The sequence below is a fragment of the Giraffa tippelskirchi genome, chromosome 11, assembly GCF_054371585.1.
Source record: "Giraffa tippelskirchi isolate mGirTip1 chromosome 11, T2T-mGirTip1v1.2.pri, whole genome shotgun sequence".
Taxonomy (NCBI): Eukaryota; Metazoa; Chordata; class Mammalia; order Artiodactyla; family Giraffidae; genus Giraffa; species Giraffa tippelskirchi.
In genome coordinates, this window is record NC_137285.1 from 19,323,017 (window position 1) to 19,467,195 (window position 144,179).

Genomic DNA, 144,179 nt, shown 5'->3' on the forward strand with positions numbered 1-144,179 from the left:
GGATAGTAATGCACAAAGAACCTCAACACAAATTGTCTGTGGGACATGCTAGAGAGAGAACTGTTAGCTATCTCTGGTCATAGGAGACTGCAATGCAATGTTTAAGGGGGTATTTAAACAACTGGGTGTGTGATTTAGGGAATGGTCAAGTCTTTGGTTGGACTGGCCTCTCAACAACCACTTCTTTCTTTTTCTTTTGGCTGTGCCTTGTGGCATGTGGGATCTTAGTTCCCCAACCAGGGTTCAAACTTGTGTTCCCTGAAGTGGAAGCTAACCACTGGACCACCAGGGAAGTCCCAACAACCACTTCTTGAATGCTGACAAGTCCCCTTGACTTCTCCATGCTGCTGTAGTTTCCTCAGGTTATATACATAATGTGATGAAGACATTTACCTAACTGAAATGTTGAGTTCGATAATGTATGTAAAAACACTATGTAAACTATAGTGAAAGATCAGTTTTATTATGGACTTTGACTCAGAGAAAAAAGCCAAAAGGATTAAACATTTTATTCAATTTCTAGCATGTTCTATGAGGGCCTTGAAAATAATTTTTCCCTTTTTGTATAATTTCCCTTCTCTTTACTGTTTATAGAACACTAAATTTGGATACTCAAGTTACCAAAATGAAAACTAAACCTGGAAGGGTTATATTTTGCTCCCTCTGCTGGCCTCTGAGGAGAATAACACTACCTAAGACTAATTCAAGATCATCTAAATGTTTATTTTCATGGACTTGACTGTAAAGATGTCATGGCATTCCACATAAAGACAAAAACATAGTTTCAGCTCTATATTATGTATTAGACAATTAAATACAATTTGGTTATGCCTACTTTTTGTTTGTAACAATTATCATAGGATTTAAATCTAGAAAATTTTTTTTGTACAAAGGCTAGCTGCCCATCATTTATTTTTTCAAAATAATTACTTTAAGATTCTGCTGTTTGTATTGATATAGTTAAGGCTGAAATCCACTGAAAATACCCAAACTTGTAATGTCTTAATTTCTTTTGCTACCACTAATTTTTGCAACCACCTAATTTACTACCAAACTTACAAGGTTGTATATACTAATTTAACTGTGAATCATTTTTTTTGTATTCAAAGTCTTAGATTATATATATGAAAACTAATTTATTAAACCTTTGTACACAAAGATGAACATACCTGTATAGCAAGCTTATATGAAGAATGAAGTTACAAAAAAGTAAAAGTGTTATTAAAACGGATGCATGTAAATCATTTACAAAAATACCCCAAATGGTATAAAGCTGCTCATCCCTGATTTTTCTCATTTGGTTGTTAAGAGTTGAAACATGAATTTTAAATGGCTAGAATTTTTTCTTTTTAAAAAGTGATATATTAAACTTATGTACAGGATAATTAGCAAAATGTAGAAAGGGAAAACGATGTACAAAAGACAGATTAAAAACTATCACTCCTGACAGACACTCACAATCCAAAAATAGTATAAACCTTAACAAACTATCTCTAAATCGGCTCCTAATTACCTCCCCCCAAGTTTTTATCAGTGAGAATAAAATACAGTAAACAAGCAAGCTCAGTCTTTCCGTTCTTTAAAAGAGGCCTGACCTTAGACCACAATTAAGCCTTGGAGAGATTTTTTTTTCTCTTTCACATGGGAGGGACAAATAGGAAAACAATTTTACCTGTCCACTTAGTCCTAATTACCAGAACACACAGTTATAATTAAATAGCACTGGGTGCTATGTCAAGCAGTCATTCAGAAGTTTTCTTGTTTTTTTGCTGGTTTCGGGGTGAATTCTTTAACAAGTTTCTTATCCTGAGGTACATTCCAGTAGATTCCGCCATGTTCTCGAATTCAAACGGCGTTATTCCGGTTGCAAACTTGCTCATGTCGGGGATAGCACTGTGGGCCTTCATGGCTGTTGTAGGACTGCAGTCCGCATGAAGGAGCTGCTGGCTGCTCCCTCCATTCCTGACCTCACCGTTTGACTCGAACCTGCCGTGGTCAAGAGCACCTTCGGGGTCTACCTGAGTGGACTCTTCCTCTTCCTTCTGGCCAAGCAAAGCAGTCTCAGAATCTGGGCTCGAGGATTGCTCCTCTTCCAATTTCTTTGCAGCAGTGTCTGGTACCTCGGCCTCCCCTGGCACCTGCTTTTCGGATGTTTTTCCCTCTGGGACAGGGAGGTCAGGGTCGTTTGGACAAGGTGAAGAGGCCACCGAATTCCCAGTTAAAGGTGTGTCTACAGGAATATCCGAATCACTGTTGATGCTCTCAGCCTGCTCCAGGGCTGCCCATATCCGCCTCTGCTGTTCTTCTAGTTCCTCCAGAGTCAGCGCGTCCTCGTCCATAGTCACGGATGCTGTTCTGGTCCGGGGTGAGTCACTGGGAGTCAGCGGCGGGGTGCCCTTGGGGAGCGGAGGAGTGAAGATGGGCGGAGGGGTGCCCCGGGGGAGTGGGGGAGGCGTGCCAGGGGGCAGTGGGGGCTGAAACTGAAAAGCTTCACTGCTTGGGGACCCATGTGGGACCTCTGCATCTGAAATGAGGATGTTGAGATACTGAGTTGTCATACAGCACTTGATTTTACTAGCATTTATTATTTGAACTCACATGAATCCAGAGGTTTGATGGCAAAATAACTGGCTCAAGAGGGGAAAACTGGATCCTCAGATACCACACACGTGCTGTGTGCTCAGTGGTGTCCCACTCTTTGCAACCCCATGGACTGTAACCCACTAGGCTCTTCTGTCCATGGAATTCTCCAGGCAAGAATACTGGAGTGGGTTGCCATTTCCTTCTCCAGGGGATTTTCCTGACCCAGGAATTGAACCTGCATCTCCTGCATCTCTTGCATTGGCAGGTGGATTCTTTACCACTGAGCCCCCTAGGAAGCATACCATCATCATTGCTTAATGGCCTCAATCCACCTGAAAACATCTGCAGGGGGAGAGGTCAGGATCTCTGGTGCCAGGAACTCTAACCGAGGGTAACCTTTAACACGGTAGGAAATCTGGCTGGAAATGAGGCTGCCTAGACTCTCGAGTGGGCGGATGTGGAAGAAGCAGTGGAGGAGGCAACTGGGAAACTCCCTGGCTTATTTCCCAGTTCTGTACCGCGGTCTAGATTGCTCGACGAACTGTGGGTTCACGTGGTCAACTGGTCATTGGTCATCGCTATCTGGGTGTCTCACAGATACAATGGATCTGACCTGTACAAAACAAGGAATCTTTTCCTAAAACTCAGATTCTTCCCCCATCTGTTAACTCGTTCACTGGCACCACCAGTAGTATCTGGTTTAAGTCTCCAAAACTGAAACCTAGTCACTGGAGTCCTCCTCCTTTCCTTCCGCCCACACCCGGTCCTTAGCTCGCTGGGGTCCACCCTTTCACAGCCTGTCATAGCTGCTACATTATTTTGGGACCATTACTGTTGGTCAGGAATATCAGAGTCGTTCCTGCCTCTCGACTCTTCTTTCTTATACTCATCCTCAAACAATTAGTCTTTCTAAAACACAAATCTGGTCCTACTAACCTTTCCATCTCATTAGAAACCCTTCAGTGCCTTGCCATGACCTAGAGGAAGAAGTTCAATCTCCTCTGTACCATATGAGGCTCTCACAACCAAGGACTTGCCTATTTCGACTACATCATTTCTTACAGCTCGGTCTGAACTCCAGCTATCACACTGTTGGTGGACAAACGTGCCGTGATGCTTCATGCTTCTGTATTTGCATTTCTCACTGTCTCGAATGCCCTAACCCTGCTCATCTCACCCTGGTCACATCCCTCAGGACCATCACAACCCTGCGTGACCACAGGTTACATGGTAAACCCAGAGGATTCAGAGAACAAAAGACTAGGGGAGTACACAGGGCAAGGCCTTTGTTCCCTTCCCTTGGCTTTCTGAAAGGATGGACTTTCCTCATGGTCTCTCTTTCCTGGGGGGAGAAGGGATTTCGTCAATTTATACACTTGGGAAGAATAACTGAGAAAAATTGACTCAGTTCTGCCCTTCCTCCTCTTGGGAATGAGCTGCCAAAGGGGAGTATTTTCCACTGTGTGTCTCAAAGCACTGCCCATCAGAGGGGCCAGTCCAGATCCAGGGCCGCTGGGACTGGGTGGGAAGATCTGTCTAAGGAGCCCAGTTGGCTGGCCCATCCGGCCCTCACACCAAGCTTTAAGCCTTCCCACTCAGCTCTGACCGGCAATAGTGGAGGTGCTCTGATACCCAAGGATAAAAGGAAAGATTTACTCTTGAGTTACTGCTCATTAAGAGCTTCCTCTTTCTTATGGAACTCAGCAGCATACAAACTCGTCCCATTTTCTCAATGAAAGCAAAATCACAGGGTGTAACCTACCCGAGTCCAGTTCCATGTCAGCGGGTGAGGCTGCTGCACTGTTTTCCTTCCTCTGCTTCTTTGGACTACTGGGGCTGGACTGAGATGAAGACCTTTTGCTGCTGGACTTCATGCTTGGCTAATGGAGAACCAAACCAAACAGAAGTGAGGTGGGGTGGACAAAGAATTACACTCCATCCCTCCATTTAAACACAATACAGAAAATCAATCCAGGTAACTGGTGAATGCAGTTACCTTTTTCCTTTGGATTTATCAGAAAACATAGAGCGCTTTATATACAAAACAAGAAAAGGCAACGAGATGCCTGTGAGTTACAAAACCCCGTGGATGAAAGCAATACATTTTTCTAAACCACACTCTGAAAATCTATTTACCGCTTGGAAGTTAGAAGTTAGGTAATTGGCAAACACGTCCTTCTGCTGACACGCCTGCATTGGTATTGACCCAAATATCCTCCATTCCTAACAATTAAAAGAGAAGGGAAAAAGAAGTGTGTATTTGGAAAATGTCATGCTCTGAAGAGTCTGCTTACGGAAGGAGAAATGGAGATAACAAATTACATTCCTGCTTCATATGTGACTTTTCCTTTTTGCAGGGGGTGGGGGATAATGAAAATAATAGTGCACTGAAAGCGAAAAAAAACACAACTCTGCCTGCACAACAATCAGGACAGAATACTAAAAGACTACTTGACAAAAACACTTGGGCCAAAAAGATTCTGCCTACTATTAAGAAGTTACAGGCAGTGAGACGACGGACTCTCAGCAGCCTGGCTGGTTCCCATCTACTCTTGACACTAACCAGTATGGCCCACAGACTGTTCCTTGCCCCTTTCTCCTAACTTGCTCACTCATGCTGTTTTCTACCTTCTGTCTTTTCAAACTGAGTAGTAATTGCTCCTTTCTCTCTTATTGCCAGTAACACATTCAACAGTGGCTCTCAATAGGAATCACTTTGGGCTCCTGTGAAACCAATAGACTCTAGGGACTAAGTTAAGTCTAAGTGGGGGAGGGGGTGCTCAGAAATGTGCACTTCTAATGTGTACCCCAAGGGGATTCTGATATAGGCTGGGACTTGGACCCAACTTCCAGAGGCACCAATGGTTTGTACATGCAATTTAGCCAGCTCTTAACTAATTACACATATCTTCAGATCTGTTCATCAGATGCTAAGTTCAGACCTTTGGCTGCTTCTCTACTGCGCAGTCCCTAAGAACAGCTAGAATGCATTTTTTTTTTTTAAGTCATTTATTTATTTGGCTGCACTGGGTCTTAGTTGCAGCATGTGGGATCTAGTTCCCTGAGCAGGGATTGAACCCAGGCCTCCAGCATTGGGAGCTCAGAGTCTTTGCCACTGGACCATGAGGGAAATTCCTAGAATGCATTTTTATTAAAATACCACCACCACCACTACTACAGTTAGTTGTTGAATCCTGAAACATAAGATAAAAGTTGGAAAAGATTAAGTATAGCAAACCTTTCTTGTATCGGAGAAATTTTACTTTGTGGGGGAAAAGAAGGAAAAGTAGGAAAAAGTTATAGTACACGTAGAATGATTAAAGGTAGAAAAATACTTCCCAAGCAATTCTGTTAAACTTACAATACTGCTTCAAACCACCCCATGTTGTTAAAAATAATAATCTTTTAATTTTAGAATAGTTTCAGATTTACAGAATCTAATCATTCTGTTTTAGTTCCTTAGGGCATAAAGTCAGAAAAAACTGGGTTTTCTTTTTGATGAATTCAAGATTTCACTTAACATTCTAGTCAACACAAAAGAAATTAAAAAGTTAACTCATAAGTAACACATTTTGTTGTCGTTGTTGTTGTTCAGTTGGTAAGTCACGTCCGACTCTTTGTGACCCCATGGACTGTAGCACGCCAGGCTCCTCTGTCTCCACTATCTTCCAGAGTTTGCTCAAATTCATGTCACATTTACGTTTTTTTTTGGCCACACTGCATGGTTTATGGGAGCTTAGTTTCCCAACCCAGGATTGAGCTCCCACCCTCAGCACTGAAAAGTGTAGAGTCCTAACCACTGGACAGCGAGGGAATTCTCAACCTTTACTTCTTTATGAGACAGTAATTGCTATCTAAAGCTAACATTTTGAACAATCTACACAATAATTTTATATCCCAGAAGAATATAAAACCAATATACTTACATCTGGAATTCCTCTGGGAGTAGATATATTAAAACCTGGATAGTTTACCAATTTCGAGAGATCATAAGTGACACTTTTTTTTTGCTGTACTTCTCCAGCTTCTGTCTCTCCATCAGCACCATCTATTATGGATCATCAAAAAGGTTAATATTGCTAAGCGCCCATATAAATCCCTCTCTGGACCAAAAGCAGACCTGGAAAGTGCTTATATTTATGGCCACAAAATTATTCTGAGAATGGATTTCATTATAATTTGTCTGAACCACTAAATTAGAATTTTTAAACAACATGGACATACCATTTTGATAAAAATATAAATATTGAAAAACTTGGAAAGTTTAGTTCTTCCATGAGTTGCTTAAAAGTCTATTTTGCACTGATTTTATGATTTGCCTAATGCTCTATTACAGTTCTTTTATTTAAGAGACATTTATATAATGGTTACTATATATGAAAAATGTTTTCTTCTCAGATAGTGCTTTAAACAGTTTATAAGTATTCACTCACTTAATCTTCACAACAACCCTAAAAGGTACTTAACTACTAATACCACTTTACAGATAACAGCAATCCTTGAAGGATTGTTGAGAACTACTTCATTCTTTTTGAAAAGTACTAAGTAAAGCGAACATTTATGTTGCTAGTCCCAGGTCCATATACCTAAGGTAACCAAATGGTTGATGGGAAAGTTTCTCTTTATAGAAGTTTTCAGGATAATAAGCCAAGAAGTAATGAAAGAATGAGAATACAACCACTGTGCCATCCCCAATACTAGATATTGGCAACGTTCACTGATGACTGATTTCACCACCAATTCACAGGAAACAGAGGGACAGAGAAACATAATAAAAGAAAACCATGGGGATGATCAGCAAAATCTCAAAAAACCCAAAAGGACAAAATTCAGAGCTTTGCTAAAAACAAGAAAGGGAACTTATAGATTAAGAGATTTAAGAGACTCTCAATTATCTACAATCATGTGTACAAAGAATCCCTATGTGAACAAACACATTTAAGAAGAGACTGGTGGGGGAACCTCCCTGGAGGTCCAGTGGCTAAGACTCTGCGTTTTCAATGCAGGGGGCCCAGGTTCCATTCTTGGTCAGGGAACCAGATCCCACCAGAACAGCCCACACGCCAGAGTGAAGATCAAAGATCCTGTGTGCTGCAACTAAGACTAGGTACAGCCAGATAATTTTTTTAGAGAGAACAACAGACTTGCAAGCACCTACCCAAAGTGGCATGAGTAATGATAATTTGAATGTCAGCATGACTTGGGGATATAAAATATTAAAAGGACTGTGCTAAATCTACTCTTTTTGGTACTATGTGAGAAGGGGGGCTTGGTAAATGTTTTGTTTTTATTTTAATGACCTAAGTAACATCTAGAAACACTTTCTTTTCTAATTTAGAGCATTAGAGATAATACTAAAATCTTAAAGAGCAATCCTGTTTTCCTTCTCAGGGATAACCACTGTTGAGTTTGCTGTATATTGGTTAAGACTTTTAAAAACTTATTTACTATCTACCAGATGTCAGGCACTGTGCTACATGATAAATAAACATATATGAACTGTGACAGGAAATGAAGAAAACAAACAGGGTGCAGTGATAAAGACTGGCAGGACACGCAGGTGAACAGAGGAGAGAGATGTTTAAATAAGGTGGTCAGGGAAGGCCTCTATGAGTCTAAACCCTAAAATCTAGATGGTTCTTTTCAAAAATATCTTTTACAAACATAACTCCTCATAGAAAATATACAGCATGGTTTCATCCATGTGGGATTTTTTTTTTTTAAGATCAACGGTAGTAGTAGTGGTGGTGGTGTTAGTGCTCAGTCGTGTCTGACTCTCTGTGACCCCACGGACTGTAGCCTGCCAGGGCGCTCTGTCCATGGGATCCTTCAGGCAAGAACAGTGGAGTGGGCTGCCATTCCTTTCTCCAGAAGATCTTTCCAAGACAGGGATTGAAGCCGGGTCTCTCTCATTGAAGGCAGATTTTTTTACCATTTGAGCCACCAGGAAGATCAACGGTGTCATAATGTAAGCTATCCAGAAACTTATCTTTTAAACTTACTGATTAAGAATCTTGCCATGGGAGCTCCATGAATTTACTTCATTTATTAAATTCTACATGGATTCTACCCCCTAGATCTACCACGGTTTACTTAGTCATTCTCCTTTACGGCCTTAATGTTGTTTTAAATATATATATATTCCTAAAATTAATTTATTTTGGCTGCGCTGGGTCTTAGTTGTGGCATGTGGGATCTAGCTCCCCAACCAGGGATCGAACCCGGGTCCTCTGCATTGGGAGCACAGAGTCTTAGCCACTGGACCACCAGGGAAGATCCCTTAATGTTGTTTTTTATTTTTCACTATCATATTCAATGCTAAAAAGTATCTTCATATACATACATTTCCTTGGGCACATGTGTGAATATTTTTCTAGATACCTAAGAGAAGTTCTAGATTATATTAATAAGAAGGTTTATTTATTCTAACTTTTATAGATCTCCTGGCAGAGATGGGTCATATTTCTGTTACCATTACTGAGAAAGGCAAGAGTTTATGAGGTCTAGCTGGAGGGCTAATACCTTGCTAGGTAGTCACTGAGCAAGTCCAGATAATTACTTGATAACTCTCAATGAAGTTTTAGTTCCTTCCTTGTAAAACAGAGGAAAATCATGATATTTTTTAGTTAACTCAGCACACACTAAACAAGACAGCCATTCCCATTCTATTTTATTGTGATTCTTTAATTAAAAAAGAGAGAAACAGAACCCTTAAGATGACTTATCTAACTGAACATACTATACCTTTCCCATCATAAAGCGCAAGCCCCGAGTTCTCCAGTTCGGCCTCTTTGAGCCACCCTGGTGGGTATCCTAGCTGGCGCATTCGATATATAAAAGGTGGAAGACTCTTGTCCGTCACACCCAGTGCATCCTGGAGTTCCTCACTGAGTAAAAACAAAAGAGGAAGAAAAAAATACTGTATTCTTGTTTGGATGAAAATACACACTGTTCTAGTATTTTAAAACACTTCCATGTCCTTAGAGAACAGACTTGTGGACACGGCAGGGGTGGGGAAGAAGAGGATGGGGTAAATGGAGAGAGTAGCATGAAAACATATACATCATCACACGTAAAATAGATAAGACAATGGGAATTTGCTACATGACTCAGGGAACTCAAACTGGGGCTCTGTAACAACCTAGAAGAGTGGGATGGGGTGGGAGGTGGGAGGGAGGTTCAAGTGAGGAGACATATGTATACCTAGGGCTGGTTCATGTTGACGTATGGCAGAAAACAACACAATATTGTAAAGAAATTATCCTTCAATTAAAAATAAATTAAAAAAAAAAACTAAACCACTTCCATGTCTTATATTACACAGCATGTGGCACAGCAGTGCCTATCAATCACAATACAGTTAAGTCCCCTACATACGAACCTTCAAGTTGCGAACTTTCAAAGATGTGACTGTGCCTCAGTATGCTAGCTGCTGTAGTGTTAACTACTGTCCTTTTTAAGGTACTGTACTATAAGATTAAAATTGTTTCCTTTATTTTTTGTGTTAGTTTTTTTACGTATTATTTGTGTGAAAAGTATTAGAAACCTATTATGTTATATACACCCAATTGTGTTAGTTGGATACCTAGGCTAATTTTGTTGGACTAACGAACAAACTGGACTTACGAACGTGCTTCTGGAAAAGAACTCCTTTATATGTAGGGGACTTACTGTAGATATATTTTTTGGATTAACTGATGTACCTTTTATGTAGAGACTTGTGGGAGAACACTTATATCCTTATTATTACCCTGAAGATACACAGAACTTGTTCTAAACAGTGGGGACATAGAAATGACATTCTAAGGTAAAATGACACAGGTACCTAATAACTCCTGGCTTAAATCTTCCAAATCTCTCTTCTACTTCTTCTGCATGATATCGCTGCTGAAAACTCTGATTGTTTGTTTCACCATAGGCATCCATATACTCTTTTCTCTTTTCGCTTATTCGAGCAGCATTTCGAGGCTAAATCGTAATGTGTTTGGAAAGAATGGTATCAAGCAGTGTAGAAATATTTCAGAAATTAAATAAACATAAGCACTTTTCCTAGGTCAAGCACACAGATTATTTCAGTTTTAATGCATAAGGAGCAAGTATAAAAGAGACTGGATAGTTTAGAAAAATAAGCAAGGAAGAGAGGCAGTCCTTCAATTTCTTATTACCTTGGTACTATCACAAAGTTTTTAAAATAAATTGTCTAAACATGAATTATCATCATGTTTTATTCATCTCAAATAGAGAGCACTGTAATAAATTTTTTTAAAATAATGTCTTAAAACTTACGTACAAATTTGGAAAGATTTAAAAATTAAGGACTACAGGAAAGGAAGATAGGAAGTTTCTTCATATTGCACAATGCTATAGATGCATTGAAAATATTAGAAAGCTCTGGTTCAAAGATTTTTTTTTTTTATATGAGAAAAATTTACCATTGGGCAATCTTTCATTTGATGCTCTTCAGAACCACAATTGAAACAGTGAGGCTTTGGCCTATTTGGTCAAAAAACAAAGATTTTGACAATGTAAATAGAAATATCAAAGCAAATCAATAAAATTCTGTGTGACAGCAACGTGTATCAGAGACAAGAAAGTACGCAGATCACCAATTACTAATATCTGCAGAAATGACCTCACTTTCACCTCCTGTCCTAATGAGTTACACAAATATTACTTTTGATCAAGTCTTTTAACCAAGAGCCCTTATGTTCCTGACTGATCTGTTACCTCTGAATTTTGTCAGTGGCTGATAATAGAAGGATTTGAGGCAAACAGATTATCGTATTTTCCTTCAGGAAATTTGGAAAGGGGTAGATGGTTATAAGACAGCAATCAAAGACAGCAGTAATTAATCCTTTCCACCCACCCAGGCACATCAGGCCTGAACCAATGAGTTGTAATATGATTGACTTAGAAATTTACTCTACATCTATGTACTGAAATCCTGGTTTAATCTGTTTATTTATAGTAAGCCGGTAATATTAACTTTTCAAGCTATAAAGAGTTTATGGTTTTGGTTAATAAAGAAGAAGAAGAAAACAAAAGCAACTCCCCACACAAACCTTTTTGCCTTTACTTGTATTTCTTGCCCTTCTAGAGAAACAATGTGGCTGAAGACTTGCTGGTACCTTTAGTGAGTTTTATTAAGGAATAGTTATCATAGTCTGCACAATTTGGTTTTTTTTTTTTTTTAAAGGTGAACTTAATGGCAAGATGCATAAAGATCTTCATTCACTATGTAGGATACTTGGGTATTTCCCATCCTTCCGTAAGCTGAGGGTTTTCATTTAGTAGCGGTTGCCCCAATTTATCAAGGCAAAAATTAGTAAAATACAGGACACTTCCTACAACCTGCAGAAAACAAGTCAAAAAATATTGCTATTTAAGCAGAAAAAAAAAAAGACATTAGATACTGTAAGACTATGATTAATTGTTTTACCAACTTATTTCTGGATGATGAAATTATTACAAATAATAAATCAACTCCCTAGTGAAGGAGTCACATCCTGATGTGTCAACAAAATCTCCATCACTGAATTCCCTGACATTGCCTAGATCATGGAGTTTTTCCTGTCGGATCGCTGTCAGGGGCACTCCCTCCAGACTTAAAGAGCAAAAATTCGTCAACAATTCTATTTCCCATTTCTTTGCTTCCTTTTGTAGCAAGATCCTCAGAAAGCTGTCTGTATTTCTATAGTCATTGTTTCCATTTCCTTGTCTCTCAATAGGAGAAAAATTTCATGCAAATTTGGAAAAATTTCATACAGAAAAGTTGGAACACCCATGAGCCCTCATCTAGATTCAACGATGGTTAACTGACATTTCTGTGGGCACATCGCTCTCTCTACACAAAAACATACTTTTTACTGAGCCATTTTTAAAAAGTAAGTTGCCACCACTCTTACCTTAGTCTAAGCTATTATTTGTTCCTGCTTGAGACTAACAACTTCCTACCCGAGTTCCAGCTTCCACACATAACCAGCTACAACACTGCACCATTCACAACATGGCACCCCTAAATACTTCAGTATGAGCCTCCTAAGAATAAGAACATTCTCCAACAAATCATGATACCACCGTCACACTTGAGAAAACTAATAACACTTTATATCATCTATATTCTGTCTGTGCTGGGAAGATGAAGAGCCCACAGATCTTACTGAGAAGATTTACAAGACATGGACACAACTTTGCATATGTGATAAAGGCTACTATCTGCAAAGGTATCATGTGAGATCACCCTATAGAGTGCCGAGTGGCAAGACTAGGACCAGTGAGTACAAGAAGCACATTTCAGGTTCTCAACTTTTAGAGTGGAAATTTCTATCAGAGATGTGAAAAAATGAAGAAGTATGTCTCATTTTTTTTTTTAAAGTGAATTCCATGTTACTGAGAAGAGTCAAAAAAAAAAAAAAGACCAGGATGCTAGCTATCAGGGCTCTTTAAAGAAAGATCCCTGACCTTGAACTAGATAACTTCATCTCCCTTCTAAACAATAAACTTCTGGGATTTAAGGTGGCACCTGCCTAGGATGTTGCACACTTATTAGTCTAAATTGTGGTATGTCAATGGCACATGATACTCCATGAACATGAAAACTGGTCTTCCTTTAATGGAATCTAGGATTACATCATCTTCTTTAAAAACTTTTAAGTTGCAAAATCATACATGACACTGCACTGACACTTCTGACTTTTGCATAGGTACCGAAAGGCCTACATATAGGCTCATCTTTGTTCAACATCTTCTGTTTTTCACCCACTATATGAGTCTTTCAAATATTTAACATTTCCAAGTTGCCACTTGTTATACTCGTTATTTATCCCTCTCAGATTCACCCATTTGTAACTTCCACAAACATGCTTTCTATATTTTCATCCAAGTTCTTGAAAATGATGAGTGGGGAGAGGATGATGAATAGGTGGAGTAAAGAGAATTTTTAGGGCAGTGAAACCACTCTATATGAAGGTCTAATGGCAGATGCATATCACTGTACAAATCCATAGACCATACAGCACCAAAAGTGAACCTTAATGTAAACTATGGACTCTGGGTAATAATGATGTGTCACTGTAGGTTTATCAATTGTAACAAATGTACCATCTGGTGGGAGATGTTGATAGAGGGGGAGGTTATAAATGTGTGGGGGCAGGGGATGCGTGGCAAATCTCTGTATGTTTCACTCAATTTCTCTGTGAACTTGAGAAAAATATAAAATCTATTAAAAAATATAAAATCTATTAAAAACTGCTCTAAAAAATATAAAATCTATTAAAAAAAAGAGAACGAACAGAGAGGATAGTCAGGAGAAAAATAAAGTCCTCTGAGGAATATCTATTGTACCCCTAGGTCACAATGAAATAGTTATTAAAAAGCAAACTATAATATTTAGAAGGCTGAAGCCTACACTGTCGTTTACAACAAATTTAAAGAAAGAATGTGTGATCATTAGATGACACGTGACTACATCAGTTTACCATTTAAATGTTACCCAATGGACAGAGGCTAGGAAATATATCTGCAGAATTCAAAACTAAAGCGTCCAAACTTACACTAAAAGCTTCCTTATTATTAACGGCACTGGATTCTTCTACTTTATGGTCCTCTTCTAGCATAACACTGGATGGCTAACACAAAGAAAAACATAAGTTACAAAAGCTAAACAATTTTTAACAACTTTAAATTTCATAATTGAATCTGAACACACTCCCTTTATTTTCTAATACATACCATTAAGGTATATAAAAGTTTGAATTCATTGCTGTGATAATTAGGGGGAGTTGAGAAGTTAAGCTAGGTAGGAAAGTTTATGAAAGCTATTTCCCAAGTGGGAAAGTTAAAAAAGATATAAAAGATAGTATCTTCTGAAGCATTAGCTTACACTATGACTTTTATGTTAATAAATATTAATTATGGAACTTTCAACATTTAAACTGACAAGACAGGTTTTATCTTCAAATCAGATTATCAAAAATTTAAAAATATAAACTTGACATTGCTGGTCAATACTGATACTCAAGCCACAAAACTCTGAAGTGTTTCTTGAATCAAAAATTAAATAACATTCAGTATGGTTTTTATTGTTAAATGTATTCTGTTCCTTGAATCTTTAAATAAAAAATATTATATATAATAGATGAAAACTAAAGGTGACAAAAATTTAGCAAATTAGAATACTCCATTCTCCAACCTCTGAGGATAAACAGCTAAAGATCCTTATTTGAGAACCTTTACTTACCTTAACTTTTAATTAAAAAAAAAAAGCCCAGAAATCATAATCCTGATTTTCTTGAGATAAATTTATGCCCTAATAGTCACACAGTGGAATCTCTCAGATTTCTTTGGGCATGCTACTGATTTTTAAAAGTAGAGGGGAAAGACAGGATGATATATGAACTTCTTCATTTTAGGAAAAAAACAAACAAACAAGAAAATCCATTTTTTATAGTCCCCAGAAAGAGAGATTTTTTCCCTGGCCTAAAATTAATTTTCTGCCCCAAACCATGTGTCCAAGTTAGGGAGTGGTGCAGGGGGAAAGGCTTTGAGTGTAGTCAGGTGTGAATGTCATTCCCTAAGAAAAGCAGTCACAATCCAAAAGAAAGCCCCATGGCTGCATTGGTCAGATTGTGGAGAAGGAAGCTGGGTTGCAGGATGGAAGGCAAACAGACAATCTCAACAACCATTTTGGTTTTGATTCAAGAGGATCCCCAGAGCCGCCTAATAATTGGCAGTAAAACGCATAACCTACTATCTTAAAGTCTCTTAAGTTTGAAATACCTGGGGCAAAAGATTAAAGGAAGTCTTTTCCACATCATTTTTCTGCTGTTCCTCAAATCTTTTTACTAAATTTGATACAAATTCCTCTATTTCTTGATGATATTGCCTGCATAAGAGGACAAAATGGTCAGAACCCAGACAGAGTAAAACACTGACTTGATTGAAGTCATGCATTTTTAGAAGATGGCATGTGTAAATATTGTTATTTTGTTTTTCAGAGTTTATATCAAATCACTAACTCTTTGTAACAGTCTAATCTATTCCTTAGCGGAAAAAAAACCAACCACATTTTTGCCAAGTTAACAAAAGGATGATGATAACCTAACATAGTGCCTAGCATGTAACAGCTGGCAGATACTTACACAAAGACTACATGGATTTATAAATTTTACAAACTTAATCTGTAAATATATAACACATGGAAATGGTTCAAAATTCAAAAGAAGTAAAAGAGTTAGTTACATAACAAAAAGCCCCCCTCCTACCCTGTCTCACAGTCACTTATTTCTGCAACACACACACAACCAATGCATTCAGCTCTTCCACAGCCTCTTCCCACAGACTCTTTCTGCACACACAGGGCAACACCTATGTAAATATGACACTAGAGGAAAAAAAAAAAAAGACCAAAATGCAATGCAAGAAAAATGACCGAGGTCTATGTTCTCCAGCTCTCCAGGTCAAGAACCATGTTCATCAAATACTCTTCAGTGCTCAGTTCAGAAGGGGCCAAAAGAGCCAAATACCTCTTTGTGGACTTGATGATCTGTCAGGTCTCTTTAGCTCTGACATTCTAAGATTTCTGCAGGCACATCCCCAGGTGAGTGGTGCAGACATTAAGATTGTCAGGAGGGACTTCCCTGGTGGTGCAGTGGTTGAGACTCAGTGCCCCCAATGCAGGGGGGGCACATTCAATCCCTGTTCGGGGAACTGAGATCCTACATGCCATGCAGCGTGGTGAAAATTTTTTTTTTTTAATTAAAAAAAAAAAGGTCTGCCAGGAGCTTGAGTTAGAGGCTGACTCTGATGGTGACAGTAGCCCTGGAGTCCCATGTGCCCAGCACCGTGCCACCAGCTGCAACACCCTACGCAGCCGCAGGTTCCACTTCTGTGGGATAAAGTAGCCAATGGGTCTGCCATGCAGGTAACACCTATGTATGCTCCCTTTACCTTGCACAGCATCTAAGATAACAACATGTGATGTGGGAGGGGGCAAGCAACCATCTAAAATGTCTATGACCATGCTTCAAGCAAGGCATAGGTCAAGGCCTCAAACCATTTCAGAACATACTAGCAAGCATCGTAGGAAAGCACTGAGTCATCCTAGACCCAAGAATACTGAAAAGTAGCAAAGGTCTAGTTTTGCTATTCAAAAAAAAAAAATCACGTGGTAAGTTTTGACCATAGCCAACAGGGAAAACTCAGCTCCCTGATTTTGGTAGCAAAATGATGGCAGCAGTGACTTTTATTAGTGGCTATCTATTGGGGTCTTCAGGCTTCCCTGGTGACTCAGTGGTAAAGAATCCACCTGCTAATGCAGGAGCTGCAGGTTCGATCCCTGGGTAGGGAAGATCCCCTGGAGAAGGAAATGGCAACCCACTCCAGTATTCTTGGCTGGGAAATCCCATGGACTGAGGAACGTAGTGGGCTACAGTCGATGGGGTTGCAAAGAGTCAGACATCATTTAGTAACTAAACAACAACAACACTGGGCTCTTACAGGTGCTCATTTAGTTACCTAAAACGTAGTTACTATTAGTGTCCTGTTTTCCAGTAAGGAAACTGATATGCAGAGAGGGTCAGTGACCTCTCCAGGTTCACATATGTAGAAAGCAGAGGTAGCCAGATTCAAATTCAGGTTTATATGACTGTAAAGTCCTGGCTCTTATCATGATTTCATAAATTTTAAGTAAAAGAATGCAGATGGTATATATACAGCTGAAAATAGCATATTTATACAAACATTGTATCATAAACACATTAGCTCATTATATTTAGGAACGGAAAAATTACTTACTTTGAAATAACATTGTTCATAAATAGAATCTGTAATAAAGGTCCATCTAACTTAGTATTGTTCACCAATATTCCACTAAAACAGAAGTTAAAACATATTCTTAGAAGACATTAAAGTAAAACTTGCATATGTATATATAAACACTGAACCTTTATCATTTCTAAGTACCAAAGATCATATATTTTACAAATAAGATCAAGAACCACCAGGAACTCCGGTTTTCACCAGTTTTACATACTTGAACAATTTTATAAAGATTATCTTTTATTTTACATATATATTTTAAATATTTCATAAAAAATTAAAAGCTGCAGTTAATCTTTCTGTTTTCAACCAAACAGTTTCTTTACCTAATGGCTATTTGTTTACAAATTGAGGAGAGGGAGGAATCAAATAAACCAGCAGGTTACAAAGAATATATTTCTGAAAGAATCGGAGTGAATTTGGCTTGGAAATATATAGGAAATGGAAACACTTTATAAATAAATGGGTAGACTCTTTTTGGAGGGCAGAGCACACTGCACCAAACATCTGGGATCCAAAATTTTAAAGTAAAGATGTAAAATTACACTATTCCTGGATGTGACTTTCAAATACTGGAAAAAACAGAACTAGACTGCAGCCTTGAAATCGGCTATATATTCCTTCAGTAACCTGGGAGTAGCTGTATCTGATTCCTCCACACCTTCCTCAAATCCTTGCACCTGTACAGCATGTGAAATCAATCAATCTGTATGTGGAACTGCTCACACCAAGTAGAAAAGTAAAATTAAAATATGAAGACATCCAGAAACTTGTTTCAATTTGCACAAACTTCAGTTAAAAAAAAAAAAAACATTGTGGGCTTCCTTGGTGGCTCAGTGGTAAAGAATCCGCCTGCCAATGTAGGAGGCATGTGTTCGATCCTTGGTCCAGGAAGATCCTATATGCCATGGAGCAACTAATCCCACGCACCACAACTACTACAGCCCAGGAACTGCAACTACTGAGCCCTTGTGCCACAACTACTGAAGGCCGAGCGCCCTAGAACCTGTGCTCCACAACAAGAGAAGCCACCGCAATGAGAAGCCCACACACTACAACTAGAGTAGCCCACAAAGCAACAAAGACCCAGCACAGGCAAAAATAAATAAATAAATTAAACTATCCAACAAAACAAAACACCATATTTTTAAAAACCACACGCAATTGTGTGACTCTTGATTGGAGTTCAGTTTGAGCAATCAGGGATAAAAACATTCAGTTGGGGGAAATCTGAATATGGTTGAGAAAGTTATTAAAGAAATCATGCCGGGTATTAGGTGTGATCATGGTGTTGTGGTAATACATGCAAGTTTTTAGAAAAAAGAATACATGCTGAAATATTTGGGGTAAAATATGTATATGTAATTAGAAGAAGGTAATATGTCAAAATATTGTTAAATCTAAGTGATAAAAATGAGTATTAATTATACTATTCTTTCCACTTTCTGTACATTTAAAATTTTCATCATATAAAGAAGAAACAACAACAAAAACCAACTCACAATGTTTACTGGCTAAAAGAAAGGCACTTTGATATGCATGTTGCAAAAATAAGGGTTAAATCAAGACAAATGGGGTACAAATTTTATCTAAATTTTTTTCTTCCTTGGTTTTCTGTAGCAAGTTCTGTCAGTCTCACAATGTGGAGAACCCTAATTCTAAATAAATAAATAAATAGATAGATAATTCCTTTTTCAGGATACTCATGCTTCCTTCTTACAAATTGGCAAAGCCTATATTGCTATAATCATTTGAACTCAGGTGATTATAACCCACTTATAAATAAATATTCAATGTTCAAATGATCGACTCTATTACAAAGCATGCGCTTGTCTCAATAAAATATCTCTACACATATCTCTACACATCTCTACACATATAAAAATTATGATTTGTTTTTTTAGGAATCCTATTCACATTCAACACATTTACTACCTAACCAAAAACAAGTGTAGATCCACAGAGTGTGCTCACATAGACAGGAAGGAAGGTAGGGCAAAGAGAAATTATTTTTTAGACATATTCTGAAATATGTTTAAATTCTAAAAGTTTAGTCACCAATGTAGCAGGTTACTTCAGCTGGTACCAGGGACAAAAAATTCCACGTGAAACTGCATCATGGCGCCCCAAAGTCTGAAAGCCTTAACATACCACTCTGTGTAATAAGTTTTTTTTTTTTTTTTTTTTTTTATTAATAAATTTGTTTTAACAAATATTTTCGATTTAGTGACTACTAAATAAATGTACACTAAGAAATTTCGGGGCCTTCCTGGTGGCTCAATGGTAAAGAATCCACCTACCAATGCAGGAGACACGGTTTGCTCGCTCGCTAGGGAAGATCCCACATGCTGTGGAGCAATTAAGCCTGTGCGATACAACTATTTAGACTGTACCCTAGAGTCTGGAAACGGTAAATACTGAGCCCCCCTACCACAGCTAATGAAGCCTGAGCCCTAGAGGCTGTGCTCCGCAAGAGAAGCCATGGCAACGAGAAGCCTGCCCACTGCAACTAGAGAGCAGTCCCTACTCGCTGCAACTAAAGCAAAGCTTGTGCAGCAATGAAGATCCAGCATAGCCAACAAATACATAAAATTACATAAAAAATGAAATATCAACATGTAATTGTCTATTAAAATTAGATGACTGAAAGCAAATTTACTCACTGTACTTTTTTCAAAAGCAACTCCTTTCTCTTCTTCTAAAATGTATCTTGCATTATTTCTATTTACAGACACATTTTAATTGTGTAAATCTTCAGCTAGATCTTCTAACTTCCCAGAAATGGTCATTGAATAGAAACAACGTGAATAGGTGGATAACTTGCCTGAAGATAACTTGTTCTGAAGATTAAGTAAAAAATTCTGGTTTGTGTTTCACAGGTATTTTCACCCAGTCAGTTTCAAAGTTTAATGCGGTTATGAGAATTCAAATTTTACCCTCACAAATTAAAAGTAAAGTATCATTACTCTGATTTCTTCAGAGTACATAGAACAAATAGAAGCAATACAAAAATCCCAAATACTTTTTACAAAAAACCAAAAACCTATGATTAAATATTAATATCAGGACAAAATAAAAAGTACATTATAGTGCAAATTCAAGATCTCATACCTTGGTCGAGTCAAAATGTTCAATTTTCTTTTAAGTTCTTGATGTTATTACTTGTTAAGGAGTATAAGCCCTCATTAAACAGAAATAAGATCATAAAATTCAACTACTAACCTCACTTTTGATGTCAATGTTATAAACATGTTACAAAAGTTAAAAGACAAGTATTTTGAGGATGACACACTTACTGACCTTTTCTGTTGCAGGACTAGTATCTGGATCTAAAAAAACTAAAATACATACCCTTCCAACATGGTATTTCTAACACAGGGTCATGTAATTCAAAAGAGACTAACAGACTGAAACCAAAAATGCTATTCGGACAAGGGTGTACCGTCACAAGTTAAACAGCCACTTAAAAAAACGTTCCAGGTCAAAAGCATCATAACTCAATAAGGTAAATGCAGCATAACAAACTCTAAGAACTGAAAAATCTAGGATGGAATCTATGAATGTTCACTGCCAAATCCTTTCAACTTTTCTGTCTTTTGAAATTTTCCACAATAAAATGTTCAGGAAAAAGGCATTATGAAAAAAATGGCTTCGAAAACCTTAAAAGATGCTTTACCCACCCCTTTCAGGGGTCTTTACACTAGAAAAAACTTCCTGAACCAAAACTGTAAGCTGAGTAAAAATAAATAAAAAATTTTAAATAAGTTAACCCCCACCCGCAAACACCCTCTAAGAACGTATAAACATATTAACACATTTTGCTAGAAAGCCTGTGGACTTGTAACTAAAGTCAAACGGAAACTTACTGGGCGCGTTTTCCCTAGAGCTCTGCAATGCACATTCCACACGGAAGCTGTTTCAAAGTGGAAGAACTTTCAAATGAATCCCCAATGGTTACTAAGCAATGAGCCATTTCTCTGTGCATGCCTCGACTCCTTAGGGACCCCCAACTCCACAGAACAGGACCACTAACTTTGGCCCCGCCTTAAAGACACATCTGCGACCGGTCAAAGTAGCCGGTATCGCCTAATGCACCACATAGCGTGACTGCATCAATTTACACTGGTTCCAAAAAAGGAGACCGGATAATGGCTCAAAAGACGGGAAGAGACGTGGTGAAGTCTACAACGGAACAGTTTAAACAGTCCGGAATAACGCTAACAACCCGCCCCAGACTCGGGGACGGGAAGAGCGAATGAGGTCCAGGAGACAAATCCCAGAAGGGGAGAGGTCTGCGCCGAGGCCTCGAGGACAGCTTACGCAACCCGAACCCTAGATTCTCAGGCTGAATTCTGGCCCTTGTGGAATTTCCGCCCGCGCCCTCACGGCGCGGGCCCCACCACACGCCCCGGTGACAGGGCCCAGCAAGCGGGAAGGATATTCTCGGCGCGGAGCTGCTCGATGGTTTCCTCGCACTGCCGAATCCGTTCCCGCAGCTCCGCGTCGCCAGTCCCATTCTCGTCCTCCTCGTCGCCGTCGTCGTCCTTGAAGCGGGTGTGGACGGGCTTCGGAGTCGACTCCTCTGGGTGGTCAAATGCCTCGAACAGCTCTAAGTCGCCAAAATCCACCTCCGCCGCCATTTTGGGCTGTGGGAAAGATACGAGAAGAGGCGGAGCCGGCCACCAGGCCGGAGGCAAACGTTTTGTTGGGCGTAACCGCTCTCTAGGGCCCCCACCGCGCTAAGCCACCCAAGTAGGGTTTCTTCCAAACGTAGGCCGCCGAAGTTGCACAAGGGGCGGGCCAGTCCTGTGAGACTACAACTCCCAGAATGCAGTGGCGTCTCCCCTACCCACTTCCGAGATGCTCGGGAGCATGGCATTCTGGGATATGTGGTTTCTAAGCGACTGTTAACTCATTGTTTGCATTGCATACTGGGATTGGTTGTTTTTAACGTGAAGAAAGCCGAACCAGATCAGAAAGTGTTACAAAGTGAGTTGTCCCCGTTATGCCTCAAAAGCAGGAAAAAAAAAAAAAAAAAAATTAGAGCACGATGCATGGCTTGTCACAGATTCTGGTGTTCGTGCCAAACAGCAATAAGGAACTCCAGTTTTGCCACAGACTACCTTTTTTGTTCTTGGAGAAGCTACTTCAGTTGATTGGACTTCTTTCACTTTTTCATAAAAAGCTAGCTTGATTTTAGATTATTTTAGATTTGTCCCTAGAAGCTTTTGGTGGTGTCTTTCTTTCAATCACTCACTCACTCAACAACATTTATTTACCGATTTCTGTGTGCCAGGCACTGTTCTAGGTGCTGAGGATGCAAGGGTGAGAGAAATAGAAACAGCCTTGCTTTCATAGAGGGTGCAGTCTAGCAAAAGAAACAAAAGTGAAAGTCGCCAAATGGAGTCCAACTCTGGGATCCAGTGGACTGTAGCCTGCCAGGCTCCTCTGTCCATGGAATTCTCCGGGCCAGGATACTGAAGTCGGTAGCCATTCCCTTCTCCAGGGGGTCTCCCAAACCAGGGATTGAACCCAGGTCTCTCGCATTGCAGGCAGTCTTTACCAACTGAGTCACAAGGGAAGCCCAAGAATACTGGAGTGGGTAGCCTAGCCCTTCTCCAGGGGATTTTCCCCACCCAGAAATCGAACTGGGGTCTCCTGCATAGCAGGCGGATTCTTTGCCAGCTGAGCTACCACGGAAGCCCAAGTTCAGTTCAGTTCAGTCGCTCAGTTGTGTCCAACTCTTTACGACCCCATGGACTGTAGCATGCTAGGCCTCCCTGTCCATCACCAACTTCTGGAGTTTACTCAAACTCATTGTCCATTGAGTCGGTGATGCCATCCAACCATCTCATCTGTCGTCCCCTTCTCCTCCCACCTTCAATCTTTCCCAGCATCAGGGTCTTTTCCAATGAGTCAGCTCTTCGCATCAGGTGGCCAAAGATGGGAGTTTCAGCTTCTACATCAGTCCTACCAATGAACACCCAAGACTGATCTCCTTTAGGATGGACTGGTTGGATTTCTTGTTGTCCAAGGGACTCTCGAGACTTCTCCAACACCACAGTTCAAAAGCATCAATTCTTCAGGGCTCAGCTTTCTTTATGGGCCAACTCTCACATCCATACGTAACTACTGGAAAAACCATAGCCTTGACTAGACGGCAAAGTAATGTCTGTTTTCTAATATGCTGTCTAGGTTGGTCATAACTTTTCTTCCAAGGAGTAGGCGTCTTTTAATATCATGGCTGGAGTCACCATCTGCAGTGATTTTGGAGCCCCCAAAAATAAAGTCTGTCACTGTTTCCATTGTTTCCCCATCTATTTGCCATGAAGTGATGGGACCAGATGCCATGATCTTAGTTTTCTGAATGTTGAGCTTTAAGCCAACTTTTTCACTCTCCTCTTTCAATCTCATCAAGAGGTTTTTTTAGTTCTTCACTTTCTGCCGTAAGGGTGGTGTCATCTGCATATCTGAGGTTATTGATATTCTCCCAGCAATCTTGATTCCAGCCTCTGCTTCGTCCAGCCCGGCATTTCACATGATGTACTCTGCATATAAGTTAAATAAGCAGGGTGACAATATACAGCCTTGACGTGCCCCTTTTCTTATTTGGAACCAGTCTGTTGTTCCATGTCCAGTTCTAACTGTTGCTTCCTGACCTGCATACAGATTTCTCAAGAGGCAGGTCAAGTGGTCTGGTATTCCCGTCTCTTAAAGGATTGTCCACAGTTTGTGGTGATCCACACAGTCAAAGGCTTTGGCATAGTCAATAAAGCAGAAACAGATGTTTTTCTAGAACTCGCTTGCTTTTTCAATGATCCAACGGATGTTGGCAATTTGATCTTTGGTTCCTCTGGTTCCTTTTGGGAAGCCCAAAAGAAACAAAAAATAAATGTAAATGTTCCTGATCTTGGGTCAAAATGGATATTGGTGGGAATTCATCTTATTAAGAAATAAATATGCATAATAAAAACACAGGAAATTATTGATACGTAACAAATTTGAGATTTCTGTGGGAGTCTGAATTGAGGAATTGAGGTTTGAGTTGAATTATGAAAGGTTAGGAGGGCAAAGTTGGTAGTAAGCATGGGGGATAGTATTAAGAGTTTTAGGCTGGGACTTCCCTGGTGGTACAGTGGAAAAGAATCTGCCTGCCATTGTAGTGGACACAGGTTTGATCCCCCGTCTAGAAAGATTTCATATGCCTCAGAGCAACTGAGCCCATGTGCCACACTACTGAGTTGGCTCTGGAGCGCTTAAGCCACAACTGCTGAAGGCTGCTCATCCTAGAGCTTGTCTCCACAATAAGAGAAACCACCACATGAGAAACCAGTGCACTGCAATGAAGAGTAGCCCCCACTCTCTGCAACGAGAGAAAGCTTGCATAGCAATGAAGGCACAGTGCAACCAGAAATAAATATACAGATAAAGGAGTCCTAGGCTCAAGAAGTAGAGTCTTAGGCAGAGTGGAGCAAAATGTGGCTAGAACATTAGGCAAGTACTCACAGACCACACTAGGGATATTCTTTCCACTCCTAGAATTGGAAAGTCATTTCAACATTTTAAAAAAGTGGTGTGTCCATGACCCAAATTTTCATTGTGATAAGATGATCCTGATTCCATGATTGGAAAAGGATTGGCGATGCAGCAAGAATAACATTCTGATTGTAGTAGACAGATTGCTATTTTGTAATAAAATCAACAAATGTTAGCTTGGATTAGGGTAGTGTCAACAGTAATGTAGAGTTGACATTCAAATAGAGGATATTTAAGGGGCTCCCCTGGTGGCTCAGTGGTAAAGAATCTGCCTGCAATGCAGGAGACCAGGTTTGATCCGTGGATCAGGAAGATCCTCTAGAAGAGGGCATGGCAACCCATTCTAGTCCTCTTGCCTAGAGAATCCCATGGACAGAGGAGCCTGGCAGGCTGCAGTCCTCAGGGTCACATAGACTGAAATGACTAAGCAGCAGCAGCAGAGGATATTTATAAGATAAAGTAACAGAGATAACTGAAGGGTTGTATATGGGGAATGAGAGAAAAGCATGAATTATTAGCCCAGATTCTGACTTAAGAAACTGGCTGAATGATTGCTTGAAGTAGATAAAAAACTGATGCTGACTATGTTAGGGAGTAAGAAGCGAGTTCCATTTTCCTTATGTGGTACCTTGAGGCAATTTTATTGTTAGAGATAAGTAACTGTTAATAAACGAGTGGAAGAAATTCTTGAAGCACTGGTGTATTAGTATATTGAAGGTAGAATTTTAGGCCCCAGGGGAGCTATGTTTTAGTCAGGTATTTGGGTAAACTCCAGAAAGAGGCCTGAACTAAAGATTAGCATTTGACTGGTTCAAATTTTTATGGGAAGTCAATACAAGGATGATACGAGAATGAGACTGCATAATGATGAAGAATAGAATGGGAAGGAAGTCTGGGACTGAGTCCTAGAGGGCTGGGATTGAGAAGGGTGAGACAACTGCAGAAATTGATGAATGGCCAATGGGAGAACTTGAAGAGGGCTACAGAGAAATATTTAAGTACTTATTCTTAAAATCATCTTTTGGCCTATGAAACGTTAACTTGGAATGATAAATAACACAATTTGTTTCTACCTCCTTCTACCAACCTACTACTTAAAATGGAATTTACATTAAAAAAAACTGGGAGTATTTACATTATTTCTAATTTAAATCACAATCATCCAAATTGGAACCCTCAACTTTAAGTTTCCTTACCCTCCAAGCCAATTGCATTTACATAGTTTATCAGACCTTGCCTCAAATAGTGTGGTCTTATCTTCCTGCCTGCCTAGCTACCATGTCTTTACAGAACCTACTGGACAACTTATGTTCCTGTTGCATACACAAGTAAAGCCAACATCCATCAGAAACTACCAGGCTTTGAAAAAGAAAGCACAGTAGCAGCCAGGAAAAAGGGGAAACAAAGTTTAAGCACATAAACACTATGGAATGTATCTTTCTATGAAATAATTTCCAACTGAGCCAAGCAGTTAACTGTCCCTTGCCTCCAGTAATTGTTTCCTAAAGTTTAATTATGCATATTACAATAACCTATATGCCTCCCTCTAAATTTATTGTCCAGGACAGTTGCCCCTGGCTGTTATGTGGCTATTATAGTCCAAGTCACTCAGTCGTGTCCTACTCTTTGTGACCCCATGGACTATAGGCCATCAGGCTCCTCCGTCTATGGGATTTTCCAGGCAAGAATACTGGAATGGGTTGCCATTTCCTCCTCCAGGGGACCTTCCTGATCAAAGGATCAAACCCAGGTCTCCCGCATTGCGGGCGGGGCCTTTACCGTTTGAGCTACAAGGGAAGCCCAAAGACAGGTTCTTTACCACTGGACCACCAGGGAAGCCCCTACTCTTTAAATGTGGCTAGTCTCAACTGGGTTAAAATACAAAACATCCACTGGACTTCAAAAATAAACATGAAAATAACAAACTGAAACCTCAACTAAAAGTACGTATTACCTATTCAATTATTTAGACACTATACTAAATGAATCAAAATCAGCTCCCTGTTTAAAACTGGCTATAAAAATTCTTAAAATGGACTGTCGTTCATAATGTATGGCCAGCTCCTAAAATACCATAGAAAAATACAGGAAGTTTAATGTGTGCTCTCCATAACCACATTGCATTACAAGCCCACAGACATTAACAAAACTGATTTCAGAAGGTACAGCTTAACAGCAAAATAGTGAATTTGAGAGGACTTCCACAGTGATAAACCATGGTGTTACTTTCCCTAGCAACTTAACTTTGTCACTGAGGCACGAAGAAGCATCTCTCCCTAGAATTACTATGTTCTGGGAAAACTAAACATTTATCAAAATGCATTAAGTAGTCTTCCCTCCTTCTATAGTGTGGCTACATTGTGGAGATGTTTTTCAAAGGACTTTTCCAGGGAAAGCTAAAAATTATGAATTTAATAGAAGCAAATGAAGTACAAGTTCTGTAGTCCCCTCCTTCCACAAATCTATGCCCTAAATTTATTCAATTTAGTGACACAGTGGTTTTCTCTTTTAGTACTTCAGCCTATGCTAAGAGAAGAATTCTAAATGGATAATGAGGAAAGGGCATACAAAGAACTTGTTATAAGGCACTTTATTAAAATAAAAGTGCTTACATCCCTTTAATGTATTAATCTATTTCCTGAATAACATATGGAATATTTAACAAGTACTGTACACCAATTCTGTCCCTTATAATAGTAGGAAAACAGTATTATTTTAGTAAGTTTTTTCACTCCTCCCAACTTCCTTTTACATTTTTGCTCACCATGGTATTGCCTATAGCATAGTTGTTCTTAAAAAAAAGAAAGGAATTTCCAGCCAGTGTCTTCTAACAGAAATTGCAAAATGCCATAGAAACCATAAAACAAATAAGAATTCCAGGTAACTTAAATTAACACCAGTCTTGAGAAAACCAATTTTATTATCATTACCACCCAGCTTATTTGTGCTGGATTATGTACCAAATGGCCAGATCTTCTAAAGAACATCTACGTAACATTTCTTTCTTGTTTCAAGAGATGAAAATAACTGTACAAGGTTAAGTACAAAAAGTACACAAGACAGTGGACACCAAAAATTCATGTATGAGATATTTATCCCACCTGCAGCTTTTATATATTTGAAAAGTAGAATTCATGAACTAAAAAATATTGTCCTTCTATAGTCCTGTCAAGTTTAATGGAAGTGGGTTTAACCTGATTACAACACTAACACCAGTATCACTGATCTGATATTTACAAAAAAATTGTATTTTTCAATAAATTAAAGTCAATGCAACACCCATGCAAGCTAGAATGCTAGCTGTTCGGTGAACAAGGACCTGACATCAGAACCAGAAGTCTGTAAAAGTCCCAAATATAAAGTGTGATCTTCTTCAAACTGCGTCCATTCCTCGCATTGATGATGTGAAACCCAAACCCATTCCTCTCTGTGTGTGGGTTTGTGATCTTGCCATTTCATACTGAGCATCTAGATTTCTAAATACTTCTTCCTGCTGTTTCAGTGTCTTGTAACTTTCTTCATCAACAGAGCTACATCCAGCTTCATCTTCACTCTAAGCAACAGATACAAAAATATACTATTAAGATGAATTCACCTAGACTAGAAAGCACTTCTTTCACTTAAAAGTCCTGGTAGATATTTTTGTAGTATATATTTGACCTCACTTAGCTTCAATTTGTCATTCAAGGCAATGTTCATTCTTGGTACTGGGATGGAAGATGTTAACAAAAATCAACTCCATTCAGTGGGAATGAGAAAGAACATGTAGAACATGCCAAACTATGTGAATAAATGTCTAGGAGAGAACTAAGTAGAAAATAGGGATCGAGTGTAGGACAAACATCTTTTCAATGAAAAACCAACTCCCTTAGTAATGACCAGTATTTGAACATTTGTGGACATTATCAGGTTACTGTACAAAACCTAATACTGTATTTGTCTATCTATACATTATTCAGCAAAAAACCACAACCGTCTACATTTCCTTTAAAGGAGATGGTCCACTGGTTGGGAAGCCACCTTCCGACACTGGATGCAGGTTCCATTTATTGTCAGGAAACTAAGATCCCACATGCCATGGGGCAATTAAGTCAATAAAAAAAACCCGGTGTGCCACAACTAAGACATGATGCAGCCAAAAAAATATTAAAAAAAAAATCTTTCTTGAAAAAAATAAAGGTCCGATGACAGTTAAACCTTAACACTCTATCAACAAATATTTAATCAAATTTAACAATCTCTATTGTCAGCTAGTGATAATTTATTGGTCTAGTGTGTTTTCATTTATGTTCTCTCTGTTCTCAAAATTAACCTAGAGAACATAAACGAAAATGCACTAGATGTATAGCAAAGGGAACTATGTTTAATGTTATGTGGCAGCCTGATGGACAGGGAAGGGGAGAATGGATACATCTGTATGTATGGCTGAGTTCCTTTGCTGCTCATCTGAAACTATCACAACATTCTTAATCAACTATACTCCAATATAAAATAAAAAGTTTAAAAAAAAAAAGCACTAGAAAGTATCCAGAGATGGCATATCACTAAAATAACATTTGAGAACCAATGTTACCCTAAAGATATAAATTAACATGACTTTTACTACAAAGTGTGTAACTCACCTTAATACCCATTAATTTCCTAAATTTGACGTTTTGGTCCTTGTTTCCAAAATTCAACTTCTCCCATATTTCAGCAGACTGGGATTTGTCCTGTTAAGAAACAATGAACTTTTAGGATATGTAAAATTTAAATATCTTTTATTAGGATACTAAAATTTTCCATAATACAGCCTAAGTAAAAAAAGCATTTATGATATTCTATCAATGGAGTTGGTAATTGTCTTAATAATATGAAAACATATAAACTAAGGAACTCTTTCCCCTTAATAAATGTATGGCCATACTGGTTTTCTCTGAAAGCCTGACTTAGATCATGCATTTTTTCCTAGCATTAATAATTGTGTCAAGAAAGAAACCCAAACTAAATTATTCCAATCCAAATGAACTTTTCTAACTTAGAAATCAACATCAAAAGAGGGGAATAAGAAAACTTACTCCTTCTTTCTTGCCTTGCCATAGCATTTTCCTTTTTTTCTCTTGTTCAGCAAATTTCATTGGATTCACAGCTGCTGGGTTGTAATAGCTAGGTACAGCTATTCCGGTCTCTGCCAAAGCTTTTGCCTGCAAGGCTGCCATCTGAGCTGCCATAGCTATCTGAGGAGTTACTTGTGTTCCTGATGCCAAGAGGGCAGCAACATTGAGAACAGAACCTCCAGTAGCAGCAGCTGCTGAAGAGGAAGTAAGTACGGATTTTAATGAAAACAAACATCTTAATTTACAGTAACATATTATTTATATGCAAGAGCTACTAAGCTGCGAAAAGGCAGAATATTTTCACCAAATATAAAAAAATGACTTGAGTGTTAAGCTTATAAAGCAATAACATTCTAGCAAACACTTAATGTATTCATCAATAGACATTTCTGTATATAATTCTTTGTATGAACTAAAACTTCATTTTCTTCTCTGAGGATAAAGAGAATTCTGTAAACATGAAAAAGGTGTATGATTTCAATGGAAATGAACTATGGAGACTAGCTAAATTTTTAATAACTTTCATTTGTATGGTTCTTGATAGGTCACAATATGATTTCACTATATCTCACTTGAAACTCATAAGAAACATTTAAAACTATTAAACAGGTTGTTGCTGTTTAGTTGCTAAATCATGTCTGACCCTTTGTGACGCCATGGTTGCCTGCCAAGCTCCTCTGTTCATGGAATTTTCCAAGCAAGAAGACTGGAGTGGGTTGCCATTTCCTTCTCCAGGGGATCTTCTCAACCCAGGGATCAAACCCACATCTCCTGCACTAGCACGCGGATTCTTATCACTGAGCCACCTGGGAAACCCAAACAGGTATTACACTCACTTAACAGATACCTGGCTCAAGTCTTTTCATACAAGCTCTCTTCGATCACCTCTAAATCATCCACAGGCAGTGTGTTTGTGTCATATATAAAAACTTGGATTCCTTAAGCAGTGATGGCTAACGTGCCACATGAACAACAGTAGTCACTATTCACTTGTCAAAATTATCTACACTGACCAAATCAGAAATACAGCACAAAAAAAGTTTTATGAGGTAGGAAAATAACACTAAAAATAACATGTTCAGGACTTCCTGGTGTTACAGAGAACAGAAACCTGCCTGCCAACGCAGGGGAAATGGGTTCAATTTCTGGTCTAAGGAGATTCCACATGCCATGGAGCAACTAAAGCTCATGTACCACATCTAGTGAGCCTGTGTGCTGCAACTAATAAAGACTGTGCACCTGGACCATGTGCTCTGTAACAAGAGAAGCCACCACAACGGGAAGCCTGAGCACCGCAACTAAAGAAAGCCTGTGTGCAGCAACGAAGACCCAGAGCAACCAAAACTGATTAAAAAAAAAGAGCTAAACACCACCACCACCCCCAAACAAAAATAACACGTTCACAAGTCTGTAATGATTTTTAAAATGCCATACATCCATAATAAAGAAGTAAAAGGTACCTGCAGCTATTTCCTGTTGTTTTTGTTTTTCAACCATTTCCTTTTCTCTCTGTTCTTGTAATTTCTTTGCCCTTTCCAACCTGTCAAAGACAATTTAATAAAAAATAACAACATAAAGCCAACATTTATCTCTATATGTATACATGTGTAGGCACAAAACATTATACAGAATTTTAAATAAATTTAGTATTTTCCCCAAACTGACATCTGCATGTGAGAAAAAAAGCAATCATTCTTAAGATGGTATCAGTCATAATCCAATGGTATTTCAGTACTGGTTTTAAACATTTTTAAATTCACTGAATAGCCAACAACTCTAATTGCTTTTATATACAGTTCCCGAAGAATGGTTAAAATGGTTAAGAGATAAAAATTATTCAGTCTTCATCAGTGCTGGTTACAGGAGAAGGATAAAATTAAACCTTGCAAAATTGAGACACTGAAAAATATATCTCAGTAAATTTTAGGGTACGTGCAATAATTTATAGAATTACCTAAAAGCTTCTTAAGTGAGGCTGATTGGGAGTAAGGCCAATCAAAACATGCAGATGATATTTATATTTAAATAGACTACTAGTCTCTAAATTAATGGAAATTAAAAAGCCAAAAATAAAATTTCTAAAAGGGCAAGCAAACCCTACCTATAATCTAATAAAACAAGGAAAAAACTATTAGAAAATTATTTTTAGGAGATGAAGAAATTAGTAAAGGAACTAGAAACATGAAACACAAACTCATCCCCAAGCAAACTAAAACAAATTCTGGTTCACACTAAATTCACTAATGAATACACACACTAAACAAAATGTGCTGTCAAGTCAGCGCCTGCTATATTACAAATCTTAAGTAACGTTATCTTCATAATGAGTTCCTGAAAGAGAAATCCCTTTTCTTCTCTGAAGACTCCTTGATTTACCAATCAGAAGTTAAACGCTGCCCCCTCCCTCCTTTCAACATGGTATAAAGAGGCAAGAATTGGGGAAAAGTTTTTTGGGGGAGGGGAGCAGCGGGCACTATGGGTAAAATACAGTGGTAGAAAACTGGCATTCCCTTAACAATTGCTGAAATTTACATAAAAGGAATATAGCAATCTTGCACATATAAAAGAAAGGCATGTAGTAAAGCCTTGAACCTGTCCTTGGAAACAAAAGTTTCTGATTAGAATTAATGTTAAAATGTAGATTTATAAATACTTAAAAATATTTCAAACGCAGTTTCAAAATTCTTTTATTTAAAAACAAAAAAGGAACAAAAGAAGGTCTATACTGTAGTTTAACAACAAACGACCACCCTTCAAATTTCAAGGTAGCCAAGGAATAATTTGGTATTCTGAAATTAGAGCGTTTCATGTATTGTCATCTGAAAATCACTCAGGAGACTAAGTCAGTTTTAGAGGCTAGTCACAGACTCAACTTTAATAAAATTGAAAAATAAAACACAAAAAAATTCATGATCAAAGTTAATGGACTATTCTTTATAAATTAGTTCAGATAGTGTGGAAAATTATTTCCTAACTCCGTTGATTTTCGTTTCAGGAAGAAAGTGATTGACAACTTTTTGTTTGCATATTTTAAATGGCCATTGCAGGTTTGGAATCAACACCATTCACTAAGGTGAATGGAATGAGGAAGGGGTGAGCTCACACCTTTGCTGCTGCTGTTCAGCTGGAGTTTCTGCCAGGCTGGGTTCGCAGGGCAGCAGCCCATCAGGTTACATTGAGATAACTGTATTTTTGTAATGAAAAAAAAAAATACAAACTCAATTTCATAGAGAAAAAAAATCAAAATCAAAAGATTTTAGTTTTCAGAATATGGGGAAACCTGCAAACAAGGGCTTGTATTTTACTTTACTTCTTGCCTCTATTAGGTAGTTCATTCAATGGTTTTGCAGATTTAGTTAGATAGCCCTGTTGTTGTGTGGTCCCACAGTCACCCATCTTTGAAACATTAGAAAATTTAAAAATACAATATTTCTATGATATTAGCAGTAACAATTTTAAGATCAAATAAACTGGTTTATTATTTGCCACCTTCAAAATCAGAAAACTATTGACAGAATTTTAATTATTGTTTCAGAGACCAAGTTTTCTTAGGAACAAAGAAAGTAATGACAAAGCAGTTTTAGAGACAAAATGAAGAGTTCTCAGATCAGATTAAGGGTTTTTAAAAATGTTTCCAATTGCAAACTGAAAATATTTATAAGTCTAGATTGGAGAAAAATGAATGAATTAATCATGGAAGAGAAAAAGAGGAACTGCTGCAAAAGTACCCTTTCCAGAGTTAACAAACTACTTACATAGCTCTGTATCACAAAGGTGCCACAAGTAGTCATGGCTATGTTTAATTGTTTGAATTCTTCTCTGACTGAAACCATTCATTTGCCCTACACAATTGAGTATCTGTTTCAAGATGAAAAGGAGAAACAAAATGCATCAAACAAAAATACATACCTCCGAGCTAAAGCTTCTTGTGCATCCATTGCTGTGTTTCTGCCTCTAAAGGGAGGTGGACTAGGAGTCCGGCTTAAACTTCTGCTAAATCTTCTTGGTTTTTCAATTCTCTTCTTCCTATCTCTTTAATAAATCATATTTTACACGTCAGTATGGCCAAGTAACACTTTACAGAGTCAAAATCATGGTTACATAGTTCAAACTGTGCAAGACTCGTTTTCCATAAATTCATGTAAGCACTCCTTTTTCAGATGACATTTAGGTTGTTTCCAATTTCTTGCTATTATGCCCAATGTTGCAAAAGTTAAAAGACATGTAAGTTAGTCATTTTACACTTGCATAGGTCAACATGTGTGCTTCCCTGGTGGCTCCGCAGTCAAGAATCGGCCTGCCAATGTATAAGACACAGGTTTGAGCCCTGGGTCAGGAAGATCCCCTGGAGAAGGAACGGCAACCCACTCTAGCATTCTTGCCTGCAAAATCCCATGGACAGAAGATCTTGGCAGGCTACAGTCCATGGGGTAGCAAAACAGTGGGACACAACTTACCCACTAAACAACAAGGTCAGTATGTAGGATAAATTTCTAGTAGTGGAATCGACAGGTTAACTGATCATACAAGTGACAAACCCAAGTTCTTATAGTAAGTGTAAGTGCACTTATACCCATATTTCAGCCTTTTATAGGCTGTTTGACTTAAGGAGCAATAAATTAGCAAAGAAGCTTTCCCACTAACTTTAATACCAGTACCTGTGAATATAGATATAATACACTATTAGTCCAAAGGATCGCAGAGTCAAATACAACTGAGTGACTGAACTGAACACTATTAGTAACTACTTTGTAGAGAATAAACCTATTCTCTGAATACTTATAATGAAATGATCTTTACTGAACTTCCAGTTTCAACAAATTAAAGCCTCCTTCCAATCAAGACAAGTTTGAACTAACAAGCTCACCTTCTGAATATCTGAGAAAATAAACCAGTATGGTGGATTGAGCCCATAAACTGACTTTGCTTTCAGATACATCTGGGACCAGGTCCTAGCTTTACCATTTAAGAACAGTATGATACTGAACTTGTGGGCAAGTTACTTAACCTCTCTAAGCCTGACCTATCAGACGCTGTTTCTATCTGAGTTTATTCAAGATGCTAAGTACCTACCGACTTCTACTCCTTGTCCTACTCCTGCTTCTACTCCTATGCCTGTGTCTTGATCTTGAGCGGGAACGAGATCGGATCCGACGTTTTCTTTCCCTGCTTCTGGATCGTGATTTCTTCCTCTCTCTGCTTCTGGATCTTGACTTCTTCCTATCCCTACTCCTGGATCTTGACTTCTTCCGCTCTCTGCTTCTACTACGATGACGCCTGAAATTAAAGCACACAAATTCTCGGTTTTTTACGAGTTCTATATTCAATTATAGACATTATGAATTATCTGCAGCATATGCAGTCAATACTGTGTTGTATAACTGAAGTTTTTTAATGAAAGGAGTTACACAAAAAATAGACCTTTGCTCTTATTTGATGATGCTTCCTAGAGAATAACGTGATAATATGTCAAAAATGGAATGTTTCCTACCCCAATTTAAGATTTAGTTTAATAGTTAGCAGCAAACAAATCCTACACCAGCAATGTAAGGGGACTGTTATAAGGGCAAACTATATATAATTTTCAGCAATAATTTTTTTTTCACTGTAAAAGACAGACAAATCAAAAAGTTAAAAATTCCAAATTCTCTAACCAAGATTTCGTTGAGTGTCGCTCTGTTAATGTAAACCTTTCATGTAATTTAGAAGTTCTGTAGAAGGTGTTAACTTAGGAAAAACTACTTACCTTTCACGAGACCTAGACCTTGAGTGACTTCTGCCTCTTGATGATTTTCTTTCTTTGCGTTTGTGTCTGTCCTCACCATTTTCAGATGAATTTAGCCGCTCTCTTCCTTTATCAGAAGAATGTTCTTTGTCATTATGTTCCTCAGACTTGTGTTTCTTAGACGACTTATCTTTGGATTCATGTCTTCTTGCCTGTTTTAAGAAGAAGTTGGTTCTTTCAGGAAAATAGTGCAACAAAGAGAGTTAGTATGGGTATCAGAAGCAAAAATGTTGTGATGCAACATTAGTAACCTTAGGAGTGTGTTGCAAATTTTAAAAAAAGATCTAGTTTCACATCACCCAAATGTTGCAAATATATACTACTAATTTTACTTTTTCCTTATACACCCCCCAAATGCAGTTTCTACCCCAAAATATTTTCAATATCACAATTAAAACAATGACTTTCAATGTTAAAATAATATAAACCATTATTTCAGAAAAACAGAAATCCCTGTTATTTCTTTTATCTAAAAGGGAAGTACACATGTATTAAAATTTTTTCAAATTTCCAACAAACCTTTTAGAGAAACAGACCATATATATATACACAACAACTTCTAAATCCAGAGTACATAATAAGATAACAATAATGAAGATAAGGACACAGAAATGCAGCAGAAAATGCATTTCCAATTAGGTAAAGTAAAATTAAGTATTAATATTTTCTGCAATTTCAAATTACTTTACGCAGAGTTAAGTGTCCTTTTTATATAGCTATACTGCCACATCCTTTCTTAAAGACGGCTCTTGATTTTTCTCCCAATGTCTACACTGTGAAGCAATCACTTTTCATCTTGCAATATCCCAACAGGCTTGGAGTTCTATTACATTTCATGTACCTAGGGTAGAAAATGGCAACCATATCTTTTAATTTTTGTGAAATCAAACTAGGTATAACACAATTAATCCCTATACCGTTATATAATACATATTTCCCCCATATTCTGAAAAATTATAAAAACTGAGGCTTTTGCTTTCACAACATATGCATTCAGAGACTGAGCTAAATCAATTGTATGATCAAGTCTCCATCCTACACTCACTGAATTACAGAGTGCTAAATGTTAGATTCCCCCACATTAGGATTTGTCAGATCCATCCTATAGCTAAAGCTTACAATCCTGGACATTTCAGAATCACAATTTTAAATCTAGAAGGAAACTCAGATCCTCTAATTCCCCTTACTTTACATACGAGTAAGACCTGAAGTCACAAAGCTACGTATTAGGAGAGTTGAAACCAGACCCCATATTTGATGCCCAGACTATGAGAGGACAGTTAGCTCATAGTTTCCAAACTAGACCTTAGCATATTTCCTCCGATTAACTTTTCTTAAAAACAAAAAACTTGGTCAAACATTTTGGAACATGCATGATGATACATCTGAAAAGAGTCATAGTATGTAATTCATTATTTTGCAGAAAAATAAGAGACCTGGAGACACAGCTAAATTTTAGTTTCAATGCCAGTTCTCTGTATGAGCTTATAAGACACTATTTTCTTGATTTTGTCATATGGCAGCAAGTGGAAAAGCTTTAAGTGGTTAAGCTTGCAAAAGTTTTAGAGTTTATTTTAAACCAGTTTTCCAAACATAACATTACTATTATTTTTAAAAAGAAAAAAACCATTTAAAACCCTTAACTGATTTAAGATATACTTAAGGGAAATAGGAGTTTGAATGACTAATAGTTACCTTATCATGAAGTAGGCTTATTATTTTGCTATCTGAGTCTGCAGCGTCTTCAGTTCAGTCTCTTCGCGCATTAGCACGCTGAGTATGATTTATTATAGAAATGTTATCATGTGAGCTAAACAAAATAGTCATTTTCACAAAAACTCTCCTAAATTAAAAATTTAACAGAGCTTCCATTAGGGGAAGAGGTGAAGTCCCTGCCCACATTTGTTTAAGGAGTCCCTTGCCCAGCCCCCATGAGACTCTCCTCCCTTTTGGCTTCTACTTCTGCTCTTCCTTTGTTGGCTCATTCCTTGTCTTCTCAGGTGGGCAAGTTAACTCTTCTGCAACACAGCTGCTGTCTTTATCCTCAAGTTTTGCTGTCACTGCCACCTTTCCAGCTGTCCCTCACTGACGCTTTTATTTCAAAATTCAGTATTACTGTTAGGGAACTAGTTTACTAGTGAAAAGGACTCTTGCTACCTTCCACAAAGAAAAAGTAGCCCACAGATATCTAGAGTACTGCTACTTAAGAATGATTGCTATTTAAAAATCCTGAGCAGTCGTAAGGCATAAGGAGACTCGGGACCTCAGATTAATGGAAGCTCTGTGCAACAGGCCTAAAAAACCAATTATATTCTTCATATGAAATTTTTATGGTGAATATTTTCACAACATAACATATTAATAGTTTCTGAATGAACTTTTCATATAAACAACTATCTTCTTGAAAAAATGACGAATCCAAATCATGCTTATTTTATAACTCAATTAAACCTTTTAAATTTCAAGTTTTGGTACTTACCTTGACAATATCATATATTCACACAAACATTTCTACCAAATACTTTACAAGTATTTTAAAGTGCCTATTCACTACAAAGTGTTAATTACCTCTTTGCTTCTGCTCCGGCTCCTGTGTTTTCTTCCTTCATTATCTGTGAACACACAAAAATTCACTATAAATAAACATATAAAGACATCTCAAACAAACTCCAAAACTCACACAAAGAACGTTTCTGTCCACTTGCCTAACTAAAGAATTTATTAAATATTTACTAGTCAAGTAAAGCCTCTAAAGCCTATTTTTTATGGCAGGGGTAGGATTATCCTACATCATATATTTGAAACAAATCAAGCAATCTGAGTAAACCAGAATATAATCAAGTAAGTAAGCAAAAGAAGTTTCACAAAAAGTCCATGTTCTATGACACATGACCAAACAGAAACTTTTAGGTGGCCACAGATTCTTAGTATTTTACAAAACATTCTGTCCAGTCCATCTTGTTTCCTATTATTACACAGCAAACTTATAAAGAAGTCAAAAGGATGTTACAGTTCAGAAAAATTCCTTTAAAACGTAGTTGTGATGATACTGCACAGTTTCCAATATATAGATAAAAGTCACACTTAAATCATTTTGTAGATGATTATCTGTGGATACAAAAGATAAATAACTAGACCCTAGGTCTTAAAACTTATATTAAACTCATTTCTATTCTACTTTTCACTTACATACCTCATTAAGTATTGATTCACTAGCATTACAGCATGCTTTCTATGCCATATCTGTCTAGTTTTTTTAAAAAAGAAGTTGACAAGGAGCATTTCAAAACACAACTCTTGCTTTCAGAAATATTCTAACATTAAGTTAAAAAGAAAATCAAGGTTAAAAATGATCTTGTAACTTGTGTCAAAGATGTTAAATAGATTTAGAATACACCACTGCCCAGACTACATCTTTCAAAATATTGTTTTGCCTGAGTTAAAAGGACAAAATTTAAACTTCTAGGGCTAATATTACTGTGACACAAGTTTAAGCATACAATCTGACAAATTATAAAATTTCTGTATGTATTAGGACATTTGTATTCCTCATAATTGAAAAATTCTCCACCAAATTAGCAATGTACTTTTCACTATTCATTTCTCAATTCGAAGAACACATATTAACTGTATCAGCAAACTAATACCTTTTACATTTCCACATGGATTATAAAAATGCTGATAGTGATACCATTTCTAGCAACTCTTACCTGACTTTCGTTTTCTTTCTCTTGACCTTGACCGTGATCTTGAATAATGATGTTTGGAGGCTCTAGGAGAAACAGATACATCGGACTGCTCTTTTTTCTTATCTGTATCTGGGGATGTTTTTTCTGGGGCTAGTCCATCTCGTTCTGTGTCACTAGCCTACAAGTTCAAAGAAAAATCTTTGTAAATTCTTAATTGCTTTTAAAATGTTTTCAATTTCTTAAAAGAGAGGGGAGGAAAGACACTTATCCTTGGGTTTTACACAATTAAAAAAAGAAAATCAAGTAATCAGAACAGCTGATTTCCAAGTGGCTAAATATGCTTTGTACTTGGTAAGTAAGTCTGAGTAAACTGAAATGACTAACCCAATACCAAACAGACGTATGTAACTGGATGGATTTTTTTAATCATTGTTTTTACATCTTTCAAAACAACGAGGAAGGGGAAAATAAGGGTCCAAATATTTCCAATAAATATTTAAGCAGAGAAGAGAGTCCATTTTAGATCTCTGAATTCATTTAGTTGCCTTTACTACATGGGCATACCTTAAAAAGGCATTTAAAATGAGTTGTGAAAGGTTAAAAAGACTGAGGACTGTGAAATCTTAAAAAGCAGAATGCTTCTAGAATATTATATAAGAAAAAAACCCCAGAAAATTAACTTACCTATCTGAGAATCCAATCTTAATTTCATTAACCCTCTTTAATGAAAGCCCCTTCATACAGTGCTTCTCCAAGTCTGCCTTGCCTCACCTATGTTCTGGGCTATGGAAACATTTCTGCTTTAAAGCATTTTATAAGTTACGCAATATAAACTTTAAAAATTGAAAGGAACAGTCAAGTGTACACTGGCTCTAAGAGACCTGATTTACCTGAGAGAGTAGGGTCCTTTATTTAACTCTTTGTTTTCCAGTTTACAAAAGGGAACATTTTTTTTAAAAAAGGAAACTTCCTGTGCCTTGATCATGACATAGTACTCAGCACAGAAATCAACCAATAAATGAAGAAATGAATTCCAGTTATTAGTTTTCCATTAAAAAATGTATTTCCGTAAGAAATTGATTTAAGTGAGTCATAGGAGAAACTAGAACCTTAAGAATGACTTTTACATTTTTTAAAGGGTTGTTAAAACAAGCAAGCAACAAATGTGACGAGACTGTATGTTGTATGTGGTCCACAATGCCTAAAACATTTACCAACTTGCTCTTTACAGAAGCAAATTTGGATTGGATAAATGGTGAATTACTATACATTTTCAGCAGAAGCAATAATCACATGATAATGAACTTCTTCTCTTAGGAAAATTAGTCCAGAAAACAAACACCAAGTAAACTAAATGGACAGTAATTTAACAAGTGAAGTTTAAGAGGCTGCATTATTTCACCGAAAATTTTCTGAGGGTCAGAAATGCACCCAACTCACTTGATGCTGGACACTTCAGGAATAAACTAATAAATTTAAAGGGAGGGATTTACAGACTGGGTTAGGATGAAAGACATACGTGTTAAGCGTCTAACAATATTACCAAAACCAAGAAACAAGTGGAAGCACATAACTACTGGGGAGGCTCATTCGAGCATACTTGCTTCTTTATGTATGGGTTGTATCTGGAGTCAGAAAACTTTTGTGCAGAAAGGCTCTCAATCTCATCCCTTAGAATCAGACTCAACTTTCATTCTACAGATGGGATTCAGCAATATTAGCTGACTCACCAAAGAAGGTACTCTATCTGCTGTCTACTACTAATATGTGATACTCTTTACCACACAACAAAAGAGGATTCTGATTTTCACACTAACACTGGTTATTTTCTTTTATTCTTGTCCTCATCACTAATCTTAAGGATTGTTTCTAACAGGTTTATGATGTGCGATATGTTGGTCATGTTACACTGAATATAAAATAAAGCAACAGCAAAAACTTCAACCACTGCTATCTCTTCTCTCAGTGCATGCCACTTTTCTGTCCAACTGAGAAAGCATACCTGAAACCACTCGCACATCTCATTCACTTCTACAGACATCATGACTAGTTAAAAATCTTTCCATGGAAATGCCAGCATCTAGCCCAGGTCGTAAATTTTCAGTTAATGGTTTATTTAACTGCATGCTTAACATTAAGGAAGTCCGGCAATAGGGGAGCCAAATGTCCTTGACTTAAAGGAAGGCACTCTGTAATACGGGGTAAGAACATATCAAACAGCCAATTTCATCTGTAAAATATACTACAAGACGCCAACAAAAACCATCCTATCACTAAACAGATGAATAATAAGTGGCCACTTAGACCACCCTAAGCTTTTATGTCCTTTAGGATATTTTACAGTAGTTATGATCTCAATTTGGTAAGCACCTGTATGTAAATCTTAAATGCTAACTGCAAAAATGCCCTTCACTCTAGCATTTGCTCTATTAGAAGCACATCGGACTTAATACTAGGCTACATCTCCAGGGATCGTGTCTATATCGAACAAGGCACTGAAGAAACAAAATGTTTTTTAAATATCTGAGCTCAGGTAAAACAAAATTCTTCCAAGTCACTATTTAAACAAAAGAAAACACTAAATCGATTATTTGCACAAATACCAAATAGCCTGCCAACTGTTTGAAACTGGTTCTAATCAGTTACCAAAAAACCCAGTTCTAAATCAAATCGACTAGGAAAGGGGCGACAGGGAGGGGCAGATTAACGATTTCTAATGCCATATACTACAATGATTAGGTTGAGTAAACTACCAATTTTTCAATATGTTTAATAATCCTATCTATTTTCGAAAGCGAGAAAACAACTTTTTAATCAGTGGAAAAGGATGCCAAATGTTTGCATTTTTCTTTTAATCGGGTGAAGTAAAACGAAATATTCCCACACTAATGCGATCCATCAGGATTGGGTATCTTGTATCCAAAGTAGGCTTATTTTACAGAAGAGGTAATTGAAAAATTGTAGTTTTCAATTAAAATTAAACGGGCCAATGAAGGACTCAAATTTAAAATAACAACGCCAATGATACGGCTTGATTATGTTTCTCAAGGACTTCAAAACGGAGCATCATCAGTCCGAATTCGAGTTTCAAAGTCTTCTCCTAATTAAATCGAATTTCTACTCCCTTCCAGAAACTCGTTCCCTAGCTGCTTACTAAGGAATAAACTAAGGTTTACGCAGACGCAACACTAATTGAAATTTTGCGATTAGAATTGTCTCATTGAGCGTAGGCAAAATGATCGCTCCTAGACTACTCTCTTTTCGCGTTCTGTCCCTTACAGGCACCGCCTTTCTGACCCATTACTTTTCAGAGACGACCCCTGATCCCTTTTCTCTTTTCCCCAGCCCTCTCCCACGGCCAACATAAATGCCAAAGCCTTAACGAAATTCAATCTAACCCACTAACTAGTGAGCAAGCTAAACTGGAGTCAGTCCTGTGGGCCAAAAGGAACAAAAAGCTGGGAAAGCGACAGGAAAGTTCTGGAAAAAAAAAAAAGACACTCCCTGCTGCTCCCCACCCCCAACAACACCGCCTTATTTCCCCCTCCCTACAGCAGCCAGCCATGATGGCGGGCGCAGAAGAAGGCCAAGGCGCCATTTTGTCCACACACAAGCGCGGACAACAGCCCTGGAAGCCGCTCATCCCTTCTTTGGAGAGTAACAGAAAAATATCCATGATTTTAAACTCAAATTTAGCACCCACCGCCATAGTCCAGAGTCTTGGCCGCAACGGCGGCGCCTCCACTTGCCGCTTTCCACAGTACTGGCCGCTTCGACGCTTCGCCACAGACTGAATCGCTCGCGCAAGAGACCCGGATGGCACAAAGGGGAAAAGGCCCGGCGCACCGCACAGCTTGCTGGGAGAAAAAGGGGTGGGGATAAGAGTTTCTGTAGCAACGCGGGTAGACGGTGATTGGTTGTTCTTTTGAAGGAGCGGTAAGGCGGGAGAGAGGGCGGGGCCAAGGACGTACCACAGAATGCTCAGCTAGGATTTCAGAACTGGTGGAATTTAGGGTGGGGCGACTTCCTATTTCGCTTCTAGAGCAATCTTGGCCTCCATTAGTCACCGTAGAAGGGGTTGGGCTTGGTTTTCTCCCGCCAATTTAAACCTGTAGCAAAGACCCTAAAGACTTTAGGAGCGGTTGTGGGAGCTCGGAAGCGGGGGAGGTAAATTTGAGTGTTCTTTAATTTCTTCAATTGCAGGTGAGGAGGGGGAGCCACGCTACTATAGGAGCTGGGGGGGTGGTTTTAGGTCGAAATAGGTGCTCGGTTTGGGGTGTTTTCCCCTTAAGACGCTGGCGGGAGAGTGGTTGGAGTTTCTTGCTGGCCCCTGTGTCTAGCTGAGAGCACTTAAGCAAGAAGGCCTATTTGAAACTTTCATTTCGTTGACTTCGTTTATGTGTTCACTCAGTACCCAGAGTAATCTCAGACTTAACCACATCACGTCACTGGCCTACTTAGTATTTTTTCCACCCTAGCACTGAGGATGAAAGCCAATCGTGTAATCAGGGATTCATTGGTTCCACCTGTTGGTTTAGCCCCCGCAATTTCCCATTCTTCATATCGCCCTACAGCAGCCCCAGACTCATTCCACCCTCTGCATCTTTGATATTCGGCCTGCGTCTTTGTCCCCCCAGAGCCTTGCATAGTTGCCTTGTCTTGTTATTCGGATCTCAGCTCAGTTGTCATCTCTTTACCCTCCCAGAGTTTTCTTATGCGCCACCCCCCAACTCCCCATTCACTTGAGCATTATTTGTAGTTGTGCATTTACTTATTTTTTCATAGAGAAGCAGTATAACAGTTAATTACTGGCATGGATTTGAATCTTGTCTAGCGACATCGTTAACTTATTTTAGGTGACTATGGCCATTTACTTAGTTCCTGACCCATGCTTCTCAGCTGTAAAATGGGTTGTTGTGCAGATTAAATGAGTAACACATTCAAACTATCTTGCCTACTCAATACTGCATTTATTTTTGTCTTTCCCTATGGGATATGAATTTCATAATGACAAAGACCTTTTCTATCTTCTTCACAGATGTATTCCCAGCTCCTAGAACAGTGTCTGACACATAGTAGGAATTCAGTAAACGTTTGTCAAATGAGTGTGACATACCTGGGAGGCTGATAATATTTCTCTGTTCTTACAGATGTGGGACTGTGAAACTCATAGAAGTATTTACTTCAGCTTGTCTTAATCTCCTCCCAATTCCCACCCAAACACAGCCACTAAAATTATTGTCTATTCTAACATGCCTTGTTTTCATGCCCTTGCTTACACTCCTAGTAAGAGCTCTTCCAATATTTAAAAAGCTCCTGTAACTTTAAATACTAGCTCAAATGTTACCTTCTTCCACCAATACAATAGTGGATTAGCTGCACTTAAAAGTGAGTGCTTGCCATGAAACCAAGCATTGTTTTGTGAACATTTGAAACTTGTAGTGACCTTTCTGGCTATGTACAACTGTATTCCTATTTTATAGAAGAGAATTGAGGATCAGAAAGGTTAAATTACTTGCTTGACCACAACAGGTTAATAAGTGTAAAAGAACCACAACTCAAAAATCATTTCTTTCCTGTACTGTTAACATCAAAGATTTAAAAAAAAATATCTCTGAGCAGTTATCAAAACAACTGTAACTATTTGGTTATTTTCCCCTCCAGTCTTGATCCAAGCATTGCTTTTCATTTTAGTATTCTATGCTCTGGAGACCCAGTGAAATGAGTTATTGAAGTCCTTGCTGATGAAATAGTTAAGTGACTCCTAAGGTTACAAACACACTCTTTGGACAAGTCAGAAGCCTAATCCGTTTTTTTCCACCTCTCCTTAACATTTTAATTTATGGTGTAACAATCCTGGAAACATGAATGGACATGTTTTTTTAAGTTCGTCTGGAACCTTAACCAACCAAATGTATCCCAGACATTCTGGTTAAATATTTTTTTCAAATGAAAGCTTGTTATAATCACCTAGGTATACAAAATACTAGAAACTCTAGGACACATTGGTAAGGTTGAAATTGTTTGCCTGTGTCTCTAAACCAGTATGTTCTTCTCTAGTGATAATCATAGTTCTAGTTCCATTTATCTTATTGTTTCAAAGTGTCTAGTGATCACAGAGTGACTTCACTTTCACTTTTCCCTTTCATGCACTGGAGAAGGAAATGGCAACCCACTCCAGTATTCCTGCCTGGAGAATCCCAGGGACGGCGGAGCCTGGTGGGCTGCTGTCTGGGGTCGCACAGAGTCGGACAAGACTGAAGTGACTTAGCAGCAGCAGCAGCAATCACAGAAATAACACAGAGAAGTCTCTGTTTATTGATGTGTATGTGTATATATATACATATATATATATATTTAATAAAACCTTTTTATTTCCCAAGGAGCTGGAGTCTATGCAACAATGTAATTTGGTCTGATTTTACAGTTGTCGTAGGGAAGGCAGTGATTCCTGATCAGGAAAACAATCTCAGAAACATGTGGAATGATATTGAGCTGCTAACAAATGATGATACAGGAAGTGGGTACCTAAGTGTTGGTTCAAGAAAAGAACATGGAACCGCTTTATATCAAGTAGATTTACTAGCAAAGATCTCCTCTGAAAAGGTAATGGTTATGTCACTGTTTTCATTCACAAAATTTTTACTGTGTTTAGTAAGACTAGTAGCCACATGGTAGTTGTTTTATAAATGAGTATAACCCTTTCTCAGGGATTCAAAGTTTAGTGTCAGATTACTGGAAATTTCCATCTGAATTCCCCAGACATCATTTTAAGGTCAACATTCCAAACCTAAACTTTTCATAGCTCCTCTTGGCATTTTAGAAATACAGATGTATGCAAAAATGATACAAAGAATATCTACCACCAGCTTAGGAAGTAAAACATTACCTAGAATTGAAGCCCCTGGGGTCCCTCCCTGATTCCAAGCTCTTCTCATACTCCTACCACTGAGGTTGAGATTGTCCAATCCTTTCCATGAATTTCTCTCTGTATTTTAACTTTCTTCTTTTAATAACTACTCCACCATTCTCACACCAGGCTTGAAACCTTATTCTCTGCCTTCTATGCGAAGTATTGCTGTTCGTTTTTTATCTTTGATTTTCTTTCTCAGTAATTTACTTTTGATAAAATTTTGGTGATCGTGGTAAACAGGTTTCTTTTAGAGAAAGTACAAATGATCTTCTGTCACAGAATTATAGCCCAGGATTCCTCTATTTCTCATAGTAAGTTAATGTGATGTTTTAATTAGCTGATTAAGGAAAAAAGTTTTAAAAGGAGGAAAAACCAGACAAGATTTGTAGTTTTTAGAGCTAGAAAGGGAGGGCCTGAGTCTCTGGGAACGTTGTTCATCGAAGGTCTCAAAATGTAGGCTTTTGACTTTTTCTTCAAATGAACATTAAAGACACTAGCCGATAGAGATTTTCAAAAAATCATTCTTTATGCAACTTGTGTCCTGTTGTCAGCCTGTACTGCTTTATGGCATTTGTAAATCACGGAATTTATAAATATTATGAATAATACAAATAAATTTTAGTCCTTGGTATTTGTTTGTAAAAGGCAAAAGTGTAAAGAATACTGTAGGTTCTGTAATGAGAAAATGGTATTTCTTTATTTTTTATTATTACCAGCAGCCTTAAAAGATGGAAGTGGCCCAGGCCTGTCTTGATCTCTGAGGGCTACTGTTGAAAAAGAATAGTATGTATTGAGCTTTGAATTCAGTTAAGAACTAAAATTTCATCAGTTGTTAGCTTGGGGCATTACTTGTAGCAAATGCTGTGTTCACAATCGATGCTTGGATTTGGTAACTCTTCTTACGATTTTTCCTTAAAGGTAGACAGACAGGACACAGCAATAAAAGATACTTAGCTGTGCAAGTCGTGTATGCCAAATATCAAATGAATGGTACAGACAGTACATGCAGTAGGAGTTCAGAGAATGGAGAACTCATTGTGGGTTGGGACAATCTAAGGAGCATTTCATAAACTAGCACCTGACTTGGGCCTTCAGAAAAAGAAGGGGAAATGAAAGCACAACTTAACAAAAATACGTGGAATGCAGCCAATTCAGTGCTTAGAGGGAAACTGCATGCATATATTAGAAAAGAAGAAAAATCTAAAGTCAATAATCTAAAGTTTCCAGTTAGGAAACTAGAAGAAGAAAATGGACTTTGCTTGTGGTCCAGTGGTTAAGACTTTACGCTCTCAATGCAGCGGGCACAGGTTCGATCCCTGGTTGAGGAATTAAAATCATGTTGCATGGTGCGGCCAAAAAAAAAAAAGTCTCAAGGTTTAAGAGCAATCCAGGCAGAGAAAATAGCCTGGGTTAGATCCCTGGGAGGTGTAGCACGGTTTCTTCTTTGGTGTAACTTTTCACTATTAGAAGAGGTTAAGAGTATAAGAGGAATCAGAATGTAGTTTTCAAAAATTACACCTGCAGAAGGTGACCACTGAAACAAATATAATATGAGCCAACTTATCGAGCATATGCTACAGGCTAGGTTCCCTTCTAAGCCCTGTGCTGTTGTTGAGTGGCTCAGTCATCTCTGACACTTTGCAACCCCATGGACTGTAGCATGCCAGGCTTCCCTGTCCTTCACTATCTCCCCAAGTTTGCTCAAACTCGTGTCCATTGAGTCAATGATGCCATCCAACCATCTCATCCTTTGTCACCCGCTTCTCCTCTCCTTGATCTTTCCCAGCATCCGGATCTAAGCCCTTTATATGAATTAATTCATGACTCTCCAAACCAGCCAGTGTTGTAGGCATTATTATTATTGTTTCTGGTTTACTAGAGAGTTAGTTGAGGCATTTGCCTGAGATGACTCAGCTAGTAAGTGACACCATTCTCAACCACTGAGCTGTCCAACTGCTTCAAGGTACATATGTGTGGGAAGCTCTAATCAACAGAAGCTGCAAACTGGAAAATCATATTTGGCTTGCAGTGTTTTTTAAAATGTTGACTGAGCTGCCAATATTTAAAATTTAGAATATTTCACATAAAGATGCAGATTTTCTTAGTAAATTGGAAGCTGTGGCCATGCCAGGGTCATATTTCCATGGGGCTTTCATTTCACTGACTCTAGTTTCTATCGGGCCTGTGTCCTTCATTTCACAGTACACCACAGCTCCCCTCCCTGTTGTAGCCCAGACACTGAGACTTTATGCCAGTATTGGTTCATTCATTTGTGTTAGCACCTGCTGGTTTCTCAAAGCATAAGGTCGACCCTTAGGAAACAAAGGCTTGTACTTGGGAATCCTTTGCCCTGTCCTACGGCGGACAGAGGAGCCTGGCGTGCTGCAACCCACAGGGTTGCAAAGACTTGGACATGACTTTGGGACTGAGCAACAACAACAAAAGCAACCCTGGACTATTTCCCTGTTTCAGGTTCTGATGGGATTCAAGATATATCATAGAAAGAAAAGCTTGGGACTCCTCTGATGGTTCAGTGGCTAAGACTCCACGTTCCCAATGCTGGGGGCCCAGGTTGAATCCCTTGTCAGGAAACTAAATCCTACATGCTGCAACTCAGAGTTTACATGCCACAACTAAAGACCCTGCATGCCACAAAAGGATCTAGGATCCTGTGTGTCACAACTAAGACATGGTACAGCCAAATAAATAAATAAACATTTTTTAAAAAAGAAAGAAAAGCTTGACTAAAGTTATATGGGGTCAAGTGAAGTTTTAAACTTGGGTGCTTAGGACTATGATGACATTATTGATAACTATTGTTAAACATGTATAAAAATGCTTCATTTTAGTCTTACTTTTCCCTCCCCCAGGCCTCATTAAATCCAAAAATACAAGCATGCAGCCTAAGTGATGGGTTTATTATTGTAGCAGACCAATCAGTGATACTGTTGGACAGTATTTGTAGATCTCTTCAGTTACATCTTATATTTGGTAAGTCTAACGTAATGCAGTAAACAAATTGGAAGTCAACTATATCTTGCTACCAATTTCTACAGCATTGCCTTTTCTTTACTTCATTATTTATAAGACTTGAAATTAAACTGATTTTAAGAAATGAATCTTGAGTACCTTGTGCTAAGTACCAGATGGAAAGGATACTGAGATGATCCTTTCTCTCAATGAGTCTAAGGAAAAGCATACTAGGAGAGCAGCCGTTAATTTGCATGGTTTTTGTGTTAGTAGAAAACTGGGCTTCCCTGGTGGCTCAGCGGTAAAGAATCCGCCTGTAATGCAGGAGACATGGGTTTGATCCCTGGGTCGGGAAGATCCCCTGGAGAAGGGCATGGCAGCCCACTCCCGTATTGCCTGGAGAGTCCCATGGACAGAGAAGCCTGGTGGGCTACAGTCCATAAGGTCGCAGAGTCAGACACGACTGAAGCAACTTAGCATACACGCATGTTCAAGTTCCTGGATCTTGTGCATAATTTCAATACCATCAGATATTTGAATACTTCCAGCACTATAAATCAGAGAAGACAATGGCACCCCACTCCAGTACTCTTGCCTGGAAAATCCCATGGACGGAGGAGCCTGGTAGGCTGCAGTCCATGGGGTCGCTAAGAGTCGGACACGACTGAGCGACTTCACTTTCACGCATTGGAGAAGGAAATGGCAACCCACTCCAGTGTTCTTGCTTGGAGAATCCGAGGGACGGGGGAGCCTGGTGGGCTGCCGTCAATGGGGTCGCACAGAATCGGACATGACTGAAGCGACTTAGCAGCAGCACTATAAATCTTTAAAAAGTGCTTAGGAATGAATTCCTATTGCATTGAAGAGCTTTAAGTATATTTATGCAAATACGGACTTAAGAGTAAACTAAGGGACAAACAAGTCAGTGATTTTGTTGGAAAATAGGTGAAAATATTGTGAAACTTTTTCTGAAATTTTGAAGAAATTAAGTGTTTGCATCAGAACAGCTGAAAATTAATGAATTATTTTAAAACAGAACTTAGCTGAAAAGGAATCAGAAGGTATCCACGTGAGAACAAAATCTTGATCTCAACATGTAGGAGGAAAACCCATATTTTGTGGAATTTTGATGGAGCCACAAAATTCAGTTTCACCAATGAAAAGTGAGACTGTGTCTACATATAATATTCTGTGTACAGATATTGCTAGTGAATAATTTTAGTTATAAACGATTTACATTCTACTGCCTTTTGTCTTAGTCTTCTCCTTGCAGTCTTCACTTCCCCCTGGCCTTCTTGCTGTTGTGCAGACAATAACTTTCTCACCTCCTTCAAATTTTTGTTCTGATCTGACCTTAACAAAGGGAGCGGTCCTGACCATGCCAATTAATACCATATGGCTCTTCTGAGCTCTGTTTCCTTCCTCTGTATCACCTTTGTTTGTGTCATATAATTAGATTGCTATGCTGACTGTTTATCATCTATTTCTGCCTTAGCATTTGAGCTCCATGAAGGTGGGACTCTTGGTAATAGTCTCAGATAAATACAAAAGGCCTTGAACAATGCTTAACCTATATTCAGTGCTCAGCAAATATTTATTGACTAAGAGTCAGTAGCATTCTTTTTGACATTAATCACTACTTTCCTGAAATATTTAAAAGAAGCTTCTTAAATAGTTGACTTTTAATAACAAAATTTCCAATTCTTTGTATTGAAAATAAACATTTTTGGACGAAGCTTGTCATAACTTTGATTTGAAATTTTCAGATACTGAAGTGGACGTAGTTGGCCTGTGTCAAGAAGGAAAATTTCTTTTGGTTGGGGAGAGAAGTGGCAACTTACATCTTATTCATGTAACATCAAAGCTAACATTACTCACCAATGTAAGACCTTGTTACCTTGTTATGTTTTTCATCTCCATTATCTAAATTCTAAATTACTCTTAGCTAAAAACTCTAGCAAAGCATTGCTTGATTTGTGTTTTAAATTAAAAGAATAATGTTTCTTAACGTTGAATTTAAGAATCATAGCTTAGAAACTGAAAAAAATGCACAACCTAAAAGCTGAGAATTATGTTTTGTTGGGTGGACTTTCTGAGAACTTCAAGCCCGGGAGGCAGTCTCTCAAGATGGCTCTGAGGGACTGCTCTGAAGAAGTAAGGGAGGAGCTAGGATATACAGGAGTTTTGCAAGACAGACCATATAGTTGGAACATCAAAAGAGTACTGTTAATTAAAGAAAATCAGGTATCTCAGGTTAATGAAAATAGTGTTTTCTGTGTATGGGAAGATGCAAGAGTGGGCTCACTGGAATCACTCCTTTGATATATGCACCTTTACTATCCGGAGCCAGTATCAGGTGCTTCCCCATCCAGAGTCCCCTCAGTGTACATTTGGGAGTAGCTGCCGTGGCTGAGGGCTTGCCAGTGTGCAGCCTGTTCATCTCCATCCTGAGTTCCCTCATGGCTGGATGTGGCTGCAGCATCCTTTGTTTGCTGATATGGCAGCCATCATTTTTTAATCCACAAAACATATGGCATAAGTGCGAAACTGAAAAATTACAGTTTGAAGATTGTATACTTGTCCATAATAGTTTTCCATTTCAAGACTCAAATGTTTGGGATATAGGTAGAATTATTGCTAATGACAATTGATAACCCTCAGAGTTTAAAGAAAATAATCTTTGATTGTTTTTTTCTGGGTTTAATCTTATCGTTTGGTATTAATTTGTAATTAGGCTTTTGTTCAGAAAGCTAACGATGAAAATCAGTGTACTTACCGGAATCTTGTTATTGAGAAAGATAGTTCAAATGAGGGTAAGTTTTTAAATTTCTTTTTTAATATCTTCTTAATAATGTTCAGTCAAAAAATCAGATTCGTACTTAATATATTAGGTAAATTAATTTGCGCTAGGTGGCTCATTTGGTAAAAAAATCTGCCTGCAATGCAGGAGACCTGGGTTCGATCCCTGGGTTGGGAGGATCCCCTGGAGGAGGAAATGGCAACCCACTCCAGTATTCCTGCCTGGAGAATCCCCATGGACAGAGGAGCCTGGTGGGCTGTTGTTCATGGGGTCACAAAGAGTCGGACACGACTGAGTGACTAACACAAAGTTAAACTTTTGGGGTGCAATTAATATTGTTTTAAAAAATAAGTTTATTTTAGATCTTTTCAGAGGCTTAAATGTTAACTCTTCTTAAATAATATATCCTAAACTTTCTACAGTTTTAAGAGTTCTTTAGATAATTAAGGATGCATAATATTCTTTTAAAATGTTTTTATGGATTTTAGTGTATTTATTATATTTCTTTTTAACAAATGTTAACTGGACTTTATTTTGATGTAGCTGAGATTATTTTTTTCTGGCAAGTGAAGTTTGGTTTATAAAAGTTTCTAAGAAGTAATTTTGTTTTTGCAGATAATTTACCAACTTTTTATAAATAACTTTTATCTGTATTGCTACTATATTATTTGGTTATTAGACTTTAAATGAGCAAATGGACATATTTTTAAGCTAGATCCAGACTCCGGTTTATTTATATTGATGTGCCTTTTAAAGAAGCTGGCTTGATTTTATTTTAATAGATACCTATTATATGCTGCTTCTTACAAACAATGGACTTTTTTGTATTACAAACCTTCAGCTTGTAAAAATTCAACAAGGTAAGTAATGTATTATTTTCTTATTACTGATTTCCAGTGAGTTTTTTTTTTTTTTTTGAGCAAAGGGCTCTTTTTTTAATCAATAATTTTATTTATTTTTTGTTTGCACTGGGTCTTCGTTGCTGAGCATGTGCTTTCTCTGTTTACAGAGATCAGGAGTTCTGCTCTCCAGTTGTGATGTGCAGGCTTTTCATTGTTGTGGCTTCTTTTCCTGTGGAACACGGGCTCTAAGGGTGCATGGGCTTCAGTAGTTGCAGTTCCGGAGCTGTAGAGCACAGGCTCAATAGTTGTGGTGCACAGGCTTAGTTCCTTCTTGGCATGTGGGATCTTCCCAAACCAGGGATTGAACCTGTGTCTCCTGCATTGGCAGGCATGTTCTTTACTGCTGAGTCACCAGGGAAGCCCCACAGCAATATTTCTTAAGAGTTTTCCAAGAAATTTTAATACAGTCTCTTTGAGAATATATGAGTGTAACTACATTCTTCGATACTGGATATACTTTGAGTATTTGTAATATACTTATTCTCCAAGTTAGGGCTGCAACAGAATCTGAAGAAATATTTATTAATAACCTTCGAGGACTTTACAACTTAGTCGGAGAGATGGGCGATATGCTAGCATAGTAATAAATGCTTTTTGCTGGAATGAATGAACCTGTAAACTGAAATGATTGCATGTTAATAATACAGAGTAATAATCTAGAGTGTGTTAGTGAGTTGTGTGGATCTTATATCCCTCTGACTGGCAGAGACTGAGAAATTGATTCCAGGCATGTATTCAACAATTTTTTTTTTAAAGATCTACTATGTACTAAGAGGGCTTCTCAGGTGGCACTAGTGGTAAAGAACCTGCCTGCCAATGCAGGAGACATAGGAGATAAGAGTTCATTCCTGGGTTGGGAAGATCCCCTGGAGGAGGGCATGACAACCCATTCCAGTATGTTTGCCTGGAAAATCCCATGGATAGAGGAGCCTGGTGGGCTACAGTCCATAGGGTCACAAAGGTCACAAAGAGTTGGACCCAACTGAAGCAATTTAGCACGCATGCATACATGTGCTAAGAATGTGCCAGATCCTGGGGATACGAGGAGATTTAAGATACATGGTTCTCTAAAGTTTGATGAAGGAGCCAGACAAGTGAAACAGCTTTTCCAAAAGGGAGTGCAAAGTGATGAAGACATCACAGGTAGGACTTCAGAGCTTGATTAGGAGAGTTGAGACAGGGAGAAGACTCTGAGTAGGAAGAATCTTGGTGAGCGAACGTGTGGAGAGGCACTCTAAGATTGTAAGACACGCTGGCTGGTGCCCTGAGTACAACATGTCATCACAGTTTATTTCTTTGGTCAAGGGCAAAACTGAAAAGTCACCATGACATTATTAATTTCTGACCATTCCAGATTGTATATAATTTCATCTTGACACAAAAGGGGAGACTCGTATGTATTTTATGTCATAGTATAAATTTAGCCTACTTTCTCTTTTTCATGCAGCGATTGAAAAGGCAGACTTCAATACAGCTAAGAAGGTAAGAAGACAAAACCACACTGTCTTCTTAAAACTTAAATGACAGTTTAAGACAGTGTTTCTCCATAATTGTCTAATGGTTGATTTTGGGGAATTAGCATGATGAAACATTTTAATGACATTCTCATTAAAAGGTACATTTGTAACTATTGATTTAACTGATTTTTATCAATCTTTCCAAGGAGTTTGGACTATGGAGCATATATATAACATTCTTTTTTTTTTAAATCTTGCAGTTACAAGGACAAATCAAGTCCAGCTTTATTTCTACTGAGAATTATCATACTCTCGGTTGTCTCAGTTTTGTGGCTGGTGATTTAGCAAACGAAATCCCTGTGATAATTGGGGTAATTCTTTTTTTTATAAAATTTAAAATTTCTTTTTTCTGGAGTGTTTCTTCACTAAAGCATAGTTTTGGTAAAATTATGAACTAGTTTGTAGTGGATAGCAGAAACAGGGAAATTAGAAAATTAAGGTCATGAAATTAACTCGATAAGTTAATTAAGTTTCTACATTGGAAAACTATTGCATCTTTATTTTCACTAATCTCTACCTGACATTTAGCATGTCTTTCAGTTAGGGCTTCTCTGGTGGCTCAGATGGTAAAGAATCCACCTGTAATATAGGACACCTGGATTCGATCCCTGGGTCCAGAACATCCGCTGAAGAAGGGAATGACTTCCAGTATTCTTGCCTGGAGAATTCCATGAAGAGGAGCCTGATGGGCTATAGCCCATGGGGTTGCAAAGAGTTGAGCGACTAACACTGTTACTTTTCACTTCAGCTATGAATGCAACAGCGGCAAACAAAACATCTAATATGATATTCAAGGAGTAGGCAAAAATTCTATATTGAATTGTGTTATTACAGCATTTACAACATTTTTGCTTGCCAAATTTATATATTAAGCAGGCATTTTTCCCCATCTAGTGTATCGTGTTCAGTATTTCATCAAGCTTCAAATAATTTGAAATGAATATTTATGAATTTTTTTTAAATAGTAGTTATTTTAATGACAATACTTCATCAAGCACTGTATTTATCTCTTAATTCTAGAGGAAGTCTTAAAGCTTATCTGGTGTCTCTAGAGTAAGTAGCCTGAACGTACCTGCTCCTTATTAAATGTTCACGTGGTAGGAGTTCACTGTTCTTTCTATTCTGCTCTCTTGAAAACTAAGAGAGGAACTGGATGATAACAGCTAGCTGAGCTTGAATATATATAAATATATTTTGAAATTAGTCACATGTACAACTTTGATGTTTCTACTTGGAAGAGAACTTGGGTCTAAAACCAATTTTGTAATTGACATACTGTTTTCACTTCTGTAGGGAACTGGCAATTGTGCATTCTCAAAATGGGAGCCAGATTCTTCAAGGAAAGGGATGACACTTAAGAGTGTTATTGATGCAGAGATTATCAAAGGTAAAAATAAGTTAATGAAACTACTTTTGGTAATTGAAAGTGAGTTGTTGTTTTCATGTCAATATGCTAAGTCTAGCATGTGGGCCATTTTACCAAATAACTCTTGCAAACAAGCCAGCTTATTAGTCTATGATTGTCGGCATATTTGACTTCTTGGAGTGTTGCAGTTGTTACTCTTCATTTTGGGAGGTTTTTTGTTTTAGTAGTCATACAGAAAAGTAGAGGGGAGGGAATAAATGGGAATAGAAACTTGTTTAAGTGTAGTTCTACCTTTTCATAAGTATGTTACTTTACTGTCTTAAATATGGCAATACGTAACCCAGAAACATAGTCCTTAGACACCTTGCTTTCTCTTTTGTAGGTGCAAAGAAGTTCCAGCTAATAGACAACCTACTTTTTGTTCTTGATACCGATGTATGTTTCTGATACTTTGCCTTAAGTATTTTCACTTGGTATTATATTTAACAGTGGAAGTGTTGTCAGACTTAACCAAGACAAGTACTTGAGCTGGGGTGATTACTGTCTTGTGTAATATAGTTTATTTCAGTTACATAACAAAAGATAGATTCCCAAATGTAAATTTTTTGTCATTAAGAGGATGTATCAATGAAATGTCTCTTTTGCAGAACGTATTGAGCTTATGGGATATTTATACCCTAACTCCCATATGGAACTGGCCTGTCCTTCATGTAGAAGAGTTTCTTCTCACGACAGAAGCAGAGTCACCTTCATCAGTCACCTGGTACATTATGACACTCACATTGATTTCCCTTCTGTTAGAACCAGGTTTCTTTCCTGATTCTGATCAGATCTTTGCTACCCTGTGGTCTATACAGTCCATGGAATTCTCCAGACCAGAATACTAGAGTGGATAGCCTTCCCTTCTCCAGGGAATCTTCCCAACCTAGGGATCGAACCTAGGTCTCCTGCATTACAGGTGGATTCTTTACCAGCTGAGCCAGCAGGGAAGCCCCATTATGTGTTACATTCCAAATAACACTGTGAACAGACTGACAGGGTAAAGACCATTTCATTGTTAGCCATTAAGAACAAATAGGTAACACAAAAACTTCCAAGTGAATGTGTTATGAAGAGTGTCAGTCTAGGCCATAAACACTGAGAAGTCAAATTCATTATCTTCTGTGTGAATAAATTTTTATACAATGATATGACTTAGCTTATGTCTAGCAACTGGCTTATGTGATTCACTTAAACCTTCTTTTCTCTTTCAGGCAAGGGATTACAAATCTCAAATTAGTGGCTCTGACAACTACTACTAATAAGAAGGTTTGGGAGAATTAATTTCACATTTGTCCATATTATGTGTTCAGTTCAGTTCAGTCGCTCAGTCGTGTCCAACTCTTTGCGACCCCATGAATCGCAGCATGCCAGGCCTCCCTGTCCATCACCAACTCCTGGAGTTTATCCAAACCCACGTCCATCGAGTTGGTGATGCCATCCAGCCATCTCATCCTCTGTTGTCCCCTTCTCCTCCTGCCCCCAATCCTTCCCAGCATCAGGGTCTTTTCCAATGAGCCAACTCTTTGCATCAGGTGGCCGAAGTATTAGAGTTTCAGCCTCAACATCAGTCCTTCCAGTGAACACCCAGGACTGATCTCCTTTAGGATGGACTGGTTGGATCTCCTTGCAGTCCAAGGGACTCTCAAGAGTCTTCTCCAGCACCACAGTTCAAAAGCATCAATTCTTCTGTGCTCAGCTTTCTTCACAGTCCAACTTGCACATCCATACACGACTACTGGAAAAACCATAGCCTTGACTAGACGGACCTTTGTTGGCAAAGTAATGTCTGCTTTTAAATATGCTATCTAGGTTGGTCATAACTTTGCTTCCAAGGAATAAGCGTCTTTTAATTTCATGGCTGCAGTCACCATCTGCAGTGATTTTGGAGCTCCCAAAAGTAGAGTCTGACACTGTTTCCGCTGTTTCCCCATCTATTTGCCATGAAGTGAGGGGACCGGATACCATGATCTTAGTTTTCTGAATGTTGAGCTTTAAGCCAACTCTTTCACTCTCCTCTTTCACTTTCATCAGGAGGCTCTTTAGTTCTTCTTCACTTTCTGCCATAAGGGTGGTGTCGTCTGCATATCTGAGGTTATTGATATTTCTCCCGGCAATCTTGATTCCAGCTTGTGCTTCTTCCAGCCCAGCATTTCTCATGATGTACTCTGCATATAAGTTAAATAAGCAGGGTGACAATATACAGCCTTGACATACTCCTTTTCCTATTTGGAACCAGTCTATTGTTCTATGTCCAGTTCTAACTGTTGCTTCCTGACCTGCATACAGGTTTCTCAAGAGGCAGGTCAGGTGGTCTGGTATGCCCATCTCTTTCAGAATTTTCCACAGTTTGTGGTGATCCACACAAAGGCTTTGGCATAGTCAATAAAGCAGAAATAGATGTTTTTCTGGAACTCTCTTGCTGTTTGGATGATCCAGCAGATGTTGGCAATTTGATCTCTGGTTCCTCTGCCTTTTCTAAAACCAGCTTGAACATCTGGGAGTTCACGGTTCACGTATTGCTGAAGCCTGGCTTGGAGAATTTTGAGCATTACTTTACTAGCGTGTGAGATGAGTGCAATTGTGCGGTAGTTTGAACATTCTTTGGCATTGCCTTTCTTTGGGATTGGGATGAAAACTGACCTTTTCCAGTCCTGTGGCCACTGCTGAGTTTTCCAAATTTGCTGGCATATTGAGTGCAGCACTTTCACAGAATAGCATTAATACAAAACTAGTTGTTAAGTAATGCTGACAATATATTAGCTGTTAGTTCACACAGGTACTTGACAGATCAGAAATAACCCGCAGAGGTCTTTTTTCTCATCTAAAAAAAAAAAATAGTATAAATCTGTGTTCCATACTTTAATTGGAGCGTTTCCACAAGAAAATGCTTATTATAGTGATACTTCATAGTTCTGACATTGAGGAATTACACCTTCCATTTACATTTGCCTTCCAAATTACATTTGCCTTAGGTTCAAATTGTAAAATGGACTCCAGGTAGCAGATTTAGAAGATGGTATAGGATGTAATTTTATATGTAACCTTTAAATAATACAGTAACAGATTTACTTATTTTTTCATTTAACTTTGTATCAAATGTTTTCATCTGTGTCCTGGGTTGTGAAGTGCTATCTTGTGCTTATAGGTTTATATTGACCTAAGAAATTCATTGCTGTCCTGTTTTTCTTAGATGAAAAACCTCGTAGTCTATTCATTACCTGCGATGGAAATACTGTATTCTTTGGAAGTATCTAGTATTTCTTCTCTGGTCCAAATAGGAATTAGCACGGTAAGGTGATGTGTATTTTGAACTACTTTATAGCAACAACAACAAAAACAATTAAGAATAACTGAGTCAAGAATGAGTGGAACCTAGTGGAATATCTGGATAGATCTCAGGTTTATAGCCATATTGTTATCAGAGGTCCTGAAATACATTTATTTGTAGGAGGTCAGTTTTCATTTAAAAAGATATGAAAATTAGTTGACTAAGACATCAGTCAGTTGCATATTCAATTTTCTTGTCTGTTCACAGGGAATATAAATGATCATTAATTTGGGAGAGGTTATCACATTTTACTTGTTTTTTAACTGTTATCCTAAAAAAATTTTTTTACTGTGTTTAATTTCTTTTTTATACACATGCCCTGTATTTTTTCCAAACCATTTGGAAATTACTTGCAGACATCATAACCTCTCATCTCTAATTTCAGCAGGTATCTCCTAAAGAGTCAAGCCATTCTTCTAAAACATAGTCATCACACTCACAACATTTAACATTAATGCAATATTATTGTGAAATATACCATCCAAATTCAAATTTTACCAATAGTGCCAATTACTTGAGAACTTGTTTTTTTCCTGACCTAGGATTCAGTCAAGCATCACAAATTGAATTTTGTTGTTGTGGTCACATGGTGGTTTACTTTAATCTCTAAAACTTCCGTAGTCTTATTTTGGTCTTTCCGACACATGTTTTTGAGTACTAGTAAAATGGATGAATGTTCCTCCATTTGGATCTGTCAGCCTCGTCATGATTAGATTTGTGCTAAGCTTTTCTGGTCAGAACCCTGCATAGGTGACATTGTGTCCTGACTGGATCACGTTAAGGGATTCAAGTTTACTCCTCTTGTTTGGTGCTGTTAAATTTGATCACTTGGTTAAAGCAGATCTGCCAGATTTCTTCCATGTAAAGGTACACGTTCCGCCTGGTAATTAGTAAGTAATTTCTGTGGTACTATTTTGAGACTATGGGAATATTCTTTTCCTCAACAGTTTTTCCCAGTAATTTTAGAATCCATTGATGGATAATTTCTGCCTAAACTAGTTGTTACTCTATTAACTATAAGGTGGATTATTTCCATTTCTCAATTTTAAGCATGTTTTTGCTCTTGTAGGATACCATATACCTTCTGGAAGGAATTTGCAAAAATGATCCAAGGTAGGTCACATTTTGTTTATCAGATACATCATTAAATAACAGCACAGTTAGAATTTACTTACTAATATTAAATGACAAATGTCAATATTAAAACGTTTTTTTCAGTCTGTCTGAAGACTCAGTCTCCGTTTTAGCTCTCAGATGTCTTACAGAAGCTTTACCAGAAAACAGGTAACTTCTCCTTTTCTTCTAAGCCTTACCCCTTAATGGAAGACTTGAATTCCCTGATTAATAAAAATTTTTACTGAAATTTCTTTTCAATTTTTCAGATTGAGTCGGTTACTTCACAAACACAGATTTGCTGAAGCTGAGAGCTTTGCCATTCAGTTTGGACTAGATGTTGAGGTAATTATTCATGTATTCATTCATGCATTGAAAGCATTTTTTCATGTACTAGAGGCTAAGGAGACAAACAGGTAAAACACGATTGAAATTTAGTGTGATCAGACCTGTAATTAAGATACAACCAAAGTAGAGTAAGGAATTCAAAGGAGATATTGAACTTTTAAGTAGGGTGGGAAGAATTCCTGGAGAAGGTAATTTTATGTCAGATCTTGAAGATATTCCTGATAGTCCTGGGAGAGGAAGGGAATTCTAAGTATTAGGACACATGAAGAAAGTGAGGGATGGGTCTTTCCTGGCAACCCAGTGGTTGGGGCTGGGTTGCCCCAACCAAAAACAGGGGTGGGGTTACAGGTTTGATTCCTGGTCAGGGAGCTAGGATCCCGCATGCCTGGAGGCTGGATCACCAAAGCATGGAACAGAAACAACATTGTAACAAATTCAGTGAAAACTTGAAAAATTCATCTCTTATTAAAAAGAAATTCACACGAATGTTAGAAAGAAAGAAAGTGAAGGGAGTCTTACAGTTTACAGAAACTCCTAGTAATTAGTCCTGACTAGCATTTAGGTTCAATATGCATAGAAAGAAAAGGAGATGATGGAGAAGAAGGTCGGAGTCTGGACTGCAGAGGATTTAGGTTTTGTTCTGCAGGTGATAGGGAGCTACTAAGAATTCACTGTATAAAGAGGGGAAATCGATAATGGGATTGAACCCGTATCTCAGTTGGAAGACTGAACCAGTGCAGCGAGGTAGAGACGTACAGGAGGGAAGGCCAAGAGAGGTGTGTAGAAGGTAGAAGCAGTGGGGCTCAGTGATCAAACGGGATGATAATGTCGGGAAGGAACTTGCAGGGCTCTGCTCAGCACACTAGAGGGAATGTGATGATATGACTTAAAATGAAGAGTGTTGTGGAAGAGTTAGGGATAACATATAAAGGGTTCTGCCTTATGAACATTGCGTGTGTGACTTCCCTAGTGGTTCAGTGGTAAAGAATCTGCCTGCCACTGCAGTAGATACGGGTTCAATCCCTGGTCCGGGAAGATCCCACATGCCGGGGAGCACCTAAGCCTGTGCACCACAACTACGGAGGCTGTGCTCTGGAACTAGGGAGCCGCAACTACTGAAGCCTTGTGTGCCCTAAGGCCCATGCTCCCCAACGAGAAGCCACTACAATGAAAGGTCCATGCACTGTGGCTGGAGCGTAGCCCCCACTCACTGCAACTAGAGAAAAGCCCTCACAGCAACAAAGACCCAGCACAGTCAAAAAATAAAAATAAATAAATAAAATTTTATGTTTAAAGAAAACATTGCATGTAAAGGATCTTATAAAATGAGGCTCTCTGATAGGAATCTGGAGAGTGATCTGAGCTGAATCTGGAGGTGGATAACACAAGGGAATGGCTCAGACCTCTCAGGGAGAATGTGGAGAGTCAGAAGAGATCTGAGTATGAGATACAGGGCACCAGCACACGGGACACAGAGGAAGAAGGGCGATGAACACATTTGGGAAGAAATCCACACGAGTGTGCAATTGAAGAAGCCAAGGAGGAAGAAACTTTGAAGTTTAGGGAGGAGAATTCCCTGGCGGTCCATTGGTTAGGGCTTCTTGCTTTCACTGCTGAGGGCCTAGGTTCAATCCTTGGTGCGGGAACTACGGTCCCATAAGCCATGAGACGTGGCCAAAAAACAAACAAAAAGTTGAGTGGGGAGTGATCAGCAGTTGCAAATATTACCGATAAAATCAGGAATAAAAACTGAAAGTTGTTGAATTTGGTGATTAGGAATTCATTGTTATACCCTGAAAAGTTGTGGTAAGTAATGAAGGAGGAAGCCTAGTGGTAGTGAAGAACTAATATTTCCTTTGTGGACGGTGAGTATCCACGTGTTTGTGGTTTTAAAAATGTAGCATTTTGGGGACTTCCCCACTGATCCAGTGGCTAAGACTCCAGTAATCCCAATGCAGGGGGCCTGGGTTTGATGGTGGTTGGGGAACTAGATCCCCACATGCTGCAGCTGAGAGCTTGCATGCTGTAGCTAAAGATCCTATGTGCCACAAAGACCTGGCATAATCAAATTTTTTAAAAAAGGAGTGGAAAAATGTAGCATTTTATATTATGTAACAACCTAAATGGGAAAATAACTTGAAAAAGAGCAGATGCAGTGCATATGTATAACTGAATCATTTTGCTGTACACCTGAAATTATCACATTGTTAATCAACTATACTCTGATATTAAATAAAAAGTTTTTAAATATAGCATTTTAAAACACACAAAAGAATCCCATATATTGTTTAAAAGTGTATATAAGTAAAGAAGTAAGTAAATTAATGGGATAACAAGCACTGAAATTAAGATAACAGATACTTCTAGTTCAGGGAAGGAGGATACGTATTTGGAAGAAGAGAAAGAGATCTTAAACTATATTAGTAATTGCTGCGGCCAGGACAGCAGGTAGGAATCGAAAGTGGTTGACACACAGTTTGGGAAAAAGAAACTAGAGACAGAATTAAGTTTTAAAGATGGGACCAGGGGCTCAAGACCTCTTGGGTCAAGAGCCCTGTTCGTCGGAGCCACATCACTTTAGTGTTTTGGCAAGCAAAAAGTATCTTGTGTTACAATGAAGTCAGCCTCCTGTATCCCCGGTCACATCTCCCATTTTATTGATTACTTTAAACTATCTTTGTTATTTTCTTGTACAAGGGCTATCACCTGGCTGGAAGTCAGAGAGCTGCATGTGCCCTGGGGAACCATCTTGGCGTGTGCGCAAGCCGAGTTCTGAACTTGCGCTGACCCGGTGCTCCAAGGTCCACACTGTGTTTTCCCTTAGATTAGCAGGGCATGACAACCCCAGCTGATCAACTCGATGTACTTTTATTTGGGTTATGCTGTGTTGCTATATTTTGCTTTTATTCTTTTCCCGTGGCGATTTTCTCATGGCTTAGCCAGAGCAACAGGCGGCTGACTGTTAACCCCTGCAAGTAATGTGCTTTATTTTTTTTTAACTTGAGTGATAAATATACAAGTATTTGTTATATTATTATCTTTTTAACCATCTGAGAGTTTCTAATTTTTAAAAAGGTGAATAGAGCAAAAAATCAAAACCAGTGAAAGGTGTTTTCAGGTACCGGAGACACAGAACTAGAGAGTACTCTTTCATATCATTTTTATTATTTTTTTAAATTTTATTTTTCTCTTTTAATTAAAAAAATGGGTGTATATGTGTTCATATGTTCATCATGTGTACATATCATTTTTAGCTTTTGGAACCAGAAAGCCCATGTTAAAATTGATATTTTGTTTATAAGAAAGGAACCTGAAGTACTTCCATGGCAGTCAGTGATTAAGACTCCATGCTTTCAAAGCAGGAGGCTCTAGTTCAATCCCTGGTTGGGGAACTGAGATACCACATGCCACATGGCCAAAAAATAATTAAATAAAATTAAAAGAAAAAAACCTGAAATTTTGGCTATGTCTATATTCAAGTTGTTTCTAGCTGCTAAAGAACCTTTGATGGAAAACTAGACATGAAACATAATTGTGTGGTCATTTTCTAAAACCAGCTCCATTTATTTAAAAAAATAAATTAATTTGGCTGCACTGGATCGTAGTTGCAGCACGCGGGGTCTTCAATCTTTAGTTGCGGTAGGTGGGATCTTTGGTTGCAGTGTGCGAAGTCTTAGTTGTGGCATGTGGGATCTAGATCTCTGACCAGGATCAAACCTCAGCCCCCTTCATTGTCAGCACCGAATCTCAGCCACTAGATCACCAGGGAAGTCCCTCCATCAACTTTTGAACAGCATAATTTCAGACTCTCTCTTGCTGCTGCTGCTGCTAAGTCGCTTCAGTCGTGTCCGACTCTGTGCGACCCCATAGACAGCAGCCCACCAGGCTCCCCCGTCCCTGGGATTCTCCAGGCAAGAACACTGGAGTGAGTTGCCATTTCCTTCTCCAATGCATAAAAGGGAAAGTGAAGGTGAAGTTGCTCAGTCGTGTCCGACTCGTAGCGACCCCATGGACTGCAGCCTACCAGGCTCCTCCGTCCATGGAATTTTCCAGGCAAGAGGACTGAAGTGGGCTGTCATTGCCTTCTCCCCCACTCTTGAGTTTCAGGTTTTTTGGAGGGGGTTTTGAAATTTTTATTTTGTTTATTTATTTATTTTTGGGTGTGCTGGGTCTTCAGTGCAGCATGCTGGCTTTCTCTAGTTGCAGCACGTGGGGGCTTCTTGCAGAGCACAGGCTCTAGGGTGTGCAGGCTCAATAGTTGTGGCTCATGGGCTTCTCTAGTTGTGCTGTGCAGGCTTAGTTGCCTCTTGGCATAGGGATCTTAGTTCCCTGACCAGGCGTTGAACTTGAGTTCCCTGCATTGGAAGGTGAATTCTTAACCACCAGAGCACTTGGGAAGTCCCAAGTTTAAGTTTTCTCAGCCATAGAATAGGGATCTTAGTATTTACCCATAGGGTTATGATGAGGTTCAAATGCTTACTTAGGTTTTTATGAGAATTAACTGAGATAATTCACATAAAGCTCTTAGTACACTACTGGTCATGTCTAGTGAGGACTCAGTGGAAATGATTTACATAACTCTCTGCGATCTGGATTACCTTTTGGTTATCTAAGTGTTACCTTCTTTAATGCTTTTTTTTTTTTTTAATATTTGTTTTTATTTATTTGGCTACACCAGGTCTTAGTTTTGGCATTCTTTAGTTGCAGTATGTGGGATCTTGTTCCCTGACCAGGGATTGAACCCAGGCCTCCTGCATTGGGAGCACAGAGTCTTACCCACTGGACCACCAGGAAAGTCCTAATGCTTATTCTTGAACTGCATGAATATTCACTTTTTTCTTTTTTTAGCATACAGCATAAGATTTCATCAACAAGTGTTATTTTGCTTCAGGTTTCTTGATGTGGCATGTTTATATTACAGCTTGTTTACAAAGTAAAATCAAATGATATATTGGAGAAACTAGCTTTGAGTTCTCCAGACACCAGTGAGCAGACTGAATGGCAAAAACTTATAAATGAAGCTAAGGAAAATCTACATAAAATCCAGGTATGTTTTCCCTGTCGTATACTAGAATATTCAGATTGATGGACTGATCAGCATTGCATTGCCTTACCATGTCTGGCATTTATGCAACAGGATGATGAGTTTGTGATGAATTACTGCTTGGAGGCTCAGTGGATAACCTATGAAACCACCCAGGAAATGCTAAATTATGCCAAAACCAGGGTAAGTTTTTCTAATGTTTGTCCATGTTACTTTGTCTTATGCAAAAAAAATAATTTCCAAAAAGCTGAATTGTTTTTCCATCAGTGATCTTTTTAAAGTGCATTTTTAATTTTTTTTTTTTGCTGTTCCAAATGATGCCATTTTTTTGCTATAGATTGTTCTTCTCACTGATCTTTGTTGCTAGTTATATTCCTTAAAATCAAGGTGTAACAAATGGGCAGAATATGAGCTGTTTTCATAAAATGCATTATTTTTAAGACATATAATTTCTTTATTCATCTCAGAGTTCAGTGCAATTTAATTTTTAAAAATGATTTTTTACTTTAATTCACAGAATGGAGAACCTGATATAGCCAGTATTCTAATCATGTTTCTTATTCATCTTAGCTTTTGAAGAAAGAAGATAAAACTGTTCTTGTCTATTCTGATGGCTTAAAAGAGGTAATTGCATTAGATTTATAGGTTAATTTGGGGATGAATGTACTAATAGAATATGCTTTTGAATTCAAGATAGGTCTGTACTTTTTCAAGAGCAAGTTACTTTAATACATTTTTCCTTATTGCAAAATGGGAATAATAATAGTACTTAAGGATCATTTTGAAATCACATAAGATATTTCCTCTAAGTATTTTTGCATAGTGATTGCTACCTCAAATAATTATAAATTGTAATGATAGTTATGATGGTGTCAAAAAACATATATGTGTGTACATATACATATACATCTTCCTAGACTTACTATGGGGTTAAGTCCTGACCAACCAACCCATCATTAAGCTGAAAATATCATAAGTCAAAAATACATTGAAGGGACTTTCCTGGCAGTCCAGTGGTTAAGACTCCATGCTCCCAATGCAGGGGGCACAGCTTCCATCCCTGCTCGGGTAACTAAGATCCTGCATGCTGCATGCAGGTAAAAAAAAAATACATATAATACACCCAACCAACTGAACATCATAGTTTGGCCTCGCCTACATTAAATGTGCTCAGAGACTTAACATTAGCTAGAGTTGGGCAAAATCATCTGACTCAAGGCCTACTTTATAATAAAGTGTCAAACAGCTCATGTAATTTATTGAATACTGTACTGAAAGTGAAAACACAACATGGTTGAAAGGGTATCAGTTGTTTGGGATTATGTGGCTGAAGGGGAGCTAAAGCTTCTTAATTCTTCCCAGCATCACAAAAAAGTATTGTCTTATATATTGTCATTAACACAGGAAGAGATCAAAATTTGAAGTGTGGTTTCTATTGAATGCATATTGATTTTCCACCATCATAAAGTCAAAAAATCTTAAGCTGAATCATTGCATGTCAGGGGCCATCTATATAATTTTTCACTCTTATCTCAAAGTAAATGTTTAGTATAATCCAGCTAGATTTTACCAGAAAGTCATATTTATAAATCAGTGGGAAAACTAATTGATTTTGAGAGACACTTTTCCTGCTAAGGATTAGGTACTTCCTACATCATCCATTGGGATTGAAACATCTGGAAGGCAGATTTAAAGGCATGGTTCATATACAAATATCTTCCTCTTTGCAGTTTTATTGCAATGACTGTGATTGGAAATGTTTCCATCAGTCCAAGTTTTATGTTTTGTGCTAAATAAAGGCAGTCATATTTATGGGTATTGACCTGTAATACAGGATAAAAGGAGAATATGTGCAAGACTTCTAAAACAGAATGCCTAATTTTGGGTGTTTTTTATTTTAATGTTATTGCACACAATATTCAGACTGTCGGGTTGTTTCTTTTTAGGTACTAAGGGCTCATGCAAAATTGACTACTTTTTATGGAGCATTTGGACCAGAAAAATTCAGGTGTGTACATTCCCCATTTTTAATTTAAGTTTGGACTGTCATAAAAGATACAGCACTGCTTTGAATGAATTTATTTCTAGGGAGTGAATGATGGAAAACATTATCTTTCCTGCTAGACTTTAGGCACTTCCTACATCATCCAGGTAAGGCAGACCACCTTACCTGCCTCCTGAGAAATCTCTATGCAGATCAATAGTTAGTTAGAAAGCAATAGTTAGAACCAGATATGGAACAACGGACTGGTCTCAAATTGGGAAAGGAGTCCTCAAGGCTGTATCGTGTTACCCTGCTTATTTAACTTATGTGCAGAGTACATCATGTGAAATACTGGGCTGGATGAAGCATAAGCTGGGATCAAGATTGCCGGGAGAAATATCAGTAACCTCAGATATGCAGATGACACCACCCTTCTGGCAGAAAGTGAAGAATTAAAGAGCCTCTTGATGAAAGTGAAAGAGGAGAGTGAAAAAGTTGGCTTAAAGCTCAACATTCAGAAAACTAAGCTCATAGCATCCGGTCCCATCACTTCATGGCAAATAGATGGGGAAACAATGGTAACAGTGAGAGACTATTTTTTTGGGCTCCAAAATCACTGCAGATGGTGACTGCAGCCATGAAATCAAAAGACTCTTGCTCCTTGGAAGAAAAGTTATGACCAACCTAGACAGCATATTAAAAAGCAGAGACATTATTTTTCTGACAAAGGTCCGTCCAATCAAAGCTAAGGTTTTTCCAGTAGTTATGTATGGATGTGAGAGTTGGACTATAAAGAAAGCTGAACGCTGAAGAATTGATGCTTTTGAACTGTGGTGTTGGAGAAGACTCTTGAGAGTCCCTTGACGTGCAGGGAGATCAAACCAGTCAATCCTAAAGGAAATCAGTCTCTGAGTATTCACTGGAAGGACTGATGCTGAAGCTGAAACTCCAATACTTTGGCCACCTGATGTGAAGAACTGACTCATTGGAAAAGATTCTGATGCTGGGAAAGACTGAAGGCAGGAGGAGAAGGGGATGACAGAGGATGAGACCGTTGGATGGCATCACTGACTCAATGGACATGAGTTTGAGCAAGCTCCGGGAGTTGGTGATGGACAGGGAGGCCTGGTGTGCTGCAGTCCATGGGGTCGCAAAGAATCAGACATGACTGAGCGACTGGCCTGACTGAACTGAGATCATCCATTGGAATTGAAACGTTTGGAAGGCAGATCTTTTTTGGAAGGCAGATTTAAAGGCACATACCTTTGGCCTTAGCAATTCACTTTTGGAAATTAATTCTATTAGATACACTAACATGTGCACCAAGAATATCATTTATAAATATGCAATATAGCTACTTCAAAGATAAGTTTATTTATCGTGATAAACTAACAACGAAGGAGGCTTTATTTTTTTTCCTTGTGGCTCTTCAGTTATCCCGATACTATCATTAAACATTCTCCCTTTTCAGTGCTGACTGAAAATATTACCTTAATTACATGTTAAAATTCTCATGTGTATTTAAGTTTCTGGAATATAATTGTGTTCACTTGATCTCATCTCGATTCATTCACCAGTATCCAGTAGTTTTAATTAATGTAGCTTTAAAGTGTCCTATTAACTGGTAGACTAGTCCCACTATGCTTATTTCCCAGAATTTGGAGGATTACTCTTTTCTGTATGAAAGAGTCAGAATCAGCTTATTCGGTTTTTTAAAAATCTTATTTTTATGGATTTAATATTTTTTTGTAAATGGGAATGTGCTGAACCTAAGATCAGTTTGGAGAGAACTCCTATGTACAATATCAAATCTTCATATTTAACGACAGTATGTGTCTTCCTTGGAGGAGGAAGTGGCAACCCATTCCAGTATTCTTGCCTGGGAAATCCCATGGACAGAGGAGCCTGGTGGGCTGCAATTCATGGGATCACAGAGTTGGACACAACTTAGCAACCGAGCCCACACGCATGTGTCTTCCTACTCATTCTATTCTTTTCTTATATTCCTGAGTGATAGCTACTCAGTTGTCTTTATATAGATTTTGTATACTTTATGTTAATTTTGTTCTTTCTTCCTACTATTATAAATGGAACTTTATCATATTCTCAAAAGAATATAGAAGCTATTGATTTTTTTAAATTACTTTTAAATCAGTTAACGTATTGAACTCCTTTTTTTTTTGCTTATAGTAATATTTCAGTTAATCTTTCTTTTTCCAAGTATATTATTATATATGCAAATAATGATAATTTTTCCTCATTTTTTCCTCATTTCTTGCCCAGTTTCATTGACTGATACTTGTAGAACATTATTAAATAATGGTGGTAAACAGACATCCTTCTGTTATTCCTGATGTTAGTGAAAATGCTTATTTTGTCGTATTCAATCGGGACACAGGCTTGTAGAGTTTTGTCTTTTTGTCATTTTAAGGAAGTATTCGTCTTGTATTTCTGAGCTTTAATTAGGACTGGGTAGTCACTACAGCATTATTGATTATAGCAAAAGACTGGAAATAACCCTAAGGTTCACCTGTGGGGGGTCTAGTTAGATTATAGTAAATCCATGCCGTGGAATCATATGTAGTCCTTAAAAAGAATAATAACTATATTTGCTCATTTGGTATAAGTGCCAAGATAATATAAAGTGAATTTTTTCAAGTATAAACAATATATATTAAAAATTCATTGAAATCATTCATTTAAAATTTAAAATGGTTGCTTGAATATGTAGTGATTATTTCAGAAAGGACCTACAAGAAGAGCTATGCCTTCTGGGGGAGGGAAATACAGGAATTCTATAGGTCTGGATAAGAAGGAGACTAACTGTATAATCTTTGGTATTTTTTTATTTTAACTCTTTGAGAAAACTAGTTAAAATGCATAATGATATCCACTTGTGTAACCTTAATATATATTTTTAAACTATTAGCTTCTTTCCTCTCTTTGACTTTGCAGTGGTAGTTCTTGGATTGAATTTCTGAATAATGAAGATGACCTTAAGGATATTTTTTTACAGCTAAGAGAAGGAAACCTTGTTTGTGCACAGTACCTCTGGCTGAGACATCGGGTAATTTCTTTCGCAATTTTTTCTGAATGGCTTTGTAGTTCCCTAGAGATGTGATTGAATCAGTGTTGGAAACAAATGAAGTGGCAGGAGTGACTGGGCAATGGGGCATTTTCAGACTGATAAAATAGAGAAAACCATCCTCTGATGATATTAATATTAACTCAGAGGAAATATGATGATAAAATAGGAACTTATGTTGTCTCATCATTCAGAGTCTAGTTGGCTCCTAAACTTAGCTCAAGAGGTAACATTCTATTAAACAGTTTATTGACACAGATTATTCATACCTTCTGTGTTAATGGTGGAAAGGGTAGTCCTATTGAAGCTCAGATAGTGATAAAGGGTTGCCTATTACAGTTGCTGCTCTAAATCACCTGAATAGTGATAAAGAATATTAGGTCCGAAGAGCAGGATCTGGGTGTGAGGCTGTTAAAGACACATGCTTGTTAGGGTTTATACTGTCACCTTCAGTTAAGCTTTCCTTAGAATGGCATCCCTGCCAGTTCCTCTGCCTCGATTTATTAACTCGTACTCGCTGCCGTGAGGTTTCATGGAATTTGGCTACCAACTCGAATCATTTGCTTTAAGGGTCATTATTAAATCAGTAAAATATTTCTTGAAATGACTTCCTAATAAGTCTTTCCCTCTTGGGAGGCTCTCAGTTTAAATTCGTCAGATAAATCTTAGTTTCTCACTCTATGATTTAGGCAAACTTTGAAAGCAGATTTGATGTGAAAATGCTTGAGAACTTGCTCAACTCAATTTCTACACCAGTCTCTCTACAAAAGCTTTGTCCGTGGCTTAAAAATGATGTGATCCCATTTGTGAGAAAGACTGTACCTACAGGACAGGTAAGTTGCTGTCAGTGTTTCCACTCTGGATGATTCAATTTTATTTTTTACTTTATATTGTTAAAGATTAAGTCATGCTAACACCAGGTAGTTCATTTTAGTATCTCCTTTGAAAGATTATCATGGAGGTTTTAAATGATTTCAGTGATTATCTGTTTGTATTTTATATAATGTATCTATTTCAGAAAATTCTTGCAAAATGGTTGGAACAAGCAGCCAGGAACCTTGAACTAACTGATAAGGTAATACCAGTATACTTAGTAAAGAGACATTTCAAATACTCCCCATTTTATTTTCAAAATAAAAACATTATTTTTAATGGTCTCTAATTTTTTTTTTAAAGGCAAACTGGCCAGAAAATGGGCTTCAACTGGCAGAGGTATTTTTTACAGCAGAAAAACCAGATGAGTTGGGATTGGCATCCTGTTGGAGTTGGAGTTCCTTGGTATGATACAAAAAGAAATTTTTAGTAATAAAACATTTGATTCTTTACCATCTCAGCCTCCAGGGAAGCCCAATTAAAAAAATATTTAATTTATATTAAAGAGTTTGTCTCTGTAGTTAGACATATCTGCCTCTTACATTTTCTTTCTGTGTGTTCTTTTGTTGTGTACATTTACAATCCGCAAAAAGGAAAATTAGCTTTTTTTCTTCCTGATGTTTCTGTCACAGCTTCAACCTGTCCTAATGCACTGTTTTTCTTTATTGAACCAAAGGGAAACAATATATAAACATACTCCTAAGTAGACTAACTGGGATTTTATGCGTTAGTAGCATTTCATAGTCCTTTAAAAGGACAAAACTTAATAATACATTAGGATTAGTTTTTAAAGGCTGTATCAATCAGGTTTATTTAAACTAGTAAACTACTTCTAATTTTGATTGCCTTTCTTAGACATTCCAACAGTCATAATGGCTTAAGAATCAAAGAATTTTTTAAAGGATCAAATTGAAAAAAGTCTGGAACTTTCTGACTGACCAAAAAAATAGTGACACTAGAAAGAGAACTAATAGCAGGAATATTGATGTCACATATAGTGTTAGTTTGAGATTAATGAACTGAATTTATTATTTGCTTTCTGAATTTCTTAAGTTTATTTATTTTCCCCTTCGTATTTCTGAAAACTAGAAAGCATTCATTGTATTAAAAAAAAAAAAGTGCATTCTTGTATTTTAAGAAATGTTTGTTGGGGGTACCATAATTTAGTTTATAAACTAACTTTGAGACATCTCAATATATAATCTCAACTCTGAGGTATAAAGTACTTAAGGACCAGAAGGTATGACTTTTTGGAACATATGTACATTATGAAATTACACTTATTCCTTAATCCTCCTACCTTCTGATAATAGCAGTTTCTTGTTATTATTTATATTTAGTGATGATTATATACTATTAAGAATAAAATAAGAATTTTTTCTGTAGGCTGCAAGCAGTATATTGATATCATATAATCTTTATATGTTATAATGTATAAAGTATATTGATCATTATATATGTTTTTCCACAAGAGAGCTTTTCCTCTTCCTCTTTTCCCTAATTGCCTTTTATCAATTGAAAATTCTGTTTCTTGTATATAGCTTTAGGAAATGTCATAGCTTTATATCTGGTTTTAATCTATAGCCTTATACCTATGTGGTTGGAACATTGAGGACCATCTAAATGATGTTTGTGTACCTAAGTATATTTGGGGTTCTGAAAAAATATTACACTGTATTAATAGTTTTTTCTAATTTTTAAGAAAAAAAATTCAGATTTCTATTGGATTCTGATCTGTTAATTTGTACTAGTTAATTTTAGTTAGACTTACATAAAATTTAAAGGCATACGTTATAGGTATGCTCTTACTTGTCTTTCCCTCACGCTTTTATTTCATATCCATAACAACTTCATACTTTTGTTTTATAAGGATAATCAAAACACAGAGGAAGTGTGTCAGTTAAGGACTTTGGTAAATAACCTTCGAGAGTTAATCACACTGCATAGGAAATACAACTGCAAACTGGCCCTCTCTGATTTTGAGAAGGTAGGTAAAAGTCTAGATTTATCAGAATTATTTTACCACAGTCAACATGACTAGAGTTTGCATTTATGCCATGTTTATCTTGACATCCAGGAGAACACAACCACCATTGTATTCCGAATGTTTGATAAAGTGCTAGCCCCCGAGCTTATTCCTTCCATCTTCCAGAAGTTTGTAAGGGTTTACATGCATGAACATGGCTTACAGGAGGAGGAACTTCTCCTTTTGTACATAGAGGTAACTTCTTTTTTTCCTGGATCTGTGCAGCGTGTCGTTGTATTGAATGTTTAACTCTTTGAGGAATGTGGATACTTAGCATTAGGATTTGTGCAGCATATTGTTGTTTAGAATGTGAGTTAACTCTGCTACTAATTGACTGGTAACCTTGACACAATGGGATAATATTAGGACTTTCTGCAAATGGTTGTTGTGAAATAATACACGTATAAACAAAGTTTTCTGTGCCATGTAAAACTGAAGACCAAGGTTTTGGCAATTTTGCACTGTTGACCATTGTTCATCATTCATAGCTAAGTAGAAGTTTTTGGTTTTTTACATATCCATAAAAGCTGTTTATCTGTATTTATTTGTGTGAGTGGGGTGGTTTTGTTTCCTTGTTTTCTAGTGAGTTTTAAATTTAAACAAAATGTTTGTCTCATTTTAGGATTTACTGAAGAGATGTAGCTCAAAGTTCACCTCACTCTTTGATACAGCCTGGGAAGCAAAAGCCATGGCAGTAATAGGATGTTTATCTGACACAGATGTAAGTAAATAGTGATCATATAGGTTTTTCTTTTGAGCATTGCATCCTCTCTTAAAAGTTTTTTTCTGGTCACAAAAGCAGCAGATATTTTTTGCTGTTCACCTGAAACTGCCACAACATTGTTAGTTGGCTATATTCCCCAGTACAAAATAAAAAGTTTAATGTTTGAAAAAAATAAATATTAAAAAGCAAAACCAAGAAAAAGCAATATATATTTATTAGGAAGAATTTGCATAATATGAAAAAGAGAATAAAAAGAAAATAAAATCAAAATCACCCATGATTCTTTTTTCTCATGAAAATAAAAAGTGAAGTCTTCTCATTCACACCTGCAGAAATACCACGTGGACATTTGAATGCATGTATTTCCAGCATTTCTATGGTCTTACAAACATACAGTTTTTAATATATTTATCATATACCTTTATTTTGACTTCACACTGTTTTTAGTCATTATTGTAAAATGTGAATAAAATCCTAAAAAACATTTTTAAACACAGAGACTTTAGAAAATAATAGAGCTATATGACTTAATATGTGTAAATATTGGAAGAAATACATGGTTTTGCCATCAGAAGATGAAATATTTTCAAGTTTCCATACCGTAGATGCAAGGCCCCTGCTGTAGATTAGGCAGCATCATTAATTTTCATGAAACGTAAATCCGAGGGCTATTCACTGTTAGTGTGTGTGTGTCTTTGTAGCTCATATTTGATGCTGTGCTCAAGATAATGTATGCCGCAGTGGTTCCCTGGAGTGCAGCTGTGGAGCAGCTGGTGAAACAGCACCTAGAGATGGACCATCCCAAGTAAGATTACAGTCTCCTGATCCACTTTTTTGGTGTTGGATAAACTATGTTTTGAGATGAAATTAACATTTTTTTCTATCCTTTACTGTATCTCTTAGTATTTCATAACAAAGACAGTCTATGTTAATATCAATAAATTTACTTTTAGGGTCAAGCTATTACAGGAAAGTTATAAACTAATGGAGATGAAAAAGCTTTTACGAGGCTATGGAATAAGGGAGGTGAATCTCTTAAACAAGGAAATAATGGTAAGTCCAAGAATTGAAGAATCTTTTAACACCTTTGTTCCATTTCTAGAACACCATGGGAAATGTGACTGGGTTTTACATTGTTAAAGATTCATATACCTAGGTTCTTGACTACTTTCCTTTTGTTAGATAGGATGTTAACAAGAGTGTTTGGTTATTAAAACAGTGAAGACAACAGATAAATTAAGGAGCTAAAGAAGCAGATTACATCATAATGTTGTGTACCTTAAATATATATAATTTTTACTTATCAATTAAACCTCAGTAAAGCTAAAGTGAAAGTGAAAGTGAAGTCGCTCAGTCATGTCCGACGCTTTGCGACCCCATGGACTGTAGCCTACCAGTCTCCGTCTATGGGATTTTCCAGGCAAGAATACTGGAGTGGGTTGCCATTTCCTTCTCCAGGAGATCTTCCCCACCCAGGGATCGAGCCCAGGTCTCCCGCATTGTAGACAGACGCTTTACCATCTGAGCCACCAGGGAAGTCTCTTCCAATAAAGCTAAGCGGAACAAAAAAAAAGTGAAAGGATTGTCATTAAATTCAGAATACAAATTGTTTTAATTCTTCATACAGTTTAGTTTTTGCTACATTGTTTTAATTACATAAGCATGACTTCTGGGTTCTCTGAGATTTCATAACAAAGAAATATGAATGGTCTCTATTTCAGAGGGTGGTCAGATACATTCTCAAACAAGATGTTCCATCTTCTTTAGAAGATGCTTTGAAGGTGGCTGAAGCCTATATGTTGCCTAAAGATGAAATCTACAGTCTAAGGATTATTGACCTGATTGATAGAGAACAGGTGTGAAAGTTTTATATTATTCTTACTTTTATCCATATATGGTTTCTTTGTTTTGAGTTTTTAAAGATTTAACTATCAAATTATACAAATAGACAAGCATAAGGTAAAGTTATACTAACATTAGGCATTAGATTGGCCTCTATCTATAGTTTGTTTGTTTTTTTTTTAAGTATTTTGTGAGTACCTAAAGAGCTTTCATAGTCTTTGGTAGTTAACAAAACTTAGCTCATGTTTTATATATGCTATAGGACCCTTTGTTCCCAGAATAGAACATGGGTTTTATTTTTGTATTCTTAAGTGTCTTTATATAGTTCTAAAACTATTAGGCATACCCAAGAATTACAAAGTACAGAGGGTAGTATTTTGATTTAATTTTTTTGTTTTCTGTCATCTGAAATGGAATTTTCAGATTTTTAAACCATGGAATCATAATCTGTTTTTCAAAATGATATCATTTTATCTTTAAATAATAAAGTTAAGAGGTAAATCCAAATCATTCCTTGCCAGTACCAGCTGTTTTTTCTTCCTTTCAAATTCTGATTGTAGGGTGAAGACTGTGTCCTTCTTTTGAAGTCTTTGCCTCCTGTTGAAGCTAAGACAACTGCAGAAAGAGTAATCATATGGGCACGACTGGCATTACAAGAAGAACCAGATACTTCTAATGAGGTGAGATTTTTACCACATAAAATGAAGATAAATCCAGTTTTTATGGCTATTTATCAGTAGGATAGAAAAGACAGACTCACAGGTAAGAGTATTTGTCCTTCTCACTGGTACAGTGGCATAATATGAAAATTCCTGTTTACTATGTCAAAAATTTATCATATAGAAATAAAAAACAAATATGGCTGCCTTGGAGCAGTGCCTCTGCACCCACACTGAGTAATCTAGGATCTGCAGATCAGAAGGAATAATTGAAGCACCTGTTGGACATAAAGTTTTCCCTAATGCCTTAAAGTGTAAACAATGTTTTACATTGCATGGGGCATAGTCATTACTCTCAAGTAGTGTCAGCCACAGAAACAGTGTATATCTAATCTGAGAACAGAACCTTGAAATTCAGAAGCAGTTACCAGAAAGCCAATACAAGATAGACAGATAAGGGACCAAAAACCTAATTTACCCAGGGGAGTTGAGGTTTTTAAACCTTTGGAGATACTTAACTTCCCAGTCTCTCTCAGTGGTTCACTTCAATCTTTTTCTTTTTTTCCCATTGCAACCATTTTTTGTTTTTTTAGAGGTGGGGCCTACTCCTGGTCTTAGTTGCAGCATGTGGGATCTAGTTCCCTGACCAGGGATGGAACCCAAGCCCCCCTTGCATTGGGAGCATAGAGTCTTAGCCTCTGGACCACCAGGGAGTCTCCACTTCAGTCATTTTTTACCTCTAAGGAAATGAATTTTTTAAACACCTAAAATTTATTATCTTCTTATTGTCCACTAAGCATTAAAGTACTTCAAATGGATTATCCATTTCTTCCTCACAATAAAGCAGTGAACATAGTTGTGAAGGAGGCCCTGTTGTTAGCTCCTTACTGATTGCGTTTAGAAACTAAAATTTTAAAATTAGTGGCTTTCCCAAGGGTATTTGGAAAGTGGCAGCACCTCATTTCAAACTCTGATAATCGTCTGTGTTCTCAATCACCAGCTTCAACTACAACCCATGATTGAAATGTTTAAGTACTTCATATGAACCCGACCCTTACTAAGCCTTTTACATATATCATCTCTTTAAATTAAAGCTTTTCCCTCATTGGTTTTTCTTATCTTTAAAAAAAAAAAGGTTTTGTTTTTTTTTTTTGTCTTGAAGATAATGATTATTTCTTAGACTTCTGATTTCTGTACTAAACAAGTTCAGTTCTTTTTAACTTTTCCAGAGATCTTTTTCCAGATGTTTTCTCAAATAATAAGTATAAGCTATTAAAACAAATGAAATCCAAATGCTTGTTAATTATAGTGTAACTGAAAGGTGATGTGGGAGATTTGCATATTCTGTGGTATCCCTAAATCATACATCCAAGAGTCCGTTTGGTATTTTTCATATTTAGCTTATATAGTATCCGTTTATCATCCTTTCCTTGACTGCCCAACTCCCTATAACACAGACCTGTCGACTCTTCAGCCATTTCTATTATTTATTCTGATTCTGTGCTTTGTATGTATTTGTCTATATATGCACTACCTATACAATGGCAGATACCAGAAATGGACTTCATTTTGCATTTCTGTTTTTAGGACAAGGCCTGGAGACTGTCTGTAGTGAAGACATCAGTAGACATTCTTAAAATACTTTGCAACATTCAGAAAGGTAGTTTTCATTTCTATTCCCTCACCTTGGTTTAGTTCTAAAATTGATCCTTTTCAGGAGCAGGTATCAGTGACATCTGCCATACTGATGCACAGGCTCCGATTGTATCTTTTTGTTTGTTTGGCTCTGTACGTTTTCATTTGTTTGTTTGTAGTATTTATTTATTTGACTGTGCCAGCTCTTTTTGCAGCATGTGGGATCTAGTTTCCTGACTAGGAACTGAACCCGAGCTCCCTGCATTGGGAGTGTGGAATCTTAGCCACTGGACCACCCATGAAATCCCCTGATTGTCTTGTTTGAGCCCACACATTTTTCTTCAGGAAAAGCCTTCCTTGCCTTATTGTTTCAATTAGCAGTGTAAGAGCAGAAGCATCTAAGAGTAGCTCATCATTTGTATATATACTTCAGTGATTGTTTAATGCTGGTGCCTTGCACTGTTTACTTACATTGCTCACTTATCATTTGGTTATGCTTGGGGGAAAAACTATTTAACCTTGAACTTAAAACAATTAGCAAGGGACTTCCCCAGCAATCCAGTGGTTAAGACTCCACCTTCTGTGCAGAGAGGGCTCGAGTTTGATCCCCGGTCAGGGAATTGAGGTCCCATTTGCCTTGAGGTGTGGCCAAAATTTTTGAAAAAATAAATGTACTATTTCCAACAAGAAAAATTATAACAAACAAATAATTACCAAAGTAACTCTCTTGTGGAAAAAACAATCTGGAATTTATTTCAGAAAAATTGCCATTTCTCATGTAAGCAAAAAACTTTTCTACTTTCAAAGAGAATAATTAGATTTCTTTTTTTTTTTAATTGGAGGATAATTGCTTTACAGTGTTGTATGGTTTCTGCCATACATCACCATGAATCAGCCATAGGTTTATTTATGTCCCCTCCCTCTTGAACCTCCCTCCCTAGATTTCTTTTTGTGCTTACTTAAATTGTCTTCTATCAGAATCTGAAAAGAACTACTGAAGATTTAAGAAAACCAAAGTGAATTAAAATTTTAGCTTTTAAAAATTCTGATAATATTAGAATTTGGATGTCTTCTATAACTTTTTTTTTATATATAACTTTTAAAAATTGAATTACAGACAATCTGCAGAAGAAGGATGAATGGGAAGAAACCTTGAAACAATTTAAAACTGTTGCTAGCTTACAGGTAAGTTAAGCCATGTTGAACATTCAGTTCAGTTCAGTCGCTCAGTTGTGTCCGACTCTTTGCGACCCCATGAACCGCAGCACGCCAGGCCTCCCTGTCCATCACCAACTCCCGGAGTCCACCCAAACCCATGTCCATTGAGTCGGTGATGCCATCCAACTATCTCATCCTCTGTCGTCCCCTTCTCCTCCCGCCCTCAATCTTTCCCAGCATCAGGGTCTTTTCCAGTGAGTCAGTTATTCACATCAGGTGGCCAAAGTATTGGAGTCTCAGCTTCAAAATCAGTCCTTCCAATGAACACCCAGGACTGATCTCCTTTAGGATGGACTGATTGGATCTCCCTGCAGGTCAAGGGACTCTCAAGAGTCTTCTCCAACACCACAGTTCAAAAGCATCAATTCTTCAGTGCTCAGCTTTCTTTATAGTCCAACTCTCACATCCATACGTGACCACTGGAAAAACCATACCCTTGACTAGATGGACCTTTGTTGACAAAGTAATGTCTCTGCTTTTTAATATGCTGTCTAGGTTGGTCATAACTTTCCTTCCAAGAAGTAAGCGTCTTTTAATTTCATGGCTGTAGTCATCATCTGCAGTGATTTTGGATTATTACCTGACTAATCAGTGGATTTGACATAAATGATCAGTTCCTCTTTAAGATTTTCTGCACTAGCCTTCAGGAACTTTAGATATACTGGTTTGCCTTCTCTTTTTAAAAAAAGTAATTTTATTTATTCATTTACTTATGGCTATGCTGATTCCTTGCTGTGCAAGGTTTTTCTCTACTCTCCAGTTGCAGTACTCAGGCTTCTCATTGTGGTGGCTTCTCTTGTTGGCGGTGCATAAGCTTCAGTAGTTGTGGTGCAAAGGTTCAATAGTTGTGGTTCCAGGACTATAAACCAGGGATTGAACCTGTGTCTCCTGCATTGGGCAGGTAGATTCTTTACCACTGTCTCTTTTTGGAAGCAGCTTTAATGCAATGTAATTCACATACCATACATCTCATCCACTTGAAGTGTGTGTATAATTCAGTAACTTTCAGTGTACTGCATTACTGATTGTTTAAATCATGGTAAAGTACATACAGTGTAAAATTGGCCATTTTAACCATTTTTCCATAAACAGGTCAATGGTGTTGACTCCATTCACAATGTTGTACAACCATTGCTGGTGTCTGCTTTTTATCACCTCAAGCAGAAAGTTTGCATCTGTTCAGCAATATATCTCCCCATTCCTCTCTTCCCACAGCACCCGGTAACCTCTAATCAACTTTTTATCTCTGTGAATTTGCCTATTCTATAAATTTCATATAAGTGGAATCATACAGTATTTGTCCTTTTGTGTCTGACATTTTTTGCTTAGTATAATGTTTTCATGGTTCATTCATGTTGTAGGATGTATAGAACTTCCTTCCTTCCTCTGAATAATATTACACTGTACAGCTCTATCACATTTTTGTTTATTTCTTGATGGACACTCAGTTTGTTTTCACATTGGGGCTGTTGTGAATAATGTTGCATTGCACATGGATGTACAAGTATCCGTTAAGTTCCTGCTCTCAGTTCCTTTGGGTATATACCCAGGAGAGGAATTGCTGAGTCATATGGCAATTCTATGTTGTTTTTTAACTTTTTAAGAAACATTCTCTCTTTTTTGAACTAGTCATTTGTTCCATGTAAGGTTCTAACTGTTGATTCTTGACCTGAATACCCGCCTATAAGCGAAGAGGAACTAAAGAAGGTGAAAGAGGCGAGTGAAAAAGCTGGCTTAAAATTCAGCGTTAAAAAAACTAAGATCATGGCATCCGGTCCCATCACTTCATGGCAGATAGAAGGGAAAAAAGCAGGAGCAGTGACAGATTTTCTTTTCTTAGGCTCCAAAATCACTGTGGATGGTGACTGTGGCCATGAAATTAGAAGACAGTTGCTCCTTGGAAACCTAGGCAGCATATGAAAAAGCAGAGACATCACTTTTCTGACAAAGGTCTGTATGGTCAAAGCTATGGTTTTTCCAGTAGTCATGTAGAGATGTGAGAGCTGGACCATAAAGAAGGCTGACTGACAAAGAATTGATGCTTTCAAATTGTGATGCTAGAGAAGACTCTTGAAAGTCTCTTGGACTGCAAGAAGATCAGACCAGTCAATCCAAAAGAAAATTAACCCTGAATATTAAATGGAAGGACTGATGCTGAAGCTGAAGCTCCATTACTTTGGCCACCTGATACGAAGAGCTGACTCATTGGAAAAGACCCTGATGCTGGGAAAAATTGAAGGCAAAAGGAGAAGAGGGCAGAGGATGAGATAACATCACTGACTTAATGGACATGAATTTGAGTAAACTCCAGGAGACAGTGGAGGACAGAGAGGCCTGGCGTGTTGCAGTCCATGGGGTTGCAAAGAGTTGGACACAACTTAGTGACTAAATAACAACTCTCTTTTTAAATTATATTCTATCAATCATTTATGCCTTTTTAAAAAACCATTTTGATTTAAGGTATCTGTATAGATTATTTAATTCCAATGACCCTGAATGATGGCTAACAGTAGCCATCACTTACTCAGTTCTTACCATGTACTAGACCTCATTCCAGGGGCTTCTCATGTGCTATCTAATTGTCACAGTAGCTCGCCACAGAGGTTACTATTACCATTCTCCTTTATAGAGGAGGAAACTGAGAAACCACAGCGTCTCAAAATATTGTGAAAGACAGCAAATTGTATGTAGAAACCGGACCAAAAGATGACTATCTACTTTATAATGTCTTTACTTTTTTTATATATAGTTTCATTCTAGGCAATTTGCTTTTTCTTGAAAATTAATTTCTGTTCACTTTGAACGGATTAATTGTCCTCAGATGTGAAATTTGAAATTAACTTTATTTTGGCTCCAGGTACTTCCTAATGTGAAAAGACTTGGTAAATAGAAGGGCTATCAGGGCTCACCGATAAGTAGGAAATGGAGTACATACAATGATCTCTTTGTGAAAACTTGAAGTAAACACGCTGGCAAATTTAACTCTCAACTGTTTTATCTCAAAGTGTGGGAAGAAGAAATAATTTATCACAATTTATTGTACCACAGTTTGTCAAAGAATAGCCCATGGAATCCCAAGGGTCTCTAAGACCCTCTCAGGGAGTCCACGAGATTAAAACTATATTTATAGCAAAAATAAGAAGTGATTTGTTCTTTTCATCCATGTTCTCTCATGAGAGTAGTGGAGTCTTCAGAGGCTTCATGCTGTGATAATATCATCACTCTAAAGGCTGATAGAATGTGCATTTTTATATGCTCATGTATTTTAAATTTTTTGTTTAATTTCTAATACAGTAAATATTGATAGATATCATTAAAATTTGGGGGAGGGCCCTCAATAATTTTTAAAATTATTTTGTTTTTTGGTTATGCTGGGTCTTCATTGCTGTGCAGACTTTTCTCTAGTTTCAGAGAGCAGGGGGTACGCTCCAGTTGCGGTGCTCAGGCTTTTCATGGTGGTGGCTTCTAAATTGTCGGGCTCTTAGGCACGCAGACATCAGTAGTTGCAGCTCTCGGACCTAGTTGCTCCTCAGCCTGTGGGATCTTCCCGAACCAGGGATCAAACCTGTCTCCTGTACTGGCAGGCAAATTCTTTACCACTGAGCCACCAGGGAAGCCCCCCTCATAAATTTTTAAGAGTGCTGCACCCCTAAAGTTTGAGACCTTCCATTTTAAACAGTAGATGTCTTCATGTAAAGCACCCAGGAGTCAGCATAAGTTAACTTCTCCATATTCTTCTTAAATTTGAAAATTGCAGATCTTTTAAAGCAACAGTTTTGATCTAAACAAAGTCGTGTTAGTTATGCTACTATTTGTGGAACATTGCTTGTGCCATGTGCAGTGGGGAGGGGCCAGGGATGCTGCTAAACAACTTCTTGTACCCAGACAGCCTCTGCAGGAAACAATTATCTGGCAGATAGAGAAACCCTGCTCTAAAGTGTGGTGTCAAAGAAAAAAGGTCCCCCTCACTGCCACTGCCTCTTGGTGCCCTTCCTTAGGCTTCAGAAGGACTTTTTTATTGGGTCGGAAAAATAAATCCTAGTTCTGGAGTTAGAAGCCAACCAGGAGTTATTATGGAAAAGAGCAAAGCTGGCTTTTTTAAGCCACCAGGGTGGAATTGCACAAACCTAATACTTAACCCCTTTCTCCTTCTGTTCAGGGTTAGGTTTAGAATTACTGAGAATTACAGTAGGTTTAGAATTACAACAGAATTACTGAGCCAAATACACTCAGCAGCGCTGAAGTTAGGAAAACCCTGGGTTAAAGTGATATTTTCCCCTGTTCTAACCTTTACATAAGTTACTTTTGAAATATAGAGACTTAAATTCTTAATTTACAAGGGAGAAAGAGAGGTTCTTGACACACCAGTGATGTTCAACCATGGATGAACTGAACAGACTTGGGGCTTTGTCTCGCTTGCCTTGCTGCAGGAGAACTTTGAGGTCTTTCTTTCATTTGAAGATTACAGCAATAGTTCCCTGGTAGCAGAGCTCCGGGAGCAGCACATTAAAGCTCACCAAGTCGCACAGGCTAAACACAAACCCCGGAGGCCAGCAGAGCCCTGGGCTGCTGAGGAGCAGAGGCTGAGCACCGAGTCCAAGCTGCACCGACAGGCGCTGACCCTGCAGGTGTCCAGGCAAGAGCTGGAAACTGAGCTGACCTTGAGGGCCTTGAGCGATGGGAACGTGGAAGCTGCGTTGAGAAAATGCAGGTGAGTTCTTAGTGCCCAGATCACACAGCTCATCAGAAAGGAACACCGACTTCATTTATTTCTTTGGTGATAAGGATAGGGCTGGTGGTAAGTCAGAAAGAGAAAAACAAATACCATATATTAACATATATGTGAAATCTGAAAAAATTGGTATAGATGATCTTATTTACAGAGCAAAACTAGAGACACAGACGTAGAGAACAAACATGGACACCAAGGGGATTGGGGGGGTGAATTGGGAGATTGACATGACACATATATACTATTGATGCTATGTATGAAATAGATAGCTAATGGGAACCTACTGTATAGCACAGGGAACTCTGCTCTGTGGTGACCTAAACGGGAGGGAAATCCAAAAAAGAAAAAAGCGGATATATATATACGTATAGTTGATTCACTTTGCTGCACAACAGAAACTAATACAACATTGTAAAGCAACTATAATTTAATCAGCATTTTTTTTAAAGCTATATGCCTTATTTTCAATAAGCAATAAAAAATTTAAAAAGATAGGTAGGGCTGGTGACCCTTTCACTTCCACAGAAATGATTCTTGATTTCTCACCCTGAGAGCCTGTCTTGGTCACCTGGGTCAGAAAGAAGGGGCGTAGAAGTCTAGTAACTGACCCCCCCAAGTATCTGAATGGTTCAGATAACTGAACCATTGAGGGTACATCATCTTGCACTGCAACAGTACCCCAAGCAAGTTTTCACTGTATACTGAGAAAACATTTAAACACATTGTACATGTTGTTAGTGATTATATATTAGTCTAAGTAAGGCAAACCATCTGCTTTCCATGTGAGCATTCTGACTTCTGACACTTGCTTTCTTCCAAAGGGACTTGTTTAAATATCACTGCAACACCAACACTGGGCAGTTCCTGTTCCTGGTGTGTCAGAAGCTGTGTTACATGTTGGCCAGTGGTGTTCCAGTGACAGTACCTGTGGGTCTAAATCTTCCCTCCGAGATACACGACCTTGCGTGCCAGGCTGCCACCATCTGCAGTCCAGGTGACAAGATTTATAATCGACATAGTTTTATGTTCTCTGCTTCATTCCATTTTTGTCTAGGTAATGCTATCCCCTGATAGTTGGACATGTGGAGGTATGGAGAGATCGTTACCCCCTTTCACAAAGGGACACTTATAATTGAATCTCTGTGGGGATTACTATTTTAAAATATTTCCAAAGTTAGCAATGTCATTTTTTTTTTTTTTAGTATTTATTTATCTGTTTGGCTGTGCCAGGTCTTAGTTGTAACATGTGGGGTCTTTAGTTGCAGCGTGTGAGATCTAGTTCTCTGACCAGGGATCGAACCCAGGCCTCCTGAACTGGGAGTGCAGAGGCTTAGCCTCTGGACCACCAGGGAAGTCCCAACAATGTCATTTCTGACTGTTGACAATACTCACTTTCAGGAGTGGGTGAAATTCCTTGCCTCCCCATATCTGATCTTACTTTCCAGTCAAGCTTAAGAAAAATATTGACCTGTATTATTTAGGGTAGTCAAAACTATGTGAAAACCTTTCTCTCTACTTTGTGGCCTGTCTTAGAATTTTGAATGGTAATTATTAAAAAGATTTTTTGTTGTTGTTGTTATTCTAAACACATGAAATAATAATTTAATGATTTTTCTCCACTTTCAGATTTTTTGCTGGATGCCTTAGAACTCTGTAAATATACTTTGATGGCAGTAGAGCTTTCCAGACAGTGCCAAATGGATGATTGTGGAATTCTCATGAAAGTAAATTGCTTTGAATTTCTTTTCCGTAAACAAAACCCCAGCCCCATCCATTATACACCACTCTTAAATTATTTGCATAGTTTATAAAAATACTGAATCTACCTCTTATATTTTCTTACTCTACATCAGAGAACTACTTAAGAACACGAGACCACTTCTCTTTTCTAGTCACATTATATTGGCTTTAATTTGCACTCTTTTGAAACAGGGGGCCTCAAACAAGGCATCTCTGGACATTGTCCAGAGTAACAGTTTAATTTTTTTTTTTTTGGCCTCACAGTTTGTGGGATCGTCCCTGACCAGGAATGGTACCCGGACCCCCACAGTGGAATGCACCAAATCCTGACTACTGGACTGCCAGGAAATTCCCTGAGCAACAATTTAACTTAAAGCAGCATTATTTTAAGCCCTGGACCAGAAGAAACAGACTTTATAGTCTGGCTAAAATTACATTTGGCTCTAATAGATCTGATTCTGGATTCTACTCAGTGAAGAGGGTATCTGTGTCTCACAGTGTCCTTATCTATGTGTTTTCTGTACACTTTGATGTCTAGACTTCTTTCGGAACTCATAAAGATCCATATGAGGAGTGGTCTTACTGTGACTTCTTCAGTGAAGATGGAATAGTTCTCGAGTCACAGATGGTGCTCCCTGTCATCTATGAATTGATTTCGTCACTTGTACCTCTGACTGGTAAATCTCATCTGTGCAATATTTTTTTCCTGTGTATTTCTGGGTTTGGAACTGGAGCTACACACAGTAACATGGATGAATCAATTGTAGGCATGAGTACATGTGTGCCAAGTTGCTTCAGTCATATCCAACTCTATGTGACCCTATGGACAATAGCCGGCCAGGCTCCTCTGTCCATGGGATTCTCCAGGCAGGAATGTTGGAGTGGGTTACCATGCCCTTCTCCATATTGTAGGCATAATGCTGAACAAATGAAGCAAGGAATAAAAATACATGTTGTATGATTTCATTTATGTAAAGAACAAGCTATAAGGAAGCCATGCTATTGGAAATGAGGATGGTGGTTACTCTTGGCGGCTGACCAGAAGGAGACAAGGGGGCGGCTTCTGGGAGCTCTTGGTGTTCTGTTTCTTGGTCTGGATGTATGCTTTTCTGTGTATTTTTCTGTATGTGTACTTGCGTTTTTTAAGTAGCAGATTGCTTTAAAAGGTTATTTGGTAAGACACAATATTAAAGTATCCTTGGGACTAGGTGTTCTATAAAAGAGTTATTATTGAATTTATTCTCTTTTGTAGAAAGCAAGAGATATCCCTTGGATTCTACAAGTTTACCATACCGCTTCACCAGTGAAGGTATTTGGCACCAGACACATATAACCACTGTGTTTCAGTTTTGTAAATATGCCAGTACAGAAAGTTCTTGAAATCCTGAATGTGAACCTGATACAACGTCCTTAGTGTAGTTTCTTAGTTACTACTGTTACATTGTTACTCTTCCAAACAGTCAGGAGAGTGGATCATTTGGCTTATCTAGTGTTAACTTTTATGACTCTATTCTACATTTTGGTCTTCCAAGTGGAGAAGTGGTTTTCTTCAGCTCATGACTTAAAGCATCGCAGAATAAGCAAGTCAAAACGAAAGTACCTCCATACCCACATACTTAGCTATTTTCCGGTTTCAATCAGGCCTCTTGTTAACTCTCATTTACTAACTTTGAGAAACAATTCTATGACTATTATGTGCATTGAAGAAGTAGACCGTCCCTGAAAACAGTTTGCAAATATGGTCTTTGTTTGTTTAAAAAAAAACAATCTAAGGATTAAGATACTTTTATTCAAGTAAAATTTTCTATCATTTCACAGGAGACAGCCTGATGTTACCTGTTATCAATTCCATCTCTGCCTTGCTTCAGAACCTTCAGGAATCTAGCCAGTGGGAACTGGCCCTAAAATTTGTGGTTGGTTCCTTTGGTACCTGCCTTCAGCACTCTGTGTCAAGCTTCATGAATGCCAGTTTGAGCGAAAAGGTATTATTTCGAGAAGAAATACTTTCAGTTTGCAAGAATATAGATACAAAAGCACTGTTAAAGAAATTGGGGGCCCACGTTTTCCCATGTGGCTTTGTAGTAAGGAAATGGATTATTTGCCAGGTTTAGGAAACATCTGTTGAACATCTACAAAAATGTATGCTTGCATTTTATTGGAAATTGTCCATCTGCTCTTTGTTTTTACTGTGGCCCAAACCATTATAATTATTACTTGACAGCATTATGAAAAGACTCTAGAAGACAAGCTATCTATTGATAACTTGTTCATGAAGCTGGTCTCAGAAGGAATTGCATTCATTTCTACTACTCTATTGATATTTACTAAATGCCAGTTTGTTTTTTTTTAAACAACTTTATTGAAGTACAGCTTTGAAAATTAAAATGCATGTATTTTAAGTATGTCAACCAATGTATTTTCACCTTGTCACCAGCACTATAATCAAGGTACAGAGTATTTTAAAAGGTTCTATTTTTGTCCTTTCCCAGTTAATTCTTACCCTTCACGTCCCAGCTTTCTGTCATTATAGATTAAATGACAGTGCTATTTGCATATGATGGTGAATTTTCAAAGTTCCTTAATATTTAAGAACAGTTTTCAAAGCATTGCATAGAAATGGACCTGAAGATTCTTTTCTTTTTTTTAAAAGTTGTTTGAAGAGGCCACAGTAGTTAAATCCAGGCACATTGTTATGGAATTGAAAGAGAAAGCTGTTAAGTTTATCCGGGGAAATGCCACCACACTCTTGTACAAAGTGAGTATTTGTTTGTGCTAAGTTCCTCTCCCTCCCCACTGCCCCCACCCTGGCTGCTTCCGAAGGTAAGGGTGCTGTGTCACATAGAACTTGTTAGAGTTGCTTTCCTTAAATTTGTAATAGTGATAAAAGACATGAAATCTAAGCAGCAAGTCGGAACTGTTTTACTATAAATAACTTTTTGTGCAACGCTTGTTCTTTCATAGAGTCTAAAACTAAATTGAGTGGCATATCCCCCTCTAGAGACCGAGTTCTGTTTTAATTGTGAGGAACTTACTTCTCCAGGTGCTTTCTCCCTACAGGTATTTAATTGTCGCCTGGTGGATCTCGACTTGGCACTGGGGTACTGCACTCTCTTACCGCAAAAAGAAGTCTTTGAGAATCTCTGGAAGCTCACAGATAAAGCATGGCAGAATTACGACAAAATATTGGTATGACCTAAGGAGGCACACCTTCGGTTCCTGAAGAATTAAAGATTTAGTGAAAGAAATAAAACTGGCCTTGCCAGCAGATTTTCAAGATTTAGCAGAAGCAGCATCAAGCTAACTCACGTGGTTTCTACCAGCTTTTCCTTAACTAGTGACACACCAGGGATTGCATATGCAGGTCCTAAGCATCGCTCAACCCAAGGAATTGTATATTTTTATTTCTTAAATCTGTATGCAGCCACAGACCCTCACTGCCTATACTTATTCTAGGGTATTTGAAACCTTAGATTCGCCGGCCAGTTCTTTTTCACAGGACATGTTTAATGGATGTGAAACTTGTCTTCAATGTTTGTTTGAAAATTTTCCCTTTGTGGGGATTTTACTTGTAGGATAGCTCAAATTGGGCCTTTTCTTATGAAAGAAATCCAGACTAAATTTATGGCATCACACTAAAAGCCAAATTACCAAAGTAATTATTACCTAAGTGTAAGTAATGATGGTTTACAAAGCAACATGTAACATTCCAAGTGTTACCATAAAGAAAGACTGAAGATTATGGTTTTTATTGTTGAGTTTTGCGTAAAAAGTATTAAAACATTCTCTGTTTACAACCGAGTTTTAACCCTATTTTAACTTTTTAGGCACTATCTCTGGTGGGCTCTCAGTTGGCCAGTCTCTGTCAGGAAATAGAAATGAAGTTTAAGTTCTGTGAACTCAGTACTGATGCCCGGTGGGGTATTCGTCTTAGTAAACTTGGTGTGAGTATTCTTTAAGTGCTGTGAAGTTTCATCCATTCTGATAATTACCCAGTTTAAAAATGTAAAACAAAGGACTCAATATCCTTTCCTTTTGGAGAGGTCGTGCATGCTCGTGCTCAGCGACTTCAGTCTTGTCCAGCTCTTTCGCAGCCCCACGGACTGCAGCCCACCAGACTCCTCTGTCCATGGGATTTTCCCAGCAAGAACACTGGAGTGGGTTGCCACGCCCTCCTCCAGGGGATCTTTACCACCCAGGGATTGAGCCCATGTCTCCTGCTTTGCAGGCAGATTCTTTACCATTTGAGCCCCCAGGGAAGCCCTTTGGAGAGGTTATATGTAAATATAAACTGTGGCACATAAGTTTTAGGTATATGAAGTACCCACATTTTCAATCTCAAAGAAATAAGGACCTTTTGCCTCATTTTCGTTTTGCTCTATTTTTAAGTAAATTAGAAGCTTGATATTTCATCTACTAAGCCTTCTCATTAGGAATGTATCTAGTATTAATTGACATTTAAAGCTATTCCAGGCCTGCCCTTGAACCTCATACTTTTTTGTGTGCTATTTGGTTAAAGATAATATATGTAAATGTAAGTACAGGTATACCAACCTTCAGCAACTCTTCCCAGGGAGAAGTAAGTGGCCCTTATTTTTCAATTTGCAAAAACAAACAAAGTCCTGTTTTCTTTACTCTGAATGTAAAGCATTTTATTTTATTTGAAAATGGTTGGCTTATCAGGAATGGAACCACTGTAGAATATATTTTGAATATGTATTTTGAAGCCTCATTCCTATTCCAGAATGGGACTGTTTGCTGCTAACTGCCATACTGTAGTGATGAAGCTCCAGGGGTTAGTATGACTGAGAGATTTTGGACCTGAAATTTTAGAGTGATGCTCAACTTGAGTTAAATGATAAAAGTTGAAGGAGCTATAGAAAAATGTTTCTCTATAAAAGTGGACAGTGAAAGGACACGACATGATGGTACCCTTATTCTGAATGTTTCAGTTTAGCAGGTTTTTTCTTTTGCTCTTTTTATTTCTAGATTTCTTTCCAGCCAGTTTTCAGGCAACATTTTCTCACCAAGAAAGACCTCATCAAAGCTCTCGTGAAGAATATAGATATGGACACAAGCGTCATTCTGGAATATTGCAGGTAATTCTTTAAATCTCAATGGTATTTTTGCTGTTAGGTAACAAACTGGTAATCCTAATGAGAGAACACAGTGATTAACAATGATTACACATGACCCTTGAACTCGGATGTTTTCTTTTGCTCAACCCCATACTGAGTAAATCCAAACCAGATTAAATTCTTATATCACCTTTTAAATTCACTGTTTAGTGTTTTCCCAGCTTGCCTCATGATAAGCAACACCTAGGGCCCTTGGTTAAAAATACAGATTCCTGGGTCCCTCTGTTGATACTGATTTGGCGGATCTGGGCTGAGGCCCAGGAATCTGGTCTTAATAGGTGCTCCAGAATCCAGACCATTCACATGATCAGAGAAGCTTGAGATGTTCTTCCAAGCAAGTAAACTTCTGTATCAGATCAACCTAGGGGCACAAAGCAATCTTAAAATAAAACTGGTGGAAAGTGTGATTTAGGGAGAATTTTTTTTTAAATAACTTAAAAAATTTAAGACTAAATGTTAGTTATAGTATAGCTTAGTGTAATGAGAGCAATCAAACAATTTGTAATTTACATCTGAGTTGTATCTGTCTGATAAATTTAGGTATTAAATCTGCTGGCCCATTATTAGTTTCAAAGTGGTTTTCCACACATCATCTCATTTCATTTTTACTGTATATTATCACCAATTTATGAATGAGTGAACATATCCCTAATCAGGTGCCCTGCTCAAGGTCAGACAATAAATGATCACTTCTAAAATACCCCGGATGCCGTAACCCTCACCCAATTCGTGACAGATGAGTGGAATCTTGAGTTCTTGATAATGAGACTGCTGAGTGCCCTTCCTCATCAGACAGGGATCTAGTTCTTTGTCCTTGTGGATGGTGGGGAGTATTGCCCCTGACTGTCACCATCCTGGACAGGAACTAGAGGCTACTCATAGCTCTAAGGAGCTCTGATTTACCTGTACTCCGATGTAACAAAACTCGGCCATTCTTCAGTTTGGACTACTGCAAAGCCAGAATGGGGTACACACACTCCCTCTTCTGTTTTAGTTTAAACTGGTAGATTTTTGCCTGTTTTCTGGTATTGACCTCTTTTGTGAAATTTAAATAGCTCTAATTTTGTCAGGCTCATTTCACGATCTTTATGCTCACATGGCGTTGGTGATTTTTCTTGGGTTGACAGTGACTCTTTTGCCTCAGGCAGTCCCACTGAATAAATTTAGATGACCTTTAGAATTTCAGAGAATGACTTTAAAATTGTCGTATGTAAACCTGAGTTTTCTGTGAGAAGCTCTGTCTAGAAAGGCATGCATTCTGGGAGATTCATGTGTAACTGAATACTCATTTCAGCACGTTTCAGCTGGATGCTGATGCGGCCCTTCAGCTGTTCATTGAAACACTCCTGCACAACACGAATGCCAGCCAGAGCCAGGGAGACGTGAGCACAGGATCCACAAAGCAGCAACGTTCCAAACTCCTGGCCAAAGCCCTCGAAATGGTTCCTTTACTGACGAGCACAAAAGATTTGGTCATCAGTCTTAGTGGAATACTGCATAAGGTAGATGAATGGTGAAATGGACGCATCAGGTCATTTCACACATCCCTCCTACCCGTAACTAATCAGATATATATGGTAACAAATTGGAAAAGTAAGTCCTATATTTTTTTGTAAAGTATTTTCAGAAAATTTTAGATTTCTGTATTCTTATTATAGTTTAATATAGAACTTTTCCTGTCTTTTTTTCCCCCAAAATAAAAATAGCCCTTTTTTCCCCAGACTTTTAAAAATAGCACACATTCTTTGAAAAAGAACAAACTACAGAGAAGGGTATAAATCAAAAAGTAACTTTCCCTATAATCCCACTCCTATAGATAAAAAGTTAATAGTTCGGTAGATATCTTAGATCTTAGGCGAAATATACTATCCTTTTACTCTCTTTTTTTCATTTAATGTATTTTACATGTCAATAAATAGACCATCTCTCTCATTTTTGGCAGATATGTATTTAGTATTCCACTATGTGGATGAAGCATCCTGTGTTTAACCAGGCTTTTATGCATGGACTTTTACATTGTTTTGCAAATTTCAATTACTCTAAATTGTTACAAGGAATATCTTCATACACACGTATTTGTGCTCTTGTCTGTTTTTTTGGGTTTTTTTTTAGGAGATCTTCTGAGAATTGGAACTTTGGGGTTAAGGGATAGTTTGATGGGGGAATGGAGGTGGATGGATGGGGAAATAAAATTATATGACTACAAGAAATACTTCAGCTAAAGTTTTGTCTGTAATTCAGCCAAAAATAATATAGACTAGCTCAAAATTTCTAGGTACTATAGAAATCATCTTCTCACTTTGTTCAGTGTTATTGTTCATGTGAATTTAGTTGGCATTTAAATTGTTTTTTTTTAAGTAATGGTATGTGGGCAGAAACGGAACAAAAGAAATATTTCTTTTCTTTTTATAAGCATATATAGATACCACCCAGCTAGTTTTTGTAGCTTGTATGTGATTATAGCTGGAATGAAATCCTTTGAAAAGATTTTACTTGGAGGCCCACACTTTTAATTATGTCATTTCCAAGAAAAGGTCAGTTTTATCCTGTTCTAATTTTCTCATCATAAAAGACAGAAATAGAATTTTAGTTTAAAAATCTTATAAAATTGTAAAATTTTGATATGTTTATTTTTCTAGGTATTTAGTCCCTTAAGAACATTTTTCTTTATTCAGTCAACTTTGCCTCATACAGGTTTTTTTAAAAAAGAGCTTTCAAAATGTTTTAAAGCACATGTGTTTATTCTAAGAGTTGATTTTAGAGATGAGAAAATGTTAGTTCATTTTTTAAAAGAATAATCTAATTTAATATGGTAATGCACTGAGGTGTTATATTTGTAATCTGTGCCGATGAACATAACTGGCAACATCAACCAGCCTGGCAACATCTTCAGTTTCGATATATTTTTGTTTTTATGCAGTTGGATCCCTATGACTATGAGATGATTGAAGTCGTCCTGAAAGTCATAGAAAGAGCTGATGAGAAGATAACCAACATTAATATTAATCAGGTATAACAAATATATCATAGATTTTAAAATTATGTTTTTAATTTGGATCATTTTTTAAAATTACTGTTCTTTGGTATCTTTCTGAACTGTTCTCTGAGCTCCCTTGAAACTGTACATTTTTTTTTACTCTATTTCCTTTTCTTTAAAGGGATACAGAGTAAAAAGAGCTTTTCATTCTCCATGTTTTATTATATTTTATTTTATTGTTTGGCCACGCCTCGTGGCATGTAGGATCTTAGTTCCCCAACCAGGGATCGACTCTGCACCCCTTGCACTGGAAGTACAGAGTCTTAACCACCAGAGAAGTACCCTCTCCATGTTTTATCTTAATCCAGTTTTTGCTCTACTGCGGCAATTTAAAACTCACCAAAAGTACAAAGCCACTAAAAGACTGATTTAGAAGAATTAAGGCAAAAATATTTGTCATCTGGCAAAAAAATCCCAAAGCATGTAAGACCCAGAATCAAATTTAGCTTTCTATATTTGGTAGGTCCTGGACTCAATTCTATTTGAGTACTTCCAGTAACTTACTGGGCTTCCTCCCTGGTGACTCAGATGGTACAGAATCTGTCTGCAATGCAGGAGACCCAGGTTCAGTCCCTGAGTTGGGAAGATTCCCTGGAGAAGGGAATGGCTGCCCTCTCCAGTATTCTTGCCTGGAGAGTCCCATGGCAGAGGAGCCCGAGAACTACAGTTCATGGGGTCTCAAGGAGTGGGACACGACTGAGCAACTAACACTTTTTTTAGTAACTTCCTATTCTTTTACAAATTTTGGTCATAGGAGCTTATATAGTTTCTTAAATTAGCTTTGAAAAATCAAAAGAAAATGGGTTGATTTAAAAAGTAGTACAAGCCCCAAGGATTTCCCAGGCATTCCAGTGGTTAGGATGCAGCACTTTCACTGCCAGGGTTCAATTCCTGGTTGGGGAGTTAAGATCCTGCAAGCCTTTAGGTACGGCCAAAGAAAAATGTTATACAAGCCTCAAAAATATGAGATATAAACTTAAAAGAGAATGCGTGTGTGCACAGTCACTCAGCCGTGTCCAACTTTTTGTGACCCCGTGTAGTGTAACCCACCAGGCTCCTCTGTCCTTGGGATTTTTCAGGCAAGAATACTAGAGTGGTTTACCATTTCCTTCTCCAGCAGATTTTCCTGACCCAGGGATCAAACTTGTGTCTCCTGCATTATCAAGCATATTCCTTATCACTGAGCCACCTGGGAAGCTATGGAAGCCCTAAGAGAGGACATAGAGGATTCATTTTAGATCTACTGCCTATGTACTTAAAGTGAAATCAAGTATTTTTAAGATACATCTAAAACTATTTGAAGAGAGTATAGAGAACTTCGAACTCTAGAGTATAAGACATCCCACCAGCAACAGCGTTGCAGTGGTTTAATTTCCAGTGAAATTAGTGTAATTTCTTTTTTATTTATTTATTTATTTTATTTATTTTTTTTTTTTGTAATTTCTTTAATAATCACAAAAGTTACGGTTTAGAAGAATACTATAATAGTTTTAAGGGTAAAAACTACAAAAGGTTTTGATCATCTTTATGAGGAGAGACTGTCCCAGGAATGGAATGCTGTGATGGTATAGAATTAGACATAAAACGATTAGTTTAATCTCACAGGAAAAAACCTTTTTATTTTAATACAGGCGCTAAGTCTTCTGAAACACTTGAAGTCATACAGAAGAATTTCTCCCCCAGTGGACCTAGAACATCAGTATATGTTGGAGCACGTCATAACTTTGCCATCAGCTGCCCAAACCAGACTACCTTTTCACCTAATATTCTTTAGCACAGCACAGAGCTTCTGGAAAATTATCTGTATGTTCATTAACCTCTTTTGAAATATCCTGAATAGCCAAAACCTTTTCCGTAGGTAAATCATACTATCTTTGTTTCCTTTCCAGCTACAGAACTCAGTGAAGAATCCTTCCCAACCTTGCTCTTAGTTTCTAAATTAATGAAGGTAATGGGTTAAAACTCGTGAAAGTCGTGTCTTTGTTCTGTAATTCTTTCAGCCCCTCTGCAGAAAAATATATGTAAAGCCCATAAAGGTGAGCATATAAGTCAGTCATATAACTTTTCCCTTCTTTGAAGTTCTCTTTGGACACTCTGTATGTGTCTACAGCCAAACACGTTTTTGAAAAAAAGCTGAAGCCCAAGCTCCTGCAGTTAACACAGGGTAAATCCTCAACACTGATTAACAAGGAGATAACCAAGATCACTCAAACCATCGAATCCTACCTGTTGTCCATAGTTAACCCAGAGTGGGCTGTAGCCATCGCCATCAGTCTTGCCCAGGATGTCCCAGAAGGTATGGATTCTTCCTTTAATTGAGCTTAAAATGGTTAGCTCTGTTGTTTTTGTAACTTGTTAAAAAGAAAAAAAAAGATGCTCCTTTCATTTCCTTCCGTTTCTTTTAAGGAGAAGAAGTATGATAGCTTAGAAATGTATGGGATTCCACTGGCAGTCCAGTGGTTAAGACTCCATGCTTCCAGTGCAGCGGGAGGAATTCGGTCCCTGGTCAGGGAGTTAAGATCCCACATGTTGCGTGGCATGGCTAAAAAATTTTTTTTATAAAAGTAAAGAAATATATTTGTCCCCCTGTCCTCACTTGTAGCACGGTCATATGTTAAAGAGGCACCAGTGAGGGGACTTCCCTGGTGGTCCAGTGGCTAGGACTGTGCTCCCAGTGGCAGAGGGTCTGTGTTCAATCCCTGGTCAAGGAACTAAGAGCCAACATGCTGCAACTAAGAGTTCAAACGCCACAACTAAAGATTCTGCCTGCCACAACTAAGACTTGGAGCAGCTAAATAAACACATTAAAAGAAAGAGGCACCAGTGGACTAAGCAAGATGCAGTGTTGCTTGCTTGGGGCTCAATGCCAGAGGCACTGCCCAACTTGAGTATAAACTAATATCCTCTCATGTCCAATCATGCGTACTTTCTGTAACGAAACCTTAGACACTGTCACATGGTCAAACAGGTGCAGAAACACTTATTGCCATATTTTCAGTTGTAACAAAAGTCAAAAATAAGTAATTTTTCTAAATGCTCATTTGTCAAAACTGGTTAAAAAAAATAAAGAGTATTCATAGAATAGAGTACTGTGTAGCTGATTTGGAAAGATATCCGAGATTTATATTAAGTGAGAACAGCAGATTATGCTCCATATATGATCTTATCCCATTAGGGGTAAAGCACTTGTACACACACGTGCACACTTGCACGCAGCTTTGTCTCCTTCTGTCTTGTTTAAATTGTTTTTTACCAAGAGTATGCCTTTCTGTCGTTTTAAAACTGGCTAATTTGACCAAAATGCATTGTGTTGAAAGGATTACGATTTTAAGTCTTTTCTTTATCTCTTTAGGTTCCTTCAAGATGTCCAGTTTGAAATTCTGCCTATATTTAGCCGAGAGGTGGCTTGAGAATATCCCATCTCAGGTGTGTCTGAATTGTAAGATGGAAGGCTCCTCTTTCTTTCTTTCTAAAATTGAAGTATAGCTGATTTGCAATATTAGTTTCAGGTGTACAACATACTGATTCAAAATTTTCATAGGTTATGCTCCGTTTATAGTTACTATAAAATATTGGGCTATATTCCCTGTGCTGCACAGTATATTCTTGGAGCTTATTTACTTTATTCATAGTAGTTCATGCCTCTTATTCTTGTACCCCTCCCAGCTTTCCTCTCCCTACTGGGAAACACTAGTTTGTTTTCTCTATCTGTGAGTCTATTTCTGTTTTGCATATATACTCATTTGTATTTTTTAGATTCCACAGATCAGTGATGATATCATATAAAATTTGTCTTTCTCTGTCTGACTTGTTTCACTAAGCGTAATACCCTACAGGTCTGTCCATGTTGTTGCAAATGGCAAAACTTCATTCTTTCATATGGCTGAGTAGTATTCCTTTATATATATATGCACACACACACATCTCACACTATATCTTCTATAGCCATTTATCTCTCAGTGGACACTTAGGTTGCTTCTATATCTTTGCTATTATAAATAATGCTGTTATGAGCATTAGGGTGCAGGCTCTGCTTTTTTTTTTTAAGGTTCACATTTCTATTCTTTTTTAAAACTTATTTTTAATTGGATGATACTTGCTTTACAACATTGTGTTGGTTTCTGCTGTACCACAGTGAGGATCAGCCATAAGTATACTTATAACCCCTCCTTGAACCTCCCTCCCCTGCCCTCATCTCACCTCTCTGGGTTGTCAGAGTCTACTTTCTTTTTAATTTAAGTTGTGCACTCTAGCATCCCTTTTCAGCCCACCCTGGTGATAGATGTTTTCAAGGGTTGGAGACCTAAACTGGAGAAAGAAGATGAGGCTTGGTATAGATACTAAGGTTGTAACTAAGGCAGGAAGGGACCTTGATTGATAAAGATGAATTTTTAGTCTCACTGAAGATTTAGAAAACAAGTTTCTCTTTGCTTGGAATTTTTTAAAAGGATGAGACACGTGAAAAAGCTGAAGCTCTGTTAAAGAAGCTTCATGTTCAGTACCGGCGATCAGGCACGGAAGCTGTGCTCATAGCTCACAAGCTGAACACTGCAGAGTATTTAAGAGTGATCGGAAAACCAGTACATCTCATTGTCAGTCTGTACGAACATCCCAGCATAAATCAAAGAATTCAGAATTCATCTGGGAAAGATTATCCTGGTGAGGGCAAAACTCTTTGTATCTTTCCATCCAAGGAGAATTACCCTTTTGATTCTCTGGTATCTTGCATTGAAAACTTGGGGTTCTCTTTTTAATTCTTTATCTTGAATATCTTAGATATTCACACAGCTGCTAAAGAAATAGCTGACGTCAATGAAATTAATTTGGAAAAAGTCTGGGACATGTTGTTGGAAAAATGGCTGTGCCCATCTGCCAAACCTGGTGAAGTAAGTGCTTGCTTTGATGGTGTCTGTTATTGAGTATGAGCCAGTGGCGTCTTCTCAAAGAAGAGGGTAATTATTTGTCTCGCCATGATATGACTTCTCATTAGAAGCACAGAATCTGAGAAGAAGGAACATTTGAGCATTTTAATACCTTCTGTTATCTGATGAGTTTTAATGAAGCTGTTTACTTTTTCTTTTCCTTTAAATATTATTTTGCAGCTAGTCTGTCTTTTCTTTTTTCACTTGCCAGTATTTTTTAATTGAAGTATAGTTGATACATTCTTCCTTTTAATTGATGATTTCAAATGAACTGTTACATAATAGAAGTGGCCTATGCTTAGACTTTAGGCTCATATGATTATTTTCTATTTTGAAATAATTTTAAAGATACAGAAAAGTTGCAAGAATAGCACAAAATAATTAGCTGTGTATCATCCATCCAGATCTGTCAGTTTTTAAACATTTTGCCACATCTACTTTGTCCTTCTCCCTATAATATGTTTACCCATAACATTTTTCCAAACCCTTTGAGAGTAAATTCCATGTGTCATGCCCCTTTGCCCCTTAATAATTAGGTGTGTAATTCAAACAACAAAGAGTTTTCTCTTATTGAACCATAGTATAATTATAAAAATCAGACACAATTTTGATACAGTATTGATAAAATACATATATGTATATGTTTGTATACTTGAATTTATGGTCCATGTTAACAGTTTAACCAGTTGTGCCAATGATGTTCTTTATAGTAATTTTCTCCTCTGAGACCAGGATCTAATCCAGGATTATGTGTTGTATTTGTCATGTCTGTAATTTCTTTCACTCTAGAAGAGTTCCTTAACTTTTCTGTCTTTCATGACACTGACATTTTTGAACAGTTCAGGCTCGTTATTTTGTCAGCTGCCCCTCCCCTTGGGCTTTTCTGTGTCCTCATGATAAGACTGGAGTTTTGCATTTTGGGCAGTGTGTTACCTGGGTGATAGGGTGTCCTTCCCAGGGTATGAGGCTTAGAGGCACATGATGCCTCTTTGCCCAAATAGAGGATGTGAATTTAGATAACTTGGTTACACTGTTGTCTATTTCTCTCAGACACAGTTACTATATTTCCTTTTGTAATTACTAAGAGAGGTGTTTTGAGACAGTGTAATATCCTGCTCTTCCTCCAAATTCCTCCCTGCACCACCCCTAGCCCTGTTCAGTTCAGTTCAGTCACTCAGTCATGTCCGACTCTTTGTGACCTCATGCATCGCAGCACACCAGGCTTCCCTGTCCATCGCCAGTTCCCGGAGTCTACCCAGACTCATGTCCATTGAGTCGGTGATGCCATCCAGCCATCTCATCCTCTGTCGTCCCCTTCTCCTCCTGTCCCCAATCCTTCCCAGCATCAGGATCTTTTCCAATGAGTCAACTCTTCGCATGAGGTGGCCAAAGTATTGGAGTTTCAGCTTCAACATCAGTCCTTCCAGTGAACACCCAGGACTGATCTCCTTTAGGATGGACTGGTTGGATCTCCTTGCAGTCCAAGGGACTCTCAAGAGTCTTCTCCAACACCACAGTTCAAAAGCACCCATAGCCCTGACTTAGTCTCTATTGATGATTCTTACTTGACTCTCTTTTATCTGTGCTGAGACTTTGTCTTTTTTGGAGGGTGCAGACTCGTTGGTTTGCAAAATGTCTCATTCTGGATTTATATTTCTGACGTTTCTCATGATTAGATACAAGTTATGGATTTTTAGCAACAATATTCTATAGGTGATATGGTCTCTTCAGTGTATCACCTAAGGAGAAACATAATGTCAGTTTTTTAGAAATAACATTAACATCTAAATTTGTGATGGGATTCAGCAATACAAATGCAAAATTTTCTGCACCGTTTCTTCTGAGTTTTCAGGCAGAACTTAATTAAGGAGATACGTAATTCTTCTGTTCACCAGGCAGGTATCCTTGGAAAAAAATATATTTGTAAACAAATAGTATAACTGATGTGACATTAGCTTTTCAACTCATGGTTTTTATATCACTTGTAATTCAATTTAACAGGTATTTTTTAAGTGTTTACCAAGAGCAAGGACCATGTATCAGTGGAAACAAAAGAGTTAGAAGCATATCTAGGCCACATAGAATCTATGGTTGACACTCAAAACCCCATGTTTTAACTTATGCATAAATCTGGAACACTAAACTGAAATCCCTGTGAGACTAGAAACTGTTTATACACCTAATGCATTTCTGTGTAAGTCCCCATAAATATATACTGAATTAATGGACAACTCATATAATTCAGAGTCCTTTCCTTTTAAAAATTACCAATAAATGTAAACTCCAGAAGGACAGGAATATTTGTTTTGTTCACTCAGGGAACCCATGTGCCCAGAATTATGCCTGGTGCATGGTAAGCACTCAGTATGTATTTGCTGACCAAATGAATTTGAGTAAACCCATTTTTAAAGCAAGAATCTTCTCATAAAGTGATGAATTACACTAATTTCTTATCTGTAAATGTAATTGTTTTATAAATCTTTTTTTTGTCCTTTGTTGTCATCAAACATGGAGGTGCTGGGAGTTGAACCCCAGGCCTTGTGCCCGCTAAGCATGTACTCTGCCACCGCACCACACCCCCTCCTGTAAATATAATTTTGCATGTTGAACTTTTTCATTTAATAGACTTTAATAAGCTTATGTAGTCAATTTTCTTCTGTTTTTAACTTGTTTATCCACTTTTTCAAAGACACCATCAGAATTGTTTGAACTTCAAGAAGATGAAACACTACGAAGGTACTCTTCCTTTACTAACATTTTTCTACACCCTGTTGCCCAATAGGAATCTTACCAATGATTTTAAAACCAATGGTTTTGAAAAAGGCTTTTGTAGTGTAACTTGGATCAGAACCTCTGAGAAGAATCAGTTCATTGACACATGACTATGAGTGTGTTTAAATATCTCCAGTCAAATAAATAAGAAACAACCAAGATCCAGAGTTTCTGAATCCTCTGTGAGTTCGTACATTTAGCAGAGAGTGTACCACAAGAAAGGAAAACTCTTCTGTAGCCAGGACTCTGACCCCAGACTTGTACGTGTTCTCCGTCCCTGTCGAGCTAGGCTGGTTCAGATATGGGCCACCAGGATTCCTTTTTCACTTCTAACCTAAGACTGAGACCCAGAAAGGCACATTGGTGTCACGTACCATAAGTCTGATTAGTAATGGCTTGCTCTCTTGAGCAGACTCTTATCAGTGCTCAAATCAGAAAACATGGTAATCCATTAATGATGCTTGGCTTAGGTATAGGAGAGGGAGTGGTGGCATGCATGCCAGCTTCTTGCCATTTAGGTGTATGCCAAAAGTGTCAATAGGTTAGGTTACTCATGAAGCTCCACACCCTGCATCAGCCCTGGAGATCTGATAGTGAGTGAGGGTATAGGAAGATAAACCCCAGAAAAGAATTTCTCCTGGTCTGGGCAGAACTGGTCTAGTACCCCCTCCAGGCATTCCTTCCCTCTGGGCACTCCCTCATCCTTGCTTAGTCCTTCAAGAGCAAGAACACCTTTGTCTGAGCAAGAGGAAGCTCCTGGAGCATCTGACTGAAGCAGCCAACACAGAAAGGCTTAGGGGGAATAGTTCATAGAGAAAATTCCCAAGATGGAAATCCCAGAGAGTAATTCATGGCAATTTCATAACTTCCTGTCTTTTCCCACTGGGACTCGCTATCCCTTCTTCCTCCAATTTGCCTGATCCATCTTGCCCTTCTCTTGGGGGCCCTAGGGAAGGCGGGCAGTCTGCCCTGAGTCTGGAGGTTAAAACGTGCCACTAACAAGGTCCTGTAAACTAAAACAGAAGTTTCCATGTATAGTAGTGTTCAGTGTACTTTGCAGCTATGGTTTGTATTAATTTCTTAACCAGAGCGATTTAAACTATCAGAGGTTGCTTAGCCATTTCCTAGATGAGAAGAGTGAGGCCTATCTTTTGTGTCTTTATTATCTTCTTTAGCTGTGAAGGAACCCAAGAACAGATTAAGCATCCTTTAAAGGGGAAAGTAAACAGTGGCCTTGACCCATAGCCCTTCAGGCCTTTGTTTGGGCTGTCTGATGCTGTTTTTTTATGGATAATAAAGCAAGTCTCTTGTTTTGCTAATCAGTCACTAAATTAAAATCTAAATGTAATAAAAAAAAAAATATTTTTTCAGAGTCCTGTATCTCCTGCTGTCTCGTCCAATTGATTATAGTTCAAGAATGCTGTTCATCTTTGCAACATCAGCCACAACTGTAAGCTCTAAAAACTTGGTCAAAACTCATCTTTGTATCTCAGCTTAACATTTTTTTCCCCACGTATTTACTATTGACAGATGACTAAGATAATGCTGTCTCTGTACTTAACTCGAACTGTGTCTTACTCTGTAGATGAGGTTTGTAGTATCTGCTGAGCTCCATTTAGTGCTGGCTGCAGAAACATCCTGTTTTGCAAACTGAGTGGTGCAACTGTTGACAGTTCCCACGGGTTATCCACGTTCACTGTCATAACACCCTGGGTCCAGTGTTAGTCACTCAGTAGTGTCTGATTCTTTGCGATTCCATGGACTGCAGCCTGCCAGACTCCTCTGTCCATGAGATTTCCCAAGGAAGAATACTGGAGTGGGTTGCCATTTCCTTCTCCAGGGGATCTTCCCGACCCAGGGATTGAACCCGGGTCTCCCGCATTGCAGGCAGACTCTTTACTGTCTGAACCATCAGGGAACCCCCCAGTCACATTCCTAATACCAGGGACCCCCAACCAGCAGGCCTGAGAGAAGTCTCCACCCTGGTCTCCAGGCCCTGCCTGACCTGTTGCACCCCCTCCCCACTAAACTCTTAACTAGTCAGAACTTCCCCTCATCCCTAAAAGCATGTGACTGACCTTCAGGCTTGTCCGTATAGAAATGCTCTCTGGGGAACTTTCCCGGCAGACCAGAGGTTAGGGGCTCCGCGCTCTCAGTGCCGAAAGCTCACATTTGCTCTCAGGTCAGGGAGCTGAGATCCCACAAGCCACAGGACGTGGTCAAAAAAAAGTGCTCTCTGAGGCAGTTGGAGCTGAGGGAAAAGAAAGATGTAGGTCAAAGGATGGAAGGAAGAAAGAGGGAAAGGCTAAGATGCTTATTGTTTGTCCTTGATGACAAGCAGCAGGAAGGAAATCCCTCTTTCTCTTGCATCTTAGTTTATCTGATAGTTACCCTGGCAGTAAGTAAAAATGATGTTCCTTGAAAAGTACCAGGTTCAGCTCCCCGCTCAGTCATATAAGTGCTTTTCCCTGAGAAAATGATCGTACTGTGTTGTGTTTATGTGTACTTCCTGTTGTGTCACGTAGACATTAATGAGTACATCTTGATTAATTAATAACGTGTATGCAAACGTGAACTCAGTTATATATTCAGGAGTTGAGGTTTAATAAAATTAATTTTTACTGCTTCATCAAGAATCCTCTTAAGTGGACATCTCTCTTGTTTTAAATACTGAAAATGTGAAGAATGCAGTGGCTGTCACAGCAGTTGGGTGTTCCTACCATTCACCCACCAGTGCTTTTGCACCATGAGTGCAAATATTGGGTTGGTCAAAAAGTTTGTTCGAGTTTTCCCATAAGATGTTAAATAACGTCTTATGGAAAAACCTAACCTGAACGTTTTGGCCAACCAGTATTAACAAATTGTAAATGGTAGAGTCCATCATGGTATTATTATGAAAGTGGTTCTCACCCTGTTTTTCTGAAAGACTGTGAGGAACCCTTCAGCCCCCAGGCAGGGTCCCATGGAACACAATTTGAGAACCACTGAACCCCCTTCCCCAAGGGCAAACATAGACTTTAATCTTTCTTTTTTTTTCTAATTTGGCTATGCACATGGCTTGAGGGATCTTAGCTCCCCCACAAGGAATTGAACCTGAGCCTTAGGCAGTAAAAGTGCAGAGTTCTAACCACTAGACTGCCAGAGAATCCCCGGCTTTAATCTTTTAAAAACCAACATGGCTCATGTCACCTAGACTGAAGCTCAGTTACCCAACTAAAACCCACGGGTGCAGCTCTGATACTTCTCCTGGTCTTACAGATGCTCAGGATGCACCAGCTCACTTTCGCTCACAGAACTCGAGCCCTGCAGTGTCTCCTCTATTTGGCTGACAAGGAAACTGTAGAATCTCTCTTCAAAAAATCCATCGAAGAAGTGAAGTAAGTGGAATTTTTTTAATTGCATTAATAGAAAACGGGTCACTCTTTGGAACCATAACTTTTAAGCCTCTTAGTTCGGAAGATTACATTAGAGGGGCTATGTCAACAGGATGCTCTTGCCTTGCGTGCCCTTGTTTCTCTCGAATCTTTGAGACATTTAGAAACTGAGTGTTTTCTTCATCTTCCTCCAGTTGATTTCTTTCTAATATTTCTTGACTCTATCTTAGAAGCCTAAAACAGACATGTAATAGACTAGTCCCATGTTTCTAACATAAATGTGGCTAGTGAGGAGATTCCTATTTCCTGCCTCTGTTTTCCAGGTCTTACTTGAAATGTATAACTTTTCTGGCATCGTTTGAGGCGCTGAATATCCCCATTACGTATGAATTATTTTGCAACAGCCCTAAAGAAGGAATGATTAAGGGTCTTTGGAAAAACCACAGCCACGAATCCATGGTATGTACACCGAGTTACCTGCGTGGCGGCCTCCGTCCTCTCAGATGCTGTTGCACTCACTTGGCTGCCTGCCACCACTCAGATCCCTGAAAGACAGATCCAAAGAAACCCTTGATTCCTGAACAGGTCTGCTGCTCTGAGAGCTTTCCTGTTTTCCTCTCCTGGCAGGTGACACAGCAACTTGAAGTTGCCTTACCTCTTTCCCAAAAGGCTAAGGCCTGAAGCCATCCCTAATCCCTCCCCAAGCCTGTCTGTCCTCATCTAGACAGACTGTCCTTGTGCAGGAAGTTATGTTCCTCTTCCTTCTAGTTACCAGTGGGAGTTCAGTCTCTGAGGCACCTGGAACCCAGGGCAGGAAGGATATGGGGCCAATAGGCAAACTGTTCTAGGACACAAGAAACAAAGAGGGGAGGAGGAGGAGCCTGAGATGCTGTTTGTGAGTCCATAACATCGAGAAAGAAAAATAATTTTTTTTTTCCCTAGAGAGATGAGGGTCCTCATTGAAATTAGGCAGTAGACACGAGGTGGCTGTAAGCATATTTTGATATTTTATCTTCAGCTATCCTAGCTTTTCCAAAGTTGGTTGAATTTACTAGTGTCTTGAAACAGTATGATTTTTTCCCCCTGCTTCAGGCAGTAAAGTTGGTGACTGAGCTTTGTTTAGAATACAAAATCTATGACCTGCAGCTTTGGAATGGACTCTTGCAAAAGCTTCTTGGCTTCAATATGGTAAGTAAAACTCAGTGCCCTAGACTGCGGTATATTTTAAAGATTTTGCACAGCATCTCCTAAACATTTTGCACTGATACTTGTTACTGAACAGACATAAGCGGAAAATGTTCACTCTCATTGGGTTCACACTCAACTTAAAGAATGTGGCATGAGGCCAGAGAAAGTGCAGCCTCAAAACTGACATAAATTTCATTCAAAACAAACAAAATTCCCTGAAGTCTTTTGATGTTTGTGGATTTATAGGTGACCTTCTCTGGTGATCCTCAGAGAAGATACATTTTCCTGATATTCTTTGTGAAAGTTTCAGACTCCTAGATTGGACTTTGGCATTTTCCATTTGGATGATCTTCAGAACTTTTCTGTTCATTTTTTCAGATTCCTTATCTAAAGAAGGTTTTAACAGCCATTTCTAGCATCTATCCTCTGTGGCAGGTATGTAGTTTTCTAAAATAAATTTTATAGAATTTAATCTTTAGACTCACCGACCTCGTGACTCGCAGGTACCCTGGATTAAGTAGTCAGTTCCTCAGTGAAGCTACAGGGTGCTGTTCCATTAAAATGGTGCCTGGACCCAGAATACTCAGCTCGGACTTTGCCTTCCCCAAGACATCACTTTTCCCAGTTCTCTAGGCCTCTTGAATCACATCTCCATTTATGCCCTCAAAACACATGGGCTCAACTATATAACACATGGTATAATTTATTTATTTTTAAAATATTTACTTACTTATTTATTTGGCTGCCATCAGGTCTTCGTTGTGGCATTTGGGCTCAGTAGTTGTGGCATTTGGGCTTAGTTACCCTGCAGCATGTGGGATCTTAGTTCCCTGATCAGAGATAGAACCCTTGTCCCTTGCATTGTAAAGTGGATTCTTAACCACCAGACACCAGAGAAGTCCTGGTATAAATTATTTTAATCACACATGTGACTGCCCATCTTGGACTCGGAAGATTCTTAAAGTCAGAAACCCTGTCTTATTCATCTTTTCTGAATTTCACGTGTTGTTCACATACACAATCACTATACATTTATGTAATACGTATAATATATAATACGTGAGTGCTGAGTCACTTCATTCCGGTCGTGTCCAACTCTTTGTGACCCTACGGACTGTAGCCCACCAGAAATATATATTTTATTCTTAGTTTAATAACTTGGAACATATGCTGAGTAAAACATGAAAATTTTCCTTTTCCACGTCCCTTCAAAATGTCCCCAGAAGTGACTACTGTTGCCAATTTCCTTTGTTCTCTTCTAGAGTTTTCCTATTATCATATAAGCAGGTGTATGTATATGTGCATGTGTATATTGTGTGTGTGTATTCATTTATGTACATATAAATTAAATCACATTACAGATGAAGTGTTTTTTTCCATGTAATGATGGTATCTTGGAGATTGTTTCCTATTAGCACTTACAGATCTCCTTTTTTATTGAGATATAATTCACACGTAAAATTTACCCTTTGAAAGTATACAATTAAGTGGCTTTTAGTATATTCACAGACTCACAGATAGAGAATTCAAAGAAGTGATTACCAGAGAGAAATGGAGAATGACAAATTAAGGATATAGGATTAAGAGATATGAACTACTATGTATAAAACAGATAAGCAGGACTTCCTTGGTTATCTAGTGGCTAAGACTGCACTTCCAATGCAAGAGGCCTCAGTTCAATCCCTGGTCAGGGAACTAAATGCCACAACTAAGAGTTCACATGCACAGTGAAGATCGAAGATCTTTCATGCTGCAACTAAGACCCAGTACAGCCAAAATAAACAAATAAAAACAGATAAACAGCATGGACATATTACATAGCATAGGGAATTATAGCCATTATTTTATAATAATCTTTAATGGAGGATAATCTGTAAAAATACTGAGTCACTATGCTGCATACCTAAAACTAATATTGTAAATCAACTATATTTCAGTTTTTTAAAATAAGAGGGTATTTTGCAGAGCAAAAAACAATAATAATAAATCAGCATTATGTGTTAATATCCTAAAATATATAGTATGAGGAATATTCTAGAATCTTGATGATCTAGAACAGGGAGCTAGCAACAAGATTTTGGCCTTAACGTCAAGAATGTAAGCTCTAGATGTATATAGTTCTGTGACTGCAAAACAGAGTTCATAAGATGTTCTTTAATACACATGTTTCCACAGGTTCCCTACTTCAGCAGAGCTTGGCAGTGTGTGATTCAGATACCTCTCCTTTCAGGTATTTTTCTATCCCCTGAAATGTTGACAGTAGCATTTTATAGTTTTGTATATAGACACATTATTGAGTTTGTTTTGGTTTCTTTGTGCGTGTTTTTTTTTTAATGTGGACCGTTTTTAAAGTCTTTCTTGAATTTGTTATGATACTGCTTCTGTTTTTTATATTTTGTTTTTTTGGCCAAAGGCATGCGGGATCTTAGCTTCCCAGCCAGGGTGCAAACCTGTGTCGCCTGCATTGGAAGGCAAAGTCTTAACCGGTGGACCACCAGGGAAGTTCCTAAACACATTATTGTTGCTTTTCATTTTCAGCCTCTTGTCCTTTAAGCCCCAGTCAGCTGTCAGATTGTTGTGAGAGTCTCATTGCTATCCTAGAGTAAGTAAAATATTTTGCCTACCCCCCAAATCAAATTTGTTGCTTATAAAATTCCTTTCTAATAAACGTACCTCATGAGTAATGCCTTTTTCCTAGGAAGTTAAGCACACCACTTGATTGAAAATAAAATATCTCTATTATTTTTACAGTGTCTACTTTCTTTGTGCAGTGCAGCTAATGAACTTATATTCAGTATGCATTCTCTAAAATTTGTACCTAGTTTTAATGTAAATATAGAGTACCTTTTGTGACTACTGTAAATCATATAGTTACGTCATAGATTTTGAGTCTTCTAAGTATTTGTATCGACTTTCAAACACAATCAGTAGTCTGTGTTCCTGTAGACCCAGTCTTTTATTCCACGAAAGGATGTCACAAAAGGCTGGAGGGTTACTCATTACTAGGCATACATTAGACACCAACACTTGAATGTTTAAAATTATTGAAAGCATAGACAAGTAATCACTGTGGAAAACTAGGAAGGCTGGTATAATCTAGTGAATCCGACAGGTTATTAACTAATTAACATGCTCTCTTGAAGATGCCCAGTTTCAGATGACCTCGACATGATCAGAGTGGCCAGACAGTATGTCCAGTTAGAGCTTCCGGCTTTTGCATTAGCATGTCTAATGCTCATGCCCCACTCAGAAAAAAGGCACCAGGAAATAAAGGTATCTGGCAAATTACTCATCTGGGGCTGCCAAGGAGGTGGAAGGTCTCACATTGCATGTCCCCTGCCAAAGGTTGCACTTTCTTTTCATCAAACCTGTAAAGCATGAGTAGGATAGAAGGTTTGTGTCGAGGTCTAGTGGGAGGTCTGACTGAAGATAGATGAAGGCTCATCTTAGAAAACCTTAAGAGGAGTTGGACCTTATTCTCTATCAGTGGAGAACAATGAATTTTCCTGCAAGAGCAAAGTAAAACACTCAGGTGGTATTTAGAAGGAAGTAATCCACCCGGGCTTGATCAGAAGCGAGAGGGAGCAAGAAGTTAAACTCCTAGGAAGCTCTTGCATTTGGATAGAAATTCATCTCACTTGATGCATGTACAACAGCCTCGTGTCTAGGCCAGGGAAGGTTGAGGGGGCAAGTGCCCAAAGGAGGGTGGTGGCAACAAAAACAAACTAGAGGAAGATGGCTTGCATGCAGCTTGACTTGGTGGTTAGTTGTGGAAAATAGAAAAGTCAGGTTGTATGTGGGTGTCTAACAAAGGCACCATGAGCATTCTGAGGACAGGACTTTTAAAAATAGCTCCCATCCCCTTTATACTATAGAATAAATAGAACAAAGCATTTTGAACTGTTTTACAATGATTTCCCCATGGGTAGATAAGCCAGCTCATAAATATCTATATAAATGAACACACGTATTTTTTGTCACTTGCTCTATTCATTTCATTTTTTTTTCAAAGCCATCTGTGCCTGTCCTTGACTTTGGTCTCTTTTGACTAGTCTTAAACTCATCTGTCGATGCTTTTCAGAGTTTTAGTATTTAAATAGATTCCTTTTGGCACTTAGGATGACAAAATGTTTATTAAACAGCTCTTTGCTGTTGAAACAGGTATTTGTAAAATGCTTTTTCCTTACTTCAGTAATTTTGTTGTTGTTGTTGATAAAGGCGGTCTCTTTTCTGTACTAGAGACACTCTAAGATATTTCAAATGTAAATACAAAAACCTTCCAGGTTTGATGGAAATTAGTAGTGATTATACTTTTCTATTAATTATATTTTGACTTTTTTTCCTCCAGAATTTTCTGGGCTCGTGTGACCCTGAGAGCATTTTACAGCAGTTAGAGGAGCGTATGAGTACCGGCCCGCTGGCAGGGCTTTCCCATCAAGTAGGTGGCAGTTTCCTTTCCTGTTTGTTACGAAAAATTTGTCATTAGGAGGTAATCAATTTTCCCCAAACCAAGATTAAGCTGAAAACACATCATCTCCATCTGCTAATGTATATAATTACATCGCTTTCATTAAAGCCTCAGTACATTTTTAAAAGTCAGAGACCCTGGGTGTCCTGTTTACTTTTGTGCACAGTGGAAAATCTGTAGCCTTCGGTGCTTGTCACTGTGAACAGATTTTCCTCAAAAAAAAAAAAACAAAACCCAAAGTGCTTAACAACAACAACTTTTAATTTATTCACTGTCTGCTGAAATGGGCCAAAGCAGTCCCCCCACCGCCCCAAAAAGGAAAGCTTAGTCACAATGCAGTGATAATTTAACATCTAATTGTCAGAAATGCTTTGGTATTGAAGGAGACAACGTGGCATTTAACACATTTTGAATATGATGATACCTGTTGTTCTATAGATTAGAAGTCTGGTGCTGAAAAATATCATAGATAGAAAGGAGTTTGGGATTTTGGCAAAGACAAAATACTTCCCAGTGTTGAAATCACACATAATGAATACCAACAACATCACTGAACTCGTAAACTATTTGGCAGATGAGTTAAGGTAAGCTGATAAAATTTTTTAAAAAACAACTTAATGTAAAAGAAACCAAAACAACTTAATGTAGAATATCCCTGAAATTTATCTTTACTTTGGAGGAAGATATCAAATAATTTGTAAAGCTATTTGGTTGTAATTAAAGGCTCCGAATATTAAACTGTAGCATCACTACATTATGCATACCATACTGCTAACACATACTCAGAAGTAGCTGTTTTGTAACCCAGTCTCTTGGAACATGAACTTGGAATCAAACAATTAATCAAGCTGCCTGAAATCCCAAAATAGGCATCTCACAATCCTGCTCTAAAACCCCACATTACAGCTTTACTCCTTAGACATTTGACTAGAGGCATCGACAACAGTATATAACATCATTTTTGCTACACTTATCTAATTTTCCGGTACCCACAAGTTTAGAAATAGTGTCCCTTGGGATGGTGTTGGGAGCAGATTTGGAAATTAAAAAGAAGGGCAAAATGAGTTGGCACTGAAGAAAGAGAAAGCTCAATCAGGACTGAAATATTTCCGGATCCATCCCTATGTTTGTTTGGTCTAACTGTGCTGACCCCTGGGAAGTGTCTCTTTCTCAGTACCACGCCATGGATTTCTTTTTCTTTTCTTTTTTAAATTTTTATTTCTTTTTTTATTTGACCGCACCGGGTCTTAGTTGCAGCATGCCGGATCTTTAGCTGTGGCATGTGGGATCTTAGTTCCCTTTCTAGGGATCAAACCCTGGTCCCCTGCCTTGGGAGCATGGAGTCTAAGCCACTGGGTCACCAGGGAAGTCCCATGCCGTGGATTTCTTTCTGCTTGTTTACTACTTGTGATCCAGCCATAATTACAGGTTGTCATTATGAACAAGTAATATTCTTTGAGGTAACACTGATATATATACTAAGCTGCATATACTTTAGATGTGTCATTTGATAAATCTTGATGTACAGCTGTGAAGCCATTGCCATAATTGAGATGGCAGACCTACATATCACCCCCACATTTTCCTCATGCCCCTCTTCTTTTTGATTTCATAGTTTAGATGATGCTTCAGTCTTTATAACTGAATATTACAAGCATTGTGGGAAGCCCATACCACCAGGCACCACTCCCTGTGAAACTCTGAAGGTAAATCTGGCCTGAGTTACTGGGTTTTAACCTGACACCATTTCCGTTTCTAGGGTCTTGAAATTGAGCCAGCCTGTTCTGGAGATAAATTTTATTTTATGTGCAACTGCATGTATTTTTACATTTTACTTTTTGTGTGAGAGAGTCCCCAACTTGGAATCAAGAGGCCTTGGTTCCACACTCATTTGTGCCAGGAAGCAGCCGTATGGCCTCAGGCCAGTTGCTGCACCTGAGTGGCCTTCAGTTTTCAGATCTGGCCCTCCCAGCCTTTCAGGTGCGCTCAAGAATCACAACTCCTTGTGGAGTCTTGTTTTTAATACAGGAGCAGATGACAAACCAAGTTTTATTGTATTTACTTATTTGGTTGCACCTTGAAGCTTGTGGGATCTTCATTCCCCACCCAGGAACTGAACCTGGGCCCACGGCAGTGCAAGTACAGAGTCCTAACCACTGGACCGCCAAACTGAATTTCAAAGCGCATTGATTAATGTGCTGGAGTTTCCACTGCTTTTATTTCCTTTTCTTTAACTAGCTAAGACATATATATCCAGTATAGGAAAACAAAAATCTGGAGGAGAAAAAATAATAATAACAAAAAAACTGATCACTTGAAATCCCAGTAACCAGAGATAAGATCACTGTTAACATGTTGGTGTGCATTCTTCCAAATGCTTTTGTGTATAAAAACCGCACATAAATCATTTTTACTCTTGTTCTGAACTTAAGTATAAGGTAAAAATTTTCATTTTGATCGTGTTTTGGTAGTTTTAGTAAACATAATTAGGTTATTGTAGTTTTTTTCTTCCCTTGGTCCAGATCAAGCATATTAAAATATTTAGCCTACATTTTGTTAACATCCGTTAGTAACTTCCTTTGTTCATTTCCAATCTATTGTGCTCAATGGCATAAGATTCCTTTTTTCAAAAAGGGAGAGTATTGATTCAGGAGACAAGTTTGTGGGCCTTAAAATGTATCTGTTTTTCTCTGATCATAGTTGTCTAAAATGCAAAATAATCTCATACATAGATTTTTAGCAATATAGTTAAGTCTTTTCTGTAGTTTGTCAAACCATTTTCTATTTAAAACACTGACACTTATAAAAATGCTTGTGTTTCTTCCCATTTAGATGTTTAATGGATCCTAATAGATGATCAAAGTTTTTTTCAAGAAGAACAAGAAGTTTGGAATCTGTTAATAACTGACACTATTTACTACAGTTTTAAAATTGTACAATCTGTGTGCAATAGCTATTGTCAAATATTCCCTGAGAAGTAATAACTAAGATGCTTAATAACAGCAGAACTGCCTCATAAACAACTCATGTCCCAAATTAATAAATCTTTTCCTTGCCAGTTACGTGCATAACTTGTAGAGACTCTATCAGTTTTTTTGTACTCTATATGAAGAAAAGTGTTTTGCTCTCCGCATAAGTAAAGCAACTGCTTACATCCTGTCTCTTCCACCGATGTAAATAAGAATATCAGTCTCTTTTTTTTTTTTTAAGTCTACTGAATTTGTCACAATATTGTTTCTGTTTTATGTTTTGGTTTCTTGGCCACAAGGCATGTGGGATCTTAGCTGCCCGACCAGGGATCAAATCTGTGTCGCCTGCATTGGAAGGTGAAGTCTTAACCACTGGACCATCAGGGAAGTCCCAGAATATCAGTCTTTTTGACGTCATTCGAGTAAATATGTCTATAATCTTTGCTGCTGCGAGTATCCATCAGTGGCCAGACAGACATACAGAAACCACTCTAGATAGTTGAAGCAGAGAAGGATTGAGTGTCAGGAACTGATTACGAAGGTGTCAAGAGGACTGAAAGGCAAAAGGGAGATGAAGAAGGGGCACTGGAGGAGCCGAGGGGAAGGGGCTATTAGCCTAACATCAGAACCTGCCTTTGGGGACTTCCCTGGCGGTCCAGTGGTGAAGGCTCAACGCTTTCCATGCAGGGGGCTCGGCTTCCTTCCCTAGTCCGGGAACTAAGATCCTGCAGCAGCACATAAAGTGGAAAAAAGAAGAAGCTACTTTGGCTCTGAGTTGGGGTTGGGGTGGGGAGCTGCTGTCCCAGAGACTGAGCCTCCTCCTCCCAGCACTGCTGCCCACACAGCCCTTGGTCATCCTCCACTAGTGCTGCCACTGCCAAGCCCCCTCCAATTGGGGGAGGGGGGGCGGGGAAGCAGCATTTTGCTTTCAGCAACCTTCTAATTCCCGTGCCTGTGCCAAGAAATGACAGAGCTAAACAGAAGCTATCTGGCAAGAAGCCTGAGAGATGAAGGCTGCAGGCTGTAAGCCCCTGGCAGGACAGGAAGGAAGCTGGTTGGAAGGGCTGCGTGAAGCTGAAAACCTGCAGCAGTACCCAGCACACAGAAATGTTAATCACACCTCTTTTGGTTCTACTTGTGAATAAACTGAAGCTGATAATACTGGAATTCATTTGCCTTTCCTTGGCTTGTTGAGAAAAATATTTCTGTATAGGAAAGTCAACGTAATATGATTAAAAACATGGGTTTTGGATAAATAACAAGTCTGGGTTTGACCCCCCTGGCTCTATCACCTACTAGCTGTGTGATCCTAGATGAGTTATATAACGTCCCAAAGCCTTAATCCCCTCATTTGTGTACCTCTTGGCTGCAGGAGGTTTATTAGATGGTCCTCTGGACTTTTTACACCAGTATGTTTCACAAAGCTTTTTTCGTATTTTTGGAGTTACTTCCTTAACATGCTTTCCCAGGAACAGATTTACCAGATCAAAGGGAACGAAGGATGTTTTAAGGACTAGATGCAAATTGCCAAACTGCATGCATTTCCAAAGTTCTTCACGAAACCCTATTCCTACCAGAAACACGTGTCTCCTTTACTGCATCCTCCCAAAAGGTGGGCAGTTTTTCTTTTTAAAACTTTTTGCTAATTTGATCAGTGAAAATAGTGTCTCGGTATTTACGTTTGTATTTCTTTAGCATCTATGTGATCAGTCCTTAAGAAAACTGTAATTATAAGGCTGAGCTCACAAGTAGAGCCTGTGATTGTTACTCTTGGGCATAAATGTGCAAGGAATAAAAGGGTCACGTGGTGGCACTAGAAGGTAACAAATGAGAATGACCGTTCCCACTTCATCATCAGTCCCCAGCCTTTTTGGCACCAGGGACTGGTTTCGTGGAAGACAGTTTTTCCACAAACGGGGGTCGGGGCGGGGGGGGTGGTGGTTTCAGGATGATTCAAGCACATTACATTTACTGTGCACTTTATTATTATGATATTGTGATGTGTAATGAAATAATTACATAGCTTACTATAATGCAGAATCAGTGGGAGCCCTGAGCTTGTTTTCTTGAGCTCAAGCAGTAATGCGAGCAATAGGGAGTGGCGGTAAATACAGATGAAGCTCCACTTGCTCGCCCGCTGCTCACCTCCTGTCACGTGCCCCAGTTCTTAACAGGGCACCGACCAATACTGGTCCATGGCCCAGGGGGTTGGGGACGCCTGCACTTCCTGGACTCAAGCTGGGATAAAAAGGATTTCTTTCTTCCTCTTAACACTGGTTTCATTGTTCAGAGTAAAGTTCTGGATGTTAACTAGGTTTATTGTGGTGATCACTTCATCGTATATACAAATATTGAATTATGTACACCTGAAACTATTATTACATGTCAGTTATCCCTCAATACAATAAAATAATTTTAGATTAGGAAGCATACCAAATAAATTGGTGGAAGATGAATAGACATGCACACAAGTTCTGACAGGTAGCAAGTTAGCTTTTTTTTTTTTTGAAGATTATTTTATTTTTTGGCTGTGGTGGGTCTTCATTGCTGCATTCGGGCTTTCTCTAGTTGAGGCGAGCAGGGGCTACTCTTCATTGCGGTGTTTAGGCTTCTCATTGCAGTGGCTTCTCTTGTTGAGGAGCACAGGCTCTAGGCACACAGGCTCAGTAGTTGTGATGCGGGGGCTTAGTTACTCTTCAGCATGTGGAATCTTCCAAGACCAGGGATCAAACACGTGGCCCTTGCATCGCCAGGCGGTTTCTTAACCACTAGACCACCAGGTGAGCCCACAGGTTAGCTTTTGATATGCCAGTGAAGTAGTTTTTTGCTGTATAAATATATTTGAATTTAAGTTCAAATAATTAGCCAGGATATTTTTTGTTATTATATTGTATTTTTATTAGCCATGACCATTATTTTTATTTTCCACTCGTCTCCATTACAGCCATTCTCCATCCCCTTCCCTAAGCATATTCTAAAAACTCAGGCTCAGTAGTTGTGGCTCACGGGCTCAGTAGTTGTGGCACACAGGCTTAATTGCTCTGAGGCACATGGAATCCTCCCAGACCAAGGATCAAACCCGTGTCCCCCACACCACCAGGCACGTCAATAGACAAAGATCTTGATGAAATTATAAAATTTTATATTCTGGGACTTCCTGGTGGTCCAGTGATTAAGACTCCATGCTTCCACTGCAGGGGGCACTGGTTTGATCCCTGGTTGGGGAATTAAGATCCCCACATGCCCATGTAGCACTGCCCAAAAAATTACATTTTAAGACAAGAAAAATTGAAACAAAACTTTATCTGCTTGTGCTGGCCTCCCTCCCCTCCAGTATGCACCGTGCGTCTGCATTATGCATTAACCAGACCTCCCCTGTGACAGAAATACCCGCTCAGCCATAAAACCCAATTTTTCTTCTGGCACTAGCCATGTAACTAGAAGATACCATTCCTTTCTCAATCCTATAAAGTGTCATGATGACCCACCACTCACATTGTATGTGCAGATATCTCCAGTGAGCACTATGTAAAATGTCAATATATTGGTTTCCTTATAATGACTGGTTCAGTACAGACTGGTCAGACGACCTGGGAAGATACTGGGCCACACCTAATGGAAGTTCTTAGCTTAAATACTTATGACCTTATTGATGTTACTAGCTATATTACATGTATTCTGCCTAATTCACAAGATTATTGTTTCTTGCATGGCCAAATGTGTGACTGGCCCTCAGATAAAATGAATGACGACTAGGTGACTTTGAGATGATGGATAATATTGTTCTATAAGATCAATGATTGTTATAGTGTAGCTCTAGCAACTTCACTTTTACTTTTCCCTTTCATGCGCTGGAGAAGGAAATGGCAACCCACTCCAGTATTCTTGCCTGGAGAATCCCAGGGATGGCGGAGCCTGGTGGGCTGCCGTCTATGGGGTCGCACAGAGTCGGACACGACTGAAGCTACTTAGCAGCAGCAGCAGCAGACATGGAAAGAAGCAACAAGAAAGAACCATTTCTAGACCATAGCAGACCAGTAAGACAGGTAGTCCAGAGGACTTTGGTTATAGTTAATAGAGCCTAGTCCGGTAACTTGTGTGTGTGTGTGTGTATGCACGCTCAGTTGTGTCTGTCTGTCTGCGACCCCATGGACTGTAGCCCACCAGGCTCCTCTGTCCATGGAATTCTCCAGGCAAGAATATTGGAGTGGGTTGCCATTTCCTTCTCCAAGTCCAGGAATAACACAGCCCCCTGCCCCCTTAAAAAAAAAAAAAAAGGCCCTTGAGTGACATCCACACTTGACCTGGAAATGAACATTCCTAGCGTCATGGGACAAATTGGTCACAAAATACCTCCCAAACCTTGATTGCAACTAAGACTGAAAGGAGTTATAAAATAAAGAATGATGTCCACCATCCAGTTCTACAAGAATCAAGTCATTAACTGCTGTAGTCACTGACCTACAACACCCTGAAAGGAATTCAGGGCGAAGATCAGGCTGAGGCACTTTGTGCTTTGGGAAAACTGGCAGAACTGGCCCTCAGATTGTTAGCTATTTTCAGGAGAGAATTTTGTAAACCCAGTTTCTTGCATCTTCCTGTACTTGGAAAGGCACTAAACCCACTGTTTCTGGTAACTAACCGCAACCTTCTACCAATATGTCTGAAAGATTTCATGTCCCCCTTCACTAAAACCACATATATACTAATCTCCCCCTTACCTCTTTGGAACAGCCGTCAGAGCTGTCTGAGTCACCGTCTCCCAACCTATAATCCTTAGATTGGTTGGGGTAAAAGCTTTTATTTCTTATACTATTAATTTTTTTCATCAATACTCTCTAGGAAGATTTTCTATAAAAAAGGTTCTCCTTTAAGACTTCCCTGGCAGTTCAACGGTTAAGACTCTGTTTCCACTGCAGGGGGTGTGGGTCTGATTCCTGGTCAGGGAATTAAGATCCTGCAGGCTGCTTGATGCAGCCAAAAATTTTAAAAAAATAAACAGTTCTCTCAGTAGATCTACCAGGAAAAGGCACCCCTCTGTGGAGGGTCACATTCTTTTTTCTTAATTTGGCTGTACCAGGTCTTCGTTGTGGCATGCAGGATCTTTAGTTGCAGCATGTGAACTCTTAGAGATGTAGTTCCCTGTCCAGGGGTGGAACCCAGGCACCCTGAATTGGGAGCACAGAGTCCTAGCCACTGCACCACCAGGGAAGTCCAGGGTCGCATTTTTTAAAGCACAGTGTTTAAAAACTGGATCTCAGTTGCAGCCCAGTATTTCCTGCCCATATACACCATGACTTACAAGTGGATCCAGTCCACTTGCCTTTCTAGCCTCAATGTTCCCACTCTCTCCTTTTCTCTGGCCAGCCTCTCCCCTTTCCCAGTCACTTGCTAGGGCATAACCGTATTTACTTCCTTCCCAAAACTATTAAAAATTACCTTTGTCACCTTCTCTATTGATCATCTCACTATTCATTAATTTGTCCCCAAACCTTAGAGCTGTGCCTCATGTAGAAGACTTTTAATATGTTTGAAGACTTTTAATATGTTTGTATGAGATAAGTAAATTTTGGCTACCCATTTTTCAGGGTAAAATTCCTTCCTTGAATGTTTCATGGTCACATGCACACATGAAGGCACCTCATTACACATAACAAAAAGAAATTTAGCAACAACTAAATAAGTAAAGACACTATATTTAATTTTCATGACTCATGCACAGTCTTTCATCATCTCTAGCTTTGCATGAAGTGGCTCATTGCCATTCCTTTTACTAGTTGGAGTAAAGAACTTAATTAGTGGGGCACTCTGCTTGCCCTTCTTAAGGATGGAAAAGCTGGTCTGACAAGAGGGAGGATGTTCAGTCTTCTTTGTACTGTTTCTTCTGGGGCCCAGAGATTTGGAATCGACTTGCTGTGCTTATGTAAGCACATTGGCTCCCTCCCTTGGGTAGTTTTTGACAGAGTTAGCTTTAAGTAAGAGAATAAGACCAAAGAGTTTGGGTGAACACGTCCGTCCAGATGGGAGTAGTCAAGTAAGCACACAGATGTGCTTAAGATAACCAACGGGTTCTTTTTAGTTGTTGAATGCTGGTGCCCTAGATATAATAGGCTAGTGGTCCCCCAACTTTTCTATGGCATGCCCTTCAGTTGAAACATTTGAATATGTACTCCCAATGTGTATTCCTTTAGTAGAGATTTTGAAAAGAAGAAATATGATCACATTCAATATCTTCTAATAACCTATCATGGGAAAAAACCTAAAGCTATATACCCAAAACTAACACAATATTGTAAGTCAACTATAGTTAAATTTTAAAAAAGAAGATGAAGAGGGACTTCCCTAGTGGTCCAGTGGCTAAGACTCCACACTCACAATGCAGGGGGCCTAGGTTTGATTCCTGGTCAAGGAGCTAGATCCTGTGTGTCACAACTAAGGCCCAACACAGCCAAGAAAATAAATATTTTTTAAGAGAAAAATAAAAAATTGAGATTCTAATACTTTCTCCCTATATCCAGTGGATTGTCCTGTGCACGCCTTGTTGGAAATCTCTGGCATAGACAACTTTACTTTGTAATACTCTTTTAATATTTAGGTATAATTTACATATGATAAAGCACATAAATCGAAGCTGGGTTGCTTTTTCTGTATGTCTGCTGCTGCTGCTGCTCAGTGCTTCAGTCGTGTCCAACTCTGCGCGACCCTACAGACAGCAGCCCACCAGGCTCCCCCGTCCCTAGGATTCTCCAGGCAAGAACACTGGAGTGGGTTGCCATTTCCTACAGCTATACAATGATAATCCTTATCAAAATATAGAACATTCTAACACCCCAGAAGACTACCTGGTGCCCCCTCCTATAACATATTTCCTCCATTAATAACCATTGTTCTGACCTCTACCATCATAGGTTATTAGTTTGACCTGGTTTTCAACCTTCTTTAAGTGGGCTGTTACAGCATCTACTCTAGAGTCTGACTTCATTCGTCAACATTTTAACGGTCACCTATATTATTTTGCATAGCAAAAGCAGTAGTTCATTCTTTTCCATTCTTGTGAGTATCATATTGTATTAATGTACTTTAATTTATCTATTCTGCTCCTTTTTTTTTTTGCCAGACAGCATGTGGGATCTTGGTTCCCCAACCAGGGATGAAACCCAGTCCCCCTGCATTGGAAGCTTGCACTCTTAGCCACTGGACTGCCAGTGACATCTCTACCCATTCTACCTGCTTTTTTTCTTGTTTGTGCTGGGTCTTCATAGCTGTGCGTGGGTTTTCTCTAGTTTTGGTGAGCAGGGGCTACTCTTCACTGAAGGGCACGGACTTCTCATTTCATGGCTTCTTAGGAAACGGCAACCCACTCCAGTATTCTTGCCTGGAGAATCCCATGGACAGAGGACCTGGAAGGCGACAGTCCGTGGGATCGCAAGAGTCAGACATGACTTAGTGACTAAACTTTGTTGCAGAACACAGGCTCTAGGCTCACAGGCTTTAGTAGTTGCAACATGTAAGCTCAAGGGTGCATAGACTTCAATAGTTGCAGCAGGTGGGCTCAGTAGTTGCAGCTCTTGGACTCCAGAGCACAGACTCAGTAGTTGTGGCACACAGGCTTAGTTGCTCCATGGTGTGTGGATCTTCCTGGACTGGGGATCAAACCAGTATCTCCTGAACTGGCAGGTGGATTGTTACCTACTGTACCACTAGGAAAGTTCCCCATTCTACTCCTGACTGACATCTGGCTTATTACCAGTTTTTGACAGTGATGGATGAAGCTGCTCTGAGCACTCCTGTACATGTCTTTGATGGACAGAAGCCCTCATTGAGAGTTTCCCTGATGGCTAGAGAGTAACCCCTACTTGCCACAACTAGAGAAAAGCCCATGCAGCGATGAAGACCCAGCACAGCCAAAAAATAAATAACATTAAAAAAAAAAGAAGAAGAACACTCACTTACTGTGGGTGTGTTTCCGGGAGTGAAACTGCTTTAGTAAACATTGCCAAACAGTCTTGCCAAAGTAGTTGTACCATTTACACTCCCTCCAGCCATGTGTGAGAGATTACCCCACATCCATGACAAGACTTTGAATCATCAGTCCTTTTAATTTTATTATTTTTATGTATTTTTAAAATTTGTATTGGAGTTTAGTTGATTTACATTGTTGAGTTAGTTTCAGTTATACATATATGCAAAGTGTTTCAGTTATACATATATGCATATTCATTTTTTCAATTCTTTTCTAATATATGGTATCAAAGATATTGAATAGAGTTCCCTGAGGTATACAGTAGGTCCTTGTTGGTTATCTATCTTATATATAGTAATGTGTATAGGTTAATCTCAAGCTCCTGATTTATCTCTCTCCTCCCCAGTTCCCCTTTGCTAACCATAAGTTTGGTTTTGATATCTGCTAAGTCTGTTTCTGTTTTGTAAATAAGCTCATTTGTATCATTTTAAAAAATTAGATTCCACATATGGTATCATATATTTTTATTTCTCTGTCTGACTTACTTCACTCAGTGTGATAATCTCTAAGTCATCCAGTTTGCTACAAATGGCATGATTTCATTCTTTTTTATGGCTGAGTAGTATTCCATTGTGTATCTGTACCACATCTTCTTTATCCATTCATTTGTGGATTGGCATTTAGGTTGCTTCCATGTCTTGGCTATTGTAAATAGTGCTGCAGTGAACACTGGGGAGCATGTACATCAGTCCTTTTAATGTTAGCCATCCTGGTGGGAGACCTTACAGTACCCTTGATGAAGCAGGAGAAAATGCCAGGACAAACATCTTGTCTTCCAATCTGGTTTATCTCCTCTCGCTTTTCCACTTGAAATTTATGGATGAGTTAAATCCACAGTGTATCTGTACATCTCAGAGTCCAGTGGCCATCATTCTATATGATCTCAACTGGGAAGCATGACAAGATTCTAAATCTGAACTCACAACAGCTAAGTCTTACTATAAACTTTAGAAAAGATTAAAGAGCTACTCAGTGGGTTTTTGTTTTCTTTCTGGCACTCTTTAAATATCCCAGAGCAACCAGAAAACAACGGCTTGTGCTTTTCAAACAACCAAGGCTTAGTGTTTTTTAGAGGGAATAAAGACATTCCTAGAGCAATTTCTCATTTTGAATTCTTCCGACATCCATAGGACCAAAGAATGCAACCTCTAAACTGACTTTCCCTTGGTAAGTAGTCCTACAGCTTGAGAAAAAAAGGCTTTTTTGAGATATAGTTCGCATACCATACAATTCACCTATTTAAAGTGTACAATTCAACACTTTTGAGTACATCACACATATATACAACTATCACTACAGTCTTCCCTGGTGGCTCAGATGGTAAAGAATCTGCCTGCAATGTGGGAGACCTGGGTTCAACCCCTGGGTTGGGAAGATTCCCTGGAAGAGGGCATGGCAACCAACTCTAGTATTCTTGCCTGGAGAATGCCCATGGACAGAGGAGCCTGATGGGCTACAATCCATGAGATTGCAGAGTTGCACATGACTGAACAGCTAAGCACACATATCACCAGTCAATTTTTGAACATTTCCATCACCTCTAAAAGAAACCGCATACCCTTTCGCTATCATCTCCCTATCCCCCTTCCCAATCCACACCTCCCAAGCAACTGCTAATCTACTGTCTATGGATTTGCCTCTTCTGGACACATAAATAGTAAATAGAATCATATGATATGTGGCCTTTGCAACCACAAGGTTCATCCCTGTTGTAGCAGATATATCAGTACTTTATTCCTTTTTATGGGGGAATAATATTCCATTGCATAGATAGATCGTGCATACCTACTAAGTCACTTCAGTTGTGTCTGACTCTTTGCGACCCTATGGACAGTGCCTGCCAGGCTCTTCTGTCCATGGGATTCTCTAGGCAAGAATACTGGTGTGAGCTGCCATGCCCTCCTGCAGGGGATCTTCCCGACTCAGGGATCAAACCTGCCTCTCTTACATCTCCTGCATTGGCAGGCAGATTCTTTACCACTAGTGCCACCCAGGAAGCCCTGTAGATAGACCACACTTAGTTTATCCATTATGGAAATTTGAGTTGTTTCCACCTTTTGGCTATTATAAAACTACTGCTATATTCTGTAGCTTTTATAAAACCTTGATGCTTTTAGGGGTTTTTGTTGTTATTTTCAATATATACACATATTGACTTACTCATCCTTAAGATAATCAATTAAGACTCTGTGATCAAGAAGAAATCAAAATATGCATAGAAATGAATGAAAATGGAAACACAGCAGCCCAAAGCCTATGGGATTTAGTAAAAGCAGTGCTAAGGGGAAGGTTCATAGCAATACAAGCTTACCTCAAGAAATAGAAAAATCAAATAAATAACCTAACTTAACACCTAAAGCAACTAGAAAAAGAAGAAATGAAGAACCCCAGGGTTAGTAGAAGGAAAGAAATCATAAAAATTAGGGCAGAAATAAATGCAAAAGAAACAAAGGAGACTGGCAAAAATCAACAAAACTAAAAGCTAGTTCTTTGAGAAGATAAATAAAATAGACAAACCATTAGCCAAACTCATCAAGAAAAAGAGGGAGAAGAATCAAATCAACAAAATTAGAAATGAAAATGGAGAAATCACAACAGATAACACAGAAGTACAAAGGATCATAAGAGACTACTATCAGCAACTATATGCCAATAAAATGGAAAACTTAGAAGAAATGGACAAATTCTTAGAAAAGTATAACCTTCCAAAACTGAACCAGGAAGAAATAGAAAATCTTAACAGACCCATCACAAACATGGAAATTGAAACTATAATCAGAAATCTTCCAACAAACAAAGGCCCAGGACCAGATGGCTTCACAGGTGAATTCTACCAAAAATTTAGAGAAGAGCTAACACCTATCCTACTCAAACTCTTCCAGAAAATTGCAGGGGAAGGTTAACTGCCAAACTCATTCTATGAGGCCACCATCATCCTAATACCAAAACCAGACAAAGATGCCACAAAAAAAGAAATCAGGCCAATATCACTGATGAACATAGATGCAAAAATCCTTAACAAAATTCTAGCAAACGGAATCCAACAACATATTAGAAAGATCATACATCATGACCAAGTGGCTTTATCCCAGGGATGCAAGGTTTCTTTAGTATTTGCAAATCAATCAATGTGATATACCACATTAACAAATTGAAATATAAAAACTATATGATTATCTCAATAGATGCAGAGAAAGCCTTTGACAAAATTCAACATCCATTTATGATAAAAACCCTCCAGAAAGCAGGCATAGAAGGAACATACCTCAACATAATAAAAGCCATATATGATAAACCCACAGCAAACATTATCCTCAATGGTGAAAATTGAAAGCATTTCCCCTAAAGTCAGGAAAAAGACAAGGGTGCCCACTCTCACCACTACCATTCAACATAGTTTTGGCCACAGCAATCAGAAAAGAAAAAGAAATAAAAGGAATCCAGATTGGAAAAGAAGAAGTAAAACTCTCACTGTTTGCAAATGACATGATCCTCTACATAGAAAACCTTAAAGACACCACCAGAAAATTACTAGAGCTAATCAATGGCTATAGTAAATTTGCAGGTTATAAAATTAACGCACAGAAATTCCTTGCATTCCTATATGCTAACAATGAGAAAACAGAAAGAGAAATTAAGGAAACAATTCCATTCACTGTTGTGACAAAAAGAATAAAATACTTAGGAATAAATCCACCCAAAGAAACAAAATACCTATAAATAGAAAACTATAAAACGCTGATGAAAGAAATCAAAGGTGACACAAATAGATGGAGAAATATACCATGTTCATGGGTCGGAAGAATCAATATAGTGAAAATGAGAATACTACCCAAAGCAATCAATAGATTCAATGTAATCCCTATCAAGCTACCAACAGTATTTTTCAGAGAACTAGAACAAATAGTTTCACAATTTGTATGGAAATACAAAAAAACCTCAACAGCCAAAGCAATCTTGAGAAAGAAGAATGGAACTGGAGGAACCAACCTACCTGATAGACTATACTACAAAGCTACAGTCATTAAGACAGTATGGTACTGGGACAAAGACAGAAATATAGATCAATGGAACAAAACAGAAACCCCAGAGATAAATTCACACACCTATGGACACCTTATCTTTGACAAAGGAGGCAAGAATATACAATGGAGAAATGACAATCTCTTTAACAAGTGGTGCTGGGAAAACTGGTCAATCACTTGTAAAAGAATGAAACTAGAACACTTTCTAACACCATACACAAAAATAAACTCAAAATGGATTAAAGATCTAAATGTAAGACCAGAAACTATAAAACTCCTAGAGGAAAACATAGGCAAAACACTCTCTGACATAAATCACAGCAGGATCCTCTATGACCCACCTCCCAGAGTAATGGAAATAAAAGCAAAAGTAAACAAATGGGACCTAATTAAACTTAAAAGCTTTTGCACAATGAAGGAAACTATAAGCAAGGTGAAAAGATAGCCTTCAGAATAGGAGAAAATAATAGCAAATGAAACAACTGACAAAGAATTAATCTCAAAAATATACAAGCAGTTCATGCAGCTGAATTCCAGAAAAATAAATGACCCAATCAAAAAATGGGCGAAAGACCTAAACAGACATTTCTCCAAAGAAGACATACAGATGGCTAACAAACATATAAAAAGATGCTCAACATCACTCATTATCAGAGAAATGAAAATTAAAACCACAATGAGGTACCATCTCATGCCGGTCAGAATGGCTGCTATAAAAAAGTCTATAAACAATAAATGCTGGAGAGGGTGTGGAGAAAGGGGAACCCTCTTACACTGTTGGTGGGAATGCAAACTAGTACAAGCACTATGGAGAACAGTGTGGAGATACCTTAAAAAACTGGAAATAGAACTCCCATATGACCCAGCAATCCCACTGCTGGGCATACACACCGAGGAAACCAGAATTGAAAGAGACACATGTACCCCAATGTTCATCACAGCACTGTTTACAACAGCTAGGACATGGAAGCAACCTAGATGTCCATCGGCAGACAAATGGATAAGAAAGCTGTGGTACATATACACAATGGAATATTACTCAGCTATTAAAAAGAATGCATTTGGATCAGTTCTGATGAGGTGGATGAAACTGGAGCCTATTATACAGAGTGAAGTAAGTCAGAAAGAAAAACACCAATACGGAATATTAACGCATATATATGAAATTTAGAAAGATGGTAATGATGACCCTATATGCAAGACAGCAAAAGAGACACAGATGTAAAGAACAGACTTTTGGACTCTGTGGGAGAAGGCAAGGGTGGGATGATTTGAGAGAATAGCATTGGAACGTGTACATTACCATATGTAAAGCAGATCACCAGCCCAGGTTCGATGCATGAGGCAGGGTGCTCAGGGTTGGTGCACTGGGATGACCCTGAGGGATGGGATGGGGAGGGAGGTGGGAGGGGGGTTCAGGATGGGGGACACATGTACACCCATGGCTGATTCATGTCAATGTATGGCAAGACCACTACAATATTGTAAAGTAATTAGCCTCCAATTAAAATAAATAAATTAATTAAAAAAAAAAAAAGACTCTGATCAGGGAACTTCCCTGGTGGTCCAGTGACTGGGACTTGAGTTCCCAATGCAGGGGGTCAGGGTGTGATCCCTGGTCAAAGAACTAGATCCCACATGCCACAACTAAGACCTGGTGTAGCCAAATAAACAAATATTTTTAAAAATATATGATCAGATTTTTTCCACTCCCACTCTTGTCTCTGGCAGCATTTCTCTACACATACCATGGTATTTCAAGCCTTTGCTCCCATCCCTTCTTTGCCTAGCTAACTCCCACTCATTTTTATTTTATTATTATTGTTTTTACTTTCTGGTCGCACCTTGAGACGTGGGATCTTTTGTTCTCCAACCAGGGATTGAACCTGCACCCCTGAAATGGAAGTGTGGAGTCTTAACCACTGGACCACCAGGGAAGTCTCCCTACTCGTTCTTTATTCTGTGATGTTTACTCAGTATCCAAGTTCACTGGAACTACTTCAGAGAATATCTTGTTTATATGACTATGCATCTATGTATGAAGCATTAGGATATTCCTTGCATTCAAATAAATAATATGATGAACTAGGAGGAATGGCATGTTGCCAGGACTATTGCCAACTTATTTTTTTCCAACGTTCTTTATATAGACTTGATTTTTTAAGTCTTACAGAGGATGTTACTCATAACCCATACTGTTTCATACCTCAAAAGAAGAAGTGGTAATTTACAAAATTTCTTCCTCTTCTTTCCACCTCATAATATCACATGCCCTGTGGTTGGTGATGTTTTTGGTCATATGGAGCCAGAATATCTAGGAAAACTTTTGTCATCAAATGATATGAATGCATAGCTGGTGCTTCAATCTCTCTAAGATAACTCTTAACCAGCCACAGTATACAACACTGATTGTAATAGTTCAATCATTCATAGGTTTGCCATGTAAAGATAAGAATTCTGGGGACTTCCCTAATGGTCCTGTGGTTAGGACTCCACACTCTCACTGACAAGGGCCCAGGTTCAAACCCTGGTCAGGGAACTAAGATCCCACAAGCTTTGTGGTGTTCCCCCCCAAAAAAAAGAAAAAAAAAAAGAATTCTACATGCTAGTATTTCAATGGGTGGCCTTTTCTCAGCAAGTTCCATGCTTTTGGTTCAACTTAGATTACTGGTGGGATTTTTCTATATTTTCATTTTTATTTCTGGGCTTAGCAAGAATAAAAAGAAAATGTAAGTGGTGAGGGTTGTATGGAAGAGGGAAAGGAAGAAAGAACCAAAAGGATGAAAGCCAGTGGCCAAGCTATACCACCACATCATCTTCATTGAGCCTCCTTGGTTAGGTCTCTTGAAAGGCATCGAGAGAATACTCAAGTTCTCTCTAATTTGCCCCAAATATCTCTGTATTCATTTTCTAGGGCTGCCATACCCAATGATCACTAACTGGGTGCTTTAAAACATCAGAAACCTATTCTCTCACAGTCCTGGAGGCCAGAGGTCCAAAATACAAGTGTCAGCAGGACCACATTCCCTCCAAAGTCTCTAATGGAAAATCCCTCCTTATCTCTTGCAGCTTTTGGTGGTGCTAGGTGTTCTTTGGCTTTGGCAGCATCACTCCAATGTCTGTCTCCATTGTTGCATGGCCTTCGCTACATGTCTCTCTGTCCTTTTACTTTACTTGTTTATTTGGCTTAACTGTGTAGCTTGTAAGATCTTAGTTCCACAACCAGGGCCCCTAGCAGTGAAAGCATCGAGTCCTAACCACTGCACTGCCAGGAAATTCCCCTTTTCTGTCTTTCATAAGGACACTTGCCATTGGATTTAGGGCCTATCCTTTTCTGTACGATCTCATCTTAATCCTCATCTTAATTACATCCGCAAAGACACCATTTCCAAGGAAAGTCACATTCTGAGGTTCCAGGTGGACATGGATATTGTGGTGGGGAGACTATTCAACCCACTCCAAACTCCTTCTTCAAATTCTACTGCTTCTTCCTTTGGATATAGTATATACACCTTGAAGTGACAGTGAGCTGTCTACTTCGCCACTGATAAGAAACAGTTGTCTTACAAATTTAACAGAAGTAAACTAATGTACTGGGGGCTTTCCTGGTGGCTCAGATGGTAGAGAATCTGCCTGCAATGCAGGAGGCATAGGATTGATCCCTGGGTCAGGAAGATGGCCTGAAGAAGGAAATGGATACCCACTTCAGTATTCTTGCCTGGAGAATCCCATGGTCAGAGGAGCCTGGTGGGCTACAGTCCATGGGGTTGCAAAACACTGGACATGATAGACCAACTAACACATACAAACTAACATACAGAAGAGTATGGAAATTGCAATGGATTTTTCACCAAGACAACATGTAGTAAAACACTCAAATCAAGACACAAAACATTCCCAGTATAGATTAGGAACCATATTCTTTCTTTTTTTCCATTAAAGAAAAAATTTTAATTGTGTTAAAACACAACAAAATATACCATCTTAACCATTTTAAAGTATACAGTTCAGGGACTTCTCTGGTGGTCCAGTGGTTGAGAATTCGCCTTGCAATGCAGGGGACTCAGGTTTGATCCCTGGTGGGGAAACTAAGATCCCACATACTTTGGAGCTACTGAGCCTGCAAGCCACAACTAGAGAGTCTGAGCATTGCAATGAAATATTCCCACCTGACGCAACAAAGATACCATGTGCTGTATCTAAGACTGGAGGCAGCCAAATAAATAAACATTAAAAATAAATAAACTATACAGTTCAGTGGCCTTAAATACATTCACATTGTTGGGCAACCACCCCCACCATCCAGTTTCAGAATTTTCTCTCATGTGAACTAAAACTCTGTCCCCATTACCACAATAATTCCCCATTTCCGCAGCCCCTGGTAACCACAATTCTACTTCTGTCTCTCTGAATTTCACTACTCTAGGGACCTCATGGAAGTGGAATCATACAGTATTTGTTGCTTTGTGACTTGCTTATTTCACTCAGCATAATGTCCTCTGGGTTCATCCATGTTGTAACTCATGTCAGAATTTCCTTCCTTTTAGGGCTGAGTACTATAGGAACCATATTCTTCTGAAAGGTGATGACAACCTCCTCTGGATTTTAACGGCTAAGTCTTTACTTATTTTCATCCCTGATTCTAATTGGTAAACGATGTATGTTTCATTTGTGTTTTCCTCTTTGGTGATTATAGAGTTCAGGTTTTCAGGGTTTTAAACCATAACCTAGCCCTTTGCTCTGGATCCTGTGGCTTTGTCTGAGTTACCCAATCTCATGTGCATTTTAAGGATCTCACTGAATTAATAGAAAAGCTAAAAGAATCAATGGCATCACCGACTCCATGGACATGAGTTTGAGTAAGCTCTGGGAGTTGGTTTTGGACAGGGAAGCCTCGTGTGCTGCAGTCCATGGGGTCGCAGAGTTGGACACAACTGAGCGACTGAACTGAACTGAGAAGAATCAACAGCTTTTAAAAGTGGATGCCTGCATGCTAAGTTGTTTCAGTCATGTCCAACTCTTTGTGACCCTATAGACCATAGCCTCCGTCCATGGCTCCATTCTGTGGCTCCTCTGTCCGTGGGATTCTCTAGGCAAGAATAGTGGAGTGGGTTGCCATGCCCTCCTCCAGGGGATCTTCCCAACTCAGGGATCAAACCCGTGTCTCCTATGTCTCCTGCATTGGCAGGCGGGTTCTTGACCACTAGCGCCACCTGGGAAGCCCTCAAAAGTAGATACAAGTAACCCAAAGGGCAAGTCTCAAAACATAATTTTTCTTTCCTCTTTCCTTTCCCTTTTTTTGCAGTTGGCTTCTAGGCAGAGCCCAAAGGACCTTGGCAGTGGTTTAGTCCTCATCCTTCCGCCCATCTGAAAGTCAGTGGGAGTCTGTATTTTTGTTTCCTTTTATTTAGGCACACACACTCATTGTTTTGGAAATACTTCACATTCCAGGCCATTCAAGACTTTTGGAATAAACAAGTCACCTCTTAAGAGATAAGACCCATTGAACATGCGAATCCCTAGCCGAGTGGGAAAAATGAAACAACCAAGATGTGGAGACTGAAGGGAAGGTCATTCTGCATCTTTTTTAGAGATTCTCAGAGGGATAGTCTAAATTCACTTCCGTCATGGCTAAGGCCCTGCTGCATTTACAGACAAATGCAGCACCTTAATCAGCGTGGGCCCAGGACCTAGTTCCTTCAATCCATCAACTGTGAAACATATTTTTACGTAGGTGATTTAAGTCATTTATTTTCAAGTTTACACATTGCACAATAACTTAGGACTAAGTGCCAAGAAGTATATAGTAAGAGCAAGATCAAATCCAACCACACTTCAAGTATTAATCTCTAAGGTGTGTGTGTGTGTGTGTCTATGTCGTTCAGTCGTGTCCAGTTCTTTGCAACCCTGCAGACTGTAGCTCACCAGGTTCCTCTGTCCATGGAATTCTCCAGGCAAGAACATTGGAGTGGGTTTCCATTCCCTTCTCCAGGGGCTCTTCCCAACCCGGGGATCAAACCTGGGTCTCCCGCATTGCAGGCAGATTCTTTACTGTCTGAGCCATCAGGGAAGCCCTTTAATCTCTAATACTAGCCTTTATATGCCCTTATAAAAGCCCACCCAGTTGCATTATCCTTTTCCTGAAAGCTTTCTATCTGTGGAGTAAAGCAGGAAACATATAGGGTTATGTATGGTCGGGCCACTCAAGGTGGCTGTTCTCTTGCTCTTTGTCTATCCTTTGCCTGACGAGCACCTGCTTCACCTAAGCTCTACACACAGGACTGACCTTCCTACATACCTGCCCCAGGTGTTGATTGCTCTCATCAAAATGTTGCAGGAAGGAGGAACCCTTCCAGGGCCCTAAAGTGGGCTCTTGTCTAACTCTCAGAAATGAATTGTCTGGGGAGACTCATGTGCTGACAAAGCAGGAGATTTTATTGGGAAGGGGGCGCCCAGGTGGAGAGCAGGAAGGCAAGGGAACCCAGGAGGACTGCTCCGCCACCCGGCTCGCAGTCTCGGGTTTTACGGTGATGGGTATAATTTCCGGGTTGTCCCTGGCCAATCACTCTGACTCAGGTTTCTTCCTGGAGGTGCAGGCATGGCTCAGCCAAGATGGATTCCAGCGAAAAGGATTCTGGGAGGTGGTAGGACACATGGCGTCTCTTTTTGACTTTTCCCGAATTCTTCCGGTTGCTGGTAACTTGTTAGTTCCGTGTTCCTTACCGTGTTCCTTCTGTCATAAAATAACTCGTGGAAATGGTTAGTATGGTGCCTGGCAAGAGTGGGCAGTTTCAGTCACTGTTTTCCTTTAACAAAAGGGCGGTGAGGGGCGTGTCTTCTGCTGATTTCCCTGGTAACTAGTGAACTCTCCTGACCTCAATTCCCCTACAACTGGCAATCTCCCCTCCCTCTCAGGAGCAAAGACTGTCACCATGTCCTGCCCACCGTCCACCACACATGGTGGGATGTTGCTCCAGGACCTTGCTTCAGACATGTAAGTTCCTTCATCCATTAAATCATGGATGTCTCTGTTGTTGACTCTGGGCTCTTGAAACTGGGGAAGCATGGACCTTATTGGCCTGTGGAGAGCAGTCCAAAAGGTGGCCATTTCCAGAACTTTTCAGAACCACAGAAAAGTGAGGGAAAGGGCCTGGAGAGGCTTCCACTTATCTTCCTCTGCTTTCTGCCAGTCACAGCCTAGTGATGCAAGAAGTCAACTTGACTTTGAAGCTGAAAGTGCTCACCTTTACCATGTAGAATTGACATTTCACACAGAGAAAGCATGAGTTTTCCACAATGTTCGGTCATGTTTCAGGGTTTGATGCTAATCTGTCAAATCTCAAAAGAAGCCGCACAAACTCAGTGGTGTGCCTAGCGATTCCATCTTGCTGGCGATACTCAGAGCTGACAACTCTATAATTATTTAAATACTGTACCTAAAGCTAGTCCATCTGGTTTTTTAAATATTCAGTGCTAAGACTGGCTTGAGACAGGGAATATGAGACTGGGGTTCATTTTTGGGGATCACACACATGTATACACACACACACTCCTTGCCTAGCCCTGAGAACTGACTGCACTTGAAAATTCTTTTGTTTTTAAGATTTTTTTGATGTGAAAGTGAAAGTGAGTCATTCAGTCGTGTCCTCTTTGTGACCTCCTGAACTGTAGCCCACCAGGCTCCTCTGTCCATGGGATTCTCCAGGCAAGAATACTGGAGCAGATTGCCATTTCCTTCTCCAGGGGATCTTCCCAACCCAAGGATCGAACCCAGGTCTCCCACTTTGCAGGCAGACTCTTTACCAACTGAGCCACCAGGGAAATCATTTTTTGATGTGGACCATTTTAAAAGTCTTTGTTGAATTTGTTAAAACATTGCTTATGTTTTCTGAGTTTTTGGCCACGAGGCACGTGAGGTCTTAATTCCGTGACCAGGGATCAAAACCTCACCTCCTGCATTGGACGGTGAAACCTTAAGGGAAATCCTGAGAATTCTTTGTCATTAGCTATCTATCTACCTACAAGCTGAAAAGGTTCTTTCATTTTAGCTGCAGCCACTCATGAGGGTACGTTTTTGCTCCAGGGAGAGACATGAGCGTGGTTACTGTTAGTCTTGCCGTTCTTGCTCCCTGTTGGATAAAATCAATACCTTTGCCTTGCTGTTTCAGAATCTTCCTTAACGGTCTTTGGGCCGCAGATAATAAAAATCTTGCTCCCAAAACTAGAAATGGCTTTAAGAGGGCATTTACTATCTTGCATAACCTGAAGTTCAGATATTGAGTTCCCAGAACTTGCCGATGATGTAATCGAGCCCAGGTTCTTTCCATCTTTCCACTCAGCCATCCTTTACCGTGCTGGTTTGGCCTTGGCTTGTCACCTCACAAAAGGGCTCAGCTGCTCCAAACATTACATCCTTAGGCAATAATTTCCAAAGTTCCTTTTTTTTTTTTTAAATTGAGGTAAAATTCACATGACATAAAATCAACATGTTAAAAGTGAGCAACTCAAAGATAAATATCATATACTAATGCATATATATGGAATCTAGAAAGATAGTACTGAAGAATTTATTTGCAGGGCAGCAATGGAGAAACAGACAGAGAACAGACTTACGGACATGGGAGAGGGGAGGAGAGGGTGAGATGTATGGAGAGAGTAACAGGGAAACTTACATTACCATATGTAAAATAGATAGCCAATGGGAATTTGCTATATGTCTCAGGGAACTCAGACAGGGACTCTCTATCAGCCTGGAGAGGGGTGGGATGGGGAGGTAGGTTAAAGAGAGAGGGGAAATATGTATACCATGGCCGATTCATGCTGAGGTTTGACAGAAAGCAACAAAGTTCTGTAAAGCAATTATCCTTCAATTAAAAATACATAAATTTTTAAAAGAAAAAAAAAGTGAGCAACTCAGTGGCATTTAATCCCTTCACAATGTTTGCAAGCTATCACCTCTATTGAGTTCCAAAATATTTGCATTACCCCCAAAATACTCACTAAACAGGGACTAACTACTTATTCCCTCCTCTCCAATTCCTGGGAAATTACTAATCTTTCTGCCTCTAAGGATTTGCCTATTCTGGACATTTCATATAATTGGAATCATACAATATAGGGCCTTTTGTGTGGCTTTTTCCACTTAGTCTGATGTGTTTGAGATCCATCCACATTGGAGCATGCATTAGCACTTCGTTCCTTTTTCTGATAGTCCATTGCATGAATATGCCACATTTTGTTTGTCCATTCAGCTGCTGACGGATATTTGGGTTGTTTCTGTCTTTTGGCTATTGTGAGTAGTGCTGCTGTGAACATGTCTGTATGTGTATTTATTTGGGTAACTGAGCTTCAGTTCTTTGAGGAATATACCTAGGAATGGAATTACTAGGAGATTTTCTTTTTTAAATTTTCTTTTTTTGGGGGGGGGGAGGGGCGCTGTGCGTAGCATGTGGGATCTTGGTTCCCTGACCAGGGATCAAACCCATGTCCCCTGCAGTAGAAATGTATGGACTACCAGGGAAGTCCCTACTAGGAAATTTTCTGAAAAACATCCCTAGACTTCCCCTCATATCCTATAGATCAGAACTGTGTTACATCTCCATGCCTACAGCAATGTCTTGGCAAGGAGAGTGAGACAACCATGATTGTCCAAAAGTAATTGAGACTGACACCATGTAACTGGGTTGGAACCCAGTCACCTCTGAAGGATACAGTCACTTGGAAGAGGGCCATTTTCAGAAGGTGGTGACCTTGAGCATGAATGCTGTGACACAGGTATGCAAATCCTCTGTCAACCATACCTCCCCATATTGTTAGAGCAATTTGCTTTGTGTTCAAGGGTGTGAACTTGACTATTCTAAGTGGCAAGCAGCCTTTCCTTTGGGGATTGTTCATCCTGCAAACATCTGTCTTAAGGAAGAAGTGTGGGAACTAGGGTCATGACAAATAGTGTTGTCAGACAGTGAAACCTAGGTGAAATGGAAGCTCTTAAAAAATACTAGAGGAAGGACCCTGGTGGATGCAGGTTGTGTTTGCTTTGTAGAGACACTGGGAATGTGTTTCAAAGAACTTCCATTAATTATTTATTTTTTTAAGTGGAGTGTAATTGCTTTACAATGTTGTATTAGTTACTGCTGTACAACAATGGGAATCACCATAGGTAGATATATATCTCCTTCTTGTGCCTCCCTCCCACCACCCCAACCCACCCCTCTTCAAAGAATTCCTATGAATTTAATGTCATCGAGATTCTTCTTTATGTACCCAGATTTGCCTTTCCCTCCATCACCAAGCCATATGGAGTTCATTTTTCATCTATTTCACAAATATTCCTTGTGCATCTACTATGTGTCAGGCACTGGGAAAGACAGTGGAAAGAGTATGGTAAGGCAGAGAGCTTAGCTCCTAGCCTCATGGAGCTATTAATAACAGTGCGGTAGAGGAGGCTGAGGTTAAATAAATAATTCTGCAGAACATTTTAAAAATTATTTGCCTGTCAGTAATTGCTTTTTTCTTTTTTTTTAATTGAAGTATATTTGTTGTAAGTTACAAGTGTACAATATAGCGATTCACAATTTTTAAAGGTTATACTCCTTTTATACTTATTATCAAATATTGGCAATATTCCCTGTGATGTACAGTATATCCTTGTAGCTTATTTTATAACTAATGTGTGCGTGCTCAGTTGCTTCAGTCATGTCCGACTCTTTGCAACACTACGGATTGTAGCCCACCAGGCTCCCCTGTCCGTGGGATTCTCCAGGCAAGAATACTGGAGTGAGTTGCCATGCTCTCTTCCAGGAGATCTTCCCAACCCACGAAATGAGCCGATGTCTCTGCAGCTCCTGCACTGCAGGCAGATTCTTTACTGCTGAGCCACCGGGGAAGCCCTTATACCTAATAGTTTGTACCTTTTGCTACCCTACCCTATATTTCCCCTCCCCCAGGTAACCTCTACTTTTTTCTCTGTATCTGTGGGTCTGCATTATTTTTGTTATATTCACTACTTTGTTGTATTTCTTAGATTTCACTTTTAAGTGATATCATATAGTATCTTTCTCTGTCTGACTTATTTCACCTAGAGTAGTGCCGTCTAAGTCCATCCATGTGGCTGCAAATGGCAAAATATTGTTCTTTTTATGGCTGAGTAGTATTATACTGTATGGTCACTTATGTTGCTTCCCTTTCTTTACAATTGTAAGTAATGCTTCTATGAGCACTGAGATTATGCAAATCGATTTAAAACTAATATTGTTTAAAACTAATATTGTGACAAAGAAATAAAAACACAATGAAAGTGTGAAGAGAGGAAGTATTTTGATTGGACCCTCCCTGACAACAGACACAAGGAAAGATTGCAGACTTCCCGTAATGAATGATTAAGGGAAAGCGGTGACTCCAGCCAATGTCACTGAGGTCCCTCAATTAGCCAGCAAGGCCAAGTGCAGACTCCAGGGACACTACTTAGAGTATAATGGGGACTCATTTGTTTCCAACAGAATGTTCATGGGAAAAATAATACTAGGTTTGAAAATAAAGGATTGTTTAGACCCAGAAAGGCCAGGGTGGGGATGTTTCGAAAAATCGAAATGCAATCCCTATGTCCCTCTGTGCTGTGCTGTAAGAGAAGCCCATGGCCCGAGTACCATGTCATGTCACCATTTGGGCTTCAGTTGACTAGACCAGCCCAGAGGACTCATCCACTGGTTGACTGACAGCTGTAATCTGGCCTGGTTCATAAGCTTTGCTCAAAAAGGCACTCTATACTGTATGTTAGTTTCTTGGGGCTGCTGTTACAAATTACCACCACACTTGGTGCTTTAAAACCATAGAAATTTATTCTCTGACAGTTCTGGGGACCAGACATCTAAAGTCAAGGTGTTGACAGGGCCATATTCCCTATGAAGGCTCAAGGGAGGACACTTTCTTGTGGCTTGCAACTCTGGGGGTCCCCAGTGTTCCTTGACCTGTGACCACCTCACTCCATTCTCTTCTGTCTTCACATGATTTTCTCCTCTCTCTGTGCCTCTAATAAGGAGACACAGTTGTCACTGGATTTAGAATTTATCCAGATAATCCAGGATGATCTTATCTTGGGATCCTAAATTGAATTATATCTGTGAAGACCCTTTTTCCATATAAGGTAACCACAAGTTAAGGTTCTGGGAGTAAGCCAGGGACATTAAATGGGTTGAGGATCACCATTCAACTCACTCCCATAGGATAGTGACTGTTTAGACACAATCATATAGGGGGAGACGCTGAACAGTGACAATCCAGATAGGTCCTCTCTTTATGGAAGTCTGAACATAAGATATGCAAGAAACAGACACTTTTGTTGGAGTTGGGCACAAGCCAAGAGACCCGGAAAGAAGACAATCAGAAGTCAGAACAATGACCTACTGAGGCAACATCATAAGAATGGAGATAATTCTAGAGCTTCTTTCTCCTGTCATACCATTTTCATTGATATAAGCTAAAATGTAGGGCTTCCCTGGTGGTTCAGTGGTGATGAACCCGCCTGCCAGTGCAGGAGACGTGGGTTCGATTTCTGGGTCAGGAAGATCCCCTGGGTCAGGAAGGAAGTGGCAACCCACTCCAGTATTCTTGTCTGGGAAATCCTATGGACAGAGGAGCCTGGAGGGCTATAGTCCATGGGGTCGCAAAAGAGTTGGACATGACTTAGCAACTAAGTAACGACAAGCTAAAATGTATCTTTTTCATCACATTTGAACACCTTGGGATGTGCCTAACAATAGCTGGCATTTTTTCTGTTTTTTGGCTGCACCTGGTGGCAGTTCCCTGAGCAGTGATCGAACCCGCACCCCTTGCATTGGAAGGTGGATTCTTAACCACTGCTGTCTTAACTGTTGTGTTTGTGGAGGCAGCAGTCCTGAAGTGATCGACATTGCCTGCCTGCAGGAAGGTGGGCACCAAGAGCATGGGGATCGAAAGGCCCAAGATGGGTGTCAGTGCCTCCAGGAAACAGCATAGCACTCTCCTCACTCCTGAGAGCCCAGGTGTTGGAGGGGGGGGTGAGGCAAGAAGAGGATCAGATGCGTTTAGCAACATTCCCATTGGAAGATTCAGAAGGAGGCTCCCTGCATGATCCCTGAGTTGGCAGAAGAGCCCAGGGCCAACCGTGGTTCAGTCTTTTAAGAAATGCTGCATCATCAGCATTCTTGAGTCACAGAGGACGATGCTCAGTGGAAAACACAGACCTCAGTGTCACTATGTTGAAGAGTGATCAGAAGAGTCAGCTTCTAAGCAGGAAGGCATTGTAGGAGTACCGTAACCAGTTTATTTCCATTTTCCTTTTATATATGCTCAAGAGTGACATAGGAAATTTAAAAACTGGGCACTAAAGTAATATAAAAAATCCAAGACAAAATATCAGTCGAACATTTTCAAAATGATGACATTTTCAAAATTATTTTGCCACAGTGGGTATACATTCATTTCCTGTCTTTGTGGCACATAAAGTAATGATGTGTCTTCTATCAGATGGCATTTGGATGTAACCTAAGACAGTATTATCCGGGGACGTCCCTGGTGGTCCAGAGGTTAAGACTTCACTTTCCAGTGCAGGGGGTGCTACTTTGATCCATGGTCAGGGAGCTAAGATCCCGTGTACCTCGTGGCCAAAAACCCAAAGCATAAAACAAGAAACATCATAACACATTCCATAAAGATTTTAAAAATGGTCCACATCGAAAAAATAATCTTAAAAAAAAAAAGACAGTGTGGTCCCAGACCTCCACAAGGCTTGACAGTTTCCCTAGCAAGCTCATTTCAGTTGCTTATATAACATTCATTACCTCAGGTAACCCAGAAGTTCCCAAGTAACACAGAGTCAGACAAAAGCTGAACGAGGAGCAGTGCTTAAACTCAAAGCCTTGTGGGCTGTTAAAGAACACACCCCAATTCCTGGATTAGAAAGAGAAAAGGAGGCTGGCTTACCTCAAGGACTTACAAGATCCCTCACTGTTTTATTTATTTATTTGGTTGTGCCAAGTGGCTTGTGGGATCTTAACTCCCTGTCCAGGGACTGAACCTGTGCTACGGCATAAAAGTTTGGAGTCCTAACCACTGGACTGCAAGGGAAGCCCCTCTCACTGTTTTTTGTTTTTTTTTTTTTAAGGTGAATTGTTTAGGTTTTCCTTGAGGCTGATGATCTTTACTATGCTGAAGCACACACTAGTCTCTATTTATTTATTTGGCTGTGCTGGGTCTTAGTTGTGGCACATGGGATCTTTTTGTGGCATGCCAACCCTCAGTTGTGGCTGTGGGATCTAGTTCCCTGACCAGGGATCGAACCCAAGCACCCACATTGGGAGCACAGAGTCTCAGCCACTGGACCACCAGGGAAGTCCTCGTAGACTAGTCTTTATTCCAGTGTTTCTCAACCCCTTTTCTTTTATCACTCCTCCCCCGGTTACCTTTTCAGACTTAAAAAATTTTTTTTACTAATTGTCCCGCTCTGTGAATTTTTTATTGTGATAAAATATATGTATAACATGTGTGTGCATGCCAAGTTGCTTCAGTTGTGTCCTACTCTTTGTGATCCTATGAACTGTAGCCCGCCAGGCTCCTTTGGCCATGGAATTCTCCAGGCAGGAATACTGGAGTGGGTGGCCATGCCCTTCTCCAGGGGATCTTCTCGATTCATGGATCGAACCCATGTCTCTTATGTTTCCTGCATGGACAGGCAGGTTCTTCACCACTAGTGCCACCTGGGAAGCCCATTTTGACTATTTTGAAACAATATTAACTGCATTTACAATGTTGTGCAACCAATACCATGATCTCATTCCAGAATTTTTGCATTACCCCAAACAAAAACCCTAAACCCATTATTAAGCAGGCCTATTCATTGGAACGAACAGAGGTCATTCTATTGTTTTTGAGATTGCATCCAAGTACTGCATTTTGGACTCTTTTGTTGACCATGATGGCTACTCCATTTCTTCTAAGGGATTCTTGCCCATAGCAAATTTGGAAAACTCAGCAGTGGCCACAGGACTGGAAAAGGTCAGTTTTCATTCCAATCCCAAAGAAAGGCAATGCCAAAGAATGCTCAAACTACCGCACAATTGCACGCATCTCACATGCTAGTAAGTGAAGTGAAGTCGCTCAGTCATGTCGGATTCTTTGCGACCCCATGGACGGTAGCCTACCAGGCTCTGCTGTCCATGGGATTTTCCAGGCAAGAATGCTGGAGTGGGCTGCCATTTCCTTCTCCAGGGGATCTTCCCAACCCAAGGATTGAACCCGGGTCTCCTGCATTGCAGACAGACACTTTACCGTCTGAGCCACCAGGGAAGCCCCACACATGCTAGTAAAGTAATGCTCAAAATTCTCCAAGCCAGGCTTCAGCAATACGTGAACCATGAACTTCCAGATGTTCAAGCTGGTTTTAGAAAAGGCAGAGGAACCAGAGATCAAATTGCCAATATCCGCTGGATCATCGAAAAAGCAAGAGAGTTCCAGATAAACATCTATTTCTGCTTTATTGACTATGCCAAGGCCTTTGACTGTGTGAATCACAATAAACTGTGGAAAATTCTGAAAGAGATGGGAATACCAGACCATCTGACCTGTCTCTTGAGAAACCTGTATGCAGGTCAGGAAGCAACAGTTAGAACTGGACATGGAACAACAGACTGGTTCCAAATAGGAAAAGGAGTACGTCAAGGCTGTATATTGTCACCCTGCTTATTTAACTTATATGCAGAGTACATCATGAGAAACGCTGGGCTGGAAGAAACACAAGCTGGAATCAAGATTGCCGGGAGAAATATCAATAACCTCAGATATGCGGATGACACCACCCTTATGGCAGAAAGTGAAGAAGAACTAAAGAGCCTCTTGATGAAGGTGAAAGAGGAGAGTGAAAAAGTTGGCTTAAAGCTCAATGTTCAGAAAACTAAGATCATGGCATCTGGTCCCATCACTTCATGGGAAATAGATGGGGAAACAGTGGAAACAGTGTCAGACTTTATTTTTTTGGGCTCCAGAATCACTGCTGATGGTGACTGCAGCCATGAAATTAAAAGACGCTTACTCCTTGGAAGGAAGGTTATGGCCAACCTAGATAGCATGTTTAAAAGCAGAGACATTACTTTGCCAACAAAAGTCCATCTAGTCAAGGCTATGGTTTTTCCAGTAGTCATGTATGGATGTGAGAGTTGGATGGTGAAGAAAGCTGAGTGCCGAAGAATTGATGCTTTTGAACTGTGGTGTTGGAGAAGACTCTTGAGAGTCCCTTGGACTGCAAGGAGATCCAATCAATCCATCCTAAAAGAGATCAATCCTGGGTGTTCATTGGAAGGTCTCATGTTGAAGCTGAAACTCTATTACTTTGGCCACCTCATGCGAAGGGTTGACTCATTGGAAAAGACCCTGATGCTGGGTAGGATTGGGGGCAAGAGGAGAAGGGGACGACAGAGGATGAGATGGTTGGATGGCATCACTGACTCGATGGACATGGGTTTGGGTGGACTCCGGGAGTTGGTGATGGACAAGGAGGCCTGGTGTGCTGCAATTCATGGGGTCGCAAAGAGTCGGACACGACTGAGAGACTGAACTGAACTGAACTGATTCATTGGAAAAGACCCTGATGCTGGGAAAGATTGAAGGCGGGAGGAGAAGGGGACGACAGAGGTTGAGATGGTTGGATGGCATCACTGGTTCAATGGACTTGAGTTTCAGCAAGCTTTGGGAGTTGGTGATGGACAAGGAAGCCTGACCTGCTGCAGTCCGTGGGGTCACAAAGAGTCAGACACGACTGAGCGACTGAACTGAACTGATTCTCCCACAACTCCCACGCCCACCCCCACCAGTTCATGGACACTACTAATCTACTTTCTGTCTCTATGGATTTGCCTTGAAATAAGTGGTCTTTTATGTCTGGCCTCTACCACTCATCATAATGTTTTCACTCATCATATCCTTTTAAAAAATATTTTACCCATTTATTTTTGGCTGCACTGGGTCTTAGTTGCTGGGTGCAGACTTCCTCTAGTTGTGGGGAGAAGAGGCTACTCTCTAATTGTGCTGCATGGGCTTCTCTTGTTTCAGAGCACAGGCTCTAGGGTGTGAGAACTTCAATAGTTGTGGTGTACCAGTTGCCCCACGGAATGTGGGCTCCTCCTGGACCAGGGATAGAACCTGTGTCCTCTGTGGTGGAAACATGGAATCTTAACAACAGGACTGCCAGGGAAGTCCCACTTTATTCCTTTTTTATGGCTGAATAATATTCTATTGTGTGTTCAGATGGATGGACCACATTTGTTTATCCATTCATCTGCTGATGGACTTTGAGTTGTTTCCACATTTTGGATACTGTGAATAGTGTTGCTATGACCATTTGTGTTCAAGGGTTTGTTGGAACATCCATTCAGTTCTTTTGGGTATAGTCATAGGAGTGGAATTGCTGGGTTCCTATAGTAACTCTACATTTAACTTATCAATGACCTGCCAAACTGTTCTCCACAGCGGTAGCACCACTTTGCATTCATACCAGCAATATATGAGGGCTCCAATTTCTCCACATCCTCACCAATACCTCCCCTCTGGCTTCACCCCATAAAAGGTTAATACCTCACATATACCACATATTTGTTTGTGTACTGTGGCCCTTTCAAGGACAGACTTTGTGTCTAATGAAAACATTTGCAGGGGGTCCTAGACTCAGAAGCCTGCAGGAATTTATAAAAACATTGCTGGCTCACCCAAAACACATCTGCCAGGCCTCGGGGCCTGCAGGCTGCCAGGTTGCAGACACCGAATGATTTTATTAAAGTATATATAGAGTGGGTATAGCATCATTTATTCCATCATTTCCCTTTTCCTTTTGATGGACATTCATTTTGTGGCCAGTTTCCTACCACAAAAAAAA

General features: G+C 38.9%; 3 protein-coding genes and 1 non-coding gene across 33 annotated transcripts; 1 reads left to right on the forward strand and 3 right to left on the reverse strand.

The window, feature by feature from the left end:
• Nucleotides 1-442: 442 nt before the first annotated feature.
• ZCCHC8 (zinc finger CCHC-type containing 8) lies at nt 443-22,283 on the reverse strand. 16 transcript variants are annotated; one of them, XM_081540152.1, is made up of 15 exons: nt 22,254-22,283; nt 21,842-22,046; nt 20,512-20,554; nt 17,377-17,451; nt 15,361-15,466; nt 14,136-14,210; nt 11,831-11,934; nt 11,646-11,711; nt 11,016-11,076; nt 10,409-10,551; nt 9,328-9,470; nt 6,510-6,631; nt 4,720-4,806; nt 4,346-4,463; nt 443-2,524 (listed from the first exon to the last, which is right to left on the reverse strand). In XM_081540152.1, the coding sequence occupies exons 1-15, from the start codon at nt 22,272-22,274 to the stop codon at nt 1,743-1,745; spliced, it is 2,151 nt and encodes a 716-aa protein (XP_081396278.1). In that variant the 5' UTR covers nt 22,275-22,283; the 3' UTR covers nt 443-1,742. The 16 variants fall into 16 exon arrangements, with proteins under 16 accessions (XP_081396278.1, XP_081396285.1, XP_081396284.1 ...); XM_081540159.1 differs by adding an exon at nt 20,064-20,240 and having other exon boundaries at nt 21,840-22,262; XM_081540158.1 differs by lacking the exons at nt 21,842-22,046; nt 22,254-22,283 and adding exons at nt 20,064-20,240; nt 21,267-21,754 and having other exon boundaries at nt 20,512-20,581.
• TRNAG-CCC (transfer RNA glycine (anticodon CCC)) lies at nt 8,784-8,856 on the reverse strand. The gene has a single exon. It is a non-coding gene; the product is annotated as a tRNA-Gly (tRNA).
• A 5,228-nt stretch (nt 22,284-27,511) lies between the features above and the next one.
• On the reverse strand, nt 27,512-43,311 carry RSRC2 (arginine and serine rich coiled-coil 2). 6 transcript variants are annotated; one of them, XM_081540186.1, is made up of 11 exons: nt 43,210-43,311; nt 39,528-39,684; nt 38,386-38,429; nt 37,513-37,590; nt 35,779-35,991; nt 35,106-35,309; nt 33,942-34,064; nt 31,493-31,572; nt 29,994-30,223; nt 29,559-29,648; nt 27,512-28,489 (listed from the first exon to the last, which is right to left on the reverse strand). In XM_081540186.1, exons 4-11 carry the CDS (start codon nt 37,518-37,520, stop codon nt 28,310-28,312), a joined length of 1,128 nt encoding a protein of 375 aa, XP_081396312.1. In that variant the 5' UTR covers nt 37,521-37,590; nt 38,386-38,429; nt 39,528-39,684; nt 43,210-43,311; the 3' UTR covers nt 27,512-28,309. The 6 variants fall into 6 exon arrangements, with proteins under 6 accessions (XP_081396312.1, XP_081396311.1, XP_081396307.1 ...); XM_081540185.1 differs by having other exon boundaries at nt 29,994-30,226; XM_081540181.1 differs by lacking the exon at nt 37,513-37,590 and having other exon boundaries at nt 35,779-35,969.
• Nucleotides 30,044-114,331, forward strand: KNTC1 (kinetochore associated 1). Of its 10 annotated transcripts, none has more exons than XM_081540171.1 (64): nt 43,437-43,520; nt 45,934-46,112; nt 49,290-49,410; nt 51,156-51,271; nt 52,124-52,202; nt 52,972-53,049; nt 54,539-54,573; nt 54,809-54,919; nt 55,902-55,995; nt 56,357-56,409; nt 56,622-56,737; nt 57,228-57,282; nt 59,207-59,305; nt 60,414-60,457; nt 60,563-60,628; nt 60,727-60,802; nt 65,727-65,852; nt 65,943-66,032; nt 66,420-66,473; nt 67,796-67,857; nt 70,789-70,900; nt 71,608-71,751; nt 71,937-71,993; nt 72,095-72,196; nt 73,662-73,778; nt 73,869-74,012; nt 74,440-74,538; nt 75,243-75,346; nt 75,495-75,594; nt 76,263-76,397; nt 76,944-77,063; nt 78,630-78,702; nt 79,795-79,862; nt 84,326-84,606; nt 85,449-85,621; nt 86,254-86,351; nt 86,906-87,044; nt 87,620-87,676; nt 88,186-88,349; nt 89,018-89,122; nt 89,425-89,553; nt 90,192-90,308; nt 91,354-91,463; nt 92,797-93,004; nt 94,423-94,512; nt 96,171-96,342; nt 96,429-96,487; nt 96,619-96,835; nt 97,892-97,965; nt 98,988-99,198; nt 99,316-99,425; nt 102,151-102,197; nt 103,605-103,683; nt 105,492-105,610; nt 105,931-106,066; nt 106,700-106,795; nt 107,174-107,230; nt 108,971-109,025; nt 109,334-109,397; nt 109,939-110,068; nt 111,144-111,233; nt 111,702-111,847; nt 112,879-112,969; nt 114,096-114,331. In XM_081540171.1, exons 2-64 carry the CDS (start codon nt 45,984-45,986, stop codon nt 114,111-114,113), a joined length of 6,621 nt encoding a protein of 2,206 aa, XP_081396297.1. In that variant the 5' UTR covers nt 43,437-43,520; nt 45,934-45,983; the 3' UTR covers nt 114,114-114,331. The 10 variants fall into 10 exon arrangements, with proteins under 10 accessions (XP_081396305.1, XP_081396297.1, XP_081396296.1 ...); XM_081540170.1 differs by having other exon boundaries at nt 43,446-43,673; XM_081540169.1 differs by lacking the exon at nt 43,437-43,520 and adding an exon at nt 45,295-45,831.
• Nucleotides 114,332-144,179: the final 29,848 nt, after the last annotated feature.

Coding starts and splice junctions, on each gene's coding strand:
- RSRC2 (XM_081540180.1), bottom strand. Junction 35,970..38,385: donor GCCGGAGCAGAAGCAAAGAG/GTAATTAACACT, acceptor TTCTTAAAACAG/GCAAGAAGACATGAATCCAA. Junction 31,573..33,941: donor CAAGAAGCTTTAGCTCGGAG/GTATGTATTTTT, acceptor TGTCTTTGACAG/GTTGGAAAGGGCAAAGAAAT.
- ZCCHC8 (XM_081540152.1), bottom strand. CDS start 22,274: ATGCTCCCGAGCATCTCGGAA. Junction 17,452..20,511: donor AACATTTTGACTCGACCAAG/GTATGAGATCTT, acceptor CTTCTGTTTTAG/TGGAATATTGGTGAACAATA. Junction 11,077..11,645: donor ATACAAGTAAAGGCAAAAAG/GTTTGTGTGGGG, acceptor TTGACCAAATAG/GCCAAAGCCTCACTGTTTCA.
- KNTC1 (XM_081540169.1), top strand. Junction 57,283..59,206: donor CAACTACTACTAATAAGAAG/GTTTGGGAGAAT, acceptor TGTTTTTCTTAG/ATGAAAAACCTCGTAGTCTA. Junction 105,611..105,930: donor AAATCCATCGAAGAAGTGAA/GTAAGTGGAATT, acceptor TCTGTTTTCCAG/GTCTTACTTGAAATGTATAA.